General features: G+C 31.6%; 4 protein-coding genes and 1 long non-coding RNA gene across 14 annotated transcripts in view; 1 reads left to right on the top strand and 4 right to left on the bottom strand.

Moving 5' to 3' along the window:
- Positions 1-3,738, bottom strand: part of LOC143046147 (eukaryotic translation initiation factor 4E-binding protein 1-like) — a 4,364-nt gene extending 626 nt beyond the window's left edge. Inside the window, exons 1-3 of the mRNA XM_076219167.1 lie at positions 3,461-3,738; positions 1,455-1,619; positions 1-71 (exon numbers count right to left, since the gene is read on the bottom strand). The exon at positions 1-71 is cut by the window's left edge and continues 626 nt beyond it. Of these exons, the coding sequence (XP_076075282.1) occupies positions 31-71; positions 1,455-1,619; positions 3,461-3,599 (345 nt within the window). The 5' untranslated portion in view covers positions 3,600-3,738 and the 3' untranslated portion in view covers positions 1-30. The remainder of the gene's footprint in view (positions 72-1,454; positions 1,620-3,460) is intronic.
- An 11,373-nt stretch (positions 3,739-15,111) lies between these two features.
- LOC143047077 (uncharacterized) lies at positions 15,112-17,832 on the bottom strand. Its single transcript, XR_012969397.1, has 3 exons — positions 17,816-17,832; positions 15,535-15,635; positions 15,112-15,223 (listed from the first exon to the last, which is right to left on the bottom strand). It is a non-coding gene; the product is annotated as an uncharacterized LOC143047077 (long non-coding RNA).
- An 11,261-nt stretch (positions 17,833-29,093) lies between these two features.
- Positions 29,094-50,761, bottom strand: LOC143046145 (DNA polymerase beta-like). Its single transcript, XM_076219166.1, has 13 exons — positions 50,607-50,761; positions 40,096-40,220; positions 39,366-39,440; positions 38,631-38,689; positions 36,852-36,901; positions 36,009-36,060; positions 35,709-35,763; positions 34,280-34,352; positions 33,300-33,370; positions 32,965-33,051; positions 31,664-31,728; positions 30,765-30,904; positions 29,094-30,176 (listed from the first exon to the last, which is right to left on the bottom strand). The coding sequence occupies exons 1-13, from the start codon at positions 50,749-50,751 to the stop codon at positions 30,085-30,087; spliced, it is 1,089 nt and encodes a 362-aa protein (XP_076075281.1). The 5' UTR covers positions 50,752-50,761; the 3' UTR covers positions 29,094-30,084.
- Positions 50,762-50,970: 209 nt separating this feature from the next.
- Positions 50,971-106,189, top strand: LOC143046143 (glutamine--fructose-6-phosphate aminotransferase [isomerizing] 2-like). Of its 8 annotated transcripts, none has more exons than XM_076219161.1 (22): positions 60,933-60,978; positions 61,709-61,816; positions 62,691-62,789; positions 63,305-63,430; positions 63,762-63,820; positions 64,490-64,624; positions 72,668-72,729; positions 75,411-75,490; positions 75,845-75,868; positions 78,338-78,367; positions 84,582-84,684; positions 86,471-86,634; positions 86,976-87,169; positions 87,742-87,862; positions 88,152-88,309; positions 89,873-89,987; positions 93,133-93,260; positions 93,817-93,945; positions 94,221-94,259; positions 96,453-96,614; positions 99,962-100,027; positions 103,073-106,189. In XM_076219161.1, exons 1-21 carry the CDS (start codon positions 60,948-60,950, stop codon positions 100,004-100,006), a joined length of 2,112 nt encoding a protein of 703 aa, XP_076075276.1. In that variant the 5' UTR covers positions 60,933-60,947; the 3' UTR covers positions 100,007-100,027; positions 103,073-106,189. The 8 variants fall into 8 exon arrangements, with proteins under 8 accessions (XP_076075279.1, XP_076075276.1, XP_076075275.1 ...); XM_076219160.1 differs by lacking the exon at positions 96,453-96,614 and adding an exon at positions 95,904-96,065; XM_076219164.1 differs by lacking the exons at positions 60,933-60,978; positions 96,453-96,614; positions 99,962-100,027 and adding exons at positions 50,971-51,060; positions 95,904-96,065 and having other exon boundaries at positions 103,069-106,189.
- Positions 106,190-130,220: 24,031 nt separating this feature from the next.
- Positions 130,221-144,179, bottom strand: part of LOC143046142 (calcyphosin-like protein) — a 16,688-nt gene continuing 2,729 nt past the window's right edge. Inside the window, exons 1-2 of one of the 3 annotated variants that reach the window (XM_076219156.1) lie at positions 140,513-141,331; positions 130,221-130,788 (exon numbers count right to left, since the gene is read on the bottom strand). In XM_076219156.1, coding sequence (XP_076075271.1) covers positions 130,559-130,788; positions 140,513-140,873 — 591 coding nt within the window. In that variant the 5' untranslated portion in view covers positions 140,874-141,331 and the 3' untranslated portion in view covers positions 130,221-130,558. Of the gene's footprint in view, positions 130,789-133,370; positions 133,861-140,512; positions 141,332-144,179 lie in introns of those variants that run through there. The other 2 variants (XM_076219154.1, XM_076219155.1) reach the window with 2 other exon arrangements.

Below are 144,179 nucleotides of genomic sequence, written 5' to 3'. Positions count from 1 at the left end.
ATGTCAGTGAAAGGCATCATGGGTAGTGATTTAAATGTCCATCTCAAACTGTGGCTGGTCTTCATGTGCTTCTAAAAAATAAAATAACAGGTTTCAAACAAGGTACATGTTTTAGTGATATTATGGCTTTTGACTACTTAAAAGTGATTCTTGTTTTTTGTTTCTCTGTAGTAAAATTAACTTTGTCTGCAACTCTGTTCTGTTTTATGATAGTGGCTATATATATACACTACAGTTATGATATTAAGTGGTGAATGAATTTTTCTTCACAGTATTTATTTCATGATTGATGTTGGCTTCAGCATGTTACATCATGGTAGATTCTTAGTTGTCAATGTTACAATATGATATTGTTTATGTGTGTTGTTTATTAACAATCATATTGTTTGGATGCTATAGTGCAAAAGGCTATATGGTAGTGAGATATCATTGCATTTTTAGAGTTTGACAAATTGATGAACTACATTAATTGCAGTGGAAAATAGTAATTAATAGTTTAAGTTATATTAATGTTCTGTACCGTGTTTTAAAAGTATTGTGACTGCACTTATGAAATGAAAGTGTTGTACAATGTTTAAAGTTTAGTTGTTTTAATGTTGAAAATACATTTCTGTATAGTTTAGTTACTGCAATGGTAAAAAAAAATTCAGTATATATGTGTAGTCTAGTTACTGCAATGGTTAAAATAAATTTCGGTATACATGTGTAGTTAAGTTAATGCAATGGTTAAAATAAATGTCTGTATAGTTTATTTACTGCAATGGTTAAAATAAATGTCTGTATAGTTTATTTACTGCAATGGTTAAAATAAATGTCTGTATAGTTTATTTACTGCAATGGTTAAAATAAATGTCTGTACAGTTTATTTACTGCAATGGTTAAAATAAATGTCTGTATAGTTTATTTACTGCACTATTACTATCATACTAATGTGTCACTGTAATGTAACAGCTTTTAATTACATGTACTAAACAATTTGAATGACTGTTCTAGTAAGTTAATCATGACCAACAAGGAAGATTTTCACTGAATAACCTTGTGTGTGTGTATATTGTATATGTTCACACCCCTGAGGACTATCAGTATTTACTATTATATACAGTAAATATATATATCAATACGACAGGGGTTGTTGCTCATTTTGTCAAACAAGTTAATTTTGGTGACCTGTAATTAATGTTCTCATCTTTTGTCAAGTGGTCTTTTATACACTGTATATTTGTCTCATTGGAAATCATATCACATCTCCTAATTTCTATTATATATATTTAAATTTAGCAAATTCTGTTCCTTAACTTAATGTAGATTCATCACAGTCTTTTTATAATAAATTGAGCGGAAGTGTTAAAATTACATGGACCTGTTAAATTATTACAAGTATTCTAATCTCTTACTTATAATAACAGTTTGACACAATTATTTTTCATTTCATCTTTTATTTAGAATGTACTTACTATTTTTCTGAGCTGGGATATTTTCTGTGCCATTTTCTTTAGGGACATCAACCTCCCCAGGACAGGTAACCCCTGGAATCTTTGCCATATTTGGTGGAGGACTTCTAGTTAGTGGGGAGTTCCTACACTGCATCAAGAAATTCCTCTCATAAAAAATCTTTGTTCCTAAAAATGAAATAGGACGATCTCAACTTTATAATAATTCATAGTACACACATTATGAAAACTCTAAGTCTTAGCAAAAAAAAAAATATTTACTCTCCTCGACTTGTACCAACAAATGCACTTACCAAGGCAATCACTGGTCATGATTATTGTCCTTTTTCAGCATTGCTTATACAAACAAAAACCAGTGTGTTTATTATTATGTAAATAAACAGTGAAGAAATAAAAGAAAATAAAATAGACATTTCTTACAAATTTTTGGTCTAACAAAAGTTATCTATTGACCTGTCCCTACTACTAAAGAGCTAGTGAAGTACTGTAAGCCTTGGCCAGTAAGGAGGTGTTCACGGCAAGGATACATGTACATAATTACATGTTTCCCACAAGTCGGGTCAATGACATGTACAGTATATGTATAATCGTGTACATTTGTTCATAAACAACAACATTGCATACCCTGTCAATTTGTTATTTAAAATCAGAAAATGTAAAATTGAAAACATGCCTGGGAAAATACATGTACAACAAAATTTCTTTAAGTAATGTTTATTTCTGCTTTATTTATTTTCCATTGTTCAAATCAATGAATGATATAACAGTAAAATGACTCATGAGAAATAACAGATGTTAACACTATATACCAAATTTCATACTCAAGGGTGAACCTGAATAATATTAAACAGTTTTATATTCATGTTTACTCATCGGCCCACTACTTCACTTTTAGACTATCAAATAATTGTCATATCAGAACTAGAGAGAAAAAAAAAACACCTTGCTCTGGTTTAAATCCATGTATTAATACATAAATATATATATAAGTAAGCAGATCAGGTCAATGACTCCTGTTTTACTTAATCAATGAGGACAAGTGTTGCAATTTGTTATTTAAAGAAATGATTACATATCTACTGTACAATTACATAAGGTACATGTAGCATCGATATCATGTACATGTAATTACTCAAAAGCATGAACAGATAAATATTTAGTTTAATACATACATGTTTATTTACAATTTACCCCTAAAAGACTTATGACCAAATTGATGCATCATTATGGTGTACATGGCATGTGTACACACAATACAATGATTGACCTATATATATATTAAATTACTAGGTCAATCTATTTATAGTTGAACAGAGTTCAATATAAGCAAGTTTAAGGGGGTTGAAATTGTTGCATCATTACTATTTAATTTTGTGACCAAAAAAAAGTACATGTTTCAGATAGTATGTTTACTCAAATAACTGTTACTGTTTACATGTAAGTACTTAATTTAACATATTTAATCATTTCTAAATACACAAATCCTACATGTACATGACATGTCAAGCCCCTGTTTTGTTATTAATAAAAAGATCTCTACACAGCACAATTATTCTGAAAAAAGCAAAACTCTTAAATTTTACATGCAAATCATGTATAGATGTAAATGTATATAAAAAAATATACTATAGTCTATACAAATCCTTGATGTATAAAATATTGTTGTTGACATTTTATATTATCTTTTCAGTATACACAACTTGTTGCCACTGTGTGTATGTACTCTAAGGATAATCATATTCAAATGTTAACTAAATAAACAAAAACAAAACTTTACGTTGGTCTGTTTATGAGGCAGAGTTACTGTGACCTAAATCATGAATGACATAATATGGGTCACATGGCTGCAAAAACATTAGTAAGTCGCCATTTTGAAATAAACATGCTTGTTTACAAACAACAAAGTCTGCATACTGTATCACAACTCATATAACTATTCCAGACATGCATTTGCAAATAATATCATAAAATGGAAATAAATAAAACTATAAAAGAAGACATGCGCTCACCTCCTGGAGTTGTAGAAAATAACGAACCGCCTGGTGTCGTACTGTAATCATTTGGGAGCTGTGATAAATCGTTCAACACTACTCGTCTGGGAATACTCTGTCCTTTAACATGTTGTTGAGGAGACCCAGATTTTGACATATTAAGATTAATTAACGAAAAGTGTTTAAAAATACGTCCAAGCCTTTTCTCCTTCACTTCTGTCTGTCTGTAGAATGTTGTACTCTCGTTAACCTCCGACCAAAACACAAACAAGTCACATGGCAAGTTGACCTCGTAATTTCCGACGAACCTACGGAGGTAAACGAAGTGGTCATCTTCCTTGTTTACGTTGTATAGTTCGTGAAGCGGTTTAATTTAAAAAAGTTTTATTAGTACTTGAAATAGAAAAAAAAATGTATTGTATTATATGATCTTATGTGTCTCTCATAAAAATAAAAGCACATGTCTAAACACTATTAGTGCCAATTACTTACACGAAATTAAAACAAAGAACATTAGTACACAAAGTATTTCAATGATTACATTGTTGTTTTATTGATCCCTAGCAGAAGCAAGGAATTCATTGTATATTTAAATATACAATTCCTTGGTAGAAGTTATGACAGTTATTGTCCTTGAAAGACACAGGCACTTCTCTCAGAAAATAAATTCCTATAATATACCTTTCATAATATAACACTTTTTATAACACTTGTTATATTAAGGTATATAGGAAAAACATTTCTGAGACAAGTGCCTGCGTTGAAAGACTATATTTGTATCAAATTTTATGATTTTCATTCCAAAAACTATGACCGAAAGACAGAACATTTAACGACACAAAAATGTTATCCAAAGTAAGACCATTTATTAAATGAGTCAACATGACCGAAAATATTAATTGATTATTTACAAAGTTTTTACTCTAAAAAGATCTAAAAATGATATGATTTTTTATGAATTATTTGATATTTTTTGATAGAGATAAATTAATCTTATTAAAAAGCATGTTTAAACACGTATTTTATCAGTGGCGTAGCTTTTCTTCTGTTTATACCGAGGCAGGGGGTCAGCTATAGAGGTTTTTACAATCTGAACAAGAAAAAATCGTTAAAAAATAGTTGCTGTTCAATGTTATTTCATCATAATAATGTTAATTATGCCTTACTATCTATACTCAAAGCTATAAAAATAACAAAATACGACGGTGAAGGTATCACATTAGACAACCAATGAAAAGTCCTGACTTCGCTAGCAGTTACAGAAAGCAGGAACATATATACGTATATATATGTATATTGACATACTGTTCCCAGCAGAAAGCCAGCTCAAATGCCTAATGTCTCCCAATATATTTCCAAGCCGTAGTACACTCTAATATAGTTGGCTGTACATCACACGTCATATCACAAGAAATCATGACCTTGCTCGGTGGATAGAAGAAACCTGTACAAAATGTTCAATACAGAAAAAAAACCGCAAATATTAAGGTTTGTTTGTAATAAGTTTTGTGATGATAATTTGTTTGGTCGTAGGCCACGAATCAACGAATTATAGATAATCACCACAAAATTACTGCTGGATTGAACAAACAAATTTCAGGATAAACAAGGAGAAAAACATATGCTACATGTAAAGTGTAGCAAGGCACTTGTTTTAGTGGTGTATTCCTTCGAAGGTCTAGAAATTACATATTGAATGATTTTTAACTTTTTTTTTCATTCACGATGAACATGACAACCGGCGAATAACTAACATTTACTTTATTCTGACGTCTTCATTATAAATGAACAGTATTTGGTTGATTTTTTTATATTTATAAACTGACATTATGTATTAACTAACAGACATATTACTCTGGAATTAGTGATTCCTTTAAATATTTTAAATTCCCTGCTTGTGAAAACGTACTATGAATAGCGAGAATAAAACTTGTGAACCCCATCTTATAAATTATTTTCTGTGCACTATAATGTATAAATGTAATGCATATTTTGTTTTGTTTAGTACCAAAGTCAATGAACATAGTCGTAGGGGAACATGTCAACACTTATAAATGAGGGTTTGAATGCTTAGAATGTGATTATCAAATATTTAGTTTTTAATCATTGTCGCCCATAATTTGATTTTCCTTTATTTTATAATTTAGCACCATTTTAAATCCATATTCTTTCAAATTTAAATTAATTTCAGAGCCGATATTTCTGTTTTCTTAAAACCTCACCCAGGCTCTCATATACAATGTACTAGAAATTATTCTGACACAAAATTAACTAATTGACCTAATTCAATGGTAAAGTGATTTGATAGGGAGACTCGTGAGTTGCATCCTCATCTATTCTACTCACTGTTTTCGCTTGCAATGGGGTAGGACAAAATAAATCTGTTGTGGATTTCCTTTTACTCTGACAAACTTGAATTACAGAAAACTACCGTAAAGGGTATTTCCAAGTAGAGGAGGGAAAATTAATTCAAATGTTCCCATAAGTCTTGAATAATTCGTAAAGGGTATGAATCAATAACCGCGCCAACAAGACATATCAAGTTGCTACATCAGTGGCGGATCCAGAGGGGGGGTTCCGGGGGTCCGCACCCCCCCTTTATTTTGGCCGATCAATGCATTTGAATCGGGACATATGTTTTGCACCCCCCTGCACCCCCCTTTGCCCTTGGCTAGCACCCCCCCTTTCGAAAATTCCTGCATCCGCCACTGCTACATTATTGTTTAGTAGCCAGTTTGCTGCAATAATCATTTAAAAGAAAATACAGTGAAGGAAAATATTTTTTTTCTTTTTTTTTTACTGAGGCAGTTGCCTCGGTTGCCTCAACATAAGCTACGCCCCTGTTATACATAATTAAACACCAAAATAATCATTGGTGCAAAATCTAGATAAATCTACACACCGTAGGGGAGACTGGGATTGAATGTGACACGGGTTGAATGAGACAGTGACTGTAAATCTTCCTTTAGAGAAGAAATTATGGCATATTTAGAAAGTTTTCGTGAAGTCTTTTTCAAATTGCTTCGAGATAGAAATGGTTATGCCATAGAAGCGTTTTTGAAGATTTTATGAAGTAAATACTGAAAATCAAGGGCCGTATGCATAAAACATCTTAACTTAAGTATTCCTTAAACTTAGATTTCACTAAGAACTTCCTTAGTTAAGTAAAATTCTTAAGTGGTATGCATAAACTTACTTAAGTCTTCGCTTAACTAAGGAATACTTAAATCGGAACCTTTCTCTAATTACTGTATGATATATACTAGCTCGTCACATGTACTCATCCGTGTAAAAGTTTGTTATGATTTTTTAAGTTTATTGATCAATGCATGCTTTTATTTTAAAGAGCTGGGGTTAAATTGATATTGGTATAGACGTAAAACAATTCAATAGAACGTAACATGTAGTACAATGATGAACAATTGCCGCATATAAGACAACGCTTTTTAAGGTTGATGTTTTGACGGATTGGAAGACAAATATTTCGGTAATCCAAGATTTTCCTCTACTTAATCTTGAATCATCTTTTAATGGGTGTAATATTTTCTGGATACAACAATATGTTTTAAACTCTAAAAAAACATGATCAAGGTTTCAGTGGCGTAGCAGACTAAGGGTAGCATTGTAAGCAAATCATTTTACAAAACACATTTTTCAATAAAATGTTTAATAATAGTTCAGCTTATGCGCTGACGTCTTCCTTTCCAGACCTCTTGCTTACATTTGCTTATGGTTTGAAAAAAATCTATTTTGATGTGAAATTAACATTTTTATCACTTCCATTTTACAACAACAAACTAGAGGCTCTAAAGAGCCTGTGTCGCTCACCTTGGTCTATGTGAATATGAAACAAAGGACACAGATGGATTTATGACAAAATTGTGTTTTGGTGATGGTGATGTGTTTGTACATCTTACTTTACTGAACATTCTTGCTGCTTACAATTATTTCTATCTATAATGAACTTGGCCCAGTAGTTTCAGTAGAAAATGTTAGTAAAAATTAACAAATTTTATGAAAATTGTTAAAAATTGACTATAAAGGACAATAACTCCTATGGGGTCAATTGACCATTTTGGTCATGTTGACTTATTTTTAGGTCTTACTTAGCTGTACATTATTGCTGTTTACAGTTTATCTCTATCTATAATAATATTCAAGATAATAACAAAAAACAGCAAAATTTCCCTAAAATTACCAAGAAAAGAAACCTAACAACGGGTTGTCCGATCCATCTGAAATTCCAGAGCAGATAGATCTTGACCTGATAAACAATTTTACCCCGTGTCAGATTTGCTCTAGATGCTTTGGTTTTTGAGTTATAAGCCAAAAACTGCATTTTACCCCTATGTTCTATTTTTAGCCATGGCGGCCATCTTGGTTGGTAAGCGAGGTCACCGGACACATTTTTTTAAACTAGATACCCTAATGATGATTGTGGCCAAGTTTGGTTAAATTTGGCCCAGTAGTTTCAGAGAAGTAGAATTTTGTAAAAGTTAACGACGGACGACGACGACGACGACGACGACGGACGACGGACGCCAAGTGATGAGAAAAGCTCACTTGGCCCTTTGGGCCAGGTGAGCTAAAAAGGGGGAGGGTAGAATTTTTTCCAGGAATCCATATACAAACTAGGGCATTTTTCAAAAGTCCTACAATCTTTACTAAAACAAAATTATTACCTATTTAAAATGTTCTGCAAAAAACTCATACTTTCAATTGATTTTTAACTATTTTTGAAAATTTAAGGAAGCTCTATAGGTACCTTAGACTTAAGTGTTATCTTAGGCGTTTCCTTAGTATAAGGAGTTTTATGCATACCACTTAAGTTTTGTGGGCGTGACTTAAAACAACTAAGATTTTACTTAGGAAACACTTAGTTTAAGATTTTTTATGCATACCACTTAGATAAAAAGGACGGAGTTTCCTTAACTTAAGTGTTTACTTAGGAAAATCTTAACTTAAGTAGCTATAAGCCGTAAGTATTTTTTACGATGTTCGAAATATTTGTTATGCTATTGATATTAATGATACCTTGTAAATAATCAAGATATATAAATGAAGATAAAAATCCGGGGCTCAATGTGTGATATCATATAAAATCCAAGTGAAATAAGTTTCTCCACGCCTGATCATGACGTAAAACAGCGAATCAAAGAATTCAACTTTATTTAAAACTAATATAGGACAATGCTGTTGATTAAAAAAATACTCCATTCCAGGACCTTTTGTTTTCCAAATATTTAATATTACCAATAATTGATAAGTTCCAGTTCGACGGGTTCAAACAGAAAGATTTGAAAGCAGAGAAAAATGTGTATCTTATAATCGGCATGACTTTATCAGATGACAGTACTAATACTAAGATAAGGCTTGCGCATAGTTATATACTTTGATTCAGTCACGGACCCGCGATATCACGGGTGTGTTCTAGTATATACCTAAATGTCAGCATTTATATGTCTTATAAAACAAAGCTTTTTCATTCATCTTAAACAAAATAATTTTTAAAGGGTAATACCCTTTCAGTCCAACATTACACAGAAGTATGGTTGTATTTGAGCAGCATCTGCTAGTTTTTATGTAATGGAGTTTTATATGACAGCACAAACGGTTCCCTTTTTTTTATCTTCGTTCATATATCTTGATTATTTTACAAAGTATTATTAATATTAATAGTATTTTTTTTCGAACATCGTAAAAGATAGCCACTGCTTAGACATTCACTACATGGCATTACCATGTCTGAAATGTCTCCGCCTGCTTTTATTATAATTGAATTTCATTCATATATAGATAAAGGAAGATGTGGTGTGAGTGCTTCATTCATACACCGAATACAGTAGACTATTGCATATATTTCTATGGGTATCTGTGATACGGACATGATAATTGATCCATGAAATGAGGTTGTCGGTTAACACTGTCTGAATGACATGTACACCTTACAAGAATCCAATATACAAAATACCAAACATAGAAATTATCATACTAGTAACTAAATATAAGTGTGGTATTTCATATGACAAAACAGTTCCTTGACCATACAAATGAGGTCAAGGACAAAGAATACATGACTGACGGAAAAGCTCTTAACATAGCGTATTTCACGCGCAATACAAGGTATGACCCATCTAGTAGGTCTTCCACCTTCTGAAATTGTGACAAAGCATGTACATCTGAACATGAAAACAGGACTACAAGTACTGTATGTATGTCACAACTTACACCAACCTCTGTCTCAACGTACCCCGCACACGGGGTACGTAGTGACATGCGACAACCCCCATTAAATCGTCAGATGTGACTTAAGAAATAGCTTTAGTGGATTCAAATCCTTTTAAAAATGTACACGAGATGTTCGTCTAGTTTGCTAGGTCTAGTGAGAAAGCTGCGTATAATTGATTTGTATGTATAGACAAGAACATAAAAAGTGTCTCATTCAACCCCGGTCTACCCTACGATTAAAAAAAAAAAAAACGTATTTACGGTTTTGTACATGTTATTAGCAGAAGATTGTTAAATATAGTTAAATACGAATTTATGACCCCATCTAAGTATCATACTTTACATGAATTTTAAGAAAATCAACCAAAAATTGACAAAAAAGATTCATTTTGGCGGCGTTATCTCCCTTATCCAATGTTAAATTCCATAGGAAATTAAAAATGCTGATTTTGAGTTTTCCGTCAGTTAGAATTTTATGGGACTTCTGTGTATATCATTTGTTCTATACTTTATTCCATTTCTAGTGAACCTCAATTTGTAAGCAGACTTAATAGTGGACATATTTATTTCGTATTTTCGTAAGCCCATATATATATCACATATGTCATCACCGTAGATGACGACAGGTAAACAGATACGTACATCGGTGGTCCGTTTTATAGTAAAGTTTATCATGGGTGTCATTCGGTTTAACGAGAGAAATGATCGTGAAAGAATATCTAAAGGCGGTCAAGTATTGAGGGACGATCGTGAAAGTTCTGGTAACGGATCGTGAAAGACATTTAATCGAGAAGACATATGAAAGGTCAATAAATATTCTAATTTAATTAATTACACAGACAAATTAACGACAAAATAAAACTGTCTGTCAAAATGGTTCAACATTATGATCAGTATGTGAGAATATCCAGTTTTAAAAGTACATAGTTATTACAAAACGACAAAAGGCAGATTGCTTCTCGACGTTTCAATGACATAAAAAATGTAAGGCAGCAACCATTTGATTTTCTGGGGGGGGCTATGTTTTTTTTTTTCTGTACAAACTTTTTTTTTCGCCTGCGGCGAAAAACAATCTATTTTTTTCGCGACAAGTCGAAAACAATTTTTTTCTTTCAATTTTAGCATTACATATAGTGGCAGATGGGGGTGAAACAAACATTTTTTTTTTCTCAGAATCAAAAACAAATTATTTTTTTCTCCAAAAACTGGAAACAAACTTTTTTTTCCAAAAAAAAATCATAGCCCCCCCCCAGAAAATCAAATGGTTGCTGCCTAAACAAACATGATTTTTTCACAAATTCGACTAGAAAAACTACTTTTATCCGAATAAGGGCATTTTATTTGAATTAATCAAATGGTTCTCATAGCAGTTATTTTGTATAAACATAATCTTAAACTTGGTAAATAAAGAACTATTTACACAAAAAATGATTTTTCGGATCGTGAAAGGTCACGTACCACATTTTTGGAGATCGTGAAAATATCGTGAAAGATATGATGCTACGAAGACATTCAAATTATTCTTCAATTATATCATAATTAATATTTGTTATTGGTATTGAGAGAAGATACATAGGTCAATATCCTCAAAAGGTTTAATTAAGCATTTCAAAGTATCAATATTTTCAGAAAATGAAATGTAAAATAGTTGGATGATTGTAGGATTAAGCTTTTTATTGTCATGTGAAGCACTCACTTATCACGAGTTATAGGATACCCACATTTTGTATATTGGATCCTCTAAACTGCATGTACGTCAGACAGAATTCACGTGACCCCGAATTTGCCTCATTTCATGGATGAAGATTCATTTTTGTGGTCAAGTCCGTATCGCGGATTCGTTAAGCTTTAGGATAACTGTGTGTTGTTATCATTGTAAGGTGTACATTTTCGACTTCTGCAAGGTTTCAAATAACATCGAACTCATTATCATGCATCATTCGGCAATGTTCGTTTTATGTTGTTTAGCCTTTTTGATATATACCTTTATGCTATAGCGCCAAGGTATTTCGTGTATGGTGTACATGTCTGTCTGCATGTTTCATATATTACCATGATGACGTAAATTGTATTTAATATATTGAATGATAGTAAGATGTCTATGTCTGGCTGTTGCTCAGGGTTCATGTTCTTTTGACCTTATGCAGTTTCTAAGGCACTGTAAGGATCGGAACGCATTTATTTGGTGTAAGGGATATTTGTAGAGATCTGTATGGCATGGTTCATCTGACCTTGAACTCTTTTTATGAACTATTGTTAATCTTAAGCGCATTTGACACTTTTAGTAAAACCCTTGATATTATAGACGTTCAACAAATATACTATCATAAGTAAAGCAGACGAGACATTACAGCATTTGCGCTCTTGTATTCTATAGTCTGTTTATATAGTTATATAGTTATAATATAGTTTATATAGTTAAACCACTCCACATCTACGTTGTATATAAAGAACTTAAGAACGTACTGTTGCACAAAATGTTGGTTATCGTTCAATCTCAAATTACTCATGAACGATTCCGTTTTGCTGTAATTTTTTGTTTGATGGATATCATTTTGGTTTAAACGTTGCATATCCATATTATTGGCTAAATAGTGTCGGTCTGCCTGAATTGCACTAGACTGATTCTCAGAGCTAAATCTTTCACACTTATTTAGATACGTTTTTAGTTTGTTTTGTTTTTTTTATTTTCGAGGTAAAATGTTGAATAGAAACAAATAATAGCTTTAATGTTCATCCTTATCAAAATAGTTATAGGCTTCAACCAGTTGCAGGTTTATCAAATGGTAAAAGAAATACTGATTTCTGATTACTAGTAATAAGTCTGGTCACGCATTTTCTTTCACGATCAAAATAATGCGTTGCCTGATCTTTCACGATCAAGTTTGATGGAAATTCAACAAATTCAAGGTTTTCGTATACAAATTAATGCTTTTAGGGAAGAACATTCTTTAATTTTACTGTACTATTAAATACACCAAAGATTAAATTTCAAATATATCACGATAAACTGAAATATGACCATTATAGGTACAAAAAGCGTGTTATTTGTAATTAATTTCATAGACATGTATTGCGCCTTTTGTGTGTTTTCATAAAGTACTGCATATTTTCTTTATCTTATTGCACAGTAATGTTGAGGAAGTTAAACCATTTTGACATAAATATTTTTTTGTTCGGATTTGTTCCGCGTTTTGAAAATTAAGCGATTTTTTTTCAAAGATTCTGAACTAGAATTTACATTAAATGTCTTTCACGATCCGTTACCAGAGCTTTCACGATCGTCTCTCAATACTTGACCGCCGTTAGATATTCTTTCACGATCATTTCTGTCGTTAAACCGAATGACACCCGTGTTTATATGATAAGTATTTAGACCAGTATGCGTAAACATACTCATATAATAAATAGTCCGACATTACGCGTGTGCCCCAAGCAAATAACAATATAAACATCAAAACCGGCGATATTTGAACCTTTAAGGGGGCTCGCGGGTCTAAATCAAATTTTTTATTTAATATAGGATTTCGCTATATTTTTCTATAAATGAACTTTATCTTATAGTTAATAGAAAAATGGGGTCACCGTTCATTTACGCTCACAATCTGCCTTCGAAAGAAACATCCATTTGTGTTAATGTCCTTTTTTCTGTTGAAATAATTAATAGGAGAAAAAGCAGTAATATAGAAATAAAAAAGAACTAAATTACAGAAATCGCTTAAATTTTACAATTATTTAGTTTATGTACAGCTTATTCGAAAACAACAATAAAAAATATAGGTTACCGATGAGTTAAAAAAAGATATTTCAATTTTAATGCAAAAAAATGTAATTTTTGTAAAGGGCAGATAATTTGGAGCTTTTTCAGTGATATCTACATTTTAAAAGTCACCTGGGGCCAACATTATTTGATTTTTTGGAATGATTTTTAACATAAAGACATTTGATTGTTCAAATTCCTAAATTACAGGAATGTTTCAAAAGCCTCCTTGGTCTAATGCTCATTCGAGTTTCAGTGATATATTTTTAACGGGTTTATACAAATTTAATTTTGATTATCATTATACTACCAGAGACATTGATATACTCTGTGTATATATGTCTCTGATTCTACAAAATTCATTAATAAAGAACACCAAGGATGACTAGAGTGCAAAACATATGGTAAATTTTCTTCCGACAGGCAATAAAACACTTCCGGCCAAAAATGGGCGTCCGTTTTGGCTGTAAATTTTGGTTAAAACTATATGATTGAAGGTTTGATTTACATATTTAATTAATAAATGTTTGTTTGGAATAAATATTCACGGGAATTTTCTCGCTGAGGTTACAGTAGTCTCAGGTTCTTGGAAACAGTCAAGAATAGTACTGCAAGCCAGCTCCATTTTGATGTTGTGTTAGTGGTCTGTATAGGTTTGAAAGTGTAATAGTTTGAATGATGTCTTATTGTGTTGTTGTCCATTCGTTTGATGTGTTTTGTCATTTGATTTTGCCATTTGATTAGGAACTTTCTATTTTGAATTTTCCTCGGGGTTCAGTATTTTGGTGATTTTATTTTTTGTTGTTTCGGATTAGGATACGGTTAGTTAATCTGTTTGGTATATGCCATCAGATAGTGTAGACTTTTGTAGAAGAAAACAATGCCCAGCAGACACAACAACGTTGAATCAACATTGAATAAACGTCAGATTTCAACGTTGAATTCATGTTGAAAAGTAGTGTTGGATTGAAAATTGATATGACGTTGAAAACTTAACGTTGTTTCAACATCAGATTTCAACGTTGAAAATAGGTTGAATTTTGGTCTAAATTTAGTTGAGGTTTGTTGTAAACAAGTCGATTGGTGGTTGAATTGTGGTTGTTGTATGTTGAAATCAGGCCGAATGTTGGTTGTTCTGTGGTAAGTGTATGTTGAAATCAGGTCGAATGTTGGTTGTTCTGTGGTCAGTGTATGTTGAAATCAGGTCGAATGTTGGTTGAAGTGTGGTTAGTGTATGTTGAAATCCGATTGAATGTTGGTTGTTCTGTGGTCGGTGTATGTTGAAATCAGGTCGAATGTTTGTTGAACTGTGATCAGTGTATGTTGAAAATAGGTTGGATGTGTGCCCAGGTAAACTTTTAATGTGGTAAATGTGGAGAATAGGATGTTGAACAATGGTTGAATTGAGCTTTTTTAACAGTTCAAATTATTACCCTTTATTATATCCATCAATGCCATTTTATGCGTAATAAAACTGTCGCACAACTATATGTTGGTTGTTGGTGTACATGTAGTTTGTAGTTCTGTTGGTATACAGTTTTGTGCCTTTTCTTAATAGACATGATCTTGCTTTACCTATACCTATTATGTTCACACTCAAAATATGTTTGTGACATAACACAGTAGTTATATAACAAGTTACCCACATATGCCCCTTACAATGTCAAACAAACACAATTAATCTGATTACTTAATTTTATTTTTAAAAAAATAGTCCATCTGCTAGACACCTTGTACTGCTGTTCCATATTGTGGTCTCTAATTTTTACATTCGAAACTTGTTACTACAGCATCTGCAACAGAAAAAAAAACCATATTGTACTATCTTTTACATAACTGGGTTAATTTCATTATGCAGCCCAAATAAAGAACTCTAGTGTCATATGAATGATATAGTTATTTCTTTAAATATTTATCAATAGCTATCATGGCAGTTTTTTTAAACTTGAGTTCAGATGGTAAATAATAAATCAATTTAATAAAAACAAACCTAAAGATTTTAGAAGACAAAGATGCAGGGCCAATTTAAAAGAAATTGTGACCAAAATCTCACACACTTTTATGTGAAGAAAAAAAACCCAATGGTGTATATTTCAATACTCACCTCTTATTATTTCAATCGGTCAAGCTTGGACACCATAGGCATATTTATTCTTTTTACCCGAGATGTACTTTACAGACATGGATTTTTTGGTAAGACATCATCTAAAAAAAAAATCGTTTATTTAATTACAGCATTTTCAAATTATTAATTCCCTCCTGAACTAATAAATAAACACGCTTACAAAATTTGGACATCCAAAACCTTTCATTGGGGACTTTCTGATTTGAATTTTCCTCGGAGATCACTATAGTCTATTGTTGTGATTTTACATTTTTTCAATAATTGGTTGAAAAACTTTAAGTCCAATAATCATTATTGTAGCATTACGGGAAGTTTGTCCAGTCGAGAATCAAACATGATTCTGGAATCAGTGACAGATCCTGAAATTTTCATAAGGGGTCCACTGACTTAATAATAGAGGGAAAGGGGGGGGGCTCAAGTCATGCTTCAGTGATTCATTATATAATCAACCAATTTTTCCCTCTCAAGGGGGACCACAAGCATTGAAATTTTGACAGTCACTCATCTTGAGATACAATACTGCACCACAATCACCGAGATCTTGACAGTCACTCATCTTGAGAAACAATACTGCACCACAAGCAACGAGATCTTGACAGTCACTCATCCTGAGATACAATACTGCACCACAAGCACCGAGATTTTGACAGTCACTCATCTTGAGAAACAATAATGCACCACAAGCACCAATATCTTGACAGTCACTCATCTCGAGAAACAATATATGTCATACTTTACACTTAATTTTTTCATGATCTTTCATCAATAGATACTTTCGGCATGGTTGCTAAACTTTGAACCTGTGTTTACATTTTTCTTTAAACTGCAATATATTCCAGTCTTTCGTGATACGTCTTATTTAATTTTCATTTGCATGCATATGGATTAAGTTTAGACATTAAAAATAAAAGAATATTTGTTTTATTTCCTTGACTTTTTTGTGCTGTAATAATTCAAAACGGTCAATTGATAAAGCATCTATTTAGACGTTATCATATAGACCACTTCGAAAATGGACAGATCATTGTGTATTAATTTGTTATGGTCACACATGTTTCTAATCTGCCGTATTGCTTCATTGATAAATCCTCAGGATTCATGCTGTGAGTGACATCTATTCTAACCCAGAGAAAAGAATTTGTTTGTATTGAATGTGTTGCAAGGTCAAGAATGCCATGTGTTGTAAATCTTTGACTTGTAATTATATCAGCATATAAAACATGTAAAAGAACTAGTATGAGATCGCATAGGTGAACTTCAATAATTATATATTATTATTTGCCAGACGAATATATTTTTTTTTCAATTTTAACCGATGTTCCATGATATATTATGACTCCGCGCCCTCCCAGTATCTGCAATGATAGAATTCTTTGCCACACGCTTTTGCTTTAAATTACCAAATCAATGTTCATAAAATCACTCTCCCTTTTCAAGTCTTAAAATAATAAGTTGCCGCACCCAATCAATGTACAAATATATCTTAAGGTCAACCTTGCTGTTCCCCGAGACTACAAACACGTGTGTATAATTATAAATTATATCTGATCTGCTTAAGGTTCATCATAACCTTTTGGCTAAAATGGCCGTATTTACACCCCAAATTTTACTCTGAGTACAGACTAACCTATACACCTGCAACAGTTTTAAGGGATGGCAGGAACTAGATATATAAATTTTAAATGCATTTTGTGTTTCAGAAAATTATAAACTTTTCTAGATTTTGCTATCCATTTTTTTTCGTTCCTGCAGAAGGTGCAAAAATTAACTAAGTAGTGAAAACGATTGAGAAGCTCCCCTCATATAATCAATGTTGTGAGTAGAATTGATTTAAATGGACAATAGATGGACAATAGACACCTGTAAACAATAGGTGATTTAACAGGTTTAAACTGTGTAACTGAGTGGACCGTATCAAATGAAACTCGGGTGTTTGTTTATTTTGCTATCTTCTGCAAACTGGAAAAAAATGAACATCAAAATCCAGGTAAGTTTTTAATTTTCTGAAACGTAGACTTCATATAACTTTTATATATCTAGTTCCTGCCATGCCTTAAAACTTTCCTGGATGTACCAGTTTGTCTGTACTCATAGTAATTTTGGAGGTGTAAACACGGCCATATTTTTCAATTCCTTATGATGAACCTTAAACCACTATACTCATACAATGCATATAATACGGTAAACGCTACACTATTGTATATCTTAAATTATCATATAACTATAATTAAATTAAACAAGAAATGAAAATTATACTTACTTTACACTGCTGAGAGCCTCTCTTAACTTGATTTGGTAATCAAATTGGCGCAAATAAATTCAAAATGTCGGTCTTCTACGCATGTGCCAATCAGAAAAAGATATCCGTTTCAAGTAATTATAATAATTATAATTATTTTATCGCAATTTAAAGATTAATTTATATATGAAACAGTAATATTGAATTTATTCAAAAACATCATTAAACCAATAAAAAATTCATCATTTAAGCAAAAAGGGAAATACACAAAATTTGGTTCAATCTCATCTTGAAGTTGAAATTTTGGTCGACACTTAAAGTCACCAACCTTAACTAAACCGTTTATCAACGTTATATTTTCAACCAATTAAAGCATTGAAAGCATCAACTCAAATTCAATGTTGATTCAACGTTGGCAGTTCAACGTTGAAATTTTTAACCACAAATCAGCGTTGATTCAACAACGTGATTTAAACGTTGATAGAATTGACGTTGATACAACGTTGATTTTACGTTGATCAACGCTACAACCAAATTTCAACATATTTTCAACGTTGGTTCAACGTTGTGTGCCTGCTGGGTGCGCTTTCTTATTCGCCTTTTCTAAAGAATTTTGTTGCCTGGGCTGGTGTCATGATTATTTGTTGCATATGTACCTGATTTTTTTTTAAATCGTTTTTTTTTTTAATTTCATTATTTTTATTTATCTCTGCTTTAGATGGTATAATAAATAAACATCTAAATTTTATTTGTAACTGTTCACTAATCATTTACACCGTTTAAATCACCCTTTGTTGTTCTTAGAAATATTGGTTCAGTTAATGATTATAATAACTTGAAAAGTACAACCGATCTTTTAACATTTCGATTAATGGATACTGTGTGAATAAAGGGACATTCAAACTCCCAAGACGTAAACAATCGCTAAAAAAACAAACACAACAGACGAACAATAAAATACAAAACCAACATAAAAAGCTGAAGACTGAGCAACAAACCCTACAAAAGAACAAGCCCGGTGTTGAGTTTAATTCGGTAGGTCACATTCGTAGGAAAGGAGGACAAGATTGTGGTTATGGTAATTGGAACATTTTCAACCTTGATTGCAACGACAAAGATCAGCTTCACCAATCAAAACTCTTGGTTTAATAGCTTCCTTGTGAGATGAAATCATCTATCAAGAAAATCATGACGGGGAACACCATCGTATCAACTGGGAGATATAAGCTACACATACATGCGCTGCTCAGTGGAATGTTGCTACACAGAAATGGAAAATTCACAATTCGGTATCTGAAATCATTACTTTTTGCCGTAATGTCCCTCAATATTAATACCTAAATGCAAGTCAAGATATGTGGCAGATTTAACTGTAACTATTGTATCCTATACTTCATGTTCAATGAGATAGATGCCGCGTGACGGTTCAAGATAGTCGATCAAACTTTCAATTATTTAGTGAGAGGACACCATCTATATAGCAGAAAGTAAGTTGAAGAATGATAGTATCATTTCATTCTCTCTTAGAAGCTCATGTATGAAGTCAGCCACATATGAATAAAGAAACAGTCGACAGAAGAGGAGCACAGTTAGATTCCATTGGAATGCCGATTGTTTATTGAAAAAAATCGTCTTCCAGATCTATGTAATACATATGGTGTCAATCAAGAAATCAAGATTCTTCATAATGTAAGTTTTAGATAATTTTTTGGTTAAATTAGACTGATATTTTACAAAGTGAAATTATTTTTTCTCTATAACAAAATACTTGTATCTTCGTTAATTAGTCATTCTTTCTTTGATGAAATGAAACAAAAAGGACTTTAAGTTTGGAAATAAACTCATCATAGATACCAGGACTAAATTTTGTATATACGCCAGACGCACGTTTCGTCCACACAGACTCATCAGTGACGCTCAAATCCAAAAAAGTTAAAAAAAAAAAAAAAAAAAAAAAAAAAAAAAGGCCAAATAAAGTACGAAGTTGAAGAGCATTGAGGACCAAAATTTCTTAACGTTTTGCCAAATTCAGCTAAGGTAATCTATGCCTGAGGTAGAAAAGCCTTAGTATTTCAAAAATTCAATATTTTGTAAACAGTTAATTTATAAATGTAGCCATATCAATGATAATGCATGTCAGCACAAGTGCTGACTACTGGGCTGGTGATACCCTCGTGGAAATAAATCTCCACCAGCAGTGACATCGACCCAGTGGTTGTAAATAAACTCATCATAGATACCAGGACTAAATTTTGTATATACGTCAGACGCGCGTTTCGTCCACAAAAGACTCATCAGAATGGAGAATACTTGTGGTAAGTTTAGAAAAGTCAAATGTTGTAATAATATTGCAAGACGAAAGAATCTTAGATTGAATGTATGGTTAACAGATCTTTGGATTTTTTAATATCCGCGTCTGATTCACGCCGCCATTAGAAAAAGCAGTTTCACAAAACTTTAAAAACTGGCTTTGATGGATGATAAAATTTATGTTAATAATCATAAGGAATTTAGAGTGGAGCACTCGGTTAACACAGTAATATAACGTTGTTTGCAAGGACAATTGTGTAATTCAGGTACCCAATTCAGTGAAGAAAGATCCAGTTCTTTACCTTTGTGTAATTCCAGAAGAACATAGAACACAGATCATATATATTAATAACCAGGAATTCCTCCTTTGTCATTGTCTTGGCAGTATATGTTGAGTTACCAAGTGAATTGTCAATATACCCAACTCATTTATCAAGCAGTTTGTGTAATGTGATTTACACACAAAAACGATGTTTGTTGGTACTTTAACTGGGGACAACAATATAGTTGTCATAGAAGTATAACATGTGCTTTACAACATTTGTGTCTTTGAAGATTGATAAAGCATACGTGTATTTATAGACCCATTCAGATTATAAATCGAATTTGTATAAACGACCTCACAACCATAATGATCCCTTCAGAAAAAGTATCTACGTTCTCTTTCCTCCGTCTAAATTTCTACATAATTTGTATATTGATTTAAAACGGATTATTAAACAAATCAATTTAGAGCATGCTGTATGATTATTCCAATTTATCGACTATAATTTTTCAGTCAGTTTTAAACACCAGTTGAGATATCTATTGTCCATATCAATTAATGCAGAACAATACAGTTCTTACCCAAGGAAGCATCTCAAAGATTTTACCAATACATGACATACATGTACATCATTTTACTAAATCTCAGTGGCGGATCCAGAAATTTTCACAAGTGGGTGCCCACTGACTGACCTAAGAGGGGGCCCGCTCCAGTCACGCTTCAGTGATTCCCTATATAAGCAACCAAATTTTTTCCCAAAAAGGGGGGGGGGCGCCCCCCCCCCTAAATCCGCCTCTGAATTATCTGTTGGATGTGTTTTGATTGATACTTTAATGTGAAAGAAAATATTTCGTTTTAGTTATACATGACTTTGAACTAGACTTCAATAAAGGTGATTTCTCTTGAATTAGTACTTTATGCCTTGTTTTTATGAAAGTATTTTTGTTTCCTCTTGAGATAGCCATTTTCCAATTGATTTTTACAGTTTGTCCTGTTGTGCTTTTACTCCCCTATTTCAGGTAAAGGGAATGTTGATTGCTCACACCCCCACATTCTTTTTGTGCCTGTCAAGTGACCTATAGTTGCATCCATCCACATCATTTTGAATCTGGATCGTATTGATAGTGTTCTTATTGGTACTTGTACCACATCATTCATGTATTTTTGTATTTTCTGTTGAAAAACATGCCAATCAAATACAGAAATGTGTTAACTCTTATATATCTATGTCCTACCAGTTTTTAAAACTTTTCCAGTTGCACAAATTTAGATTGTATTGGTACTCATAAAAAAATTTGACATTTGACAAATGGTTACCGGTTGTCGAGAATACCGCGGGAGTCAAGACGTCGCAATTTACCGTTATGTATCTAGGGTTGACGTCAGGGTGCGACGTCGCCTTAGCAGTTATGTTATAATGAAGTAAACGTCAAACTGTATGGTTGTATTGTTTTATGTATACGATATTAGAAGATAGCCTCGACATTTATGGTGCCGTGACCAAAAGGGAAAATGGATACAAAGCTGAAAGCCGTTCGTTCTGGACATAAAGGAGCAATTACAAGACTTTGGAAGAATTTTGGAGACATACGAGACACTTCCGAAATAGAAATTGAGGACGTCACAGCTATTTTAGATTCCGTGTTACAGAAAAAGAATATTCTTAAAGATCTGAATGATAAAATTGTGGACGCAAGCTCGGATGAAGACGTGGTGGATGAAATTCAACAAACAGATGAGTACATGTTCGATTTAGATTCAAAAATTCGTCAAATTAGAAAACTCATTAATCCCTCCCAGTCGAAAAGTCATAATTTACCCGTCAATACTACCGTTTTTCAAGCTAGTAACGTTACTCCCTCTGATACACCCATGCATACCTTGATTTCACCTACAGCAAATAGTGTACCCGCCAGCGACTCCTCTCAATTGAACCCGCACGCCAATTGTTTCACGTCGACATTTCATGTACAATCGAATGCAGCCTCGTTTTATACAAGTAACCCCGCTATATCAGAGATTATTCCTACTACGAACCCGTCTATGCATATTCCAAGTTTACATTCGTCTTCTAGCACAAATAATCAGTACCACAAATTACCAAAGTTGAACTTGCCTACTTTTAAGGGGAATATTTTAGATTGGCAATCCTTTTGGGATTCATATGAGACATCTATTCACACAAATCCAACACTCAGCGACGTACAGAAGTTTAACTACTAAAAAGTCATTGCTACAGGGAGAAGCGTTTCAGACCATATCAGGTTTTTCTATGACAAACACTAATTACGGCAAAGCTATTTCGTTGTTACAAGAGAGGTATGGACAGATACATACTATAATACAAACATACATGCAAGCTCTACTTGAGATTTCGCCGCCGCCAATTTATACTTTAGTAAGCCTCCGCAATTATTATGACAAAACTGAAACTTACGTACGAGGTCTAGAGTCACTCGGACAGACTACAGACACTTATGGTTCACTACTGATACCCGTTATTCTGAACAAGTTGCCCGCAGAAATACGCCAAAACCTAGCAAGACAACACGGACCGTCAAGTTGGAATTTGAATGATTTGAGGAAGAGTATACTGAACGAAATTCAAATCATGGAGGCAGGACAAAATACAGGTACTTATCTTGATTCTATAGACCACCAGTTTGCAAACTCATCTATAAGTACATTTCACACAGGAAATAATTCACCACAAGGAAACACAACACACAACGCGAAGAAAAGCCAGCCCCGGAATATTAAGGAGAGACCATGTGTTTTTTGTAAAGACATATACATCCACCAACATACTGTACCAAGGTTAGTGGGCCTAAATCCCGCATATCTATAGTCAAACGAGACAATTTGTGCTTTAATTGTTTAGGAAATCATCATGCTAATGAGTGTAAATCTAAAAGAACGTGTAGACACTGTGACAAGAGACATCATTCCAGCTTATGTAATGTAAGTAACCATGGTAACAGGGAAACTCAAAACAACCCAGAGATACAGAATAATCAAAGTCAGAATCAATCTACATCTGTAAGTCTCATCAATACTACTGAAAACAAGGAAGATACGAACATTTTACATTCATCGACACAGATGCGCACAACTGTGCTATTGAAGACGGCTGTAGCTCCTGTATGGTCAGGTAGTATATGTACGGATACGAATATTTTATTTGATGAAGGTGCACAAAGATCTTTTTTAACAGATGATCTAGCGAAAAAATTGAATTTGAAAACTGAAGGAGTTGAAGTTGTACACCTATCGGCATTTGGAAAGGACAACACTAGCATGAGAGAACTACGTAAATCCACCGTACACATTGAAACAGGAAATAGGCGTAAATTTCCAATTGAAGTTCTAATTGTACCTACAATAGCAGTCCCACTTCAGAATCACATGCACAACGTTAACCGAGATATGAACTATCTAAAAGGATTGAGACTCGCTCATCCAGTTACCAAAGAAGATTCTTTTGAAATTTCTTTACTTATTGGTGCCGACTATTATTGGGATTTTATTGAAGACGAGGTTATACGAGGAGATGGACCGACCGCGGTAAGATCAAAGCTTGGGTATTTGCTATCAGGACCCTTACAGTCAGGTATAGCACTTTCGTCTACGACAGCTGGCATCTTTAACTTACTAGTTTCGCACAAATCAGAAGAATTTAACTTGGAAGCGTTCTGGAAACTTGAATCGATAGGCATAGATTCATCCGAAAATCAAGAGAAAGAGACAAATTATTTGAAAGACTATCAGGAGTCATCAATTGAATTTCTAGGAGATAGGTATTCGGCGAAATTACCATGGAAACAAGATTACGAAGAATTACCGTCAAATTATGATGTCGCAAAAAGGAGAACAGAAAATGTTATCAGAAGAATAGGCAAAGATGCGACCATGTTAAAGAAATACGGAGATATTATAAAGGAACAGGAACTTCGCGGATTTATCGAGAGGGTTGATGAATTAGAACCGACAATTAACAAGGTACATTATATACCACACCATGCCGTTGTTAAGAAAGATTCCAGTACAACACCAATACGCATAGTGTATGACTGCAGTTGTAAGATGTATCAAAATCAACCTAGTCTGAATGATTGCTTAATGAAGACTCCTCCAGAGTTAAACGACTTATCCAAGATCTTGGTAAGATTTAGACTTCATCGTTATGCTATCACTACCGATATTGAGAAGGCTTTTTTACATGTAGGACTCAACAAAGACGACCGAGATGTAACACGATTTCTATGGTTAAGTAACCCTTCAGACGTAACCAGTCCGTTAATGACGTATAGATTTAAAGTTGTACTATTTGGAGCAACTTGCTCACCATTTATCTTGAGCGCTACTCTGTTAAAACATTTACAGCAAACCAACAGTAATACCGCAAGAATGCTTGAACGTGATTTATATGTGGATAACATTTTGACTAGCATTGACAGAGAGAGTGACGCTTTGAACTTCTTTGAGCAAGCAAGGGAAATGATGAGTAAGGCAGGATTTAATTTGAGGTCTTGGAATTCGAACAGCATAAAGGTACGACAACAATCAGTATCTCAGACTGTTTTAGACACGGACACAGACACGAAAGTATTGGGAATGAGATGGAATAGTAACACAGATTATCTTTTCTATCCACACAAATGCAAGGAAGAAAGTACGACAAAACTTGTAACTAAATGAGAAATATTGAGATATTCGTCAGGAATTTACGATCCGCTAGGATTACTGAGTCCAGTGACAATAACGGCTAAAATTTTGTTGCAAGAAATATGGAAACTTGGATTACAATGGGACAGTATAATAGAAGGAGACATATGTAACCAATGGATCGGTATACGCGAGAATATTGAGACCGCTACACAAACAGTATTTCCTCGATATTATTTCACTGAGACTACAGGATCAACACAACACAGTCTTCACATATTTGTTGACGCAAGTACAAAGGCATATGGTGCGGTAGGATATATATGTAATGGAGAAGAGACAGCACTTGTAATGGCAAAGTCACGAGTAGCCCCGTTAAAGGAACTGACACTCCCACAACTTGAGTTAATGGCAGCCGTAATCGGAGCACGCTTAGCTAAACATCTTCAATCAACGTTGGAGTGCGAAAACATCACGTTTTGGTCGGATAGCCAGATTGTTTTACACTGGCTTAAGTCAACAAAGACATCAAAACGTTTCATACAAAATCGTGTGAATGAAATAAACGAATTGACAACATCATGGGAATGGAAGTATTGCCCTACAAGCGATAACCCAGCTGATCTAGTAACACGAGGGATAACGGCCGAACAATACACAAACAGAAAATTATGGATTAAAGGTCCGCATTGGTTAACAGACAGTTCAACATACCCAAAATCAACATCAATCGATACGTCTTTATCAGTTTTGTTAACAGAAAATGAAAGTACATGTATTAGCCAATCAAATGACGATTCGATTTGTCAATTTGGAATTAACTTTATTATTGATATTGAACGTTATTCGTCGTACCAGAAACTGTTACGTATCACGTCATATGTACTACGGTTTATAGAAAACTGTAGAACTGAAAAGAGTTTAAGGACACTAGAACATTTAAAACCAAGTGAATTATCCAAATCTGTTGAGTTCTGGATTCGAAATTGTCAGGAAACGGCTTTTGCTACGGAATATAACGCATTGAAGTATAACAGTAAATCACGGAACAGTTTACCGAGAATCAGACAATTAAGATTATTTCTTGACGACAGGAACATCATCAGATGTGGAGGAAGAATCCAGAATGCGCCCTTATCGGAGTCCACTAAATTTCCGTATATCTTACCTAACGATCATACAATTTCTAAACTTATTGTATTAAATGCCCATGAAAGAATTTGTCATTCCGGAGTAAATGCCACAATCGTACATTTGAGACAAAGTTTTTGGATACCCGCTATCCGACAGTTTGTTCGAAAAACACTCAGGAAATGTGTTACTTGTAGGAAGGTTGTTGGACAACCATATGCAGCAGCGGATCCGCCGCCATTGCCTAAAATTCGACTACAAGAAGCTGACCCTTTTACAGCTACAGGGATAGATTTCACAGGCGCATTACAAGTAAAAGATAACGAAAATGTCATAAAGAAAGTCTACATATGTTTATTCACTTGTGCCTCTACTAGAGCGATACACCTTGAAGTCGTTACAAATTTGTCAGAAGAAACATTTTTACAAGCTTTACGGCGCTTTTCAAGCAGAAAATCTTTACCAAAAGTAGTTATGACAGACAATGGTTCTACTTTTGTATCCGCGTCAGAAGACATCAAACAACTTTGTAATTCAAAAAAGTTAAAAGAGACATTATCAGCACAAGGAATCGACTGGTTTTTCATCCCTAAACGTGCTCCATGGTTTGGTGGATGGTGGGAGCGTCTTATTGGAATGACGAAAACGAATCTGAAAAAAGTACTAGGAAAATCACTTGTAAATTTAGAGACTCTTCAGACAATAGTTACAGAGATTGAATCCGTCTTAAATGATCGACCCTTAACATATGTGTCTTCAGACCCGGAGGATCTTCAACCACTTACGCCAGCTCATCTTCTTTATGGACGTAGGATAAATACATTACCGTACATGGATACTCGTGAAATTGACATGTTTAATGAGACATTTATGAACAAAACAAAGTTTATCAAACGTGTTCAAAGACAATCATTACTCTTACAACAATTCTGGAACAGATGGAAAACAGAGTATTTGACGTCATTGCGTGAATTCCACAAGAAAACGGGAAACAATTCCACTATAATCAGAATAGGCGATATTGTTCAGATTCATGATGAAAACAGAAGAATAATGTGGAAAACCGGGATTGTGGAAAACCTAACCAAAGGAAATGATGGACTAGTTCGTTCTGCTATTATTCGAACCAAAACTGGAACCACATCACGTCCGATCGTCAAGTTGTATCCCCTTGATCTTTGTACAGACATCGAAACATCAAAGGACGAAGAAGCTCGACAGAAGAAAGAACCAAGTGCGACCACAAGCCGGATATTGCCAAACCGGGAAGCAGCCACAAGAGCCAGGGAAAATATTAAAAAATGGACTAAATAATGCGTAACCTATTAACTGTTCAGATTTATTATGGACTTTTACAAATATGCTTGATTTAATTGGCTAAGTGCAAAACCAATTATTTGACTATGTGAACAGGTGCGCGGAAAATATAGACACTGTTAATTATCGAAATAGACTCATTGTGAACCGAAAGATAACTAGTCTGGAAGCTAGTGACTGTGCTAAAGTTTTAAGTTTAAGTTTTGAATTTAAGAGACAGTAATTTTAATTTTTTTTTTTTTGATTGTAATTTACTTTTCGCCGCCCGGGGAATGTCGAGAATACCACGGGAGTCAAGACGTCGCAATTTACCGTTATGTATCTAGGGTTGACGTCAGGGTGCGACGTCGCCTTAGCAGTTATGTTATAATGAAGTAAACGTCAAACTGTATGGTTGTATTGTTTTCTGTATACGATATTAGAAGTAATCCTCGACACCGGTATGCCGTTTGACCATCTGAAAAAACAAGATTGACACCAAGTGTACCTGTAAGAAGCATAACTTAAAATTAATTTTCATTGAAGCAAAGAAACTCTTTGTACAGTGAGTGTTGTTAAATTTCAAACTATGGGCAAACAGGAATATGAAATCATTCTTTTCTGGTGATGCCAAGAAAATTTTAACAAAGTTTTTTTTGGTTAAGTATCTTCAAACAGGATGTGGCTTCGAGGCAGATGAACAATGGAACAATTACTTACTTGCTATAAATGTTCATTATCAAGCCAACAAAACTTTGAAGAAAGATTTCTAACCAGTTTTTTTAGATGGATGAACTGATGAAAGAGTTGAGTTTCATTGACCCCAAAAATCTGCAATTACTCTTATATATTGTGGAATTTTTATATTTGCTATATTTCATTGTGAAATACTGTACACTAGTTCATCTGTAGTAATATAGATTTGCCATTTTTATAACTATTGTAACTTTGTTGCATGAATATAATTCAGTCAATGTTTCTTTGCACTGACTATCTTCAAAAAGAATCATTAATGTGACTTAATGTATAGCGTGAGGGTACCCAAATTGCACCTATTTTGACAGTTTTTCCACCTATTTTGTTTTTTATGATCCATAATGTGTTTATTTTGTAGATCTATCCTTATTTACTATATAGTTAAACCAATATAATTTTGAATCTGAATTCAATTATAGGAAAATGGACTTGAACTGACCTCCAAACAACCCATGATTCTGTAATGAAGAGTACCCAAATTACAGCCATGCTTTAATTCACATCCTTAACAAGAATGTGTCCCAAGTACACAGATGCCCCATTCACACTATCATTTTCTATGTTCAGTGGACCGTGAAAATAGGATAAAATCTCTAATTTAGCCTTAAAATTAGAAAGATCATATCATTTTGTGTATAACTAAACATGTTTACCTATGTTGAAAGACAAATAAAGTGTCAAATCATAAAATTACAAATGGTTTAGTCTCAAAGAAAACTTGTAAGATTTCCACAGCTATTTTTGTTGAATAGGTGCAATTTGGGTACTGTGATGTTATATGTCTGGAGTAAAATGGAATTGCAGCAATTTTCTTAAATACTGAACTTTATATACCTGAATAGGTAAAGAACATCAACTATATATATTCAAGATAAATCTATTTTTGAACATTTATTTCATATAAAAAGTTATTATAAACTTGAATAGACATGTATGATATCATACAATCAACATAACAAACAAACAACAATATATACAACTGAAAACAGCATGCACACATATTTATTTAACTTTGCTGCCTAATAATATGAAAAGTAAAACATGTACAACCTGGTGATTGTTTATTTATGAAAGGGATTTCTTTTTAAAATATACAACCTGCAGTGGAATATTTTTGCAATTCTTTATTTTTAAAATGAAATTCTTTGTAAAGCATTATATCAGCCATGTTAACCCAGTTTTACAGTCGGTCACACAGCAATGATTTTGACACTCATGACTGGATTTAAATTTAGGAAAAGATTGCAATATGGTAAGAAGCATTCAATTTATCTAATGACACAATAAGGTTGTCAACTTAAAGGTGCTACTTATGATCATCAAGAAGATGGATTTTTGACTTCAATGAAACTGTTTACCCTCCGTGATCACCTGAGATTAGCTCTAGGTTTAGGTGGGGTTTGATTATGGTAAATGTAGTTTACCATTATGTAGACTATTGTTTGTTTGTCTAACTATCTTTCTATAATGTATGGCTTTAGATTGCTTTCTTGGTATCTACCCTACATTTTTTAACTCATTTTTTATTTTGTAGATGCAGAAAATGACAATGGACAATGATGATTGAAAAGTGAATATGATAAATAAACATGAACACAGCACCATAATAAACTTAATAAGAATTCTACATTCACTGCACAGTCGAAGTATAAATATACACATAAGAACCTCATAAATCAGAAAACTTAAGCAACAAAGCTTCTTAATCATACTCCACTAATGACAGTTAAGGGAGGGGTTTAATGTTTTTTGGGAAATCTTCTGTTTATACCATATCATTCCATTCATTCATCAAGTATGTGGTTAAGGTATTTGGTCACAATTGCGTTGTAAGTATCTACACTTTTATTTCCTGTCACATGGTTTGTTATTTCCTGTCACATGGTTTTTTATATTCATATTCTAAATAGTCAAATATATCTTCTTCAGAAGTTATTGGAAGAGGTTCTCCAGGGGTTCCTGTTCAAAAAATAAAAGTTAAGTAGATAAAAATTATCTAATATTATATAACTAATTCTTCCATATAAAGTAAAAATTATACTTATTTTCCTAGTAGATTTTGTATTTGATAAGATGTTTTTATCTACACCATATTATACCTTTCCCAATAGTAAAACAAGTAGGTGAAGTGATTCATTCAATTACAAAGAACTTTAAGTCTCTCTTCATTCCTTTCCAGCATCCATAAAAAGATGTAGTTTCATGATTATATATTTAGAAGAGGAACTTAAAAATGTCAATCTATGTTTGTCCCTAATTCATACATATTGTGTGTCAATGCTTACACAAATGTCTACCAAATATCAATGATTTGTCAATAGTAGATCCTCTTAATGTGACCTGATCACCAACTTCAACATTTGACAACTCAGTCTGATAGTAACTAGACTATGACTTATAGGGCAAAGACAAATATTCTTCATTGCTATTGGTTGTTTACTCTTTAATCACAGATAATTCATGTTCCTCTTTTGATGCTTACATTAAGTGTTTTTGCATATGATTTATCAATTTAATCAGCAGTTTATTTAATTACTGAAGTCTTACCTGTACTACCTAGTGGCCTAAGAGTATATTCATTCAGTGTAAAACCTTTCTCTAATGCATGTGCTCTCATGTTCTTGTTGAAAACATCACTGCCAGTGAAATACAGCAATGCACAATAATACTGGTCAAAGGGAATCAATCTAAAATAAAACAAACCTATGATGTGTTGTTATTTTCAATTCTTCAATAAAAAAAAAATAATGAAAATATACACAATATAATATAATGATATAACTCAGCAATGACCTGTTATTATTCTTTTACAATCTTCAAATGATTCTTATTCATAAAATTGTAGAGAAAGAAAAAAACAACAGATTTGAATGAACTGTCTTTAATATATTGAGCTGAAGACTTACATTTGGTTATCTTTCAAAATACTTTATTAAGGTATATTTCATCTCTGTAAAAAAAGTCAATTAATATTTATAATAATCAGCAACTTGTACATTTTTCCTTTAATCTAACTGCCTTAATTTTTTTCTTTCTCATGGACAGGACTTGAGAGTCAAAAATATAAGGCAATGACGTCACATGGCAATACAGCAACGTCAAATTTTCATGCCAATCTGCATCAATTTATCAATGAAATACATTCTGCATTCAAACAACGGAACAACTTTGAAAACATTTTGTATGCGTTAAATAGTTTTACTAAGCATTTTGTTTTGTTTTATATTCTGAACAACAAAATAACATGCAGTTAGAACAAATAGTTGATAAAAAGAAAATTATATTTTAGTTTTCGATACCCACTTAATTAGCTCACCTTGCTTGATATTCTTGCTGACATTAAAAACAAAGATGCGATTATTCACTATGTATTGATGGATTATTAGTCGCTTAACATCATGACAAAATACTCTATATGTATCATCATTTATACTTCTTTCACTTACCTGATGTCAATTCTTCTGTATTTAGGTTCCTCACCACCAACCTTCTTCTTCAGTATGCACACACCCTATGGACATGAGAGAATAAAAATAGTAAACACTTGCAATTAACCAGTAGCATGTAATAACAGTACATGATTGATATCCTTCTTCTAGATATTCTTTTCCATTTAACCTCTATATGATCAACCTGAAATTTTTTGTAATTTTGTAACAACTGTAATGTAACTCTCTTATCTAAATGTTGTATGTTTTATTAAGTAAAATTATTAATTAATATATGTATTATTCATAAATAAACTATTATCACAGAGATATGTCTCGCCTTTTTGTAGTATTAATAATGCAAATGTTGAAATTAAAATAGCTATACTCTAACATGTAAGTTGTGCAAATATTCAAAGTCATGAACCATGGCTGATGGTACATAGCTGAAAATCTCCATGGAAATGAGATGTGCCAATGATAAAACAACTGCATACCAAATACAATTGACTTATCATAATTCGTTCCCTTAAAACAAACATAAATACAAACATAACTTGTAAACTATGTAAAAGTTTCAAAGTCAATGACCATAATGAAGGGGTGGGGCTTTATAATCTGCATGGAAACAAGACTTGTAAATGCAAATATCATTGACTTAGCAGTTCATCTTAATAGTCCATGACTGAGGGGGTGGGGCCAAATGATCTCAATGGAAATAAGATGTGCTTATGCTTATACAACTGAATACCAATTAACATTGGCCTACCATTAATGGTTCACCTTGAACTGACCTAATCACAAACTAATACATGTAAAATTTAGCAAAAGTCAATAGACCATGACTAAGGCGATGAAGCCAAATAATGTCCATGGCAATGAAATATGCCAATGCTTATACAACTGCATACCAAGTATCATTGAACTACCACTAGTGGTTCTCCATAATCTGACATAATCACAAACTAATACATGTAAACTAAGCAAAAGTTTCAAAGTCAATAGACCATGATTGAGGGGACAGGGTCAAATAATCTCCATGGAAATGAGATATGCCAATGCTTATGCAACTGAATACAAAATATTGACCTACCACTTGTGGTTCACCATAAACTAGACCTAATCACAAACTCATACATTGTTGACGCCACAGCCGCCAGAAACAGTTTATCTATGTCTCACTTTTTGACTCCGTCAAGGTTAAAAAAAGTACATTTAATCACATTGCTTAGTTCTAAAATTAATAAGTGGTTTACGAGAAAGGATATATTATTTCCAGACCATCATCAAATAAAATCTAAAATAAGATTGTGACTTACCATAAATTTAGCATCCCCATGTGATAATGAATCTGTTATGAAGCCTACTTCTTCAAATTGTTTAACTACATCATGAAGACATTTTGGCTGCAAAAAAAATCAAAAGAATCATGGCTTGTATACAGTTTGTCTATTATATTGATCTCATGTTATAATTTAATTGATCTTTAACTCTATTTTCAAATGTTATTCAACAAAGAATTATACTGACCACATGTTATAATTTATTCAATTTATAACTTCAAATAACATTTACAGATGTAATTCAATAATAATTTATACCGATATTGGGAAATGTGAACAGAAATGCCTTCTTTAGTTGAACTTGAACCTACCTTTTTCTTAGAAGTTGATGTAAATGATGGATGTGTTAACAGTACATCTATATCACCACTCGTCTCTGCACCTAGAAACAGTCAAAGGTCAAACTTTCAATCAAATCACTCTTAACATTTGCGAGATAACTGTATTGTAATTTAAGCTCCGACAGCATCAATTGGGGATTTGATGGATGCAAATTAAGTTAACAGGTATTTGCGACCATCAAATCCCCAATTGATGCTGTTGGAGCTTAAAATACAATATTGCTATCTCCAATATCTCCAATAATGAAACTGACAGAAAACAAAGTTAAAACATGTATTTAAAATCTGTCTTATGCCGTCTGCGCTTGCGCGTTTGTCCGATAGCATCAATTGTCATTTGGTGCCATGTAAATAAGTGACGTTATCCAATCAAAATGAATGTTACAAACGTTGATGCATTAGAATTACCTATTACGGGACATATCTTGTTTAAGGTTTCATTGTATGTCAGAGTTGTATTGACAGGGAAGATGAAACCAAATGTTTTCCGATTTTGTTGTTCATCCATCCACAGTTTCTACTCTTCTTTAATTCAATGCAATTTCTATATATAATCAATTTCAACTTGTAATTAAGATTTTTTGTATACTATTTTATGGTTTTGACAATGGTTCATTGTTTAAGATCATACTTTTTCCCTTGGTGTAAAAATATAAGTGAACCAACACCTGAAGTGGTGATTGTGCGGTAGGGTAAAAACGAGTGGATACCGCTAGGTATTCACAGTCATCTTGAAAAAAATGAATATGTCGACAATAAAGACAACAGTACTCAAGTTTTTACCACATAGTATCTGTTTATTTGGTCGACATGTTTCACCAATAGATAGGCGTCATCAGGACAATGTTTTCCCTTGGTGTCAAAACTGTATCATTTTGGTATTGGATCTTTGAATACTGGTGACTTATCTTTACCTCCGATCACATATTTATTACTTTATTGTAACTTACCTCTTCTAAAACTTCCACATATTTCAGCATTATATTCTGTGTCTAGTTTGTGAATTTCTCGTAATGCAAGATCCTGTAGAAAAGTTATCATTTTTAATTTGTTAAAAAACTGTCATCAACAGCAAAACTTATGAGGATGTAAAGCCTATAAATGACATTATATTTACTTATATAACTTAATGATTAGTTGGAGTTAACCTAAAACATATTAACTATGAGGAATTTATTTGGTAAATATATACCTAAATCAAGGCTTCCAAAACGGTCATATATTCCGGTCATTTGTATAATGTCCGGTAAAAGTCCGGCTGGGCAAAGCATGAAACGGTCATATACTTTTTAGTTTCAATGCTTTTTCGGTAATTTTTTACATAATTCACGATCTTTTTGACCCAACCTTTTGCCTTTTAACATCAACACATTTCCGGTCATAAATGTGACATGATGATTAATTACTATCAAAACAACACCTACTTCAATACTTTCTAATTTTAATCAAGGCTAATTAGTAGTTGAACAGCTGAAATCTACCTGTTCAGGTGACAGGTGAACTATGTTCAGTACCGGACATCGTATAAATTGATAGGTTTATTCACAATTATTTTCTTACATTTCAGCAGTTTGTATCTAATTGATTTAGTCCAAAAGATTAAAATTATTAGAAATTAGTTTATCAACATGATTTGATGAAAAATTTTATAAAAAGGTTTTAAATAAAAAATCGTCAGAACTACGTCGTATGAACTAGAACACGTGTGCGCATGTGCACAGGTGAGAAATTAAATAATGCATCCTACATTTCTTTAAAAATGCTAAAATTATCATTGATACCTGTATCTAACGTTCAATTCAAGTATTTTGTTGAAGAAATAACGTGGAAAGAGCTTCTTCTCTCAGTCGTGCGTTGTAAACGTACACGGATATTGCGTATCCGTTTATGGTCCATGTTTTACCATTGTCAAGTCAACATCCGGTTGAAAACGAAAGTAAAGTTTTTGACAATGTCATTTTGCACAAATAAAAAGTCTAAGGCAGATAGGAGCACGCTGATGTGCACACTTTGAATGATGCACTGCCAATTTAACAGTAACATCCGAACATCAAATTCATATCATAGTAAAGTTTAAAATCGTTTTTTTTTTTTTAATTTAATGTCAATCATTGGAATGGCCGTCTAATTACCATACTATTGCCTTTTGTGACTAAGTCTTAAGGGATTAAAATTAAAATTAGGTCCTAAATGTTGTTGAATATATTAATATAACTAGTCCAAAACATATGTCATGTTAACCTAATTAAGCTTGCTTATCTCCCTTATTATTCCAATCATGTTAATACTGGTATATACATCATCAGTGCTCCAACAACACCTTATAATTACAATGAGTAAACCTTAAAGATGAATAAACTGAGTATGCTCTGTAAATACCTGAAGTTCTAACATCTCTTTTCTTGGAATTCTGGTTTCAAAATCTTCAAAATGTCTGAAATGGAATTTAGATATACTTGTGAGATTATTTCAATTTTCTTCTATAGGAAATTCATGTAAATCACTATTATGTATATTATCATAGTTAATAGTTGAAATTATATCCAAATGTCCAAAATAGGCTTTTTTTTCTCAACAGTAAAAATATATTGTATGTATTTATGTCATATGCTACACATGGTAATAATTATCTTAAATCAAAAACCGACTGTCGAATATTTCTGAAATAATGCTACTTACTTTAGACCAATCTGCTGATGATGATTTAATTTATCTGTATTTTTTCTTAGATCTACAATTAAACAATTATTTCTTGATTATTAATATTCATTTGCTTACTTTTATAAACTTCTTAAATCATTACAAAGGTGATACAATTTTTTTCTTTTTTTAATATGTATTGTATTTCTATTTGATACTTTCATCTCTAATTCAGCCAATTTTTTCATTTATCTATAAATATCAGACCTTTACCATGTTTACAACAACTATTAAAAATAAAGTATTTCTCAGCTTAAAAAAGTGTTTATGAGTCTTAAGTCAGAACAGAAGCCTGTAACTCAGTTGTTCTGTTTTTTTCTCACTGTTGGAGGCTGTATGATGACCTATAGTTGCTAACATCCACATCATTTGATTTCTGGTGGATAGTTGTCTCCTATGCAATCTTCTTATTTCAATATTTAATAATACTGTTTGATATGTATATTGAAACAATGATTTTCTTGTAGGATAGATATGTAAAAGCTTTTATGACAAAAGTCACAGGCTCAACAAAAATGGGGAAAAATTATAAAACAAAAATCCTCTAGATACTATCTTTTGATTGTAAGAAGCTTCTATCCAAGACATAATTTGCAGGCTTGACAATAAAAGGAGTATAAGATGTGAGGTAACTATTAAAAAAGTGAGGCAGAACAAGTTTACATAAAGTATAAAAAGCTTGACCACATCATGTAACTTACAATAAAGCCAAACACACATATTGTATTATAGCTCTAATAAACCTCGAGATAAATTGAAAACATTTTACAAATATATAGCTGGCAAAATCATTTGAATACACTTGCCATGTGAGAAATCTACCTTCTATTGATTTTATTCCTTCTTGTACAAACTTCTGAGCTGCTGCTGGGCTGCAAAATAAAAATGTAACCATTCATAAATGTTTTCCTTAGTAAGTACTTTAAATACAGATCAAGAACTGCATGCGAATAAAGTAATATTTGATTGGATGAGTTTGCTACCTGAATCTGATTATATAGTAACTGAACTAAAGATAAACAAGATAAATTTCTACCAGTAATGGTGGAATCTGTAATATGAACCAATATTCCAACTTGAAAGCTTAAATCAATTGTGCTGTGCCAGGGTAAGAACAAGGGTCTGGAAACACTAATGACTGATTTTAATACAAGTGAATGAAGTGAAATGAGATACCTTATCAGGGGCGTAGCTACCCGGAGGCACGACAGCACGTGCATCCACGTCGTTTTCAAAAAAAAAAAAAAAAAAAAAAAAAAAAAAAAAGCAGAAGAGAGAGAAATGAGTTGGTCAATCGCAATCGGAGACTGTTGGTGTCTTTTCCGTCTATCCCGGATATTAGTTTGACAACCTAGTTATAAGTGTTGATGAAGATTTTCATTTAGAAAAAGATCGTAGCTCCGAAGTTGCGTGCACATTGATTCGGCATGCAAAAAAAGAAATGGCAAAATAAAAATTTATAAATTGAATGTTAAAGGAAACACCTATGTTGTCACTTTTTTTAATTGATGAAATATCAATAAATAACGACATTTGGTTTTGGAGATTATGACAAAATCGGAAGGTTACTTGTATCTTGTTTACAAGATTTTTACTTTTGAATTTGTAATACTCATAAGTCTAAGATATGTAGTTTTGGAGCACATTTTACATTGTACAGTTCATCAGTTTGAAATGAGATGTACCAATCGGCATTAGAATTATCAGATCCCTTCGATATCGTTTAAAATATGCCGAGGCGATGTGGTTGACAGACTACTGGAGCCAATCACCCTGCAACCACGCCAAAACAGTATTGGAAAGTCTCATTTTTTTTTTGCGTTCATAGACCATATGATAAGGCAACTGGAGAGTGTCCAGTCGCGTCAAGTTATCAGAAAACCGCTTCTTTGTGCTGTATCTGCTTCATCGTGTTGTAGGAAATATCACAAACGAACAAATCTCAATATTGTCTGAAACATACGAAACTGACCTAGCATGTAATTTTGACGAATTCAATTGGGAGGTCGCTCGATGCCGAACACGTACGCTGGTTTATAACATCTCGTGAGTGCTACCATGCCATGATGGCCCTGAGATCTATCAGTCACGGTACTACGTATGTAATTGAAAACAAATGTACGATCAACAATGAACAACGAAAGTTACATAGCATTACTGCATATTCATCGGGATTTCAGTGTGAATGTTGACAAAGTAATAGAGAAGTTTGTTTCTGCCCAGACCCGAAGAGCAGATTTTGGACTACCGGTATTTTGAGTAAATTCTGTATCACAAATATGTGTTGTTTATGTATTACTATATTCAGAAGATTTATTAAAAGTTTTACATTCATAAATTTTTATCTACATATAGCTCCTCTTTTAACCGTCCTATGACCGAAAACCGAAAAAAAAAAAATCTGCATAATAGGGTCCCAAAAATTTTAGTTGCTTCCACATCGTTTCTTTCTAGCTACGCCCCTGCTTATTTTAGTCAAATTAGTTGACCAATATCAGAAACTTTGTAAGTGTTTCAATAAGCTATGAAAAAGCCATGTGCATCATTTTGACTAAAAGAGGTACATAATCTTTCTTTGTAGAGATTCAAAGGTATGCTTACCCAATACCTGTTACTTTGATCAATTCATTTATAGCAGTATTTGTACTGTTTGCTCTTATCTGAAAGGAAATAAAGACGATTTTGTAATAAACTATTGATAGTCTCAAAAGGTTCAGCAGCTATGCTTATTTATATTTATAAAGCAAATAACGAGTTTAGTTAACAATTAGGAACACCCTTATTGAAATACCCAAACAAAGTCAAAATAATCAAGTGTCTTGCGTATAATGAAATGTAATAAAGAGACATAATTACAGAACTGAAAAAGTGAAGCCACTCAAATTGGAACTTGATCTGTGTTTTATGGTAATAAGCATTGTGTATAAGTTTCATAACATTTGGTAAAGGGAAATGTAAGTTAGAGAATGTTAACCAATTTCCAGAGATAGGGACATATGTACAGACGGACAAGGGTAAAACTTAAGGCCCAATGTACTACAGCAAGTGAGCAAGATTATAAAAAATAAAGTGATGGCACCAAGTATCCAGCCATTTATAAAAGTGGGGTCCAACTATATGTCCCTATTCAAATGCATTGATCGTCCAAAAAAAAAGGGGGAGTCCAATCCCCGGAACCCACCTTTTGAATCCACCACTGGTATTAATATTATTTTCATCATTTGTAGTGCTTCACTGAGTTTTCCCATACAGTTGTTAAATTTCAATCTATAAAAATTTATTTATATAAAATAAGTGTGTATCAATTTAAAATAAAAAACAAAACATGTCAGTTACCTTTTCTAATTTTTCTAGTTTTCCTGTTCCTATAAATTCATCCAACTTTTTAGCAATCTTTGCTCCAACTCCATCCTGGAATATACACATTATATGCATTATAAGTAATGTTATAATCACAAATCTTTTAAAAATAAACAATACTAGTTTGATTTGTCTGTGCTTCCAATACTTTTGGGTTTATGAAGATCTTTTAGACAATGATTCTCCGATTTCTCGAGAGGATGAAGAAAGTAATTGATACTTTTTTTTTTTTTTATAGATGCATGATATTTCAGTTGACATTTTTACATGCACATGCTGAATTGCACCAGGAACTTCTAATGCCAGAAATACCATCTCCCATTTGGTTACAAAAGTTTTATTACATATCAACACTAGGCATGCTATTTTATGGGTCTATAGCATACGATGCATATTTTTTCTAATAATAAATTCTGTTATTTACTGACTAATTTCTAACTGTTCATGTTTAATTAAAAAATTCTGTTATACATGTACTCAAAACATACTCACTCACTGCTCCACTTTATTCTAAACAATCTGCTGTACTCATACATACTCACTGAATTTCAAAACAACCTGCTCATATAATCATTTACCTATAAGTTTCTGCTAAACTCTTTTTAAGATTGCTTAGATCACAATTTATGTACCCTTTATTCCCCCTTTATCTAATTCATTAGCAAACAGTAAACTCAATTATTTCTGAGTCTCTCATTATACTCACTAATTTCTGAGCCTCTGCTCCAGTCTTTATTTGTGTAGGGTGTTTTGCTATAGCAGCTGCAGCTTTTCGATAGGCATTGAATTTGTGCATCTGTCTGTTCACATTTTTTTCATAGTTAGCCAGCTCTAAAATTACACAGTTAAAAATGGTAATATTTGCTTTTTTGAATACAAAATGACTGCATTTAAGTAAATATAATGCAAAAGCTTAAAAAATTATTTCATAGAAACTGACAAAGTCAAATTAAAACAACTGTTACTTTCATTTGTTCCTTTTTCTTTTGAATTGTTTCACATCTTTTATCACAATTCTTTTATAGTTACTATACCTATATTTTATCAGGTGCACATTTCAATCTATTTAAGCAATATACACACTTATGGCTATAACGTCACAGTACCCAAATTGCACGGAGTACCCAATTTACACATATTCAACAAAAATAAATGTGAAAATCTTACAAGTTTTTTTTGAGACTTAACAATTTGTATTGTTATAATTTGACATTATACACGTCTTTTAACATACCGTAGTTTAATATATTTAAATATACACAAATCATTCACAGTGAGACTATATGACAGATGAAACATTCTCGGGAAAAAATAAATCTACCAAAACATCAGTGTCGTCACCATCATATGCGAAGTTATCTAATTATCTATAATACTAAAATGATGAGGTCCAATTTGTCAGCCGTCATCAGGTAAAAACGGCAAATCAAAGAATTCAACTTTATATATAGCTAATATAGGACATTGGTGTTGATTAAAAATTACACCACTCCAGACTCTTTTGCAGTCCACATAATTAATATTGCCAATAATTAACAAGTTCCGGGTCAAATCCGATACCGATACCAATAGTATATTCACCTGTTACCTATTACCTTATCTGTACGTTCTGCATCTAACAGGCGCACCACTATACGGTGTATTTAGGATTTTGCTATATACCTGGGTCATAACCACAGGGTTGACACTACTAAATTCAACCATTGTCACATAATTTATTTGTTCCCTATTGTAGTATTTTAATCAGTATGTTCACCTGTTACCTATTACCTTATCTGTACGTTCCGCATCTAACAGGCGCACCACCATACGGTGTATTTAGGATTTTGCTATATACACGGGTCATTACCACAGGGTTGACACTACTAAATTCAACCATTGTCACATTGTTCCCTATTTAAGTATTTTAATCAGTATGACTTTCTAAGATGACAATACGAATACTAAAAATTTGGACTTAAATTAAGGTGTATAGGTACAGTTTTCAACTTGCACAGACCGCGATATCACGGGTGTGTTCTAGTGATCTTTTATAAATGTTAGCAACTTCACAACTACAATTTAATTTTCCTGACCGAAATAAAATATAGTACAAACATAAAAAGAAATAAAATGCTTCGCCAAGCAGAGCTTATTACAACCGCAGATGCAAATTTAGCATATAACCAGATGCTCAGCAGGGCACAGCTTTATACGACTGCAGAGGTCAAACCCTAAACGGTTGGGGCTAGTATGGACACAACATTCAAACTGGATACAGCTCTGAACTTGGATTGTGATTAAAAAGTTGACACAGCATAGGTTTCTGACACAGAATGAATGTGGTCTAATGAGCTTAAATTTTTTTTTTGCTTTTGAGCAATTCACTATGCTGTTGAATATTAATCCTTTGATATTTGAAGAAATTTTCTTTTTCATTTCTGAAATCTGAAATAAGAAAAATTGAACCCCACCAATTTTTTTTTCACCTCCCCCTTTCCTTTATTCCAAAAATGATCTCAATTCAAATTTCTAATGGAGTTTTCAACAATAACTACACATTTAAATACATCATAAAATATAAAATGCCATGCAGTCATGATTTAGGTTGATTTAACTACTATTCTGGACAAAGAAAGATAACTCCAATGCCACATTTTATATTTGCAAATTTCCAATGAAGTTCATTAAACTAAAGATTTGGCAAATTTCCAATGAAATTTATTAATAACAAAGTTTTTGGCAAATTTCCAATATACATAATTTAAGAGCAGTTTAGGTGAGCTATTAAAATGAGTTTCAATTACCAACCTTACAATCTGACTGTCCCTTTGGTATCTTTCGTCCCTCTTTTACACTGCTTTTAAATTATGTTTTGTACTTAAGTAATTGTCCATTAACCTGGAAACCCTTTCTCCCCCTTTTTTGCACCTTATTCCTTAACGGTTTGAGCCATAACTTCCAAAGACAATTCCTATCATCCCTTTGTGGTATTCTAATATCCAAAATCTAAATACAAGGTTGGATTCATCATATCAAAGAACCCCAAGAATTCAATTTTTATGAAATCAAATAAAATTCAATTTTGGACCCTTTAGACCTCAATGTGGACCAATTTGATAACCGGTCCTAAATATTAAAAATCTAAATACATGGTTAGATTCAGCATATTGAAGAACCCAATATATTGAATTTTTGTTCAAAATCAAACAAATTTTAATTTTGGACCCTTTTGGCCCCTAATTCGTTGGGACCAAAACTCCCAAAATAAATCCAAACCTTCTTTTTGTGGTCATAAACCTTGTGTTAAAATTTTATAGATTTCTATTAACTTATACTAATTGTGCAAAAACCAAGAAACATGCTTATTTTGGGACCTGTTTTTGGCCCCTAATTTCTTAACTGTTGGGACTTAAACTCCCAAAATCAACCCCAATCTTCCTTTTGTGGTCATAGACCTTATGTTAAAATTTCATAGATTTCTGTTTACTTATTCTAAAGTTATTGTGCGAAAGCCAAGAAAAATGCTTATTTGGGCCCATTTTTGGCCCCTAATTCCTAAGGTAGCAATACACAGTTAGGAGTTTAGTTTCGCATTTTGGCCCCGGTGGATTTTTCAAATAGGAAAGTTATTGTGTAATAAAATTCATTTTTAGAAAGCTGAGTGCTAACTTAGCCTTCAAAGATGGTTTATAAGAGCATCAAGATTATTTTTTACATGTTTTATGGGCTATTTTCTGTTTGACAATCCGTATTTTCATAGCTAGACCAGCTATCGGTCCAGAAATTAATGTAATGTTTACAAACACTTTTTTTCTACACGAACTTTTTGACGCAATTTTACAAAAAAATGAGACGAAAGACATATGATTTTCATTGGATTTGCTGAATGATGTATGTACACAGTTTCAGAAAAGGTATTACTTCAAGCGATTGAAATTCTACTTTTAGCCAAATTTTGGGGAAATATGTGACATCTTTTCCCCCCTTTTTGCAATATTTTATAACAAATAAATGGAGATTGTTGCCATGGATACACCCAAAAGAAATGATATTTTACCATTTTATATACTGGATATAAAATCTATGCAAGATTCTGATTACATACATATGCACATTTATGACACAAACAGTAAGCTTGATATTGCAAGAAAGCAATGAAAAGGGGATGGTAAAATCTACAAGGGCAAATTTTAATATTTTTTCCTAACTGTTTATTGCTACCTTATGGCATACTTACCAAGCTCAGAATTGTATAATTTAAAACTTTTCATGCCACAAATCTATTGATATTTAGATTCTAAATCAACTTCTGAGGAAATTCAGTGTTTAAGAATGACAATGCATGTCCATTTTATTGTTTACAGTCCTTAGCAACCAAAATTAGACATTTTGACACAAGGCTTATATTTGTACTCTATCGGCTTAACCCTTGCTTCTGAATAACTGGGCTGCATGTAGTAGCCTAAGTATTGAACGCGTTGGTTTTTTTCTTGCGAATATATCAAATTATTGTTTTTATCAAGATTTCATGTTACATTTTGGCATATATTAAATGTAAAGTTAAATCAGATGTAAGAAATTGATTCTCTATCACCAAGTCTTTTAATCAAGTCTTTGCTATGCAATAGGCATAAAGATTAACATTTTGATGCTTGAAATTGCTAAATTTTGTACAATTTTGCATTTTCAGAGATCTTATTAAGATTTTCTGCATAAAAAAACTGACAAAAGAGGTATAGTTTTTAAGATTTTGCCAAAAATTGAGGTAGAGACAAGATTTTACACTTTGACTTGGCACCTTTCTTTAAATCAGTTTTTGTCGCGTTTCAGTGTCAACTGCTAACCTTCATAAAATATTCATTACTCAACCAATTTTCAAAAATAAAAGGCCATTTTACTCGATTTAGCTAGCAGAACACAGAAAATAAGTTAAAAGGGAGAATTTGAAAAAAATATTTACTATTAAGGTAGCAATACACAGTTAGGAGTTTAGTTTCACATTTTGGCCCCGGTGGATTTTTCAAATAGGAAAGTTATTGTGTAATAAAATTCATTTTTAGAAAGCTGAGTGCTAACTTAGCCTTCAAAGATGGTTTATAAGAGCATCAAGATTATTTTTTACATGTTTTATGGGCTATTTTCTGTTTGACAATCCGTATTTTCATAGCTAGACCGGCTATCGGTCCAGAAATTAATGTAATGTTTACAAACACTTTTTTTCTACACGAACTTTTTGACGCAATTTTACAAAAAAATGAGACGAAAGACATATGATTTTCATTGGATTTGCTGAATGATGTATGTACACAGTTTCAGAAAAGGTATTACTTCAAGCGATTGAAATTCTACTTTTAGCCAAATTTTGGGGAAATATGTGACATCTTTTCCCCCCTTTTTGCAATATTTTATAACAAATAAATGGAGATTGTTGCCATGGATACACCCAAAAGAAATGATATTTTACCATTTTATATACTGGATATAAAATCTATGCAAGATTCTGATTACATACATATGCACATATATGACACAAACAGTAAGCTTGATATTGCAAGAAAGCAATGAAAAGGGGATGGTAAAATCTACAAGGGCAAATTTTAATATTTTTTCCTAACTGTTTATTGCTACCATAACTGATGGGACCAAAACACCCAAAATCAATCCCAACCTTCCTTTTATGGTCATAAATCTTGTGTTTAAATTTCATAGATTTCTATTTACGTTTACTAAAGTTAGAGTGCGAAAACCAAATGTCTTTGGACGACGAAGACGACGACAATGTGATATCAATAAATGTATACGACCGAAAAATTTTCAATTTTTGCGGTCGTATAAAAACACCAATAATCTTATGTCAGTTTAAATCAAACATGTTTTGATTTTGGACCCTTCAAACTTTAATATGAACTAATTTGAAAACAGGTAAATTTGTATCAAGTTAGCCTGAACATTTCTAATCAGCAGCAGTATCCAACTACATATCTATTAAATTTTATATGATAGTCCAACAAAAATGTTGAAAATGTGAATATTTAATATTTTTTCTAGATTCTCTCATGTCATGCATGTGAAAGCAGTACCTTTTTGGTCACTATTTATGTGTTGCTTCTAAATATGAATTGTAACACTTTATAGTGACTGACCAGGTCAAACAAATACTTCTCAAGAAACATGCAGAAAAAGAAGACAACTTGGAACAGCACCTGTCATACCAGACTAGATGAATAAAAACTCAGATCGGAATAGCATGGACCATACATGTATGTCAGTTATGTGTCCTTGTGAATAGTAAGGAAAGCTATCAATAATTTTGCAGATAACGCAATTTTACTAGGTTTATCGTACATTTTCTGTTCAAATTTTCACACAATCAGTGAATTGTTCAAAAAGGCTGAACCAACTTTTTATTACTGAAAGTTCAAACAATGACAAGTGTTTCATTGACGAAATAACTTGTGCTATTCTGCAAAAAAAATCATGTGCGATTTTGTGAATTAAAGAGAAAAATGATCCTTTTGCGGAGCACTCACGCATGTCAATTGCGAACTGACCCAATATATTTTCTTTATCATGACTAGTCCACTGATACTGCTGTCAACATTATCAAGGAGTACACATGAAAGGAAAAATGCACAAATTACCAATAAAATAATTTACATACCCTGTTTTGTGTGTATCTCCTGCCATATCAGTATTTGTTGTATTTATATATAAATGGGAAATAATCAATGTAATAATGGTAAATTTTTGGAGAAAACCCCCCAAAATTATGGAAAAAACAACTCAAAAATGTTTATATAAATCACCAATAAATTCCTTTTCAGCAGAAAACAATAAGTGAGCAACCAACCATTTAGCTTCAAAGAGTATTGTTTTTTGTTTGAATCAGATTTTTTTCACGTGAAGCGCTTAAACGCTATCAATCAAATTTAGTTAAAATATAACACTAAAAGGTATGGGGAAAATCTTGATTCAGAATAATTTTTGTCCTCTGCTTGAACAGTTTATTTTTTTTCATCAATTTGGGAATCTTTTTTTAAGAAAAACAATCTATAATACTAAAATTATGAGGTCCAATTTGTCAGCCGTCATCACGTAAAAACGACGAATCACAGAATTCAACTTTATATATAACTAATATAGTACAAAGGTGTAGATTAAAAATTACACCACTCCATGCCCTTTTGTTTTCCACGTAATTAATATTGCCAATAATTAAGAAGTTCCGGGTCGAGTCCGCTACTGATACCAATAGTATATTCACCTGTTACCTATTACCTTATCTGTACGTTCCGCATCTGACAGGCGCACCACCAAACGTTGTATTCAGGATTAATATGCTATATACACGGGTCATAACCACAGGGTTGACACTACTAAATTGTCAAATTGTTACCTATTGTAGTATTTTAATCAGTAAGACTTTCTAAGATAACATTACGAATACTAAAAATCTGGACTAAAAATAAGGCGTAAAGGTACAGTTTTCAATTTGTTAGTGGGCCTGACGTAAAACAGCGAAGCAAAGAATTCAACTTTATTTATAACTTATATAGGACAATGCTGTTGATTAAAAAATATTTCATTCCAGGACTTTTTGTTTTCCAAATAATTAATATTATTGTTTCAGTTCGACGGATTCAAACAGAAAGACTTGAAAGCAGAGAAAAACTGTGTATCTTATAATCGGCATGACTTTATCAAATGACAATACTAATACTAAAATAAGGCTTGCGCATAGTTATATACTTTAATTCAGTCACGGACCCGTGATATCATGGGTGTGTTCTAGTAGTCCAAATAATTATGATGTCTAGGAAGGTTATTTAAATTTTTTTCTTTGACACCTTTCTGCGACACGTCAAAACAAAATAAAATGCTTCCCTGAGCGCAGCCTGATACGACCTCAGAGGTTGAACCCTGAACAGCTGGGGCAAATTTGGACACAATATTCAAGCTTGATACTGTCTGAATTTGGATTGTGATCAAATTTTCGACCTAATATAGGTTTCTAACACAAAACATATGTCAAGGTCTATTGGGCAATACTATGCAACATAAGCTTTCTTCTTGAAACTTTTCAAAAATTTCAAATTTGAAAAATTTTGAAAAACAAAATTAAAACCCCTTAACCCTTTCCTCCATAATGACGCCACCCCCCTTACTCCATAATAACGCCTTTTGACGCCTGTGTAGTACCTCAGTTGAAACACTTTGACTACAAAGTGTCTGCAGTTGACTTAATAAAATTTGTATCCAAAATGAAAAGGAATATCATAGGAATATCAGACTTAAATTTATTTGATGAAATAGTTGTTTTTCACAATGCCTTAATACTTTAAAGCATATGTTCAGCATTTTATTAAAAAAATCCTATGCCAATCAAGTATGCAAAAAAAAATTCAATGGAGGAAAGGGTTAAAAAAAATGGAACCCCCCAAATTTTGACCAAAATTTTTAGACCCCCCCCACCCCCTTTTGGAGCAATTACCCCAACACTGGATTCCAGCCTATCTTTTGTAGTATGGAACCTTGTAGTACAATTTCAGAAAGATCCATACACTTAAACACAAGTTATTGTCTGGAAACTAGGAACACGCTTGTTTTTTTGCCCCTAATTCCTGCATGAATGGGGCAATAACCCCCAAACTCAATCCCAGCCTTCCTTTTGAGATATTGAACTTTGTGGTATAATGTCAGAGAGATCCATACACCTACACACACGTTATTGTCTAGAAACTACAAATAGGCTTGTTTTTGGCCCCTTTTGGGCCCTTAATTCCTAAACTGTTGACACCATAGACCCCAAAATAAATCCAAACCTTTTGCTTGTGGTATTTAACATTGTGGTACAATTTCAGAGCAATTGAAATACTTTAAAAAGTTATTATCCTGAAAGTAGAAAAATGCTTGTTTTGAGGACCTTTTGGGCCCCTAATTCCTAAACCGGTGGGACCATCATCCCCAAAATCAATCCCAACCTTCCTTTTGTGGTATTGAACTCCTTTTTAAATTTCAAAGAGATCCATTCGTGTTAACTAAAGTTATTGTCTGGAAACCAAATGTGTCAGTCTGTCTTCGGATGACATCATACTATTATACGATCACAAAACTTTTTTTGCGGTTGTATAAAAATACAATCTCCCCTTCTGCCTTTAGAACATGTTAAGGATCAATGATCTTTCCCTTAACATTTTCCATGTGACCTTATTCTATTTTAGACAATCAGTCAGCCTGAAAATGCATCAAGTATTTGCCACTGGACATTAAGCAACCAACACAGTCAGTCGTTCAATTTTTATTTAGTCCATTTTCCTGTTTCTGTTTAGTTTGATCTTAATAGTTTACACCAGCAGCTATAACATATGAAATTGGAGAAGAAGGCTGTGTCAATTTCAATTTTAATATTTACAGACAGTTAAACAGCCATTTCCAAAAGTTAAGAAGTTGATTGTACAAAAGATACCTTTGAACCCCCTTTTATTAAATAGGAATAATCCTAGTCTTTCGTGTATTGGTCAATTAAAATATTTAGAATTCTAAACAGTTCTATCCTTTAATTTATAGTTCTTGTTACATAAACTAATTCGTGTTAAAATGAATTTGCAGTAAGACAGATAGCGTCAAGCTCATTTTGTCTTGGTTTGTTTTAATTTTTGCTGTAGCTTGTTATATTTGATAATACAAGTATTCCACAATAAACGCTTTTTAAAATAATAAATATTTCCAAACGTATTCATTGTTGTTATCCCCATTTTAGTTGTCCAGTTTTCATAATGTAATTAATGACATTTATGACATATACATAAATTTAGATTACATGTACTTGAAATTGAATATTCTTTTACAAATCTCAATAAACTAAAAAAATGCATATTTCAACAGTAAAATAATCTATGTCTAGAATCGTCAACATTACATGTATTTTGTTAAACATCATGTGAAACCTGATCAATTCATTGGTATTTAACTGTTTTATTCGGGATCCACTTTTAAACGAAAAATACTTTTAGAACAGTTTAAAACAAACGGTAAAAAGCAAATATATGTTAAAGTAAATACAAATTTCAATGTTAAACTGTGTACATGTTCATTGTAGTTTGAACAATTCTCATCCGTTTTTAATGTTTTTTTACTTCATATGACTTCTTTCTGAAGGTAGAGGTTTTATATGATACAGCACCACCTTCTTATTAATATGGGGACAAAAAAATTATTTGGGAAAATTTCCCGAAATTTTCATTCTACTAATAAACTCAAAATCATTAACTTTTTTTCAGACTTTTTTAAATCCCTGCTTCTGCGCAGAAATCTACTTCCTTTTCCAGTCTTGTTGGCATGAGACTTTCAACTATATATATATTTATCAGTTCACGAAAACATAAGGAAGGAACTCAATACCAATTCATTTTTAATAATTGTTTAATATGATAAAAAACGTTAACTGATGACAGCATTTCTTTGTTTACATTGAATATGACGTCAAAACTTAAATAACGTCAGAACTAAATCCCTAACAACAGAACCAAAATCGGAAACGTGAAGTTTCTTTTATTAACATGTTTGAATTTAAAAAAATAATTCATACAGACTTCGTCCCCATTATCAGGTAATGCCTGCCTCATATTAAACCTCGGATTTAACACAGCTGATTTATAATTACCGGACTCGATAAAATCATGTGACTGATAAGAAATTCCAGAAGCCATTTTACAACCGCGGTATCACAGATAGTAACCAAAGGGGTCTTACCGCTTAAACTATTAATAGTATTCTCAGGCCCATGGAAGTAATATTTAAAAGGATCAACAAAGACTAATTAGCATGTATGAACGGCATCGGAGTTCTGTACTAAAGTCATATGATTTTATCCAATTATATAATTACATTAAAGGGGGACTCATTGGGGGGTTCCGATCCCGCTAACTGTTTTGTCAGGTTCCTGTATCCCGCCTACACTATATAGGTAAGCAATTCTCATTTTTTTGTCATTTCCCCGGGTCCCGCAAGACCTCATTTCCTGTTTTCACGACACAATAATTGACTTTCACGTGTCACACTTACAAAAATCGGCAATCCTGCGTCACGCTAAGACCCCAATAAGACCCACATTAATCAAACCGACGCGACTCGCAAATAAAGTCAACCAACAATCGCATTAGTGTTTTATTAGTCTCAGCATGGGCGAACGAATTTTTATAGTATTTGTATAATTGGTTATTGCAAAAAAATTACCCATTAAAAAATTGCTATATTCTGAATTTGGGTTTTCACTGTCGTCATGTTTCCGTTTACTCATAGCTAGACGGTAGGTTCTTTCCCTATCAATCTGTAAACTGAACAAAGAAAATCGTCTGAAATGTGCCAACGCTGCTCTCATTTATCAACAGACCCTTAAGACCAGGAAAAAATATAAAAGTTTGTTGATTTTTTTTATTAATTAAAATTAATAAATCTTGAAAATTTCGATCAGTTTATTTTCCTGATAATACAATATTTTTGTTCAATTGATTAATGATGAAATGAACAATTTCAAAATTGGTAAATACCGCAAGGGATATAATAAACTGGTTTCTTTTTCTGTATAACTTCTTTAGAGAACCAGATCCACTATTTATATCATAAAAACGTGGCACAGGTAAACATTGTTGTGTATTGGGCTTGACGGAACAGGACGGTAGTATGTGTGGTAAGTCAATAAATCAACAATTTGTTATCTCATTAAATGAATAATGTTTTCATAAACGTAATAAGAAACAACCTAGCATTGTCGAATTATGCAGTGTTGATAATGCATTTATTGATTTATTTAATCAGACATATAATTTATATACTTTAAATATATACATGTAGTCTCTGGTTTCATCAGAAATCTCAATCTTACCCTTGTTTCATCATCAACAATTTTTCAAGTTAGATTTCACTGATTTTTATAAAAAATAAATAAATGTACACACATTTGTCATGTTATAACATAATCATATATATATATATATAATTTTTGTTTATATTTGAAATTTATAGTATTGTATATGTACTGTAACAATTAAAGATGGCAAAAGTGGGCATCCAACTTATTATTTCTATATGCATTTATGTTTCTACAATATACACGATATACAATACATTATATTTATTTTATACCCATATTAAACTATTTTTTAAAATGTCAAATTTGCTACATGATACAGTATCTGTATGGTTGGAGCTGGGAACAGTATATGTTCCTGGTTGGATGACACTCATTTACTTATGCTTTTTTCAACTGCAGTGTTGAGTGTTATCAGTTGCATCAGACAGAATGGACATATATATCTGCTCATGCACTTTAATTTATTTTTTTGATTCAGTCTTGATTTCAATTTATGATCAAACTGTTTTTAAAAACAGTTCCATATAAATGTGTAGGTGCTTATTAACTTTCAAACTCAGTTTTCTGTAACAGATGTACTAAATTCAGAATATTTATCTTTTAAGTCCCAAGTTTACTATAATAACTTTTTAATTTTTTAGTGGTACATATGTAATAGCCTATTTTTTTTCTGATTAAAGGGAGTATTTAAATTACATTGAATGATCCTTTTAGAATATGAATATATTAATGTTATGTTCAATGTTAAAATTTAAGAAAGTGTCCACATCATTCATGTAAATAAAATAAATAAAATAAATTTTACAGAGACCAAACATTTAAGATCAGCAATTAACATTAACTTCTTCGGCCAAAATACACATAGAATTGCAGATTGCCAATTTGCCAGCTAATATTGAAGTTTAAAGGACTGACTCATTCCAATATTCTTTGATTGACATAATAAATGAAGGCCATTGTTGATTATAACATCTTAACAGACTCTGGACTCTGTTGGATTTAGTGATGTCTATTTATTGTCCAGTGGCAATTATTACATGCACATATAAGATGAGAACATTTAAATATAATATAATATGTTATATCTATCAACCCTGTATTGTGCTAGATGGACAGTCTAAGTCAGATAATGTCCTGTCCTGTCTTTTTCCTTGTTTGTTTTTAATGTGCAAGAAATTTGAATTATTTATAGTTTTTCCCAGACATCTTCATAAAGAAATTTTATTTTTTTCATACATAATTATCTGTTCATGTTTTGTTGGGTGGCTGTCTCATTGACATTCACCTCACATCTTCTTTTGTACATATACAGTATTGTAGCATCTGCCTTTGATCAATATCAAACAACAGTTGTATAATATATTCAATATATTGATGATTATCCAATGAATAAACTTCATAAATTGTGGTCAAAATGTTTTGATGCATATGTTTTGCAAACCAATCAGTTTGCAATGTTTTATTGGTATTGAACAGGATAGACAAAGGGATGAAAAAATTAACACAATTGTCATTATTATCTTATTTTTGTAAATGAACTAGAAAAACAACAGATTTACATGAGACAATGTCATTTATTATTAAAGATGTACAAATTAAGAAAATAAAGGTTTATCTTTTTTTTACCTTCACATGTTAGTTAGCTGATTAATTACAGGTCATTTTAGAATTGGGTTTACATGTTTTCTGTTTGTGACATGTACATGTATTACATGTATTATCGTAAAAGGAAACACCAACTACATGTAGATAACCGTGAACATTGCAAGTTTTGTGTATAATAAAATGAAGGGCATATTTGTTTCAGTTAACAATCTAGCTTCAGTTTACAGTTAGCAAGGTTATAGTTTGGTTAAAAACCTGTGCCTGTTTAGCAGTTTTGAAAACAAATAAGGACGTTAAACAACCAACAATCAATCAAAACAAATAAAACTTTCTAATAAATCTTTGTTAAACTGGTCAAACCACACTTGCAGATTTGATAAGTTTAGGAAACTGGCTTCAGTTTGCAAGAAACAAATGACAACCAGTTAACATGCATGATTAAGTAAGTATCAAACTAAACAGGAACAAGTTTGGAATAAAAGAGAGAGGTCTTGTCAATGTCCTCAATGACATAACTTTGTTTTCTTAAAAAACTTTTTTCATCTAGTTTTATGTTCCCACATTATTTTAGCGATTTGCCAACATAAACCTATCCTGACTTTCAAAAGTTCAACAGAAATATGTCTTCCCATGTATGTCTAGTCTAGTGTTAAACAAGCATCATCATTTCTTGAAGAAATACCTTTGAAATCATAGCAACAAGGGTGTTAATTCAAACTCATTAAACGGTAGACCAATTAAAGGTGTAGCTTCAATGATGTAATGATAGGTTATATGTTATCTCTCCTGTTAAAGGAAGTTTGTTTGCGTGGGTGGTAATCATGCATGACATCATGCATGATGTGGCATTAACATTTTGTTAAAGGGATCTGGGGCAAAAAGTTCTGAGACATTATAAATTAAAAAGATGAAAAAAATGAGAAATTAAAAATGTAAATTGTCTATAATTATAAGATATTTCAAAGTTTTACTTATTTCATGAATCAGTTGGTCAAAGTTACACATGTCTTATAGCGAACCCTATGATAGTTTTCCATAGATTCACCTGCAAGTTACCTGTCGATTTAAACTTTTGGCAGTTCTATTGTCCCATCTAACAAATACAACAGGTATTGTTCTCTGTGTAGTTTATTCACTGGGACCTTTAAATTTCTTCTAGGAGAAATATATCACTCATTGATTAATTTACCTGAACAAAAAATTGAACTGTCAATGATGAAAAAATACTTATACCAATACTAAGAAAGGACTCACAAAACTGCATGTGGTGTTGTATTTATTCAAAACCAAAAACTTGTTTTTAATGTGTTCAATATTAATAATGATTTAAAAATTAAAAGTTGATTTCTGATCAAATATTCAATAAATATTTTTGTTTGTTTGATAAATAAAAATTTGAATATTATTATTTTCAAATTAAGGTCTTCATAAACATAGTCTATAAAGTAACAACAAAAAAAACATGCAAATTCATTGGAAAATACTAAAAAATGTGTCTAAAATAAACTTTTTATTATTAAATCAGATTTTATATTGAACAGATTGAAAATATATTAATGATATATTGAATAAATACAATATTGCATACAGTTTATGTGAGTTTATAGAAGTATTTCAATAAAAAAACAGATAATTTTTTGGTCAGGTAAATTAATCAATGAGTGATATATTTCTCCTAGAAGAAATTTAAAGGTCCTGGTGAATGAACTATACAGAGAACAATACCTGTTGTATTTGTTAGATGGGACAATAGAACTTACAAAAGTTTAAATCGACAGGTAACTTGCAGGTGAATCTATGGAAAACTATCATAGGGTTCGCTATAATTGTTATATCATTTGTGTAAAATTTTATCACCTTTTAAGAGTTATATAGTATAATGTTATAAATATAGCAATCTTTGCTTAACCAACTATAGAAAACCAGTAAGTTTCTCCTTTTTAGAAACGAGGAACATTTTTTTATATACCAATGTTGTAAATTTAGCTGTCACCTGTCAAATACTTGTTTGATGTTAAATATGATAAAGGAAAAAAAAATAGCAATTAAAAAATAGCATAATTTTTGATAAACTATAGGACTGTTTTATTTGAAAAAATAAAAATAAAATTTCGTTTTATCAGCCAATTATTCCTGTATTTTAACTGTTGACATTCATGCAATAAATATTTTTTTTATGAAAAATTGTTTTACAAACTGAACCTTCACTCAAAAGCCATTTTTAATCATTTAGAATAGTATTTTCATTGATTATTTTTCCATGCAAAATTATATTTTTGGTTTTTGCCTAACTTAACTTTTACAAAATATATTATTGGACATGTTGGATAATGTTAAATTAGTACATTTATCATACTCTGAAGTATGAATGTAAATTTCTCTACACTACAGAAGTTTAATTTTTTAGTATTAAAGGTGTTACAAGTCCATTTTATCTATTACTTCTGATATTTGGGCTTACTTGGATGCAAAAAACTGTCATTCAGGAATTGCCTAGTTCAACCATATTATATTTTGTCTATTTGTATTTTAAATATAGAATAACCATACATTTCTCGAAATATCAATGTTATTTGTACAAGGCTTAGAAACAGGTAGAAAGCGAGGCTGTGCCTAGCATTTCTACCTGTTTCGAGCCGAGTACAAATAACATTGATATTTCGAGGCAATGTATGGTTATTCTTTATATACTGCAACTCTTATAACTGTTCTAAATGAAGTATTTAGGGTAAAAACCATCATTCCTTATTTGGAGCGGAAGACGTAAAATTTCCGCGAACCTGTATGTTTTATTGATGTCATTAATAAAACTCTACGGAAACACATTGTCAACGTCATAAACAAGGTGATATACGGTCAGTGACTTTATATCACATATGAATATACGGTCAATGCAATTTGACTGCTCAAATAGCACAGCTGCAGTATATGCAAGCATTTTTAGGTCATGTCAGATATTATTTGAATGCAATTGCTGTCTCAGTCAAACTTTGGTCCTATTTTTTTATTCATACATATTATGATTATTATATTAAAGTAGGTTAGTTATTATTCTGAGTATTGACGTAACACAATATGTCTTGACTGATTATATAATAAAGAATTTGTCTACCTAAGATCAGCCATCACTTCTTAACAATTCTATTTAAAATAATTATACTGTATTGTCTGTCTATTGTTCACGTATTCATGTAAGGCTGATTTAATACCGGTATAATATTATGTTTTTTTAGATAAAGGAAAAACCGTTTGAGAAAATTCTGAGAAAACATTACCTTTTTCATGATGTATAATTTAGATAATAACATTCTTGTGTCAAATTTGTGTAAATTGGGTATTTAAAAATATGCTACAATGTATTACATAGCATTTTCTTTTAAAGAAAAGATTTTAAAGTCAGCTAGCATGTAGAGTATATCATATATCATTTAAACAATAACACTAAAAAGAAACGTTTTATTTAACAACTATTGTTCTGCTGTGGTAAAGTATTTAAAAATGGCAGAAATCTACTTGGTGAAGTCCCTCATCTACATGTTCTGCTTTTCTGAGTCGTATAACTTACAGTTGAAAAAATACTTAAAAATAAAAATAATTGAATCTTCTTTTTTTTTTTTTACCATATAGAAAAGGATGGTATACTGCTCTCTCCTTGCCTGTTGTCTGTCCTTGTTAAAAAGTGATTGCATATTTTCTGCTTCTGAATTATGGTATAATTTAATAGTTGGCTTGGAACTTTAAAATGATCAGTTGTACCATATATTTGCAGGATATTCAGATCTGCCTCACACTCTCTTCCTGTTTACAATACTTTTAATAAGTAATTAGTTGCTGATCACAAACTTTTCACGAGGAGGGGAGGGGGACTGATTGACCTAAGGGGGGGGCCTGCTCCAGTGATGCTTCAGTGTTTTTCTATATAATTGATTTTGGTCTGGAACTTTATTATAATGAGTTAAACTGTGAAAGCAATTTTCAGATCTGCCCTACAGTCTGTCTCTTACTGTTTGACAATATATACTTTTGAATTTTCAAAACCATGGAAACTATAAGGGATTAATTGGGGCTTGTACAAAAAGTCAAAGTCTAAAAATTTACAAAAAGAGAAAGAATTCCTAGACTACCAAGTGATATGCGTTATATTATTGGGAATAATCTCTAATGGCACTTTTCAAGTATTAATGAATAATGACTTTACTACAACAAGGATTACTCAATAAAAAAAACACAGTGATTGGTCTGTAGAGGACAGTAATCATGTTTTTATTAAATGTGAATTCTCAGGAAGAAAGACATACCCTTTTGTTGTTTACATCTTTGTTATTTGGTCTCTGGTGATAATTTGACTTGTTGGTAATAATGCTGTATACTCTTCTTTATATTAAAACTACGCAAGAAAGACAAAAGACATTGCTTTTTATTCATTTTTAACCTTTAAAGTCTATATAAGTTAATGGAGTTAAAGTAAATGTTTGAGATAATGTTATTTAAGCGTTATCTCCATGAGACTTTAAATAATCTTGGATATATTTGTTACAGTGGTGTCTTATAATTTTTATAATGTTTGACATTTTAATTTTCACAAGTTTATTTATAAATCTTATATTTTCATGTCACATGACTGCTGAAATTGAATTGAAAATAAATGATTGCAAAGTATTTATTTTAAATATACAAAATTTTAAAGATATTAGGAAAGATATTAAAAAGGGATTGACTTTCATCCACATGCTACATACACATAATGCTTATCTTTATTATCTTATATGATCATGATGATATAATGTTTAAAGATTTAAGTAAAACCTGTGTACATACTCTGTCATCTGTCATTTAGTAAAAAAAAAGTCAAAATCTAATATTTAGTTGAAACTTATAAAAGATGCTGGTATGTTTTAATCTTGGAACATTATGATATTTAAAGATTATCAATGGTCATCTCAATGAGATTGATTTAGAGCCAGTATGTCAGTAAGATCAAAGGATAATTTTGTAAAGTGTTGATAATTTATTTTCTCAGGTTAATCAGTGTGGTACATTTCAACCTAGAAAAAATTCTAAGAAAATTCTGAGAACCTTTTTATTGAAATAAAGAAAGATTACTTGATTTGGCACCATTTGAATAAAGTGTTATGATTTAAAACTTTAAAAACTTGTATAGTTTGTATAAATGATAATTTGGCAATTCCATTCATTTTCTTAGAACCTTGGAATAACAAAAGAAAAAACCGCCTTCCTAGAAACTTCTGAACAATTGATTTGGAAGCCTAAGAATTAAAAGTTAAAAAACAGCTTCCTGGAACTAGCTTAACAATTGATTTGCAAGCCTTAGAATTAAAAGTTAAAAAACAGCTTCCTGGAACTAGCTTAACAATTGATTTGCAAGTCTTAGAATTAAAAGTTAAAAAACAGCTTCCTGGAACTAGCTTAACAATTGATTTGCAAGCCTTAGAATTAAAAGTTAAATAACAGCTTCCTGGAACTAGCTTAACAATTGATTTGCAAGCCTTAGAATTAAAAGTATTTGTTTGTTTTACAGGTCAGACTTTAAATGCCCTAACCATTTAATTTAAACATCATGTTACTTAATAATCACAAAAGAATTTGAAAAGAATGCAGAGATATATTATTAATAAAACATGTGTAGAACAGATGAAAAAACATTTACTTTACTTAGATTTTCACCTACTATGGGGTCATACCATTCAATACTGCCAGTGACTCATAGTATTAAATGGTAATCTTTCTCCTTTCCTGGTTTAGGAATTTCTTGTAGTATTTTGCTACACCATGTTTTCTGTCCACTGTATATGGTGTTGATGTATGAGGAATATTAAGTTATACAGTGGTTGATAAAAGGCATGATTTCAAACAAATGTGTTCAGTCATTTTATCTGTATCTGCAAGGATTCTTTGAAAAAGTGTTATACAATTGTAAAATTTGTTTTTGTGTTTGCTTATCTGTTATACTGATGCAATACAATAAATGGTGTTTAACAAAAACATGCAAGACACAAAGTATAAATTTGAGAAAACTTACAGTTTCTGAAAGCTAGTTCAAAGCCTATATCAAGAACATCAGGGTTAGAACTCACAACCTCAGTGTTGACTGATTACAGTAGTAACTACTTAGACCACTCGGCCACCTATGTCCCTCATTTCCTTATCAACTGTAACTTTTTTTGACAATCTGCGACTGCAACATTTCTCACAAATAGACAATTTATGCATACTATCAAATGAAGAACAGTTTAAATATTTACTATGTCAACATTCGAGAAAAAACTTGCTAAATATCTATTGCAAGCTTTCAGTATGAGAAAAAACTTTTTATATGAAATTTTTCGATAACATTTATTTATTTTTGTTCGTCGTACCATTGAAATTTATGTTTAAAGTGACTTATAGACCCAAAGGGTTGGGTGTTCTAATTCTAATTTCATATGAAAAAATATTCAGTTGAGATTCAAATGAAATGAGGGACATAGGTGGCCAAGTGGTCTAAGTAGTTACTACTGTAATCAGTCAACACTGAGGTTGTGAGTTCTAACCCTGCTCTTACAGTCAGGTGCACTCAATTCCAATCCTAATTGACTAGGATTGTCAGTTTTCCTATGGAAGGTTGGTGGTTTTCTATGGGCAGTCCAAAAATAAAAAAATAAGAATAATTAATGAACTGCTTTTCAGGTGAGTTTCACAGATAAGCTCGTTTGAGGCGAAATTCACATGAAACTCAAGTGTAAAACTTTCAAGTAAGATTCAAGTAATAAAAAAATCATGCATTGAGACCAAAATATCAACCAAAACATATTTGACTTCTAATTAAATATAAAATTTAACATGTGGAACCAAATCTTTTAAATCATCTAACTCCCATTAAACTTATGTAAAAGACTGTTGAAGCCTTATAATTTATGCAATGATGCAAAAACAGGCTCAGCTCGCAAATGAAATTGTATATCACTAATATCATTGCTATATTCTAACCTAATAAAAGTTGACTGTTTTGCTTTTGGAACTTTGTAAAAGACTTCTTTTCTTTATAATATTTCTGTTTTATTTGATCAAGGTTACTCAGTCTTGCTTGTATTTTTTTTTAATCTTTGTCAGTGATAACTTGAAATATTCAAAACTAATCCTTAATTGAAGTGATCCGCACTTGGAGTTGATTGATTTAAGAAGATAAGCATTTTATTTGTATTGCTGAAGGTTATCATTAATTTAAAATGTGCAAACACAGATATTAAAAAGACAAGTTAGATCTTTTTAATGCAATTGGTTTGTAACTAATATGATTTAAATTAACTGAGCACACTGATTTGTAAAGTCACTTACTATACAAATCCTTGCTTAACAGAGTATATCGACAATCTACTCGTTTTTGGCTTGCTAACTCATTTGTTAATTTCTAAAGATATAAATTAGACCAAAACTTTTATCAGCTGCAGAACAATTACTCGATCAACTAATTATTCTTATTAAGCAGTGAATGTTAGTTAAATTTCACATATTCTTAATTCAAGTTTTTAAGATTGTTCTTAACACACTGCAAACTACCGGGTTCATATTATTAATTTATTTAAAACTTAAATCAAGGTTTGTCTACTGTATAGAATTTAAATACCTAGATTGTATATGGTTCATAATTTCATAGTGGGTATTTGATTACCTAACTTATGTGTCTATAATTCTTGTTAATTGATTGGTCGAACATATTCAGCGAAATCTATTGTCTAATCAATCCAGGAAGTGCCATAAACAAACATTTACATACATGTAAGCATTACTTATCAAATTTCAACGAATTTGGTAATCCATGGAATTTCCCAGAGTTTATTTCACTCCTTAAGTGAAAACCTTAGCCATTGTACAATTTGTTTTTGGAAATCTGATATTTACTGTTTCAATTCTAGCAATAAACAGCTGCAATACAATACTGCTGATAAAAAGATATATTTGGAATTTTATAAACATTTTGAAGCAAATTTTTAGTTGTTCTTCAAAATTAATTTTGCATTCAGAAGATTTCTTTAAGAATTTGGTTATTGAAACTATAATTTTGGATACAGCATAAGCTTATGATAAAAAGTTGTTGTGAAATGGGTGCAGATTTCTTAATCCATAATGCAGGTATAAAAATGAGATGTGAAATATACTGGACATTCTAAAGCAGATATATAATGTTTCTGACATTTCAAAACAGAAGTACCTTTTCATTGTCTGATCTGCAGATTGAAATCTTTTACTGTGGAATCATTTATTTCCGTGGGTACCAATTTTCATGGTTTTAGGAAAACTTGCATATTCATGGATATTTAATTTCATGGTTTTGGCAAAATATGCATACATTCTTTTAGAAAATGTTTAAATATTTGAACATTAAAATTCATAGTTCCCTGCGCCAGCCTGTACCCACAAAATCAACAAAAATTGGTATCCAAAAAGTATTTATGAATCCACAGTAGTTAATGATTTTTGTAATTATCAGTGCATTTGCCAAAAGATATGCAGAATTTTGATCAAAGTGCGACATATTGGCCAAGTTCTAAAGAAATAAAGGATTTTGGAAAGTAAGAGTAATGAAAAAAAAGACAGCAAACAAGCCATTAAAAATGTTGTTTGTCTAGTAACAAACCTATAAATGGATAGGTTTGATCAATCAGATATTTGATTCTTTATCTGTTCATATGTTGGTGATTTATAGATAAGTTTAAGTTTTACTTCTAAAATTGGCTTTCATTTCGTAAATCAAAAATAATCTGTAATCATAAGAACAGATAGGGAATCATATACTTTTATTAGATTAGTATTTTTTTTTTAAGTGTAAGACAATCTATTGATTATTTTTTTTTCATTGCAGGAATATTTGCTTATTTGAATTTCTTAGTGCCAGCAAAAAGAAAGGAAATTTTGGAGATCTTGATAAATGGATTAAAAAGATTAGAATACAGAGGCTATGATTCAGCAGGTAATGTTTATCATACATTTAAAATTTTATATTAAATATTTTTTTATCGATTATTTTCTTAAGATTTGAATAGAAGTAGACAGCATGAACTTTGATGTAAACCATGATATATATACAAAAGCATGAAAAGCTTTCATATCATATTTAATATATATCTGATATATACATTTTTTGTCAATATTTATAGAAAATTATGATTGAATATGTATAAAATTGGTTTAAAAAGTTGAAGTTAGATAAGATTTTTTGAAGACATATTTTGTAAATCTGATATTAAGCAAAATTACATATTAGAGAGAACCGATTGAACGTAAAGCCATTTTTTGCTGTATTTAAGTTTTACTATTGATTTAATAAAATTTATATATTTTTGGTAAGAAATTGTAAAAAGACTTTTGTAATAATAACAGTATTGAAAATACACAGAAATCACACAGAAGGACACCAGTTCCCAAGAGTAATTTAAAAATGTCAATTTGTTTCAGCTTAGAAAAATAAGATACCAAATGACATAGAATATAGTAGCTAGATATGAAAGTACAGCCTTTAACAATGAGCAAAATCCATATGGAGAACAAGATATAAAAGACTTGGACATGACAGATGTATAACAATACAAATGAGAAATAGATATGATATAAATCAATAAACCACTGAATTACAGGCTCCTCACTTCAGACAGGCACATACAGAATATGCTGTAAACATGATTGTGGGTGTAACAGCACAGCATTAGAACAAACTATAAAATTCTGTTGGAAATGCTTATCTCATTATATTTAGCACAAAAGAAAACCACAAAAAGTAAGAAAAGTGATGTTCTAAAATGTGTTCAACAGTTTGAAAACAGATATTTATAATATTTCTATTTTAGGGCTTGCATTTGAGGGAAGTGAGATTGATCAGAATGACAATCATATTAAGATGGTCAAGTGTAAAGGTCGTGTGTCCATGTTGGAGGATGAAATTAAAAGTAAGTTCAGAAACAAACTCATCTTGTAAAATTATTATCAGATACAAAGACATTACCTGGTTGAACTTAATTAATCTAAAAGTGGTACAAAGAAACTCTAATGTTATAATTCTTATGTAGTAGAAATGTATGACAATCATTGACAACATACTAATTGAAACTTATTATAATATTGTGTTTTTCATGGTAATAGGAAGCAACATGTCCTTGTTATTATATCATATGGCTGACTTTTATGAGAAAACAAGAAAGATGTTAACAAAAATTGAATTCTTGTTTCATATATATTTGTAGAATACCTAAAAATATTGTTGTATAAAAAAGAAGATGTGGTATGATTGCCAATGAGACAACTCTCCACAAGAGACCAAACTGACACAAAAATTAACAACTATAGGTCACCGAACAGCCTTCAACAATGAGCAAATCATACTGCATAGTGGTCACTTTCTTACAAATTCAGCAGTAATGAAGAATATTTAATCATTATATTAATTTTCATTTTCTTTGCACAGGACTAGAGAATGTCAACTATGAAAAAGAATACAAAATCCATGTGGGCATTGCTCATACACGATGGGCCACTCATGGTGAACCTAGCTCAGTTAACAGCCATCCACAGAGATCTGATCTTGATAACGGTAAGTGTGTCCCAAGAAAAAATAACTACATTTTATTTTATGTAACTCATGATAGACCTCTCAAAATAAACAAAAAACAAGTTGAAAATGAATAGGGCTTCAAGAGTTCATATTTGTGTTTTGCCTTAAAAATTTTGGAAATACACAATCATTCTTTTATAGTTATAAGATTTTTAGGAATTTTACAAAGATTTTAACTCAATTTCAATAATATTCTGAGTTGTGGTCCTTGAAATCTTAGCATTGTAAACATATATATGCCACATAGTAAAAATGTTGTAATTGTTCTAAAAGTTATGTAATAGTGTCACATTTTTTTTCTTTTTCACAGAGTTCATGGTTGTACATAATGGTATCATCACAAATTACAAAGATATTAAATCATTACTAGTAAGTACACAGACTCATACATTCATTATTGTTAGAAAATTTAGATTAGCTGTTCCAGACACCTCCCAGCTCATATAACATCAGTCCCAGTCTCCTCCCAGCTAATATCATATCTTTGCATCCTATTTGCATTATATCTTTTAAAATTCATTCATCACCAAGAAAAAAAACTATTTTATTCAATAAAATAATGTATTTAACAAGTTCATTAAATTTGACACTTATGTATTCAATTATAAATGTAAAATAAGTAGGTGTTTGCCCTAAACAGAATGTTGCATTAAATGGACCAATTTGTATTTATTTCTTCAGAACAGACAACATTATTGTTTTCTTAGTCAAACATTATAAAAGGAGCATAGAATTTGAATAGTTGATTCCATGCATTATTTGATACAAAAATAAAAAACAATTTGTTTTCAATTTTGATGAACAAGTAATTATTTTGAATCAGAGCATAAGAGCATGAAACATAATACAGGTCCATTATATTTTTGCATTTTCATCGATTTATTTTCATTTAATATTCACTCAATGTTACAGGTGCATATTATTTTCTATAATTAAACACAATGTATAACTTTATACCTTACAAAAGTTAAATAAATGATGAAGGTAAATTACCTATGTATTTTCTTTTTTTAAATCCAATATAATTGTAATTTTCAGGAAAAGAAAGGTCATAAATTTGAATCAGAAACAGACACAGAGGTCATTGCCAAAATGATAAAACACATCTATGACAGTCATAAAGACAACAATATATCATTCAGAGAATGTGTGGAATTGACAATCCAACAGTTGGTAAGTAACCATGGACACACATCTATGACAGTCATAAAGACAACAATATATCATTCAGAGAATGTGTGGAATTGACAATCCAACAGTTGGTAAGTAACCATGGAAAAACATCTATGATAGTCATAAAGACAATAATATATCATTCAGAGAATGTGTGGAATTGACAATCCAACAGTTGGTAAGTAACCATGGACACACATCTATGACAGTCATAAAGACAACAATATATCATTCAGAGAATGTGTGAAATTGACAATCCAACAGTTGGTAAGTAACCATAGAAACACATCTATGACAGTCATAAAGACAACAGTATATATCATTCAGAGAATGTGTGGAATTGACAATCCAACAGTTGGTAAGTAACCATAGAAACACATCTATGACAGTCATAAAGACAACAGTATATATCATTCAGAGAATGTGTGGAGTTGACAATCCAACAGTTGGTAAGTAACCATAGAAACACATCTATGACAGTCATAAAGACAACAGTATATATCATTCAGAGAATGTGTGGAATTGACAATCCAACAGTTGGTAAGTAACCATAGAAACACATCTATGACAGTCATAAAGACAACAGTATATATCATTCAGAGAATGTGTGGAGTTGACAATCCAACAGTTGGTAAGTAACCATAGAAACACATCTATGACAGTCATAAAGACAACAGTATATATCATTCAGAGAATGTGTGGAATTGACAATCCAACAGTTGGTAAGTAACCATAGAAACACATCTATGACAGTCATAAAGACAACAATATATCATTCAGAGAATGTGTGAAATTGACAATCCAACAGTTGGTAAGTAACCATAGAAACACATCTATGACAGTCATAAAGACAACAATATATCATTCAGAGAATGTGTGGAATTGACAATCCAACAGTTGGTAAGTAACAATGGAAACACATCTATGACAGTCATAAAGACAACAATATATCATTCAGAGAATGTGTGGAGTTGACAATCCAACAGTTGGTAAGTAACCATGGAAAAACATCTATGACAGTCATAAAGACAATAATATATCATTCAGAGAATGTGTGGAATTGACAATCCAACAGTTGGTAAGTAACCATGGAAACACATCTATGACAGTCATAAAGACAACAATATATCATTCAGAGAATGTGTGGAATTGACAATCCAACAGTTGGTAAGTAACCATGGAAAAACATCTATGATAGTCATAAAGACAATAATATATCATTCAGAGAATGTGTGGAATTGACAATCCAACAGTTGGTAAGTAACCATGGACACACATCTATGACAGTCATAAAGACAACAATATATCATTCAGAGAATGTGTGAAATTGACAATCCAACAGTTGGTAAGTAACCATAGAAACACATCTATGACAGTCATAAAGACAACAGTATATATCATTCAGAGAATGTGTGGAATTGACAATCCAACAGTTGGTAAGTAACCATAGAAACACATCTATGACAGTCATAAAGACAACAGTATATATCATTCAGAGAATGTGTGGAATTGACAATCCAACAGTTGGTAAGTAACCATAGAAACACATCTATGACAGTCATAAAGACAACAGTATATATCATTCAGAGAATGTGTGGAGTTGACAATCCAACAGTTGGTAAGTAACCATAGAAACACATCTATGACAGTCATAAAGACAACAGTATATATCATTCAGAGAATGTGTGGAATTGACAATCCAACAGTTGGTAAGTAACCATAGAAACACATCTATGACAGTCATAAAGACAACAATATATCATTCAGAGAATGTGTTGAATTGACAATCCAACAGTTGGTAAGTAACCATAGAAACACATCTATGACAGTCATAAAGACAACAATATATCATTCAGAGAATGTGTGAAATTGACAATCCAACAGTTGGTAAGTAACCATAGAAACACATCTATGACAGTCATAAAGACAACAATATATCATTCAGAGAATGTGTGAAATTGACAATCCAACAGTTGGTAAGTAACCATAGAAACACATCTATTACAGTCATAAAGACAACAGTATATATCATTCAGAGAATGTGTGGAATTGACAATCCAACAGTTGGTAAGTAACCATAGAAACACAGCTATGACTGTCATAAAGACAACAGTATATATCATTCAGAGAATGTGTGGAATTGACAATCCAACAGTTGGTAAGTAACCATAGAAACACATCTATGACAGTCATAAAGACAACAGTATATATCATTCAGAGAATGTGTGGAGTTGACAATCCAACAGTTGGTAAGTAACCATAGAAACACATCTATGACAGTCATAAAGACAACAGTATATATCATTCAGAGAATGTGTGGAATTGACAATCCAACAGTTGGTAAGTAACCATAGAAACACATCTATGACAGTCATAAAGACAACAGTATATATCATTCAGAGAAAGTGTGGAATTGACAATCCAACAGTTGGTAAATAACCATAGAAACACATCTATGATAGTCATAAAGACAACAATATATATCATTCAGAGAATGTGTGGAGTTGACAATCCAACAGTTGGAAAGTAACCATAGAAACACATCTATGACAGTCATAAAGACAACAATATATCATTCAGAGAATGTGTGGAGTTGACAATCCAACAGTTGGAAAGTAACCATAGAAACACATCTATGACAGTCATAAAGACAACAATATATCATTCAGAGAATGTGTGGAGTTGACAATCCAACAGTTGGTAAGTAACCATGGACACACATCTATGACAGTCATAAAGACAACAATATATCATTCAGAGAATGTGTGGAATTGACAATCCAACAGTTGGTAAGTAACCATAGAAACACATCTATGATAGTCATAAAGACAACAATATATCATTCAGAGAATGTGTGGAGTTGACAATCCAACAGTTGGTTAGTAACCATGGAAACACATCTATGACAGTCATAAAGACATCAATATATCATTCAGAGAATGTGTGGAATTGACAATCCAACAGTTGGTAAGTAACCATAGAAACACATCTATGACAGTCATAAAGACAACAATATATCATTCAGAGAATGTGTGGAGTTGACAATCCAACAGTTGGTAAGTAACCATAGAAACACATCTATGACAGTCATAAAGACAACAATATATCATTCAGAGAATGTGTGGAGTTGACAATCCAACAGTTGGTAAGTAACCATAGAAACACATCTATGACAGTCATAAAGACAACAGTATATATCATTCAGAGAATGTGTGGAGTTGACAATCCAACAGTTGGTAAGTAACCATAGAAACACATCTATGACAGTCATAAAGACAACAGTATATATCATTCAGAGAATGTGTGGAATTGACAATCCAGCAGTTGGTAAGTAACCATGGAAACACATCTATGACAGTCATAAAGACAACAGTATATATCATTCAGAGAATGTGTGGAATTGACAATCCAGCAGTTGGTAAGTAACCATGGAAACACATCTATGACAGTCATAAAGACAACAGTATATATCATTCAGAGAAAGTGTGGAGTTGACAATCCAACAGTTGGTAAGTAACCATAGAAACTCATCTATGATAGTCATTAAGACAACAAAATATCATTCAGAGAATGTGTGGAATTGACAATCCAACAGTTGATAAGTAACAATAGAAACACATCTATGACAGTCATAAAGACAACAATATATCATTCAGAGAATGTGTGGAATTGACAATCCAACAGTCAGTAAGTAACCATAGAAACACATCTATGACAGTCATAAAGACAACAATATATCATTCAGAGAATGTGTGGAATTGACAATCCAACAGTTGGTAAGTAACCATAGAAACACATCTATGACAGTCATAAAGACAACAATATATCATTCAGAGAATGTGTGGAGTTGACAATCCAACAGTTGGTAAGTAACCATAGAAACACATCTATGACAGTCATAAAGACAACAGTATATATCATTCAGAGAATGTGTGGAGTTGACAATCCAACAGTTGGTAAGTAACCATAGAAACACATCTATGACAGTCATAAAGACAACAGTATATATCATTCAGAGAATGTGTGGAATTGACAATCCAACAGTTGGTAAGTAACCATGGAAACACATCTATGACAGTCATAAAGACAACAGTATATATCATTCAGAGAAAGTGTGGAGTTGACAATCCAACAGTTGGTAAGTAACCATAGAAACTAATCTATGATAGTCATTAAGACAACAAAATATCATTCAGAGAATGTGTGGAATTGACAATCCAACAGTTGATAAGTAACAATAGAAACACATCTATGACAGTCATAAAGACAACAATATATCATTCAGAGAATGTTTGGAATTGACAATCCAACAGTTGGTAAGTAACCATAGAAACACATCTATGACAGTCATAAAGACAACAGTATATATCATTCAGAGAATGTGTGGAATTGACAATCCAACAGTCGGTAAGTAACCATAGAAACACATCTATGACAGTCATAAAGACAACAATATATCATTCAGAGAATGTGTGAAATTGACAATCCAACAGTTGGTAAGTAACCATAGAAACACATCTATGACAGTCATAAAGACAACAATATATCATTCAGAGAATGTGTGGAGTTGACAATCCAACAGTTGGTAAGTAACCATGGAAACACAGCTATGACTGTCATAAAGACAACAATATATCATTCAGAGAATGTGTGGAATTGACAATCCAACAGTTGGTAAGTAACCGTGGAAACACATCTATGACAGTCATAAAGACAGCAATATATCATTCAGAGAATGTGTGAAATTGACAATCCAACAGTTGGTAAGTAACCATAGAAACACATCTATGACAGTCATAAAGACAACAGTATATATCATTCAGAGAATGTGTGAAATTGACAATCCAACAGTTGGTAAGTAACCATAGAAACACATCTATGACAGTCATAAAGACAGCAATATATCATTCAGAGAATGTGTGAAATTGACAATCCAACAGTTGGTAAGTAACCATAGAAACACATCTATGACAGTCATAAAGACAACAACATATCATTCAGAGAATGTGTGAAATTGACAATCCAACAGTTGATAAGTAACCATAGAAACACATCTATGATAGTCATAAAGACAACAATATATATCATTCAGAGAATGTGTGAAATTGACAATCCAACAGTTGGTAAGTAACCATAGAAATACATCTATGACAGTCATAAAGACAACAGTATATATCATTCAGAGAATGTGTGGAGTTGACAATCCAACAGTTGGTAAGTAACCATGGACACACATCTATGACAGTCATAAAGACAACAGTATATATCATTCAGAGAATGTGTGGAATTGACAATCCAACAGTTGGTAAGTAACCATAGAAACACATCTATGACAGTCATAAAGACAACAATATATATCATTCAGAGAATGTGTGAAATTGACAATCCAACAGTTGGTAAGTAACCATAGAAATACATCTATGACAGTCATAAAGACAACAGTATATATCATTCAGAGAATGTGTGGAGTTGACAATCCAACAGTTGGTAAGTAACCATGGACACACATCTATGACAGTCATAAAGACAACAGTATATATCATTCAGAGAATGTGTGGAATTGACAATCCAACAGTTGGTAAGTAACCATAGAAACACATTTATGACAGTCATAAAGACAACAGTATATATCATTCAGAGAAAGTGTGGAGTTGACAATCCAACAGTTGATAAGTACCCATAGAAACACATCTATGACAGTCATAAAGACAACAATATATCATTCAGAGAATGTGTGAAATTGACAATCCAACAGTTGGTAAGTAACCATAGAAACACATCTATGACAGTCATAAAGACAACAATATATCATTCAGAGAATGTGTGGAATTGACAATCCAACAGTTGGAAAGTAACCATAGAAACACATCTATGACAGTCATAAAGACAACAATATATCATTCAGAGAATGTGTGGAATTGACAATCCAACAGTTGGTAAGTAACCATAGAAACACATCTATGACAGTCATAAAGACAACAATATATCATTCAGAGAATGTGTGAAATTGACAATCCAACAGTTGGTAAGTAACCATAGAAACACATCTATGACAGTCATAAAGACAACAATATATCATTCAGAGAATGTGTGAAATTGACAATCCAACAGTTGGTAAGTAACCATAGAAACACATCTATGACAGTCATAAAGACAACAATATATCATTCAGAGAATGTGTGGAGTTGACAATCCAACAGTTGGTAAGTAACCATAGAAACACATCTATGACAGTCATAAAGACAAAAATATATCATTCAGAGAATGTGTGAAATTGACAATCCAACAGTTGGTAAGTAACCATAGAAACACATCTATGACAGTCATAAAGACAACAATATATCATTCAGAGAATGTGTGAAATTGACAATCCAACAGTTGGTAAGTAACCGTGGAAACACATCTATGACAGTCATAAAGACAACAATATATCATTCAGAGAATGTGTGGAATTGACAATCCAACAGTTGGTAAGTAACCGTGGAAACACATCTATGACAGTCATAAAGACAACAATATATCATTCAGAGAATGTTTGGAATTGACAATCCAACAGTTGGTAAGTAACCATAGAAACACATCTATGACAGTCATAAAGACAACAATATATCATTCAGAGAATGTGTGGAATTGACAATCCAACAGTTGGTAAGTAACCATAGAAACACATCTATGACAGTCATAAAGACAACAATATATATCATTCAGAGAATGTGTGAAATTGACAATCCAACAGTTGGTAAGTAACCATAGAAATACATCTATGACAGTCATAAAGACAACAGTATATATCATTCAGAGAATGTGTGGAGTTGACAATCCAACAGTTGGTAAGTAACCATGGACACACATCTATGACAGTCATAAAGACAACAGTATATATCATTCAGAGAATGTGTGGAATTGACAATCCAACAGTTGGTAAGTAACCATAGAAATACATCTATGACAGTCATAAAGACAACAGTATATATCATTCAGAGAATGTGTGAAATTGACAATCCAACAGTTGGTAAGTAACCATAGAAATACATCTATGACAGTCATAAAGACAACAGTATATATCATTCAGAGAATGTGTGGAGTTGACAATCCAACAGTTGGTAAGTAACCATGGACACACATCTATGACAGTCATAAAGACAACAGTATATATCATTCAGAGAATGTGTGGAATTGACAATCCAACAGTTGGTAAGTAACCATAGAAACACATCTATGATAGTCATAAAGACAACAATATATCATTCAGAGAATGTGTGGAGTTGACAATCCAACAGTTGGTAAGTAACCATAGAAACACATCTATGACAGTCATAAAGACAACAGTATATATCATTCAGAGAATGTGTGAAGTTGACAATCCAACAGTTGGTAAGTAACCATAGAAACACATCTATGACAGTCATAAAGACAACAGTATATCATTCAGAGAATGTGTGAAATTGACAATCCAACAGTTGGTAAGTAACCATAGAAACACATCTATGACAGTCATAAAGACAACAGTATATATCATTCAGAGAATGTGTGGAATTGACAATCCAACAGTTGGTAAGTAACCATAGAAACACATCTATGACAGTCATAAAGACAACAATATATCATTCAGAGAATGTGTGAAATTGACAATCCAACAGTTGGTAAGTAACCATAGAAACACATCCATGATGATAAAAAAGACAAAAAAACTATCATAAAGGCAAAGTGAGGAATTATCATTCTAAAGTTGGCAAGACATTTAAAACCAGGAAGTGTTTGGGTTGGTAAATAACCATGGAGACACATCCATGTTAATTATGAAATTTTTTTTTTTAAATTCAGGTTGTCCTGAATAACACTTCCAACAGTTTGCAAGTTTCCATGGAAATTAATAAGACAACAAAAATTATCATTCTGGAAATGTGTCGAGTTAGACAATTACCCTTTCAAATCTCTAAAAAAAAGTTTATATAATTGTATCTGTGTTAATATAAATTTTTGTATTCTGTTATAAAGTTCATTTATTTTATTTTTTTTAGAACATTTATGTTTTTATTTCAGGAAGGAGCATTTGCTCTTTGTTTGATGAGTAGACATTTCCCAGGAGAATGTGTAGCTGCAAGGTAAACTCATACAACCCTGCTTATCTTATTGTAGTTTTAGTACTGACAACCCTGAATTAATGTTTATTTATTTTATAAGCCTTTTGTTGTTTGCATACTGCATCTACCTGATGAATGGAAAATAGTGGTCAAGTTTTTCATAAATACATTTTTGTATCCCCAATATCCTGCTATGGGAACTTTTTTCTTTCTTAAATAGTTAAAACTTTTTAATATGTAACACTATACCTATTGCCATTATATATGTTAGACTCAAATTGATGTCCAGTCTCTAATCGACGTCCGTTCCTCAAATCGACGTCCAAATCTGACATCATATTCTCAAATCGACGTCAGTTAGTGAAAATCAATAAACAAAACCCAGACCGAACGACAGAGAGAATGAACGGCATCTATTGGGCAGTATTCATTCTTCGACCTCTTTATTTTTATTTTGCTATAATTTGTTTAGGTCCCTATATGCCGCTTTGTTCCTTTGCTTTAAATATTTCCATGTAATACGGCATGACGCCACAAAATGTCTCGGCATTTGGATCTTTCCTTATTCTTGTTTGTTTTTCTTTTTCTTTCCAAAGCAGATCAAAACATTATCCTTTATTAGGTTCTGTGTCTTGCACCATTGCTGTCTCAAAGTCTTTTTTATAAAGTTATGATGTCATTGCTGCAAGTCCATAAAACGGAAGTCGATTATAGGAGCTAAAAATTAGACGTTGATAAGAGAATCAAAAAATTGGCCGTCGATTCCAGGGAAATAAAATTTGTAATGTTATTTTATTGTGACGTCAGAATTGGACGTCGATTTGAGGAACGGACATAGATTAGAGACTGGATGTCGATCTGAGTCTTACATATATATTGCATTATATTAGAAGAATTGTGTTTATTAAACAAATTGAAAATGATTGAGTATTTGCTGGCTTTATTTATGATTGAAGGTCATCTAGAAGCATGCAAGTAGTTACCTATGCTTTTTTCTGTACATGCCATATCTTTTTTTATATTCAGATTTTAAAATAGTTCCTTGTAAACAAATTTCCATACAATTGCTTTCTTGTACTTACCTTACAGTTGACAAAGAAGTTTTTGTTAATAATATTTAGTAACAAATATTTACAATGCCCTTGTACTTAACAATCTCTTAATCACATAAATTAACTAATGTCAAGTAAATTACATGTCTTAATAGTTTGTGTCAATATTTGCTGGATATTTTATAACCTACTTTGGCTGTAATGTCAATACCCCAGCTTTCTGTGCTATTGTGATTTACAGGCATGTTAAGATGTGGGGGAGGTTTTATGGCTGCAGAAGAACATATTGTATACTTATCTTTATGGCCTCTGATCACTTTTAAAACCTAACACTAAGTAATTATATGTACATAAAGTATTATGACATCTCTTTCAAAGATAGTAAGTTCAAAAGATAAATATGCACCAGTAGTCAACTTTATAGCGTGATATTAGAAGATATATTTTGAAAGTTTTTCACCTATTTGTTGACCTAGAGGCTAACTTTAAACCTGAAATTGTCACCACCATTTTCATCTGATAAAAATCCAATATTTATAGATTATCGTTGATCATCTCAACAAGATTGATTTTCTCGCTTGAGCCAGTACGTCGAAAGCGAGAAAGGCAATCGAGTTGAGATGACCAATGATAATCTGCTTATCGCTATTTTACCAATGACGACGTTGTCAATTTCATGTCAATTTCGTTAGCAATGCCATGTGTCTGCTTAGTTTCTAGCGATAATTTTAGCATGGTATGAAAAATTTTCACATAAAAAGATCAAAGGAAAAATGCACAAAATAGTGATAAAAAAGCATACCGGTATATTTTACGGCAAAGCTTTATTTGAATCAAATGATTGCAGGTTCTTTGCACTTGTAATTACCTATGTCTTGCAATTTTACTCAACAAATTTTATATGAGAGTTGAAGTCACCTTGTGCACAATTTTTGATGCATGAATTTAATGATATACAGAAGGACAATCACATTTAAATTATAAAAATCATTTGTACAACTTCACTATTTGCTTGATTTTATCTGTCTAATTTTCTAGGTAGTTTTGTTGCACTGTTGCAAATGGCATTAATTATTACTAGTATACTGTTTTGAAAAATCAAAATTAGTTTTAATTTGTCCTTTAAACTACACTTGCAATGAATGCACTTATGGCTGTGCCAAATGAGTAGAGTAGCACATCTGAGCATCTGAACTAATTAAGACATGGAACTAATACATGAGTTGGAATATGCTAGGCTCCTAGGACACCAAGAAACTTTGCAGTTTGCCATGCTAAGTAACTTTCATTTGGTTGTGATTGAGTGTTTAACAATACATAGCCAAGTATAAAATGTCTAGCTGTGTAAATATGCAATCTGGTTTAATTGGTGCATTGACTCCAACAATTAAGGTTTTGGCTATTCTATCTAGTGAAAGAAAAAAAAACCACACACACACAAACAAATCTGGTAATTAAAGACATTGATGTTTTGAAAATTAAGTCAAGTACATAGTATAGGTCTAACAGTCTAACATACTATTTTTTTTTTTTTTACCTTTTCTTTTTCATTTGAAAATACAGGCCTTTTGTGGTAAATGATGAAATCCTTAAACTTCACAGGGCCTATTCTTTACTGTAGAATTAATGTTATGTTTTCACAAATTTTAGGAGAGGAAGTCCATTGCTTGTTGGTGTAAAAAGCAAGGCCAAACTATTAACTGACCAGATACCTGTATTATATAGTAAAGGTAAGAATCGTAACAGGTGTCAGACAGGTATAAAACAGGTATAATCTGCACCACAATTGTATCAGTGTTGTACATAACTGACACATCTCTATTCTCTTCTTACTTGTTTGGAAGGTTTAAACAAGAGAGTCTGTAAGCTTACCATTATTAATTGTATTATCAACGCAGCTTTTAAGCTGAAGTTTCCCAATTTTCATTTGCTTGTCTTAAATTTTGCTGATCATGATTTAAAAAAGTATTGACAGGAACATTAACATATTTTTTTCCTTTTTTGCAAGTTACTTCCCTTGTTGGATTACTAATTAGCATGATTTAAGCATATTTGATGATTATATTATTACTTTGTGCATGCAGGTCGAGCTGTGTTAGATGAGAAAGGTATTATTGCTTTTTGTGCTATTAAAAGAAAGGTTATTGAATTAGGCCCTAGCTAATATATGCTGCAACACTAATGTTAATAATGTGTATCCATTTCTGTACAGTAGTTGACATATCCTGCACACAGTCATTATTTTAAATGTATATACAAATTCATCAATTCTACTTTAAATAGAATCAGTTTTGTCATTTAGTATAATTTAACTTTACGATCATATGCTGATATTTTTCATAAGTGCTTAAAGAAATAATTATTAAGGGGAAGTAAATACAGTTTCAGATTACATTGTTATTTTTTGTGATTAGAGTATGTTGTATGAATAAATGAGATCTTGAAAAACAGCATTACAAAGTAAAGTTTAAAAAGATATGACCAGTATTAACAAATAAAGAGATCTACACTACTATAATTACCAAGGAGACCAAAATACATGGATGTAAGCAACAATTGGTTACTGTATAGCCTTCAACAATGAGCATTACTGATTAGTAAGCGATAAAAGATCCTGACAATACAAGTTTAAAAGGAAAACTTAAGGCCTGATCAATAATTGAAAAACAAATATGGCTAACAGCAATCAACAACAAACACAGAGTACTCACACTTACTGGAAGTTAGTTCAAAGTAGATATCAAACAATAATTAAAATATGAAAGATAATGTCTTCCCTGAATTTATTTTTCAATTCAAAATGACATAACATTTCTTTTGTTACTCCATTGAACTCCCCTGAAACTGTATAACCTCCCCTGAAGTCAAAATATGTAATTTAGTTTCATCAACATAAACAAACTATTTGCTTTTTGATGCTGAATAATACTACATGTAGTATAAATTCTGACAATTCAATGCTGATACCTTAAACAAATCCATTTACCAATTTAAAGAACCCTTTTTTTAATTACATTCTTCAAAATAAGTTATATATATGGTAGTGATATTCTATGTAGATATATAGTATTAAAAGATATGTGTTATCTGGGTTCTCCATGGATTGGTTATATGGCACATTGCACAGCTTATATATACATATATATATAATGTTACAATAGTCTGTTTGGAAATGATTATAGAACATACTGTTTCCAAGCTTTTATTTTGTTTTTCTACTTTTTACTTGTCCATAAGCTATGCTTCTTTATTTATGCCTTAAGTAAACTTTTGAATATTTTTGTGAGTGTCAATTCTTTGCATGCTTTTTAGGAGCAAACTAGATTTTTTTCTTTAATCTGAAGGGAAAGAAATTTTACTTGTGGGCAAACTTGGATTTATGTTGCAAAATCTCACCTTATAATATTGTCATTGTGACTCAGATAAATAGTTTAACCCTACGTCCCCCCACATGTCCTTCTGTCTTTATGTCATACAGCCATCCAGATGTTTTTATACCCTACGCAACAAAGTTGTGGAGGGTATAATGTTTTTGACACGTCAGTTCGTCCGTACGTCAGTCAGTCCGTCCATCTGTCAGTCCATCAGTCCTGTTTCTTGTCATCGCAACTTTTCTCAAACCACACAACAGAATTTCACAAAACCTTTTTAGATAAAAAGGACATATTATGTTGTTGTGCATATCGACAGGAAATAAAGATTCAAATTTATTTCTAGGAGTTACGCCCCTTTGAACTTATTTGCTTCAATGTACTACTGCAACAGTTTGTCATCACAACTCCTCTGAAACCACACATCAGAATTTCATGAAACCTTTTTAGATAATAAGGACATAATATGTAGATGTACATATCGACAGGAAATTACAATTCAATTTTTTCCTAGGAGTTACGCCCCTTTGAATTTATTTGCTTCAATGTACTTCTGCAACTGTTTGTCATCGCAACTCCTCTGAAACTACACAACAGAATTTCATGAAATTTTGTAGATAATAAGGACATACTATGAAGAGGTGCATATTGACAGGAAATTATTTCTTAATATTTTTTCTTATACAATTTTTTTTTTCTTACACTTATTTGATTTCTCCAATGACAATGTGGGGACGTGGGGTATGTGAGCGTGCTCACTAAGGTTCTTTAATTTTTTCTGTATGGCTATTGTTAAGTCATTTAGGTAGAAATTGGTATGTAATTCTGTATTCTACTTAAGATAAACATGGAAAACTCCCCTTTCATTTTATAATACTAGAGAAGGTGAAGAAAAACCAACACCATTTCCATGCTTTCGTCAATCATTTCAGCCCCTGATTATGTTAAGTCCAAAAGAAACTGCATTGACTCGAGGGCTAATCAGTTTTACCCATGAATCTTTAGATTAAAGATTTGGGTAACAGGATTTAATGTTTATATAGGACAATATAGAACACATCATGGAGAACTCGGATATATCTTTTGTACATATTTCTCTGTTAAGTTTACTTGTATGTACATATAATCAGATTTGGATACATGTTAAATAGAGAGTAATTGTGCATTTTGTAAAATGTAAACTTAAACTTTACTTTGTGCATGTAGGTAGAGATTCTATAAAAGACGAGAATGAAGGTATTCTATCCTATCTCTCTCAGTAAATGCTTTTCTTAAGCATATTACAGTTTGGCATTGCTTATCTTTTGTATTGTAACCACTAGCAGCTTTTATTTTGATGCAAAACTGAAACATGGCACAAAATCAAAATATGGAAAGGGAAATAACTCTTCATAATCTAATTATTACATACATGTGATAAATTCCAAAAATAATCCATGGAAATATATGGTCTTTTGAATTCTATTTATAGATTTTATAGCACTTCACAAATTTTATTTTTTGCAGTTATCTTGTTTTTTTATTTTTTTTTTATTTATCACATGTATGATTTATTCATAGATTTGTTTTTGTCATCATTTTGTAGAAATAACATTATTATTTGTAAATGTTTCACCAATAACAAAGAATAGATGAAATTTAGAAATCATAGTAAAAGAATAATATTGATATACCATTACCAATCAAAGAAACTATGACACGAAGAGATTTAGGTTTCAAATAGATTAATATTTTTGTTTATCTTGAATTATTTGTTCTGGGAGGGGTAGATATTTGACATCATCTCAGGAGTTATGGACCTTTGTTTTGTTGACATACTACTATGGTTATATGGTGTAATACACCTGAGTAATGGTATGTAGATTTTAGGTTCCACACCAGTTTCAAAGCTCCTACTATGAACTATTAACAGGCTATTATTTGAACTTGGAATTATTTTAATTATGGAATTTGCATAATTTCTTGTGTTTAAAATTTTTAATAAATTCCATGTTTATTTGGTATTATAATCCAATATATTTTGGTTAGATAGTGTTGTGTGCGGCACAGTACATTTCAGTACAGAATAAACATGGAAAAATTTCAATAACAAGAATTCAAGCAAATTCCATAATTAAAAATAATTCCAAGTTCAAATAATAGCCTGTTAATTGTATTATTTACACCCTGTAGAAATATATACATTGCTGGTTGGTGGTAACACCACATGATGAAGTTGGTACTGGGGATTATTCCATTTAATTCATATTTGACACATGAGAATACTAATTTTAGTAGTATATATATAATAATGGTAAGAAAACCAAAATTATCTTTGGCACATTTAGGATGAATGTATTTCATTTTATTTTAATTGCTATTGAAGATTTTTCCTGATTGCTGGAAAGTTAAGCTCAGAAGGTCATTTATTCTTAAAATTTGTTATTTGCAAATCCAGAAAACAAGACCTGCCACTTTAAGCATAGCATAAAGTATTTAAGTCATAAGACATCTGTGGTGTGATTCGTAATTGTTTCTTATATAATGCAACACACATAGTAATATTCTGTATTACAAGTAGAAAGAGTCTCTGTGGCTCAGTTGTTTAAACAGTTATCTACTTTATCACTGAGAGTGTTAGTTCAAACCCCTCATGTGGTTCAAATAATATATCAATTGACTGGGAAGGCCACTAGTTTTCCTGCTGAAGATTACTTGTTCTCTTTTGAGACTCTGGCCTCCTCCTTCAGTAAAAACTAACAGTCATGAAAAAGCCAATACATATAGTGCTAAAAACGGTATTAAACACCAAATAATTATTTTTTAGAATTATCTTGGTTATATGGTGATTTTTATGTATTTTGGAAATTCATTACATAGTGATATCAAGTCTGTTAGGTGAAAAGGTTAAGGCATGTGCAGACTTCCTCTTGCAATGATCTTTTTGAATGACATTCTATCATTAGTTATTATGATTGCTCTTAATTTAAATATGTGGGTCTTTTAAGAACTTGTTGGGGTTGTTGGACATCTAGAGCCAAGCACATATGGAAGACATTAACTCCCCAGACTTGCAGTACATTGCTGAAATGGAGGGATGAGGGGAGTAAAGCTTTCTTTTGTAATACAGGGGGTAGTTTCTGAATAAAAGTAGCATATTTGTAGAGAAAATTGAATAAGGAGTGGTGAATATTTATCTACTTGTAAATGGGTATTGTAAGGTTTTCAGACAGACTCATGCAGCCCTTTAGTTTGAGTTTGTGGACTGCACTCTGGTGTCTCAACTGCCAAGCTAGCCTATCTCAGAATTCTTTTCATTATCATAATACAATACAGACCTCCATTATAATAATAATAAGATAGAATTGCTTCAATAAAATTTTTTTGATAAAATTTATTTTCATCAACATGTTAGAAACATTATATCACACAAATCTAGTTTTACATCAATTTTTGTTTTGAATCTCATGCATGTACCTTATTTATAAGTGCAATAAAAATTCTTAGCATATTGTTTGGAAATCTCTAACATTTGCTCAGTAGATGGAATGAAACAGAAACTCTATTTGGTGGTATTTGCTTGGTTTGACTATAATTCACTGCAGCTGTTATCATTTGTCTATAAAGCAACATGCTTTCCTAATCAAATTTCAAGCTGATGTAAATTCAAATAAAAGTGCACAACAACCTTCTTTTAATAGCTCACCTGGTTCTCAACATTAACATTATCATCAGGCTACTCCTTATTAGAATTAATGATGATTTTTACTGTTGTTTTTTTTTTTCATTTTTTTTTTTTTTTTGCTCATTACCTGTGATAGTTAGGAAGAAACATTAAACAGCAAATAAGTTCCTATTGCTGAAATTCTTTTATAGGAGTTACTGCCCTTTACATGTTTTAATTTTTATGCCCCACCTACGATAGTAGAGGGGCATTATGTTTTCTGGTCTGTGCGTTCGTTCGTTCGTCCGTCCGTCTGTTCGTTCGTTCGTTCGTTCGTCTGTTCGTTCGTCCGTCTGTCCCGCTTCAGGTTAAAGTTTTTGGTCAAGGTAGTTTTTGATGAAGTTGAAGTCCAATCAACTTGAAACTTAGTACACATGTTCCTTATGATATTATCTTTCTAATTTTAAAGCCAAGTTAAACTTTTGACCCCAATTTCACGGTCCACTGAACATAAAAAATGAAAGTGCATGTTTCAGGTTAAAGTTTTTGGTCAAGGTAGTTTTTGATGAAGTTGAAGTCCAATCAACTTGAAACTTAGTACACATGTTCCTTATGATATTATCTTTCTAATTTTAAAGCCAAATTAAACTTTTGACCCCAATTTCACGGTCCACTGAACATAGAAAATGAAAGTGCATGTTTCAGGTTAAAGTTTTTGGTCAAGGTAGTTTTTGATGAAGTTGAAGTCCAATCAACTTGAAACTTAGTACAAATGTTCCCTATGATATTATCTTTCTAATTTTAATGCCTAATTATATTTTTTATCCAATTTCACGGTCCATTGAACATGGAAAATGATAGTGGGAGTGGGGCATCCGTGTACTTTGGACACATTCTGGTTTTTTCATTTTTGTGTATTTCTTGATAGATATAATAAATTAATGGAAATTTAGATAACAAATAAGATAAGCACGACAAGATTTATAAATAAGTTAACATGGCCAATCGTCAGTTGTCTACTTATAGGTGTTGGTGCATTCAAAGGTCTATTTTCATACTATTTACTGTGTGTTTTGGGCAAAAACTATAGAAGATAGGGAAACTGTAGACTGAAATAACCAACCATGGAAGACCCTAATGGGAAGGCAAGGTCTTTAAACACCCCATAGCAGCAGTAGACAGAAAAAATTGTCACCAGATAAGATGAACAAAAAAGATATTTTAGTTATGAATTATATTCTAGTCTGCACTATTGAAGTATCCATTGTCAAAGATGCACATAGTCCTTTGTGAGTGTCACATGCTCTTGAGAGACTCTAGGGTTTTGTTAAGAGGATTTTTTTATCAGATTAGAAACATTGAGATATATTTTGTTTATGAAGTTTATGAGTCGTCTTTGTAAAATAAAATGATCACCCTGCTTTAAGATAGGATTGTAATTTAATCTAACACATGTTCTTGATAAAACATATGGTCTGATTCCAAGCTATTGTAAAGTTATGTGACTTCCTCATAATGGCAACTTAAAGGAATACCTAGTTAATCAATAACACATTTTTTATCAAAATTATGTAATAAAACTTTGTTTTTCTTTGATAATTTTCATGTGATTTGATAAAAAAGTTATCTCTACCTTTGTAGTACTTCAAAGTACTACTACAAAAAGAATGGTATAGGTTTGATTTCTTTTCAATTGTTTTTTCTTATACTCCCACAAACAGAATGGATGTAAACTACAATCTCTACATGTCCATGTGCAACAATCATAACAGTAATCAACTTCTGTTATCTAAGGAAAGATAGTCTATGCTGTCCCTATGTGCTTGAAGTTTGAATTTTTGTTTTATCCACGGAGCTTATTTATTTCAAATCAAGAATAAAGAAGCCAAAAATTTGGGGTTATCGTTCTCAATTTTCTCTTTGCTTTTACTTTTATTTGATCACATCATTACTTCAGCTAAATCACATTATCTTAACAAATTAGATGACAATTTTATTTTAACTGTTAGATTGAAATCCTGAAATCCAGAGGCAAAGGGGACTTAAAAGTTCTGATTAGCTGTAACATAAATATTTCATAGGCTTTAGCAGTTTATTTGAGTTTGAAAATTATGTGTAAATAATTTGTGTGGAAATAAAATCTAATCTGTCATTAAATCTTTAGTACAAAACATATACCATATTTAGGCTCAATGAAACAAACTTAATGGGGCGAACAAAACTTTTTCTTAACTTTTGTAATCAAAATCAGACAAATGTAACATTTTGGAAAATATTTAGGAAACCTGTTCTATGTAATTGATTTAATGTAAAACAGAAGTTGTAACATGCCGGTAATGGGTAATCTATAATGTTTAATTAAGTAGAACATTTAGTTTTTGTCATTGAAAATATTAATAAATATCATTTCTGTCTTCAATCTTTCTGCAAGTTTTCTTGTGAATGGCTAGTCATAGAATGATCATGTAAACAAATACATAAAATGTATATCATCCATTTAACCAATATGTCTCTGCTTGAAATCTTATATACCAGAAAGTACAACATATCTCTATACTAAAATACTACAAGCTTTAAATAATCAAACATTGTTTCTCTATAGTAAACATTTTTTTTAATTTGTGTTCTCTTTTGTATTCAATAAATTGTCAGATTTAAACAATTTTGTGTTATAATAAATTTCATAGAAACCAGTAGATATTTATAATAATACTTTAGTATTCCCTCTTGTGCATTATAATTTGGTTAAACAATTTGAATAACAATAATCTTCTTTGTATCATGTTGCATGATTTTCAAATTAACTTGTAGAAGTGATTTTTTTTATCATCTATAATTATTTTATAAAGATGAACAGATGTGGATTGGGGGTGGGGTATATGGTTATTGCATAATCTTTTTAGACTTTCCACACTTAACGTTGCATTATTGGCGAGCCTCCTTTTTTTCAAAATCCTGGATCTTGACTTTGTTTTATGACTGAATAACTTGATGAAAACTTTCTGATGAGGGGAATTTGGAAATCCACCTTTATTTCAAATGACTTACAGTATCTTTTACGCTAAAGTTTGTAATTTAGGTGTTCTTTGTTTATCAATGATGTTTTATCAGTTTATCCTAATTTTATTGTGAAAAACTGAGTTCTAGATGAACATTGTAAGCTAATGTGTTAAATTGCCAATTGTGACATATAATGAATGACATCTTTTCCTTGCAAAAGCAGCATCTTGTAGATGTGAATATCTTAAAATATATTTTTCAATTGCATTGAAAAAAAGAAATGTGATAAAAATTATCCTATACAAAAAAAAAAGTCCCTTATGACAGTTTTTATTAAATAAACGATATCATTATGAAACACTAACGCCAGTGGAAGAGCAGATACCTTTGAAGGATTAACTATAAATGGAAAATATCTGAATTTTAACAATATACAGATAGTTTGTTTTTCTTCAATTGGCTTGTTACAATACTGTAATAATTCGCTGTGCAGGCTTCTGTTAATTATTCCTGTGATTATACAGGAAAATAATTAGAAAATAATAAAGAAATGTATGTTGCACCTATTATTAATAAACAACAATCAAACGATTACAAAAGTAATTTTTCAATCCTTTTTTCTTTCAAAAACATTTCAATGCATAGCTTTGTTTAAATTAATTACCCTCCATAAATAATGCGTACACATTTCTAGAAAATTTTATTTTTATACTGAACCACAATATTCTTGATTTAGTGTCCAATGAATATGATGCATCATATATTTATTAAAATAAAAAGTTTATTTTGTGATTGATATTTTTGCAGACCACAGAGGTTTTATCAACCCCCAGAGATGTGATAGTACAACAGAATTCCATACAGTTGGAGAACAAAGTGAAGTAGAGTATTTCTTTGCTTCAGATGCTAGGTATGGATTATGATGTATATTACACATCTCATTATAATCTTGCTACCAAAAATGTATAATTTGATTCCACCTAAAAAAAATTGACACTGTTTGTGTTACATGTGCTTAGCAATGAAATAAATATGTAAGACTCTAAAGTGCGGTGGTACTCTTAAGTGTGATGGTACTCTAAAGTGCAATGGGCACGCTAAAGTGTGATGGTCTATGCTAAAGTACCAAGGTGTCTCACGCTAAAGTGTGATGGTTGTTTGGTCGCTAAAGTACGGTGGTATATCACGCTAAAGTGCGATGGAGCAAAAGGGTAAGATTTGAGGTATTGAAACATCGAGGTTAAAAAATAGTCTTTTTTGCAAAAGCTAATATACTAAGGTATAACATATGTATTAGGCTTGATAATTTACCGGTAGACTAAGTAATTGTTTCAAAATTTAGAAAACTGACCATGTAATAATTGCTAAAAGGGTAATTTATGTGTCGCAAAATATTATATTTCAATGTAAAATGAATTTTTAACAAGTCGGAGCTTATTGCATATTTTGATAATTAGTGTAGATTGCTGTTCACACTCATATTACAAACTCCCTTATATTACAGTCGTCATTGTAAATAACAAATACAAAATTTGTTCATTGTCGGAATATGCAACATTTATAAGTATAAGATTTAATTTGAATGCGAGAGAAAGGCAATTTTCGCCGAGCGTTCTCCTTTTTCGTAGCGAGTACAAATACATTTTTATTTTCCTACAATGTACAGAATAAACTAATGTTTTAGCAGATAATTTATAATTCACGCATTCAAACATGTATCTCTATTTTACTGACGTTACTTTCATTTAAGTCTACAGCATTTTAACCGGGATTTCAAAGTAAACTGCCACATAAACAATGATTCAAATGTTTCCGTTTGCTTCAAATAGGAGCAGGATAAGTATGTGTATACTATTTTGTATTTATATAGTAAAATGGTCGACTGTGGGATACAAGTCCTTCTTTCAGCATGAAAAAAATAAACTGTGCTTCAGTCTATCAGTCTATCAGGTGACAAAGAACAGATAAGTTTAAATCAATTACTAGTAAGTCATGAACAGTTGGTGTAAAAGTTGTTAATCAACTATTCCTAATCTATCTTCTGGCATGTTAATTTTTAGTTTCTATGTACGACTGTTAATGTCATTATCAAACTATGTTTCTAACGTCTTTATTTTGACGGACCATAGGACTTCAGCGTATGGAAGCATCGCACTTTAGCATAGACCATCACACTTTAGCATGACCATCAGACTTTAGCATCCCCATTGCACTTTAGAGTCCTACAAATATAAATAAAAAATACATTGATTTAGCAAATCTTAAGCCTAGTACTCAAGGGATGCCACATTTGCATCAAGTTGAAGAATTCCTCCTGAATAGTTTTTTGCTGGCCTATTGAAATGAAAAGCTTATGAACTTTCTATAAAACTCATTATGTGTAATTAATCTGTTTATGGTTATTGCTGTTATTTTTCATACATAGACCACATTTATGCACAGTATCTTTAGTTCTATTTGACCAGACATTCTGAAATTACTGTAAAACCATTATATTGGCCATACATGTTTCATTTGTAAAAATACTAAAATTAGTAGAAGTGGCAGTAAATATTATTCTACTTTTTAGATATATTTGAAGATTTCTGTTTGTTCTTTATTTTATTTATATATCGATTTAGTTAATTGAAATGATTACATTGCTTAAGCAGGATAATATGATTTGACGATATAAAAATATGTCAATTATTTTATAGTGCAATAATAGAACACACCAATCAAGTGATCTTCCTCGAGGATGATGACGTGGCAGCCATTAACAATGGAACTTTATCTATCCATCGAATCAAACGCACCCTTGATGAATCTACTGTTAGAGATGTCATCACACTTAAATTGGAATTACAAGAAATTATGAAAGGTATATCTAGTCTCTGTCACACTTATAATTATCTGAAACTCCATTGTAGTTACTTCTTAAAATATATGTGTAGCTTTTGGAGGCTTTTCACTCAGCATAGCAGTGATTTACAGCAGGTATTTTTTGGCATTAGAGCAATCAAATCCATGGAAGACAGCATCAGAGGCATAGTATCATATCGGAATTTTAAAAAGATACATTATTTTCTAGTATAGCACATACATATATAAAGAGAATTGTCATGTATTTTAGTTATTTTTGTGTCAGAAAAGTTTATTTACAGAATATTATTAAAAATGGAACTAAATTGTGTTGGAAATAAATGTAAATGATTATTTTAGGGAGCTATGGAACTTTTATGGAAAAAGAGATTTTTGAGCAGCCAGAATCTGTGATCAATACAATGAGAGGGAGAGTAAACTTTGAGAAGAACCAAGTGATTCTTGGTGGAATAAAGGACTACATGAGTGAAATCAGAAGATGTAGACGCTTATTATTTATAGCCTGTGGGACAAGTTACCATAGTGCTGTGGCTGTAAGTTAAATGGATAAAAATAAAACGCTTATACACGCAAAAAATACTTTTATAGCACAGTTACTACAGATTGTTGCTATAAGTAAAACAAATAAGTCAGTAAGTGTTTTATTACATCAATGAAAACAGCAGACAATAAATGGCAGGGAAATACACAGAAACCCAACCATATTGTTTAACTTTTACTTCATAAATATTCGGAAATTTTATGTCCTGCACTGACGTCAAAACTAGATAAAATAGGTAATCCGTGACGTCTCAACTCCTTCAGTATTTTTAAAATCTTCCAATCCCACAGCTACATTTGAAATTCCGTGAAACTTAATGACGCTTGCGGTCAAAAAGTTTCATCGAGGTCCAATAGTTGGAAACTATAGTTCAATGTATGCAATTTGAAAAAAAAATAGTCAAAATATTGTGTACTTATTTTATATAGAAAACGATAACTACGGTTTAATAAAATTACTTAAATCCATTGTTTTTGGTGGTTATTTGTCTCATTAGCTATCATACCACATCTCCTTATTTAATAATCATTTTGATTGATTTTCCTTTTTCAAATTTTTATTCAGACACGACAGTTATTGGAAGAGTTGACAGAATTACCAGTGATGGTAGAACTAGCCAGTGATTTCCTAGATAGACAGACACCTGTATTTAGAGATGATGTTTGCTTCTTTATCAGCCAATCAGGTAAGGTTAAAATATTATATTGACAGGTATCATTTTTCATCATGTGTATCCCTATCAGACCATAAAGCAATATTTAGTATTTTGAAAACAGGATTATTTTGTCTTTATGTGCATTATCATCACCAATTCAAATTTAAACTGACACTAACAAGATGACTGTTACAAAAGCTATACAATGGTATCCCCTGATGTTAAAATTCTACACTCCAGGAATGTCAGTTAGTAGAATACACACCTATATATATTTTTTTTATGAACTTTTTCAAATTGTATATATTTATATTAATAGGAGAAACAGCTGACACATTGATGGCTCTGAGATACTGTAAACAGAGAGGTGCCCTGATTGTGGGTATCACTAACACTGTAGGCAGTACCATAAGTAGAGATTCACATTGTGGTGTACATATAAATGCTGGGCCAGAGATTGGGGTTGCAAGTACAAAGGTAAAATATGGTGTCTTCTTATTAGATTCTTTCTGTTGGTGAAAAGTATTCAATAAGTAGAATGATTATGCCTCGCTGGAGAAAAGTATTCAATAAGTAGAATGTTTATGCCTCACCGATGAAAAGTTTTTTTAAATAAGTAGAATGTTTATTCCTTGCCAGTAATAAGTATGCCATAAGTAGAATGTTTATGCCTAGCCAGTAATAAGTATGCCATTAGTAGAATGTTTGTGCCTTGCCAGTAAAAAGTATGCCATTAGTAGAATGTTTATGCCTTGCCAGTAATAAGTATGCCATTAGTAGAATGTTTATGCCTTGCCAGTAATAAGTATGCCATTAGTAGAATGTTTATGCCTTGCCAGTAATAAGTATGCCATTAGTAGAATGTTTATGCCTTGCCAGTAATAAGTATGCCATTAGTAGAATGTTTGTTCCTTGCCAGTAATAAGTATGCCGTAAGTAGAATGTTTATGCCTTGTCAGTAATAAGTATGCCGTAAGTAGAATGTTTATGCCTTGTCAGTAATAAGTATGCCATTAGTAGAATGTTTGTGCCTTGTCAGTAATAAGTATGCCATTAGTAGAATGTTTGTTCCTTGCCAGTAATAAGTATGCCATTAGTAGAATGTTTATGCCTTGCCAGTAATAAGTATGCCATTAGTAGAATGTTTATGCCTTGCCAGTAATAAGTATGCCATTAGTAGAATGTTTATGCCTTGCCAGTAATAAGTATGCCATTAGTAGAATGTTTGTGCCTTGCCAGTAATAAGTATGCCATTAGTAGAATGTTTGTGCCTTGCCAGTAATAAGTATGCCATTAGTAGAATGTTTGTGCCTTGCCAGTAAGAAGTATGCCATTAGTAGAATGTTTGTGCCTTTCCAGTAATAAGTATGCCATTAGTAGAATGTTTGTGCCTTGCCAGTAATAAGTATGCCATTAGTAGAATGTTTGTGCCTTGCCAGTAATAAGTATGCCATTAGTAGAATGTTTGTGCCTTGCCAGTAATAAGTATGCCATTAGTAGAATGTTTGTGCCTTGCCAGTAATAAGTATGCCATTAGTAGAATGTTTATGCCTTGCCAGTAATAAGTATGCCATTAGTAGAATGTTTATGCCTTGCCAGTAATAAGTATGCCATTAGTAGAATGTTTATGCCTTGCCAGTAATAAGTATGCCATTAGTAGAATGTTTATGCCTTGCCAGTAATAAGTATTCAATAAGTAGAATGTTTATGCCTCACTTAAGACTGTAGGGTGTAATTTTAATATTCTGTCTGTATGCATGCGCTAGAGTGACCATATCAGAAAAAGTTTTGTTTTAAGGTAGTTTACCATCAACTATACATTGTTACTATGATGTTATCTTTTAAAATATATGCAAATTAGGGTAATTATTTCTATTATTATTGTGTTATATCAAACAATATTTGGAATAAATTTGGTATTGTTGTATTATAAGGGTTGATATCTTTTTCATCTTGATTTGCATATTCAAAATTGATTCATTAGATATAAACCTCAGTAAACTACTAATGCCTTTAATTGTTTATTTATTTTATTTGTAGGCCTATACTAGTCAATTTATTTCACTTGTCATGTTTGGTTTAGTTATGTGTGAGGATAGAATCTCTATGCAAGAAAGACGAACAGAAATTATACAGGGGCTTAAAAAGCTACCAGGTTTGTTGTCTATTAATTCAGTAGTATCTAATATAAAAATAAGGAGGTGTGGTATGATTTCCTAGGAGGTCTGTAGTCTATTAATTCAGTAGTATCTAATATAAAAATAAGGAGGTGTGGTATGATTTCCTAGGAGGTTTGTAGTCTATTAATTCAGTAGTATCTAATATAAAAATAAGGAGATGTGGTATGATTTCCTAGGAGGTCTGTAGTCTATTAATTCAGTAGTATCTAATATAAAAATAAGGAGGTGTGGTATGATTTCCTAGGAGGTCTGTAGTCTATTAATTCAGTAGTATCTAATATAAAAATAAGGAGATGTGGTATGATTTCCTAGGAGGTCTGTAGTCTATTAATTCAGTAGTATCTAATATAAAAATAAGGAGGTGTGGTATGATTTCCTAGGAGGTCTGTAGTCTATTAATTCAGTAGTATCTAATATAAAAATAAGGAGATGTGGTATGATTTCCTAGGAGGTCTGTAGTCTATTAATTCAGTAGTATCTAATATAAAAATAAAGAGATATGGTATGATTTCCTAGGAGGTCTGTAGTCTATTAATTCAGTAGTATCTAATATAAAAATAAGGAGATGTGGTATGATTTCCTAGGAGGTCTGTAGTCTATTAATTCAGTAGTATCTAATATAAAAATAAGGAGATGTGGTATGATTTCCTAGGAGGTCTGTAGTCTATTAATTCAGTAGTATCTAATATACAAATAAAGAGATATGGTATGATTTCCTAGGAGGTCTGTAGTCTATTAATTCAGTAGTATCTAATATAAAAATAAGGAGATGTGGTATGATTTCCTAGGAGGTCTGTAGTCTATTAATTCAGTAGTATCTAATATAAAAATAAAGAGATATGGTATGATTTCCTAGGAGGTCTGTAGTCTATTAATTCAGTAGTATCTAATATAAAAATAAGGAGATGTGGTATGATTTCCTAGGAGGTCTGTAGTCTATTAATTCAGTAGTATCTAATATATAAATAAGGAGATGTGGTATGATTTCCTAGGAGGTCTGTAGTCTATTAATTCAGTAGTATCTAATATAAAAATAAGGAGATGTGGTATGATTTCCTAGGAGGTCTGTAGTCTATTAATTCAGTAGTATCTAATATAAAAATAAAGAGATATGGTATGATTTCCTAGGAGGTCTGTAGTCTATTAATTCAGTAGTATCTAATATAAAAATAAGGAGATGTGGTATGATTTCCTAGGAGGTCTGTAGTCTATTAATTCAGTAGTATCTAATATAAAAATAAAGAGATATGGTATGATTTCCTAGGAGGTCTGTAGTCTATTAATTCAGTAGTATCTAATATAAAAATAAAGAGATATGGTATGATTTCCTAGGAGGTCTGTAGTCTATTAATTCAGTAGTATCTAATATAAAAATAAGGAGATGTGGTATGATTTCCTAGGAGGTCTGTAGTCTATTAATTCAGTAGTATCTAATATAAAAATAAGGAGATGTGGTATGATTTCCTAGGAGGTTTGTAGTCTATTAATTCAGTAGTATCTAATATAAAAATAAGGAGGTGTGGTATGATTTCCTAGGAGGTCTGTAGTCTATTAATTCAGTAGTATCTAATATAAAAATAAGGAGATGTGGTATGATTTCCTAGGAGGTCTGTAGTCTATTAATTCAGTAGTATCTAATATAAAAATAAGGAGATGTGGTATGATTTCCTAGGAGGTCTGTAGTCTATTAATTCAGTAGTATCTAATATAAAAATAAAGAGGTGTGGCATGATTTCCTAGGAGGTCTGTAGTCTATTAATTCAGTAGAATCTAATATAAAAATAAAGAGGTGTGGCATGATTTCCTAGGAGGTCTGTAGTCTATTAATTCAGTAGTATCTAATATATAAATAAAGAGATATGGTATGATTTCCTAGGAGGTCTGTAGTCTATTAATTCAGTAGTATCTAATATAAAAATAAAGAGGTGTGGCATGATTTCCTAGGAGGTCTGTAGTCTATTAATTCAGTAGTATCTAATATATAAATAAAGAGATATGGTATGATTTCCTAGGAGGTCTGTAGTCTATTAATTCAGTAGTATCTAATATAAAAATAAGGAGATGTGGTATGATTTCCTAGGAGGTCTGTAGTCTATTAATTCAGTAGTATCTAATATAAAAATAAAGAGGTGTGGCATGATTTCCTAGGAGGTCTGTAGTCTATTAATTCAGTAGAATCTAATATAAAAATAAAGAGGTGTGGCATGATTTCCTAGGAGGTCTGTAGTCTATTAATTCAGTAGTATCTAATATAAAAATAAGGAGATGTGGTATGATTTCCTAGGAGGTTTGTAGTCTATTAATTCAGTAGTATCTAATATAAAAATAAGGAGATGTGGTATGATTTCCTAGGAGGTCTGTAGTCTATTAATTCAGTAGTATCTAATATAAAAATAAGGAGATGTGGTATGATTTCCTAGGAGGTCTGTAGTCTATTAATTCAGTAGTATCTAATATAAAAATAAAGAGGTGTGGCATGATTTCCTAGGAGGTCTGTAGTCTATTAATTCAGTAGAATCTAATATAAAAATAAAGAGGTGTGGCATGATTTCCTAGGAGGTCTGTAGTCTATTAATTCAGTAGTATCTAATATATAAATAAAGAGATATGGTATGATTTCCTAGGAGGTCTGTAGTCTATTAATTCAGTAGTATCTAATATAAAAATAAAGAGGTGTGGCATGATTTCCTAGGAGGTCTGTAGTCTATTAATTCAGTAGTATCTAATATATAAATAAAGAGATATGGTATGATTTCCTAGGAGGTCTGTAGTCTATTAATTCAGTAGTATCTAATATAAAAATAAGGAGATGTGGTATGATTTCCTAGGAGGTCTGTAGTCTATTAATTCAGTAGTATCTAATATAAAAATAAGGAGGTGTGGCATGATTTCCTAATAGAAAACTATGCCAAAGTTCCAATAAAGTGGAGGTAAGCAGTTATAGGCAACCATACGCCCTTCAACAATGAGAAAACTCCATACCGTATAGTCAGTTGTAAAAGGCCTACATGAAAATTATTAAAAAAATCAATTTAGAAAACGAACAGCCTAATTTATAACAAAACAATTTATGAAAAACAAACACGGCAGACAATAACGAACGACAATATCTACTTTCAGAAATGATAAATGATGTTCTCCAGATGAATGAGAAAGTAAACGACTTAGCCAAAGAATTATATAAACAGAAGAGTTTGTTAGTGATGGGCAGAGGTTATAATTTTGCTACATGTTTAGAAGGTGCCTTAGTAAGTATCTGTTGTTTTATAATGAATAGAGTTTGAAAACTTGATACATGGTTTGAAAAAGCTGTAGAAAGTATAAATCTGTGTATTTGTTCGAAATATCCCTTTGTTAGCATTACATCTTATGTAAGTTATCTATGAATGTTATAACCTGGCTGCATGTTTAGAAGTTGCTTGGTTAGTTCCACATCTGATATTAGTTATCCATGAAGGTTATAATTTTGCTACATGTTTAGAAGGTGCCTGGTTAGAACCACATCTGAACTTAGTTATCCATAAAGGTTATAACTTGACTACATGTTTAGAAGGTGCTAGGTGAGTACCATATCTAGGAGTCTCATCCTGTGTTGTCATCTGGCCAACATTTAGTTTTCAGTAGCTATGTAATATAACATATTTCGTGCACATAGATTTTATTGGAATATACATATACAAAGATAATGTGTGATTTATTAGGATTATTTTTTTTAATTCAACAACATGAATCCCTATTTGAAGAAAAAGCTCAACATTTTTATAATATACCGTCAATATTAATTTAATTATGTTCTTCTTCCAGAAAATTAAAGAGTTGACATACATGCATTCTGAGGGAATATTAGCGGGAGAATTAAAACATGGACCATTAGCTTTAGTAGACAAAGCTATGCCTGTTCTTATGGTTATAACCAGGGACAAAGTATACCAGGTTTGTTAAGATCAACTATTGTAGTAAGGATATGGTGTAGTATTCATCACATAAAATCCTTATATTAGCTTAAAAAAACTTAAAACAAAAAAGAACAGTTCATTTTTTGCTGTTCTTAAATATTTTTTAAGAAAAAGTATTGTTTTACAGTTGTTATATTAGAAACCTTGTCCCTAATGATTGCTTGCAGTGGTCTTGAACAAAAAACTTTTGATCCACTTTTTCATTATAGTGTATTGTCTCTGATTCAGTGATTTACCTTTTGACTTTTTCAGAAATGTGTAAACGCTCTACAGCAAGTGAAATCCAGACATGTAAGTTCATTATTTAGAACAAAAATAGGATTTTATTATAGAAAATTTAGACAATACAAGAATTTTGTTAAAGCATAACAAAAGATTATTAGAAAAATTATGATTTAAAACAACAGAAATAAAAGATTGCTATAAATTGAATTTTATCTGATTATAAATATTCTTTATTATTTGGATTGAAATGAAGAACTAATGGAACGATAAATTGTCTAGAGTAAGGAAAAAATTCGAAATACAACTCGCAATAGGAGAAATGTTTTAAAAATATTAATCATGTAAAATCATTTTTGATAGAAATATTCTGTTCGACACATATGGCAATTGAAAAATAATGAAGTTATGTTTGTTTGTATGATGCAATAAGTTACATTTAGTAAACATATAACATTGTTAGAGCACTGTTATTATACCCAGTTTTCCTTCACTTTCCTTATTAAAGCCAATAACAGCATGTTGACTGCCTGCAAATTATTAATTGGCTTTCATTGACAAATTTGGATGCATTTTATTGGGTGCAATATAAATATATTTTTGGCAGTGTTTTTATGTAGTGAAGGTTATTCTATAGTCTATTTTTTTCTTGTGGATAAATATATAGACAGAAATTCCTCAAAGTTATAATTATGTTTTAATATATAAGTAATTTTCAACAGTAGAAGAAATGAATATCCTGACTTCACACAAAATTTTTTTTATTACTTTGATTTTACAGCAACCCAGTAAAGAGATGGAGATGGCAAAAATATTTATTTTAATTTTATTCATAAACTAATTAAATCAAAGCAAATGGTGTAAAAGTTTTAACAGAATGCTTTTTAGCAGCTAAGGATGTCGTTTTTACAATGTTTATAGATGCAAGAAAAAAGATCATCTCCAATTATTATTTCTTTTCACCGGTAGAAATTGTATGCAAAATTATGATGATGCTATCTACTGGATGCAATTCTAATTGCTGTTTGGAAAGTCAATAAGTTTTTACTTTATTTTTATCATTACAAATTTGTCCAGAGTTGTCTTTGATTTGTCAGTCATTGCACTCTTACAATCTTAAAACGAAGTCAAGCTTGAAGATTTAACAATACTGTCCTATGTAGATATCCAGGGTTGTCTGGTTTATCAGTCATTGCACTCTTACAATCTTAAAACAAAGTCAAGCTTGAAGATTTAACAATACTGTCCTATGTAGATATCCAGGGTTGTCTGGTTTATCAGTCATTGCACTCTTACAATCTGAAAATGAAGTCAAGCTTGAAGATGTAACAATGCTGTCCTATGTAGATATCTGTGTAAGACTAAATTGTCACATATATAAGATATTTCCTATCTTCTGTATAATCTCAGAGTTCCTGATGAGGGTAAATTAAGAAAAGCTCTTTGATGCACAAAATTTGAAAGGTTAAGTTCATGATTTATATTTTAGATGATACTCATAAGCCATTATTATCATTTCTATGCATGATAATATATACATGTATTACCAATGCAATATTTGAGTTTTTGCTGAATATTTAGGTATATGTATGCATAAGTTTATTTCTTTGCAAATTTGATCAGATAATGGATAGCTTTTGTAAAATATAATGCATTATATAGCTTTGAACTTTCTGTTAACCTTTATGTTAACCTTGACCTTTCACATTGTAGGGTGAACCAATCCTCATTCTTAACAAGGATGATGTTGAAACTCAAGCAATGGGCAAATCTTATATATCGGTACCACATACGATCGATTGTCTGCAGGGTATCCTCTGTGTAATTCCTATGCAGTTATTATCATTACATATGGCTCAGTTAAAAAATCTAGATGTAAGAATTTATGTTCTTCATACAGAACTAATATGTCTGTGCATGCTTAGCTTCCTCTATAATCATCACTTTCAGGTACAATGTACTTAGTATCACATAATAAGGATGCTGATAGACTTCATTATAGTATTGTCTTTCTCAAGGAAAGCAGAATAACAAAATATTAATTTCTCAATTTTATTTCAGTCGATCAGGCCAAATAATGTAAAAAGAAGTAAAAAAGAGGGTGTATTTGAAGAAATTAAATTTCCTTTCAATTTTACTAGAAAAAAATTAGGTAAAATTCAATTTTTATATCAGGGAGTCTGCCAGCATCTTTTATGTGAGTCCGAACTTGGCTTTCTATTATAGCACCCTGATTAGGCTAGATTGTATTGTATATTTTAGGGTCGTCCCATTTTACTATGTTCTAAGGGTGATGAGGAGACCATGCAGCAAGCTTATCGCTATATTGAAGTTCCCAACGCTGTGGACTGTCTCCAAGGGTTATTAACTGTCGTCCCACTTCAGCTTTTATCTTTCCATATAGCTGTATTAAAGGGAAATAACGTAAGGATTACTCTCTATTGTAGTACAAAAGTAGGATCGTGCAAATGTTGGGTAAAAGTTATACTACCATCAAAGCTGTTTTGGATCAAAAAGTGTGATAATGAGCAAATTTGTTCATTTTCTATTGGAATAACGTGGAAAGATCAAATGTTTGAATTTAAAAAGTGTGAAAATGAGCAAATTTGTTCATTTTATTTTCTATCAGAATAATTTGGAAAGATTAAAAATTTGAATTAACATTAGATCTGTGGAAAAAAAGTTATTTATCTAACATTTGCATGATTTTACCCATGCTTGGATAGGAAAAGGTAGGTTTATTATTTAACACTGATGGAATTAGGAATTGGTTATCAATAACTTGGGATTTTTTATTATTCCTGGAATACACCATTTTTTCATGGATTTGGTTTGTTTGTACTGTACTCCTGACACCTAGTGATGACATTAAAGCAGTATTTTTTAACATTGCCATATAAGTGTGGGTGTTTGGCTACCCATAAAACCAGGTTAAACCCACCATTTTTTCTTAAAATGTCATGTACCAAGTTGGGAATTTGGCAGTTTTTATCAAATAGTCCGTTTCTATGTATGGTTTAGTTGCAGTTCAGTGTTTTTGTTTTGTTGTTTTCCTCTTATAGTTGATCTGTTTCCCCTTAGTTTAAGTTTGTAATCCAGATTTTTTTCCTCTTAATTGATTGATGACTTGAACAGCATTATACTACTGTTGACACTATTCATGACTAAAAGTAGATCACAAATATAAATGTTCAATATAATGAAGTACAAATTTTACTTGAGGCATGTAGCTCCAGGTTCTATAACATTCTAATACTCTGTAAACTATGATAAAAGCATAATTTTATTTTAGAGAAGATAGCTATTACTTGATGCTCTCAGAATACATGAAAAAATATGGTCTTCATATTGTTTCTTGGTACATATCAAAATAGATGAAATAATCAGACTTACCTCCCCTTCTAAATCAAAGTTTCAAAACACAACTTAAAATCAAAATATTTCAGGATAAAAAAAACCATTAGATAAAATAATAGATGTCTCCCACAAATAAATTTCAATTTAGGCCCTATAGCGGAGGGGGCATTAAATTTTACCCCTGTATGTCAGTCGGTATTGGTTTCAATTCTCTTTCTTTAATTTGCCTCAACTAAATGTTTTAAAATTTACAATCAATGCTTATTACCACAAAACACAGATCAAGTTGGAGTTTTGGTGGTGTCACTTTTACTGTTCAAGAGTTATGCCCCTCTACAAATGGAAAAATTGTTAATTTTTTTGGTTTCCATTCTATTACTTTAGTTTGGCTTCACCAAATGTTATGAAACTTATACATAATGCTTATTACTGAAAAAAGAATTTTAGTGGCTTCATTTTTACTGTTTTAGAGTTTTGCCCCATTACAAATGGAAAAAAGATGACTTTTTCTGTTCTAATCTCTAATTGTGTTTGCCTCAACTAAATGTAATGAAACATAATACACAATGCTATTTACCACAAAACTTGGATTAAGTACAAATGTAGGTAGAATCACTTTTATAGTTCTAGAGTTATGTTTGTTTATATCGTTATATGCAAGGTGTCCCCATTTATCTAAGTTAAGGAAGAGGTTGAGCACTCACAAACATTTTTAAACCAGCCACATTCTTTATTAACCTGTCCCAAGCCAGAGGCCTGCAGTCCATTGGTTGTTTTTTGTTGGGTCTGACATAGTTGTTTTAGTTTGATGTCATTAGCTAAACTCACTTGATGGTTTCACTTTTACTCATTTTGTTGAAACTTTTTTTTTTATTTAATCATTTCAAACGAAAGCCCATCTTGCCTTAGTTATGTTTCACCTCGAATATACATAATGACAAAATAGGAAAACACTCCAGATTAGGTAGGTTTCGAAATTATAATTTACTTGCAAACATGATTCTGCGATAATTTCCTATGCTTATTATCAAAAATTTATAAAACAAATACTGTAAATTCAGAAATTAATGCGAGATTTTTATTATTGCGAAAAATGCGACAGAGTTGTAAACGCAATAAATTGAACTCACCTTGTGAAATATTTTATATGAATTGAACAGGATTTTTCTTAAAATCGTAAAAATTAAAATCGCAATAATAAATGCACGCAATAATTTCTGAATTTACAGTAGATGAAAAGCTTAGATTGGATGGTAAAAAAGTAGATTAGAAAGGTACAAATTCTCTGTGGCTGAAGAGTTATTCCCCTTTTCTGAAAGTAAGTAAGTTTTGTGATAGTTATGCTAGAGCACACATCCTTTTAGTTATACATACACGTAAGTATATTATAAGCAAATGAAACATGTTTTTTCTCAGAATAATAAAAACAAAATTGTGAACTAATCTTTCTTAAAATTAATATATAATTAAAAAAATTACACAAAACCTAACTTTATAGTGGTTTTAGATAAAAAACAAAACATCTTTAAGGACAATGTATATTCTGCATGAGGAGGGAAATACTTTTAGCAGTTTGGTGGAAGGTTTAGAAAATGAAACACTATCATCAGTATTAATAAGAGCATGGAGGTGGCGATGTAATTGAACAGAAAGTTAAAGGGTTAAAAGAAAAAGGTTCTAATCAAATCAAGATCCTGTCAGGGATTAGAAAATAAATATTCATGTGAAATGTAGTAGCCATTGCTATGGATTAGTATAACTTCAACAAGAAAAATTTGATTCTCTTTTCTCTTTAAGAAATTTAATCTTCCAAAACAGAATTTCCCAGAAATCAATTCTCTTTTTAAAAGCAAGAAGCACTTTGCTGTTTAATATTTCTTGTGTTACATTAAGTAGTGAATGTATGTGTTCTAATCATTGCTATAAGCATTAATAAATCATATTTACTAATAATTTTATTCAAAATCATTAGCTGCACTGTAAAGATAATACACATTTATTTGGATTTTATATATTATATTTATACTGATAAGTGATAGTAGTCAAATTGCTGTCAATATGTTTAATTAATTTATAAAAGGAAAATTTAAAATCAGACTTATTTTATTCAAGTTTTTTAATTAAAGAAAACTGTAAATATGATTTTTTTGTTAAGAATAAAAGGAGATGGGTGGTATACTACAACGAGACAGCATCCAAGCAATATAAAAAAAAACATCTAGAGGTCAATCATTTAGATCTGAAATGATATTCTGATTTTAAATTATATTATTGTGATTAAAAGGAGACTTTAATTTTTTGAAAGATTAATAAAATCATTGCAAAAAATATAAGAATTTATACTTTAAACTGCAAGAAATGAAAGAAATTATACTTAAAAACTAGTTGACTTAGTACAATTTTACTCTTGTTAGGTCGATTGTCCTCGTAATTTAGCAAAGAGCGTAACAGTGGAATGAATATCTCAAGGTTACAGGTAGGTCTCTTCCTGTAGTATAGTTACCTTGGTGATGCTTTGTTGTGATTTAAATTCTGATCTATCTCATCTCTTTTTCCTTACATATGCAAGGAATATTAGTTATATTATTCAGTTTTAATATCTCTTTTTAAGTATTTTGCTTATTCTTTTTTTTAAATGATGAAAGATGGGTTCTTTTAACGAACTTCATACTTTATGAAATTGACATTAAGCTTAATTAGTGAATAATGTCGAAATTTAAAACCTTCTTTATGAATAAAGTTTTATGCAGCAATATTACTGGATATATATTTTTATGAAATTATCAATTCAAAATCTTAGGAACTCTTAATTATCCAGTGAAAATTTTATTGTATTTGGCAATTTTTTCTCCCCTGAATTAAACAGAAGCTAGATAAGCTAAACAGTTGGTTACTTGGGAACTGAATATAAAAATGGTGTAAAATATTGGAATGCTATCAAAATCTAGTACATCACATGCATTTAATTGTTACAGAAAAAAAACAATTACATATACAGTAAACAAATACCAGTAATCAATTTGACATTTCAAATGTATAAGATATCAATTTTTGAAAATCTTGAGTCTCCTATGATATATATGTTGTGTACAAGATGTAAGTTTGTACAAGTTATAATTGGTACAGTAGGGTTTTTTACTAGTTATAAGTTTTTTTGCACATAGCTTCTTGCACCAGGTGATGCAAGTTTATCTTCTAAAATGTATCAGTTTAATGTCTTAAATTCAATTGTATATACTTCGCCCAAACATTTAGTGCTATTGTTTTTGTCCTGAAACTGGAAATGAGGATACCTGAATGGTTTAAATTCTAATTTTATTTTTCTCCTGATACCATAATCATATCCATAAAAAGTCGTTTTGTGTTCTTATAATGTTTTTGTATCAATGCTCAGTTTTAGACTGTATCATGTAGAAAAATGCGAAACTAAAGACTGTGTGTGTGCTTGCCTCATCCTTTTGTGTTAAGCGGTTCACAAAACACTGATAACTTGTACAAACTATAATTTGTACAACATTAAAACTTGTACACAACAAATGTTTTACAAAAATCCAAGTACCATTCTCAACAGTAATAAAATTGTGAAACTGCATGCAATACTAAATTTAAAGCTACTTTATTATACTCTGTTAATTGTTTTTTTTCTTATATTAAAAACCAATTACATGCATGTGTTCTTAGATAGATAAATGTGTAAATAAATGGATATACATATATAAACGTTTAGTGTAGGGCATGTAAATAAATGGATATACATATATAAACGTTTAGTGTAGGGCATGCTATTTTGATATATTATATGTATGCATCAGGCAAAAATTCTACTTTAAGATGGAGTAAATTATCTCCTAATTTATATTTCAAATCTATTCACTTCTTTTTTTGGCTTTGGTTTGATTTAGAGCTTGACACATCTTTCTTATGTTGAAGGTCGGAGGTTAACCCCTGTATCTCTCTGCCCTTGTGTTTTTGGGATGTTTTCTCCTTAAAGTATACCTCACATCTCCTTTTATTCATGCAACTCACTGAGGTGGCAGTTTTAACACCATTAAGGGCAAAAGTCCTTTTTTATTTCAGCTCGTATCAAGCACTTTGCTTTCATTTTTAAAAACTATATTCTCAGTAGAAAGCAACACATACCCATACATATATTTTATTAATTTTTCATCACTGCCAATCATACCACAATTTTCTATTAAATGCCCTCTCCATAGCAGAGGGGCATTAAGGCTTACTCTTGACCGTCTGTCCATCTGTAAGTACATACTTTTGTATACATGCAACTCTAAAAATTTATTTTCATTCTCTAACTTTAGTTTGCCTCAACCAAATGTTATGAAATTGATATACAATGCTTCCTACCGCAAAACACAGATAAGTTCTATTTTGGGTGGGTCACTTTAAAAGTTCTCTTGTTATGTAAAGTTATATAACAGGTGGGACATCATTTGTGTACTATGGGCACATTCTCTATTTATTATATCTATCACCTTCTTAACTATGTGGCATTTAATTTATTATATTAATTATACTGAATTTTCTGTAATTCTCTTTTAAATTTTAGATGATTGAAATACAGTCAATAATAATCATCCTTATGTAACAAAGCACACAAATGGTCTAGGGCCTCCATGAAAGTTAATAGAATATAAGCTGTGAGATAGAGTACAATATCCCACTCCTTTAAATAAATTAGAATCTGACATTTTAACCTTATGTATAACAAACTCTCTTATTTCATATTGTTTTGGACTCTGCAGACAATGTTTTCTCAGTGTAACAATCTGCTCATTACCACCTCTCATCTATGTATTATTTATATATTGATGATGGTTGAAATTGTAAGTAGGTCCAATTTCCAACAGAAAGCCTCCATCTAAAAAACCAACAGCCCTTTGCACAAGTTCATAGATTTACATCAGAGGAGATTACAACAATATAATACCAGATACAATTTGGATATATATTTTCTCATTTAGTACTACATGCATAGGACTATCCAATTTATTAGAATAATTATTTTTTACCAGTGAGAAAGATAGTACATGTAATTGCTAGTTTAGAACTTCACCAGTAACAAAAATAATGAAAGTTACTTCATGAGGTTTTAAATTCAATTTTTATTTAGACCTTACCTTTAAATTTTGAGTTTAAGTTCAAAGAAAGATTTTAAAATTCTTCTTTATAAGCTTTTTTGTGGCTTTTATTATTGTGTCAGATTATCTAATAGGGTGCTGGTTGTTTAAACTGATTACTAGTTTGCAATGGTTTGTTCTAGTAGTTGCTAAATACAAGTTTCAGTGTTGTCCTTGTTTTTTTTTTGGCAAACATTCTTTCGAATTGCTGTCCATATTTTACCACATTTGATGGCAGATACCTTGGTGTCCTGAGAAATAAAAATGTCAGAAAGCACCATTAAATTTATATAATATTGAATCCTTCAACTTCCATAGTTAATTTCACTGTAATTTTATTCTCCCTGTTTAATTTTTGTTTTTAATTCTGATATTTTATATTACAGGTAGACTCTCCTAGGAGTTTATTGAAGATCCATTCCACTGTATGCAGTTAATGGACTACTACTTAAAAAATAGGTGGGACATGTGTTATTGGATGTTATAAGTGGACTAATTATTAGTACTTGTCAATCATTAGACTTGATTATTTTATAGAAGTATTTTGTGGGAGACATGTTATAATAAATATTATATAAATTTTGTTGACTCTCTTTATCTTGAACATATATCTGAAGTGCCATATACATGTATACATGTAAGTGTTTATTAATTACCATAAATTGTATTAAAGTTGTGTATATCTGTACTTACATGCAAAAGAAATCAGGTACAAAATTTAAAAAGATTTAACATTAAAATTTCTAGAACCTTTTTGGCAGAGCATTCCTTTTATTTTAAATTAACAAAATTGCCAAATGTGTTAACTATATGTAAATCATTTGAGCCCAAATAGAGCTTTTGTTTTATAGGTCCCATGTTTTATGTCAGGCTTTTGAATGTAAGCATTCCTAATAAGGGTTGATCAAAGGGATGCTTCAGAAACTGGGAATTGGATGTTTTTAATTTTCATTTCAATTTACAGGATCTATAAAGGATGTTTTTTAATATCTATTAATTCCATTTCAATTTATTATACATGTTGGTTTATAATATTGATTGATAGAACTTGGCATATTTTAATAAACAAGGCCCTGATTCAAATGATTTTGATTTAATTGATTAATAATAGTTCAATATAATGAGAGTCTAGAAATAACAGTACACAGTATTTATGTATAGTAATTTATGTTTAAATTATTTTAGTAACTATATTGAATAGTACCGGTAATGTGCTGGATGCATTAAAGATCTTAAACAAGTTTTTTGAACAAGGCATATTAAGAAAACATGCTTTGTTGTAATTGTAGAAGAGTTTATCAGTCAAGCATAAAGTATGCATTAGAGAGGGAAACTGTTTATAGATTCAGGAGGATTAATATATGTTTTCTAATTTTTTTAACTGCATATATATTTTCTGTAATCAAAATTAATTCCTTGATTTCAATTAGAACCTTTTTTAAGTTGCATATTTCAGTTAGGTCCTTTATTAAGTTTTTACTAATTTAGTAATAGTAATTTTTTAGTTACTACCTTATTTCATTACAAACACATAGTATCAAAATTTATGACACTGCACCATGCAAATCGATCAACTTCAATTGAAGGTATTGTGGCTAAATCATGTGCATTGATTGTTGATGTAAATCTGTTTTAAATGTTGTATTAATTTCAAATGTAAAGGCAGCTTCCTATTTACATTTTGATTTATGTTTCATTATATTTATACAATACATCAAATAAGTGGTTGTCTTTGATGTTTACTCTTCCTTTTTCATGAAAGTTTGAATATTCACTTCAAAAGTATTTTATTCATGCATTATACCTTTTTTATAACTAATCTTTTGACACCAAGATCTAGTCTTGAATTAAATTTTCTGGTCAACACCATTCTGGATTTTTCAGATGTCCTTTGTAGATTTTCTTACCCTCAATGTATTCAAAATTTTGTAGAAAAGTCATTCAGCTTTGCATTCAGGCTTATGTAAATTGCAACATGGGAAATAAAAAAAAGCCAAGCTCAAAACAAAAATAGAAATATAGGCTTAAAAGACCTGTTATTGAAAACCTAAACCAAGGTTTTCAAAATGTTGTATTTGTTGCAGACAATTATAATTGTAAGGGAAGCCATTTTGTTATGTTATTTTGATTTAGAGTATTGTTTTTCTACAACTTATATTTTGTTTGTTAAGTTTTATCATGAGACATCACTTTTTTTGTTGTTATGCAGTATTAATGACATTTTTACTGTCCCTCATCGAAAGGGAGGACAAGTTGATTTTGTTATTTTATACATAGTTTGTTTCATTTTCTTGACTTATACATTTAAAAATTTAGATCCATTATTTTGTATATTCCACATTGAAGATGAGATTCATTATCTATTACGAGCCACTTTTTGGTATAGAATTTTAAAAAGTATAAATGTTTGAAAAATATTTCATTGGATGAATTTTGGACAAACTGCTTATACAAGATTGATTACTATCAAGTAACAGAAGAAAACTTGAAAATTAGAAATGTCCCCACTTCACAGCTGGATAAAGAAATAGTATTCAAATGATTATCTGATTCCAACATTCACATGCTCAGTAAATTATTTTTTCAAACCATAACACATTGTAATCTTAGTTGATGATATTTTTGCTTGAATTTTGACTATATATATGTAATAAAAGGGATACATTATTTCAATATACATGTTTTGAAAATCTCAAATTATTTTATAACTGTTTAATGTTTAACATATTGTTTTGGATTATACATAGAACTAATACTTATATAAACTCTATAATAGTTTATTTTGTCATATTGCAAACTTCAAGAATGTTTATCATTTAAACTGGAAAATGTTTTTATTAATATATAATAATATAGGAATAACAATTTTGGCAACATTAATAAATATTATCTTCAAATTTTTGATTATTTCGAAATGTTTATTGAATAGTCTAAAATGATATTAATTAAAATGGAAAGAATCTCACATAATGATTGAATCTTCTATTTTTAAAGTAACACCTTATAGATATAGTTCATAATAAAGACAAAAAATAGACCACAAACATAATCATTTTTGAGCATTTTTAATGTGGCATATTTTGAGTTCTTTCGACAATCATGTTTGTATTTCCATAGTTATTAACCTTCACATTCAGTAAATCAGATGGTCAGGTGTAATACCTCTGAATCTAATCTTGTCAATCTATCCATCCTTTTAAAGTATTAAAACTATAATAGTTTTTGTGTTTTTAAACAAATTGTTTCTTAAACCATACCAGTTTTTATAATGTTCAATATTTGTGGCGAGATGGCAATCAGATTCCCAAATATATATCTAGGCGTTGAAATATTGTTATGAAAATAAAAATAATGTATACTGGGTTTATAAGGAAAACAAAAACATTCTAAGACTTATATATCATAGTGCTTCACTATGACTTGACTTTTCTTCTGAATCATTCTTGCATACATATATATTTTTGAGGACCACCAGTATACTGAGGGAATAAATTATATAGAAAAGTTTTTAGTTGTTGCTTTTTAAAAGATATTTGTAATTCGTGTGTAAATCACCATCCATAAGTACCTGCCTGTCCTTAAATGTGTTGAACTGTTCTCCATGGGGCCTCCCAACTAACTGAACAACTGACCTGCAACCTTTCATTGCCAATCCAGATAAAGGACTTGTAATGTAGGCGTCACTTGCTACTTTTGTTCTTAAAGTTTGTCTGAGATATGTTAAGGCATTCCAATTAAAGATCACTCAGTTCCGAATTTCTAATATTCGGAGAGTAAGGTGACACTCTTAGGTTATCTTCTCTTTGGTCGGATTGTTGTCTCTGGAATTTTCCCCATTTCCATTCTCAATTTTATTTACGTCCTTGAATAGAAACATTTTCACCTTCACAACACCAGTCCTCGTCTGAAAATTAATCAGTAATTTTTAAAGAACATTCTATATAAATGAGTCCCTTTGTTGTGAACGTTTCCACAATGTATTTTATACAGAACATACTGAAATTGAACCTCACCTATTCAAGCCCCCTGTATGAACCAGCGTTACAGGGAAGAAATGATATCAGTCGTGTGGCAAATAATTTTGGCTCTGTGATCATATATTTTTAATTTATCAGGAGGTCCTCATTCAGAGCCTGAAATATTGTTAAAAAGTTTTACCAAATTGTCAATACAGAATAATATGTCGTCTTTTATATTTGAAGACAAAAATGATGACATTATCTTAATTTTTATACGACCGCTAAAATTTTAATTTTTCGTCGTATATTGCTATCACGTTGGCTGCGTCGTCGTCGTTGTCCGAATACTTTTAGTTTTCGCACTCTAACTTTAGTAAAAGTGAATAGAAATCTATGAAATTTTAACACAAAGTTTATGACCACAAAAGGAAGGTTGGGATTGATTTTGGGAGTTTTGATCCCAACATTTTAGGAATTAGGGGCCAAAAAGGGCCCAAATAAGCATTTTGTTGGTTTTCGCACAATAACTTAAGTTTAAGTAAATAGAAATCTATGAAATTTTGACACAAGGTTTATGACCACAAAAGGAAGGTTGTGATTGATTTTGGGAGTTTTGGTTCTAACAGTTTAGGAATTAGGGGCCAAAAAAGGGCCCAAATAAGCATTATTCTTGGTTTTCGCACAATAACTTTAGTTTAAGTAAATAGAAATCAATGAAATTTAAACACAAGGTTTATGACCACTAAAGGAAGGTTGGGTTTGATTTTGGGAGTTTTGGTCCCAACAGTTTAGGAATTAGGAGCCAAAAAGGGGCCCAAGTAAGCATTATTCTTGGTTTTCGCACCATAACTTTAGTTTAAGTAAATAGAAATCTATGAAATTTAAACACAAAGTTTATGACCACTAAAGGAAGGTTGGGTTTGATTTTGGGAGTTTTGGTCCCAACAGTTTAGGAATAGGGCCCAAACGGTCCAAAATTGAACTTAGTTTGATTTCATCAAAAATTGAATAATTGGGGTTCTTTGATATGCCGAATCTAACTGTGTATGTAGATTCTTAATTTTTGGTCCCGTTTTCAAATTAGTCTACATTAAGGTCCAAAGGGTCCAAAATTAAACTTAGTTTGATTTTGACAAAAATTGAATCCTTGGGGTTCTTTGATATGCTGAATCTAAAAATGTACTTAGATTTTTGATTATTGGCCCAGTTTTCAAGTTGGTCCAAATCGGGTCCAAATTAAACTTTGTTCGATTTCATCAAAAATTGAATAATTGGGGTTCTTTGATATGCCAAATCTTACTGTGTATGTAGATTCTTAATTTTTAGTCCCGTTTTCAAATTGGTCTACATTAAAGTCCAAAGGGTCCAAAATTAAACTAAGTTTGATTTTAACAAAAATTGAATTCTTGATCTTTTTTGATATGCTGAATCTAAACATGTACTTAGATTTTTGATTATGGGCCCAGTTTTCAAGTTGGTTCAAATCAGGATCCAAAATTATAATTAAGTATTGTGCAATAGCAGGAAATTTTCAATTGCACAGTATTCAGCAATAGCAAGAAATCTTCAATTGCACAGTATTGTGCAATAGCAAGAAATTTTCAATTGCACAGTATTGCACAATAGCAAGAAATCTTCAATTGCACAGTATTGTGCAATAGCAAATATTTCCAATTGCACAGTATTGTGCAATAGCAAGAAATATCTAATTGCACAATATTGTGCAATAGCAAGAAATTTTCAAATGATTGGAGTTATCTTTCTTTGTCCAGAATAGTAGATGAATCAACTTAAATCATTGTTTTATACAATATACAATGTATATTCACTTTTACTACCAACTGATAAATTAAAACAATCTTTACCATTCAGTGATAACAAGCACCTTTTGTTACATTGTAATATTTTATGATGTATTTAAATGAGTAGTTATTGTTGCAAACTCCATTAGAAATTTGAATTGAGATCAGTTTTGGAAAAAGGGAAAGGGGGATGTGAAAAAAAAATGGGGGGGGGGGGTTAAATTTTTCTCATTTCAGATTTCATAAATAAAAAGAAAATTTCTTCAAACATTTTTTTGAGAGGATTAATTTTCAACAGCATAGTGAATTGCTCAAAGGAAAAAAAAGTATTTTAAGTTCATTAGACCACATTCATTCTGTGTCAGAAACCTATGCTGTGTCAACTATTTAATCACAATCCAAATTTAGAGCTGAATCCAGCTTGAATGTTGTGTCCATACTTGCCCCAACCGTTCAGGGTTCAACCTCTGCGGTCGTATAAAGCTGCGCCCTGTGGAGCATCTGATTCCCACTTGTTCCTGGATTAATCCTTTCCAAAAACAAAACCCGTTTAAACATTTTAACATTATACTGATATTCATTCTACTATCTTTCTAAGAAAGAAGCAATCGCAGTGACATATTGTAAATCCATTTATGTTGTACAAATCAAAACTAAGGCTACTGCATGAACTTTAAACAGAGTGAGCATGATAACTATGTTCTGTTATGCAGGCATTATCCGTAACCTTGTATTCGAAGATTTAAAACCAGGAAACATGTATTTAGTGATTAATGACACAGACACGTATCGGTAAACAAAAGTAAAATAACTATCGCATTTCAAGGAAAATTACACCGATTTCACTCGTTCTTCCTTATAATTCTGCTGAAGGAGATTTTGTGTAAGGAGCACATATAATGAAACGTAAGCTTGAATTAAGTTCCGTCAAATTGGTTTTTGTAAAACCGGAATTAACAAGACACTCTCTCGCAACTTTTTATTAAATATAGTCTGGTCAATAACATGTGGTCAGTTAACGACTAATCTGAGCATCTGTGTGCTGTAAAACGAACATAGAGAACTCAGAACTGAATAGACTGTAGAGTTCTCTTCTTTACTACTTATATAAAAAAATTATTTATTTAACATAATAAGTATCTTAAAACTAAGATCGATTAACGGTTTGAGGCTTTTCAGTCTTTGTCTTAAAGTAAATCCCGAAGCAAATCATGTTTGCTGGGCAATGATTTTGATTGGATCAACCATCTGTTTTAGGCAACTAACTTGTTGAAAACATACTGTTGTCAGGTAATTAAAGATTGCATATTTTGGCTTTAATATTGATTTACATATAGTGTCTTTGCATGGGAAATAAAAACATTTATTCTAAAACCAGTTGTTGGCAAAAAATGGAAAAAAAGACAAACAGACAAACAATAGTACACATGATACAACATAGACAACTAAAGAATAAACAACACGAACCCCAACAAAGTTTTATTATATTGACAATTACGTGAAAAGAAAACCAACGGACATAAAAGGTATAAATTTCAAAAAAAGGGGCACAACAGTCAACATTGTATTATAAACTTAATCACGATAAAAAACATATATGCAAACAAAAGAAAACAAAATGGCAAATACAGAAAGCACATAATTAAATACGAAAGAAAAGAATACAAAAAATACCATAGCAAAATAACACAATGACATATATTTGATGTATAAGTACCTAGCCATGCTAACAGGATTTGACCAAAATGGACTGTAAATGATAATGGAAACAGTAGTATACCGCTGTTCAAAATTCATAAATCGATTGAGAGAAAAAAAATCCTGTTTACAAACTAAAACTGAGGGAACTGCATCAAATATAAGAGGAGAACAACGAAACAACAGAAACACAACACTAAAATGCAACACACACAGAAACGAATTATTATATAACAATGGTCATTTTCCTAGCATGGTACTGCAGGACATTTTAAGATAAAATGGTGGGTTGAACCTAGTTGACTTGGTACAGTACATTGATTTGGCTTCTTAATCAATTTATGTGAAATTTTAACATCGGTAAACTAATGTTGCTTAACTTGAGTCATAGATTGTCTTGACAAAACATGTGTGGATATTTATTCTTAGACCTTTTATACATCTCCTTTAAACCAATTAGAATTGAAGGTCCTCTTAAGAAGACACGGAATCATAAACTGCCATAAATTAGTTTTGCATCCTTCTTCATTTATTCTTGTCAAAATTCTTTAAAGGAAAATCAGTATAAATTCGTTTGATGACAGCTGATATCAAATTGTTTGATGTGTTTAAGCTTTTGATTTTGCAAGTTGATTAGGGACTACAACTCCGTGTTCGGTATTTTGATTTTTATTTCCTTTTTTGTAACAGATAGTAAAATAAAAAAATGGAGGTAGACTTTATCTGCTAGTTGTCGGCATTTCTTTGGGAACGAACTGTGCGTCACCCTTTGTCGACCTCAAAGAAGCGTGAGATGATGTTCATTTCCATTGATAATCCGAACATTCCAGATACGGTTTCCTCAGCCTCATTTTTAGACTTATACTTCGAATTTGACATGAGTGGTCATCTAAATAGGAAATAGGACAAGCGAGACGAATTTAATTTTAAAATCATACCTTGGCAGCGATATTATAACTTCACCTGCATATAGGATATACATTTCCCAATTCATTCGATATTCAAGAGCTTGCAGCTGCTACTCACCAGTGTTTGAGCTAAACGTTGATGAGCCAAGGTTGTGTCAAAAACCGTCTCGTCTTGATTCAATAAAAAATTCATTGGAAGAAAACAAGACCTTGTGGATAAATATTCTGTATCAACTTCACAAATAGTACATGATGGTCTTGAAATATAGAGTATATGTACTGACGTCGTTTATCATCCTAAATACGTGTTAAGGTCCCCTTTTTTGTCCTTGTATATTCTGAACCATTACTGTTTATTCATGTTTTTATTATATACCTCTCACGTGGGTTGATACTTATACATCCCTCCATTGTGTTATTTTCTTGTTACCATTTTGTTTTTCTTAGTTGAAACAGTTATTTCTTTTATGATTAAAATTACATTACAATGTTGACTATTGTATCCCGATTTTTGACATTTTTACCGAACATGTCTGTTTGTTTTGTTCACACATTGTTGTCAATATAAGGGAATTTGATGCAACTGTCATACAAGTGAGAGGTTTAGCTATAAAACCAGGTTGAATCCACCATTTTCTACGTAATGCCTATACCAAGTCAGGAATATGACAATTGTTATCCTTTCGTTTAATGTGTTTGAGCTTTTGATTTTTCCATTGGATTAGGGACTTTCTGTTTTGAATATCCCTCAGAGTTCAGTATCTTTGCGATTTTAATTTTTTTACCTGTTGTGTATAAAATTGAGAATGGAAATGGGGAATGTGATAAAGAGACAACAACCCGACCATAGAGCAGACAACAGCAGAAGGTCACCAACAGGTTTTCAATGCAACGAGAAATTCTCGCACCCGGAGGCGTCCTTCAGCTGGCCCCTAAACAAATATATACTGGTTCAGTGATAATGAACACCATACTAAACTCCAAATTGTACACAAGAAACTAAAAGTTAAAATGACACAAGACTAACAAAGGCCAGAGGCTCCTGACTTGGGACAAGCGCAAAAATGCGGCGGGGTTAAACATGTTTGTGAGATCTCAACCCTCCCCCTATACCTCTAGCCAATGCAGAAAAGTAAACGCATAACAATACGCACATTAAAATCCAGTTCAAGAGAAGTCCGAGTCTGATGTCAGAAGATGTAACCAAAGAAAATAAACAAAATGACAATAATACATAAATAACATCAGACTACTAGCAGTTAACTGACATGCCAGCTCCGGACCTCAATTAAACTGATTGAAAAATTATGTCTTCCCATCATATGAATATCAGGCACAATCCTCCCCGTGAGGGGTTTAGTATCATACCATCATAACATATATGAGAAGAACATAACCCGTGTCATGCCAACAACTGGTTTATTAAGAATACATGTGTTTAGTTCCGATGCAAAGACCCTATAAGTGAATCAATATTAACGCCAAAATATGCAATCTTTAATGACCTGACAACAGTATCGTAACTATATCCCTTCTTAATAAGTCTATCTAAAGGTTTTGTTAGCTTCTGAGGTGAATACTGACATTTTTGTGCTTTATAAAGAATATTTCCATAAAATATTGGATGTGAAATACCTGAACGTATAAGAAGTCTGCATGTTTAATCCACAATTTTTCTAAATAACGAAATATCTTTTACCAGTCAACTAACAATTATAATACGACAGTTGTTTTCCATTCGTTAGAGCATTTGATTTTTACATTTTATAAAGGACTTTCCTTGGTGTTTGGTATTTTTGATATTTACCTTTAATTGCTTTCATTCTCAAAGGGTATGGTTCACAATTGAGCAAAATAAGTGAATACAAATGTTTGATACAAAACTAACCCTATTATTTTATTTTTAATACTAAATAAAACCCGCCATAAAAACACCCGATGATAGTGTTTCAATAAAAATATAGGTCACCTCATTTTTAGGATAGAAATATGTTCTTCTAAATATGTTGAGTTTTTTATTTAAAAAAACTTTTTAATGGACACCATCCTGACATTAAAAGTTTAAGAATATCGTGTGTTTCAGATGCCCATAGATATGTTTACTTTGTTGCCACCATTATCCGTCCTCGTTTCCTCGTTACTGATAGACCAAAAACTCAAATTTGGTTAGAAATCAAGTCGTGTTTTTCCTTGGCATAAAGATAAAATTTTACTTGTTGTGTTAATGCGCTACAAATAGCTGACAAACATTATATACCACAGGCTTTGTAGAGAAGTCAACTAGCATTACCTTGAACGTATACACCTAGTCATCATAAATTGACATGCGTCACTTGCGGAATATGGATGTAGAGTTTGGATCAACAAACACACTCTGTTCGATCTAGTTGGAGGATTTGGCATAGAAACTTTTACAATAACGGTTGGAGCGATACGAAGCTTGACATAATACGGTAAAGACTCATGTATTTATATCGACAACTACCATATAGAAAAACAACACATAAGGATTATAAGGTAAAACGATGTACAATGTTAACAACCACTAGAACATTTTCTGCCATCAACATTATTATTTCTCAAGAAAGAACGTTATGTTTTTTTTTATCTGTTGCCATATCATTTTCTTGCATTGAAATCAATATAAATGTTATCCTTTCATAAACGCCTTCATAATATTGTACGTTTCTTTTTTTTCGAAATCGATGTACAATACACTATATTGAATATGTAATATTATATTTTTGTTATGTATGATACACACACCCTCGTATGTAATAATAAACAGTATTTATAAAATATCTAAACCCAGATATAGAAAAAATGCAACTTTAGTTATAATAGAGATCTTTTTTTCGAATATTTATAATAGTAATTGATTGCAAATTCGTCAATCATTATGTATGATGAAAATCTGAAGGTGATCTACATTTATTATTACTCCTTATGTTCTACCAAATGTTAACTTTATGATAGCATTGCTTGGAATCTAATGTAAAACTAAATATTCAACACCAAACGATTTGAATGTTAATTGTTTGACTGTCCCTCTGCTATCTTTCGTCCCTCTTTTATATCATACAATCTTTTAAATATATAATAGAAATTTCATTATCAATTACAACAAAAATCACAGGTTCAAAAGTTGGTGTCAAAAACAAATACAGCAAAGTATTTTGAAACGAAGGAGAAAAATGTAAAACTACTTCACAATAGTATCGGTGTAAAAGAGGGACAAAAGATATCAGACGGACAGTCAAACTCATAGATCGAAAATAAACTGACAAAGCCATGGCTAAAAATGAAAAAAAAAACCAAACAAACATACAAAAGTTCACATGACACAGCATAGAAAACTAAAGAATAAGCAACACGAATTAGAGACAGAAGTTGTTTACCGATGTTCAAATGCAATAAATCCACCAATAAGATTCAAATTAAGATTTAAAAAATGGAGTCGCAGGAACTCAAAATTAAGAGTAGATCAGTGCGTCAACAGGGCGAGCGCCACCTGTAATCCATCCGTTTAATGTGTTTGAGGTTTTGATTTTGCCATTTGTTTAGGGACTTTCCTCGGAGTTTATTTTTATTTTGTGATTTTACTTTCTGCTATGCATACATCATCCGATATTCGAATTATCACCCAGTTTATTGAATTTGTAATTTTCTAAAAAAAAAAAACTCTCGGGAACTATGTTAAGATTCTCAGATTTGCTGCTAAAGTAAAGTTTCTTTTTTTGGCGTATTGAATTATAATCCTGGTACCTTTGATAACTATTTACACCACTGGGTCGATGCCACTGCTGATGGACGTTTCATCTCCGAGAGTATCACTAACCCAGTAGTCAGCACTTCGGTGTTGACATGATTATCAATTATATGGTCATTTTTAGAAATTTCTTGTTACAAAACTTTAAATTGTTCGAAAAACTAAGGATTTTCTTATCCCAGGAATAGATTACCTTAACCGTATTCGGCAAGACTTTTTGGAATTTTGGATTCTCAATGCTCTTCAACTTTGTACTTGTTTGGCTTTATAACTATTTTGATCTGAGCGTCACAGGTGAGTCTTATGTTGACAAAACCCACATCTGGCGTATTAAATCATAATCCTGGTACCTTTGATAACTATTCCTTAGCTAAACATTCAAATGATATGTTTTGCAAGTTCTGACGAAATCGGTTGAGGCTTCGTTCTCTATCACAAGAACATACCAGTATTTGTCGAGCAGACAGGGTAAAGGATTGACAACCTCGGGATTCATGAAAGGTCAAGTTACTATTTAATCAGCAATCAAAGACGGGCTTCAAAGTTATTGTGAAACTGCCTATTCTAGAGGGGGCGTGAATCAGATGTGGATACTTAAAAATTCCAAAGATCTTTTAGAGTACATACAATCTAACTATCTTTCATCTTGTAACAGTATTAAAACATTTGACTTTTCTACTCTGTACACTAGTATTCCACATTCCAAACTAAAAGACAAATTGAAAGAGTTGGTATTGCTTTGCTTCGTAAAAAAGAATGGCCAACGTAGATACAAGTATCTTGTCTTAGGGAGGGATAAATCCTACTTTGTAAAGGATTACTCTGATTCGAACCAAAAATTCTCTGAAACTGATATTATCAAGATGCTTGATTTCTTGATTGACAAACATATTTGTTACGTTAGGTGGACGTGTTTTTCAACAGACTGTCGGCATTCCAATGGGAACAAACTGTGCCCCTCTACTTGCCGACTTGTTTCTTTATTATTATGAGGCTGACTTCATGCAGGAACTTCTTAGGAAGAAAGATAAGAAGTTAGCAATATCCTTTAACTCTACTTTTCGCTATATAGATGATGTTCTTTCACTAAATAATTCAAAATTTGGTGACTATGTGGAACGCATTTATCCAATCGAGCTAGAGATAAAGGATACTACAGATACTACAGATACAGTTAAGTCGGCCTCATATCTTGACTTACATCTAGAAATTGACAATGAGGGTCGGTTGAAAACAAAACTTTACGACAAAAGAGATGATTTTCCATTTCTAAGTAGCAACATTCCAGCAGCACCTTCATACGGGGTATATATCTCCCAATTGATACGATATTCCCGTGCTTGCATTTCCTATCATGATTTTCTTGATAGAGGGTTGCTGCTCACAAGGAAGCTTTTAAACCAAGAGTTCCAAATGGTGAAGTTGAAATCATCCCTTCGTAAATTTTACGGACGCCATCACGAGTTGGTTGACCGTTATGGAATAACCGTTTCACAAATGATATCGGATATGTTCCTTACGTCGTAACTACAATCCCCTTACCTTTCATGAATGTGACCTACCGAATTAGACTATTTACCGGATTTGTTATCACATAAGACAACACGACGGGTGCCACATGTGGAGCAGGATCTGCTTACCTTTCCGGAGCACCTGAGATCACCCCTAGTTTTTTGGTGGGGTTCGTGTTGTTTATTCTTTAGTTTTCTATGTTGTGTCGTGTGTGCTTTGTTTGTTTGTCTTTTTTCATTTTTAGCCATGGCGTTGTCAGTTTGTTTTAGATTTATGAGTTTGACTGTCCCTTTGATATCTTTCGTCCCTCTTTTACGTAATTTGAGTGTTAACGGTGCATCGTAGTTTATTTGTGAATGTGCTTCTAAATGCATGACCAAACAGATTTAACCCATTCAAGACATATGGCTATGTTTGGTTCATCTGAATCATTCTAAACACATTTACATCATAGTTTTTAACTACACTGAAAAAGGGACGAAAGACACCAGAGGGGCATTCAAACTCATAAATCGAAAATAAACTGACAACGTCATGGCTAAAAATGAAAAGGACAAACAGACAAACAATAGTACACATGACACAACATAGAAAAATAAAAAATAAACAACACGAACCCCACCAAAAACTAGGGGTGATCTTAGGTGCTCCGGAAGGGTAAGCATACCCTGCTCTACATGTGACACCCGTTGTGTTGCTTATGGGATAACAAATCCGGTAAATAGTCTAATTCGGTAGGTCACATTTCTCAAAGGATTTTGTCTAATGCTTAGTCCGATTCTGTGTTTGTGTGTGTGTGTGTGTGTGTGTGTGTGTTACATTTTAATGTTGTGTCGTTGTTCTCTTATATTTAATGCGTTTCCCTCAGTTTTAGTTTGTAACCCCGATTTTGTTTTTTGTCCATGGATTTATGAATTTTGAACAGCGGTATACTACTGTTGCCTTTATTTATGATAGGGAAGGGGATTGTAGTTACGACGTAAGGAACATATCCGATATCATTTGTGAAACGGTTATTCCATAACGGTCAACCAACTCGTGATGGCGTCCGTAAAAATTTACGAAGAGATGATTTCAACTTCACCATTTGGAACTCTTGATTTAATAGCTTCCTTGTGTGATAGTACTGGGAATTCAATATATTGTATCAAAGTTCAAGTCACATACTAAGTCTGACATTTTAGAAAAAAAAACAAATATGAAAAACAGCAACCAAAAACAATTTGAAACAATTTTTTAATTAAATATATATTTATTATCATATCTCAAAAAGAATAATGGATGTGTTTAATGATTTGTTCAAAACAACAGCTTGCAAGAATGATTAAAATTTCGGTTTTCTGATCAGATATTAGGATTGTTACAAAGGCATTTATCTAAGGAAATTAGGCTGAACCTTGAGGCAGACCAAAACATTGTTTCATCGTCATGATAAAAAAGGCATCATCTGGAACACGAGCACTAACTCCAGCGTAGTAATTCAAAAATTCTTCTCTTGTAATTTTCCCATCTTCGTCATCTGGTGTATCGTAATTCTCTATAAAACTCTCAAGTTTGTCTTCCTCTTCATCACTCCACTCACCAGTTCTTGTTTTCGAACTGGAAGTATATAGCACTGAAATAAACCGAAAACTTTATAAAATCGTACCAATCCAAAAAAACATGTGTGGACCTATGTGTATTCTGGAACATGTGTCTTCCTTATATTTCCCAATAAATCTAATATAGAACCACATATTTAGGCAATTGTTGTCGTTTTATCAAATATTTGCCTGAAGAATAGAATTCGTGTACATTATGGGGTTAATGTTAGTGGAGTACATCACTTCGAACATAAGTAAATTTGACGATCATCCCACTAAGATGCTGTAGAATCTACGTTGTTTAGTTTTGTTTTGTATGTAAGTCTTTACTACTAGTAACTCAAATTGTGTTAAAAGGCACCATATTGTTGGGAACTTTTATTTGGTAAAATATCTGTCTGCATTGCCTCATTGTACTTAAAATACAGCAAGCATATAGCAACAACTTTCTGCTGCATGCATCGCCAACCAATCCCTATTTTTTTTTTATAATATCCCGCTCTTAGACTATCTAGAAACATTGTATAACAACATTGCCTCGATATTTGACAGCAAAATCACACAGTTTTTCTTATATTTACATTTTTCATTAGATCTATATCTATCAGGTTTTTTTTAAAGAAAGAGATAAGATAGAAATTTAATTACAATATTATCAAGATATTGGGTACGTGTAACTAATGATATCACTCATTGAATCATTCATGAAAACAAGTCCTCGGTGAACATAATAAATTTAAAAATAAAAAAAATAACATTTATGATTTATTGATCTGTTTTTTTTTGGTAAAAAGCTTGAGTTCATAAAATACAACTCTGATGATTTCAGTCCCTTCGTAAATGGGACCGGAAAAAGTAATAACTATCAACTATATGTTTCTTTTTAAAATATATAATTTCTAAATTATTTTGTTTTAAAAAGTTGTCTTTGAATGAAATTAAGAAATGTTTATATTCTTCTTATTAGTTTACTATCAAACCGTTTTTATCCATTTTGACATTCCTAATTAGGTCTAGAAAGTTCGTTACATGTATACGAAGCACAAATATGGCCTAGCCTTTATACACACATCTGTTAAGTACTGTACAACTATTCAATATATCACCTATTAAATGCAAACAAACTAGTATAGATTAGCTATAATTTGATCAGAATTGTTTAATTTCTATTTTTTTCTATTTCTCGCAGGGCGTTCAGAATCAAAAATCGAAACACGATGTGAATATACATAAAAGATTAGGTTAATTGTGAAATAATTTTTATCACTGGCTTGCTCGATAAATCAAAAGGTGATTCAAGAGTAATAGAAGATCATTTCAGCAAAACGATATACACTTTTAACATTGAAACGTGTTACAGTAAATTTAAAAGGCCTTACAGTTTTTAAATGAGGAGGGGGTTGGACCTTTATCGGGACTCTGGGATCGGGCGGTTTTAAACTCGAGATTACGGGATTGATCCTTTCGGGATCTGGAAATTCTTTTTTCGAATTTCGGGATGTCGAGATTAAATTTCTTTAAATTCGGGACCACAGGATTTCATATTTATAAGCATGGGATTTAGGGATCATGACCCCTCCGAATACACCTCTTAAATGACAGTGGTCTTGATCTATTTTATAAACATAACTTCTCATTCAAGCAATCTGACATACGTGCCGTTTGAAGATATATAATTTCATTTGCAGTTCATTTAAACCAATATAGGTTTCTTTTCTTTGATATCTCCCGACTAATTGTATAAATATTTAATGAATTGCCTTATCATCAAAATAAATTACAAGACAACTAATCAATATTAAAGTATTCCCAAGATTGACTTCATCAACAATTGAACAATCGTCAGTCAAAAGGCAAAACTATTCTAAATAATTCTATGAGAACGATAATTGTAATTTAATAGATGAGAGTGCATGAAAGAAAGCGAAAAAGAATACACCTGTTTAATATGCTAGTTAATCAAGATATCCTTTTGAAAATTTGAAACCAAACATGCATACATATAAGAAAGCATTAATACTTAGGCTTTGATACCCCAGAAATATAATAACTTAGCTGTATTTGGCAAAACTTTAAGGATTTTTTTATTCTCAATGCTCTTCAAATTCGTCCTTTATTTTTGGCCTATTTAACTTTTTTTATTCGAGCGTCACTGATGAGTCTTTCGTAGACGAAACGCGCGTCTGGCACAAATACAATGTTTAATCCTGGTATCTATGATGAGTTCTTATAAAACTATTTCACAGAAACACTAAATTCATAAAGGTATGAGCCAAACCACTGTACAAAAAATAATAACTTGAAATAACTTGTAATTAAATATTTCAAAATTTACCTTTTAAATCATCAGTTTTTATCGCTCCATCTCCGTTCACATCTAGTTTACAAAAAACTTCATCTATAATTTTGATTCGTGATGGAGGTAATGGTGGTCTTAAACGATGAAGAAATTCTGCAAAATCTATCTGTCTGTTTTCATCAGCATCAAATGACAAGAACAAAAGTTTCAAATCACTTTGTGTGATTTCCATACCATACTTTTCTAAACCGAGTCGCAGTTCTTCATAACAGATCCTTTTTGAAAAGTCCAGGTCCATCTTTCGGAAGAGGACAGCAAGTTCCTTAATTCCGCCATGTCCTCTATTTAGGCACTGTATTCTCATTAATTTAAATAATTCTATAGCTCTTTGTGAAAGTTCCACACGCCAGTTCTTGTACATTGTTAGATTCCCATCCGCCAATTTACTAAACAATAGATCAGATCGATGGTTTTTAAAATAAAATAACTATGATCTGAGGTATTTTATATACATGTGCAGTCTCTACTACAGTATGACATGCCTTTTTATAAATGGATCATTTTTAAAATTTTCTCATTTATTATTAATGTTTTTAAAAAACACGATAAACATTTGTAACTATGGATACTTGTAACAAGAGAAGAGCTGGTGATAAATTGATTTTCTCGAATAATCTTCCATTTCCATTTTTACTTAGAAAATACATGTAATGTTAGGCAATTATTGGTCAAATGCTTCTATTATCCTGATATCATTTTGATTAAAGGTAGATCTATGCAATGAACGTGTTCAAGTATGTTCCGATAAATCGATCTTTCGTTAAGGTAGAAATATGAGAACACAATAATGTCGCATAGGAGGCAAAATATAGGTACAACTGTTCATAACCATTCAAAACCTGGCATCCTATTTATTGCTCTGCAATGTAGTAAGTTTTTTTTTACAGTGTTTTCAATATCAGAAAATTGTGTTTGAGTTGTTTCTATGTGTATATCGTATATTCTCCTTTCACTCATAGATCTTCCTTTTTCACTCCAGTTACCTAACATGTTGTGATTTTGGTTAGTATTATTTACGATTTTTTTGCCATATGTCAAATATTGGTCTTTATTAACCAACGTAGTACATTATTGTCAAAAATGACTGGTTATTAAAAATAACATATTTTCTGTAATGGCCCTGTTTTTCTGTAATGGCCCTGTTTTTTTCTGTAATGGCCCTGTTTTTCTGTAATGGCCCTATTTTTCTGTAATGGCCCTGTTTTTCTGTAATGGCCCTGTATTAATGCCCAGCTTGTCTGTATTAAGCCCATGGTTAGGGTTTTTAATAAAGTTGATAAAATTAAACTGTAAAGAGTATAATACCTTTTTTGTTTTTTATTTAATTTAGTAACCAGCAACAAACATTAAAGAACCATATAAAGGGATCCTGTTTTTCAACACATAACTTCTTTCAACTTGGCAGCAACACATACACTTTTTTTCAGTTGGTTAATAAATGTATTAAGAAATGGGTGTTTTTATAATGGCCCTGTTATATGTCCTTGGTCAGTAATAATGGCCTCGGATGTCTGTAATGACCCTCGACCATTATTACAGACCCTGGACATATAACAGGGCCATTATAAAAATACCCATTCATTAATACTATATTTATATCCTACTTATTTCATAATATTTCTGTGCATTCGTTGTAATTTTCTTTGTGTCCTTTGTTTGATGAAATGACCATTAAACTAGTTGCAAAACTAATTCACAATCTTTAAAAGAACAAATAATTACAATACTTTTCTTTTGTCTTTGAGTTCTCAACGAATTACCTCATAGTTAATACTTTTGTATTTGTCTTTGAGTTCTCAACGAATTACCTCATAGTAAGTACTTTTGTATAATTGGACAAAATAAAAACATCCTAATTCAAATCAATGTAAGAGAAACAAGAATCATATGTTGAATCTTTAGAAACATATCTTATATTAGAAATGTGTTGAAAGATTACCCAAAAATTATGTATTTGAGTTTTCTATCATAAGATGAATAGAAATAGCAGTGTTTCGTCACAACAACCACACATAACAACCATCTTTCTATCAAACTATTTTAGAGAGAAAAAAAGAGACTCGGAGTAGTTGAGAAACATATGTTACAGACAGAGAGTAAAAATGATGTAACTGATTTTTATTTATCTGTTCAATTATCGAAACATTAAAGGTGATGAAAAGGAAAGTAAGTCTGATAGTTTACTTGTGAAGTTTTTGTTTATTTATGTAAATAATTGATGTACATGTGCATAGTTTATTTTCAGAAGAAAAAAACACGTGCATTTAAATATAAACTGTAAGCATAATTAAGTTGTTTAGTTAAAAAGTTCTATACAAAATCACAGACAATCAATTTAATTTCTTTTCATTTACTTATTTGCAATTTTATAATGTGTGCTGATTGATTTAAAGCTAATAGTTAAAAAAACAATGAGTTATCCTTAACGTACTATAGATGCATGTTTTAATTTTTAACTTTCAGGTGTAACATGTCTTTCAGTTGCAGTCGTATTGGCGACTACCAATATCTGATCATGTTTATTCATATAAACTATATTAACACATACATATACTATAACATACACTTATTACCATAAATCCCTTATACACATCTTTCAATACGGGATCAATACTGTATCGTTAGCCCTGAACATTTATGTCTTATGTCTGCTAAGCACTGAACGTAACATATTCCTCAATATGACTCTTTTGCCAAGTGTGAATTTGCATTGCTATACGACATCACGGCCAACACTCGGCTAACCGAGAGATTGGTCGGTTAATCTATATTGAGTATGTGGCTATATGGGAGATTGGTCTGTTAATCGGATTGGTTATACGTCTGTTAAGAGTAAAATGCCCAATTTTATGTTAAACTCTATTAAATATACAGATTTTTGGTATATTATAAGAACCAAATCAAAAAAAGAAAGTGCCTGACAAAATGATATCTAACATAGAATATTTTCCACCTGTTAAAACATTTCATAGTCTGCGCAGATTTCAGTAAAACTAAAAGGCGTCGCGCAAGTATGTATAATTTATGCTTATATGCATAGCATTTTTTATAATAAAAGGCGAAATAAACAATTTTATATATCATTTAAAGGACACAAAATAGTACTTTGGTTCTAGAAAATAAATTGATATTAGTAAATATTTCATTATTGTAATATAACGTGAATAATACCACGTTTTAGTGAAAATTATGGGAATACAGTCTGTTAATGGGTTGGACAATTGAAATTGTGTCAGTTAAGAGTTATTTAGCCACGGTAATAGTTTTGCTACCTTTGTATTTTTAAGAGTCATTTAGCCACGGCAATAGTTTTGCTACTTTTATATGTTCCCATTGAAAGAGTTAAGAAGGAGATGTTCTTGAGTAAAAAAATGACAATACGGTACAACAGTATCCTTCTAGTAAGAGCATTTTTTTTACTTTCTTGCATTTTATTGAAGGGTGTGTCACTTCAATATTATAAATAGCGTGATATGGATTGGCCGCTGACATATGCATGAATTTATTATTAACGTTTTCAATCAGCAATCATTTTTTGTATCTGTTCAAAGTAGCACGTTCTCAAATCCGACTGAAAGTGTGTTTCTAATACAACACAGGGTACATATAACGTGTTGTCGTTCTCATACATGTATGTACATGATATTTGTCATTTAAACCCTAATTCGTCAGCATCATCCAATTGGTTCTTTTCTTCTATTACTTAATCATATGTTGTTTTCAAATCATTCTAAAGAAGTAAATGGAAAGGAGCGAATGCAGCTACATTTGGTTAACATACGTTTTAATTCATTTTATTCCGTTTAGTTCCTTTCTACATAAGTGCAGAGGAGAACTGCAGTTGCCCGCATTTAACCCTCTAGCATTTGTCACCAATATGAGTACATCGCAATCCGTAACTGTTTCAACACCCAGGGGTGTTTCATGTCTAGCTGTATTATAAACAATTATTATTTTTTCTCTCCTTTTTTTTTTAGCAATGCATCACTCTCTACTGTCCTAATCTACTATTCTATATTCTGCGTCTCCATCCAGATTTTCCAGATCCATGAGGGTCCGGATTGGGGGTGTTGTTAATTTGTGTATTCTTTAAATTGTTATGTCACTTTTCTCAACATTTTATTTATCCTACTCAATATTATAAATTCGTATATTTTAACTTATTTGATTCGTTCAGGGAAAGTCACAAGTTAAACTATATTGTCGAAGGTGATCGAAAACGGCGGACATCAAAATGCATATTGCACGGTTATTTTCAGATTGTCTAAAAGCCGACATACTTTGTGACGTCATGTTATGAATTTCATGATATTGTTTATAAAGGACTTGAGCCAAATCTATTGATCAAACCTTACCTCTCTAACTCAAACTTTGAATTTAATTACAAAACTTAGAATCAGTGACCATGCATTATTAATTGAAAAAGGAAGGCATTTTAAAATTCCTCGCGAAGAGAGACTTTGCAAAAAATGCAAAGTACTAGATGATGAGAAACATTTCTTAATAAATTGTTCTCACAATTCAAATATTAGATTAACATATTTTAATTGCATTAACAGAGAAAGTAATTCATTTGCTAATCTCACTGACAATGACAAAGTTATATATATATACTTAACCCATCAACACAAGTGAATAAACTAGGATCCTTTATAAAAAAAAGTCAATGGAACTGAGGACAGGGGACCCTTTAATATTTACCTGAATTTGTATATATATATATTGAGTTACTTAGTTATTGTCTTTATTTGTTTTTGTTGTTGTTACATGTATATATCACAAATTGTAAAGTTTATATGGCAATAAAACTTTGAATCGAATTGAATTTTAATTGTTAAAAGTTTTTTTACAAAAAATCTTCAAATATATTAGATGTAAAAAAAAAAAAAAAAAAATAACAATCTATATGTTGTTAATGTATAGGAGACAATATAAAAATTCAAACAATATCAAATGACGATTTTGATACAAATATGGTTGGTAATTAATGATATAACAGTTATAGCATTTGTATGAGGTCAATACAGGATATATCGATCCAAAGTAGTATATCGACCTCGGACTTCGTCCTCAGTCAATATACTTCTTTCGGGTCAATACATCCTTGTATCGCCCTCATTCAAAGGCTATAATTGTTTATTATTCCACTGTTTATACACATTGATAGTTTAATCAATATCTGATTGGTTGAGACTATTGAACAAATCTTCATATATCCCTCAGGCACGGGAAATAAATGTATATTATTCTTTCTCTATTCTTTATATTTTAGCATCCAAATATATTTTATTATCTCATGTTTAGTTACATTACGACGTTTATCTCTGATTTATATACTGGTTACCAATGTAGATGACAAATTTGTGTCATTCATAACAATTAAACAGAATCCACATGATATATGCGACCATTCTTGGATGAAATTTATATTACTTTAACATTACACTTTTTGAAACCATTTTTATCAATTTCCAATTTCCATTGTCTAAATTGTTCATTGTTCATGTGTTGTTACCGTATATTTTATGTTGCATTGCTCATGTGTTGTTTTCGTATATTTTAGCCGCTCGTCTTGAGCCTATCCATTTGATCCGATAACACCCATATAGCAATAAATTTATAATTTTATTGCCATTCATAACTCTTAACAGACCAATTAACAGACCGAGTTTCATACATCCGACCCATTAACAGACCAGGTTTTAAATAAAGATTGATTTATGTCACCAAAATACAGATTTTCGTGTAGATTTTTCACACAAAGATATCAATATGGTTAACAAACATAATGCCTGTCTTTTTTCGATGTTCAAAATATTGCATGCAAGTTAATTCAACCAACGTTTCATTTTGTGTACATTGTGTGTGTGTAAAATGTGTATAAATTTATTGATGAGTAACCCGCCTTTTCGTTTTATAGATCGTACATCGAAGCTAGAAAAATAATGATTACACCACTGAATTCAGTATATTGAATTGTTTTGTTAGACATGAATAATGTTGATGATAAAAATATATTTAAAAAGTTATACAAAGAAACATGCCGAACTTTCAATGATTTTCTCGATGACACCTGATTAACAGACTTGAGCCAACCCGATTAACAGACCAACCGCCGATATAGCCGCATACTCAATATAGATGAACCGACCAATCTCTCGGTTAGCCGAGTGTCGGCCGTGGACATGTTGGGGTGTTAACATCATTAATGTATTTAGTTATGATGTTCCTTTTATGGGTCCAGTTAGATATTGTTGTATGTCTTATCGTTAGTGGTTGGAAATCTGTATTTTCGATGCATATCACATAAATCTTATTTAGTTTAAACATATTTATTTATATTAGATTGAGAAACAAGTTATTGCAACTTATATTAATCCCTTCCCACTTCACAGGTGCGAGTGTTTACCTTGTAGCGGCATTACCCTGCTCTTTTCGAAATCTACAAGGGTGTCTTTTACGTGCAATAGATATGGTTCTCTCTTTACACGGGGCAGCCACTTATCGTCCCCTTCCGAAGGACTATCATCGTTACTAAAGACTTACTCGCACATGTTGTCATATATCTTATTGGCGTTATAGTCCAATTAGTTTCCATTTTCCATTGTTAAAGTATTGTGTTGGACAACCAATTATGCCGTCGTCAAAATAGCATTTCAATACCGTCATAATAATTATTATTGTTTTGTCTAGTAAATTAAATTTAAATGTGAATTTTTGGATCTCGTTTCATAAATTTCTTTTTTTTTTTTTTTTTTTTTTAACATTCATAAATTCTTTATTGCATTCCTTGATGTTTTAACAAATTACTTAATGTACAGCATTCTATCAACTATCCCTGTTACATACAATTATAACTGATATCCAGGGAGAATATACAGTAAAACTTATCTTATTTTATACTTAGCCATTTAATACATTTCTGTTTTCTATGATTACTTTATAAATAAACATAATATCGAATAAAATCTGATCGAAGTACATAAATATCGTTTCATAAATTTCTAATTATTTCAAGATTAGATAAACATCACAAAAATAAGTCACTGTTTGTGGTGTCCTAAACTGACGTTAAAAAAAAAAAAAAAAGTAAAAACACAAAAATACTGAACTCCGAGGAAAATTCAAAAAGGAAAATCAAAAATCAAAAGGCAAAATCAAAAGTCCAAACACATCAAACGAATGGATAACAACTGTCATATTCCTGACTTGGTACAGGCATTTTCTAATGTAGAAAATGGTGGATTGAACCTGGTTTTATAGCTAGCTAAACCTCTCACTTGTATGACAGTCGCATCAAATTCCATTACATTGTCAACGATGCATGAACAAAACAAACATACTCAAAGAGTAAAAATAGAAGATCAGCGTTGTAATTTTATGATTGACATGTTGTAATGTACTTTTCTATTATTTATTTGTGCGTTTCTCTTTGCTGAGTGTTTTTGCATTTGTTTGTGCTGTTTTCCTTTCCAGTAGATTTGTCATTTATCGATGTTTTTCTCTCACTTTGCCATATAAGCGGGAGGTTTGGCTAGCAATAAAACCAAGTTCAATATTCTATTTGTTTCTTAAATTTCTTTTACCAAATAAGGAATATGGCAGATATTATCTAGTAGTCCGTTTCAATGTATGTTGATGTTTGTTTTGTGTGCACTTAAGTAGTTCTTTTTTTCCCATTGTTTTCCTATTATAGTTGATGTGTTCACTTCGGTTTTGACACAAACATCACTAATGTGGTCATTTTTATAAATTTGCTGTTAACAAAACTTTGAATTTTTCGAAAAACTAAGGAATTTCTTATCCAAGGCATAGATTACCTTAGCCGTATTTGGCAAAACTTTTTGGAATTTTGGATCCTCAATGCTCTTCAACTTTGTGCATGTTTGGCTTTATAAATATTTTGATATGAGCGTCACTGATGAGTCTTATGTAGACGAAACGCGCGTCTGGCGTACTAAATTATAATCCTGGTACCTTTAATAACTATTTGATGCCACTGCTGGTGGACGTTTCGTCCCCGAGGGTATCACTAGCCCAATAGCCAACACTTCGGTGTTGACATGAATATCAATAATGTAGTAATTTTTATAAATTTCCTGTTAACAAAACTTTGGATTTTTCGAAAAACTAAGGCATGTCTTCTCCCAGGCATATATTACCTTAGCCGTATTTGGCACAACGTTTTGGAATTTTGGATCCTCAATGCTCTTCAACTTTGTACATGTTTGGCTTATAAATATTTTGGTATGAGCGTCACTGATGAGTCTTATGTAGACGAAACGCGCGTCTGGCGTACTAAATTATAATCCTAGTACCTTTGATAACTATTTACACCACTTGGTCGATGCCACTGCTGGTGGACGTTTCGTCCCCGAGGGTATCACCAGCCCAGTAGTCAACACTTCGGTGTTGACATGAATATCAATAATGTGGTAATTTTTATAAATTTCCTGTTAACAAAACTTTGGATTTTTCGAAAAACTAAGACATTTCTTATCCCAGGCATATATTACCTTAGCCCTATTTGGCACAACTTTTTGGAATCTTGGATCCTCAATGCTCTTCAACTTTGTACATGTTTGGCTTTATAAATATTTTGATATGAGCGTCACTGATGAGTCTTATGTAGACGAAACGCGCGTCTGGCGTACTAAATTATAATCCTGTACCTTTGATAACTATTATCTTGTAGTCCGTTTCAATGTATGTTGGTGTTTGTTTTCGTTGCACTTCATTGTTTCTTTTGTTCCATTGCTTTCCTTTTATAGGTGATGTGTTCACTTCGATGTTAACATGAACATCAACAGTGTGGTCATTTTTATAAATTTCCTATTACAAAACTTTTTCGAAAAACTGAGGATTTTATTATCCCAGGAATAAATTACCTTAGCCGTATTTGGCACACCTTTTTGGAATTTGGGGTCTTCAATGCTCTTCGACTTTGTGTTTGTTTTGCTATATAACTATTTTGATCTGAGCGTCACTAATGAGTCTTATGTAGATGAAACGCGCATCTGGCGTATTAAATTATAATCCTGGTACCTTTGATAACTTCACTCGATTTTAGAATTTAACCCGGATTATTTTTCTCTTAATCAATTATGACTTTATACTACTGTTGCCTATACTTTTTTTATACTTTTGATTGTGATATTTTTGTTAGACTTTCAAACAGCATCGTGAATCATACAATCATTTATTGATGGACATAAAAATTGGTACTATAAAATAAGAAAATACCAACAAGGCAATCACTATCCTTAATTTGAAGAAAGAAAAACAAACGGTCCGCAAACCACAACACAGAAAACTAAAGGTTGAGCAACACTTCCACCACCGAAAACCTGAGATAACCTTAGATATTACAGTAGGTGAAGTACTACTAGTGAACATAGATATACTTGTTGGGTTGTAAAATGATTCAACCAAAGAAGAATTTGTTTAAACTCACTCTGTTTGGCTGTTGTCAGCCTGATCGTACAAGGCAGATGCGCTTACCATAGTCAACGTTAAAAGAAACTATAATTCATTTTTTTTTTAAATTGACTTAAAAAATTGTTGTTCGCACTCAGTTTGATGAACATCCACTTCAAAATTTAAATTGGGATTTTATCTGTTTTACAAAGCACTAGATATCTCATCCGTATTATCTTATCAGAAGACAAATTCGTTTTTTTTTAACCAAAATATTTTTGTTTACAGATGTTATCTTCATGTTTATGGTTTTAACACAAAAAATATTTTTTTCCAGTAAATTTAATGCATTAGAAACGATGTGATTGAAAACAATTCTTTCAAAACTTTTCATCTCAAGTATCCTAATCTTCGACCTGAGATCATCTTCGATTTTGAAGGGGGTTTGTACTGCGTAGTCTTTTCTACCATCCTTTGATATTTTTTATCTGTTGTATACACGAGGCATATTTTTCATCTTTTCTAACAATATGTTTTACAACATTTTAATAAAAAATTATGTATTCAAAAAATCATTTTATAGAACAGACATGCACAAGGTATACAGATATTGTCTTTCTACAATTAAACCTAAACAAAATAAATGATTTTTTTTTAAATATGTCTTTAAATATTAACTAACCACAATATAGTTCAACAAGATAGTTTTCACAAACTGACGATCGGTATCATTTCTTTCAATATATTCAGCTTTAACCGTTTCTTAAGGTTATAATCTATCCGACACAATCTTGCCGACGTTTTCCAAACGAGCGAATAATGTCATGTCTGACTTTACCCTGACAAAAAAACATAAATGGAGCTGACAGTTAACGTTGAGGTAGACCGTAACATGACCTCATCATCATAACAAAATACGAATCGTCATCAATCGTAGCACTCACGCCTGCGTAATAGTCCAAAAATTCCTCACGTGTCACAACTCCATCTGGGTCATCGGGAGAATCGATGCTATCCAAGAAACTTCGCAGAGTTTGGTCTAATGTCCATTCTCCTGACAAGTATTTTGGATGATTCTTGGCATTGGCTGTGTAAAACACTAAAAAAGAAAGAAAAAAGAGTTACTACCTTAATAAGACAAGAATGTCTGCTCGTGCTTGTGGTATTTGGCCTTGTGATTAACAGTTATGCTTTTTCTTGTGAGAGGCTTATAGTTGCTTAGATTATCGTCCTCGTCTTTGTCACAGCAACCGACCTTCACTTGATAGTATCATTAACTCAAGTACAAGTGAAGAAATCTTGACCAAGATTAACTGTTCAAATTTAAATCATGTTGTATAAAAAAGACATACCACAAATAAACTGAACTCCGAGGAAAATTCAAAACGAAAAGTCCCCAATCAAATGGTAAAATTAAAGGCTCAAACACGTCAAATGAATGAATAACAACTGTCAATTTCCTGACTTGGTAAGGTATTTTCTCATGTAGAAAATGGAAGATGAAACCTGGTTTTGTGGCTAGCTAAACCTCTCACTTGTATGCCAGTCGTATCAAATACATTATATTGACAACGATATGTGAACAAAGCAAACAGACATAATAGGTAAAAGTGTCAAAATATGTTAAAAAAAGAACACCTGTGCCGTCGCTGTCAAGTTCAGTTCATTCATTCCATTTTTTTATGTACCATGATATATTAGTAATACTCTAACATGAACTAATTAATATATAGGATGCTTTGTGCACGGCAATTGATTCTTGATTCTTTTTGAATGATAAAATTCAATTATAATAATAATTCACATCGTTATAGAATTTTAACCTATAATTAGAAGTTTTCTTTTTGAAACCAATGCTATAACTAGGATTATAAACCATATTATACATGTTGCTATAGAGATACAGTCGCAACGTTAATTGCACTGTGTTTTTCAAATTGTTAAATATAGATCTCGATTTTTTTTTTTTATTATTATTATCAGGCAATAACAAAGAGATTGCTTTCACTCCGAGAACAATATTGCTAGAATAATAGTCGCTGTAATATTTTTATACGCTAGAATTTGTGCACTTGTTTTATAGCATTTTTTATTTTTATTGCATATTATCACTAAACACGTAATGATGTGCTACTTGTTACAGATTTAAAAATTTGCTTAAAAATAATCTATAGTTTTCACAAACTGGAAAGAAGCTGTTTCTAACAAATAAAAATAAACCAGTCTAATAACAAAAATCCCAAACTCCAAGAAAAATTTAAAACGGATATTCCTCTAACAAATGGCAAATAAAATGATCAAACACATCAAACTAACTGGAAATCAACAGTCATATTTCTGACTTATTAACTTTAGGTGATATCAGTCTAGTAGTATACCATTGATTTCAATTTCCAACTATATCTTGCATAATAGTTGGTTCAATCATTCAATCAAATATTTGAAATATATTGTTAAAGACAGCACAAGAAAAAAAGGATCATAAACACCAGTCACTTACTGACCTGGGCAGCTAATGCATGAATATTAATAACACTGAAACTAAAGCCTATGCATTCCAAAGAACATGACAAAGAAGAAACTAACGTTGTGTAAAGCAGGTGCATTTCGAAATATCAGGTAAAATATCAAATGATGCTAGATGTTCTGCAATAATGTATTTTAAATTATGTATTTCGACCTGAATGACTTTTTGCGATTAAATGTTTATAACGATTGAAAAGATATTAAATTGATGATTATCCTTGCGTGTTTTTTATTTGGTGAAATTAGGAATAACTGCTTATTTGTAATTCTTATTTATTCATACTTAGTATATCTTGTATAAAGAAATACTTTTTTTATACAAATCAAATCTTTAAATTAAAGGTAAATGAGATAATTGGCAACATTATAAAAATTGGAAAAATAAACAATAATTTGTTAATTTTTGCCATAAAGAATTATTTGTAGATCGTATGTTTTTTTTGAAGATTTTTTTATATCCCATATAGTTTATTGACAACAATGCAAAACATGGGAAAACATTTTTATTGATGGAGATAATGCCAGGATACACTTTCTAAGCAAAGAAAACCCGTTGTATTTTCCACATTTTTGCCAATCCTATAGTCATCTGTAGTGTTTTAACAATACGAGAAAACCATTCTCTGACACACGATCAAGGTTACAATTTCTAAGCAAAAAAAATTAAAAAAACCGGTGTAATTCCCCCCATTCCTATCGTCTTTTAACAATAAGAATGATAAGAGAAAATCATCCTCATACAAAAGATCAAGGTTAGAAAAGATGCAAAATAACTTATCATCTTCTGATGATTAAAAGAATAATTACATTCGCAACAATTCGTCATATTTACCTGATTACTCTATTGCTTGTCAATTATGATTCATGATATAAATATAAACATCAGCTGTAGCGAGATACAAGATATAGACAATTAATCATCCGACGTGAACAATGGTGAAGACAAATACAAATATTTTATAACCGATACCATGGAAATTAATTTATGTTTCCTTTGATATCTTGTGAATTCAATTAATTTTCTTAACTCTATAATGCTTCATTCCTTTTTTCTTCACTTGTTCTCTTTTCGATCGATCGATCGATCGATCGAGAGAGAGAGAGAGAAAACATGACTAAACCCATTTGTAATTTATTAGTGTCCCTGTCACAAACCTTTCAGGTCATCCATTTGTATTACACCATCTTTATTTACATCCACTTGGTCAAACGCATTGTTAACCGTTGATTCTCTGGACTTTTTCAAAGGTGGACGGAGTCGTCTGAAAAACTCGTCAAAGTCTATCGTGTCATTATCGTCCTTATCGAAACATTGAAATAACATTTCTGTGTCTATATCCGATAAATCAGTCAGTCCAAAGGCTACAACGCCTTGTTTAAACTCGCTTCTAGTAAGCCTTTTGGAAAAATCCTTATCCATATGTCTGAATATAACGGATAAAAGTTTTATTCCTCCACACCCTTTCTGCAGACAACTCTCCCTCATTCCTTCTATAAGTTCTTGTCCTCTCTCGGCCATTTCTCTCTTGAAGTTCGTATACATTCTATTTTAAGATTCATATACATCTGTATATACAATGAGTTGGCTTACAAGATGTTCAACGTGTGATGCTTCAAGCCTGTTACAGCTAATCAATATTCATCTAGTATATTCATTACTACTTCAGATAGTGACCAGAAGCATTGATTTGACAGTGATTTAGTTACAGGTAAATTAATGTTTTAATAGCAGATAAAATAGAAAGCAGGAAATTAAAGTGCCGTTTTTCTATGAATAAATTTTCGATATAACAATTAATCGACATATTCTTGTCAAGTTCCTATGGATATCTTTGCTATTAACTAAAACTTTATTCAAACAAAGAGGCGTGAATTCTCTTAATTGGCACTAACCCGATTTTTTTCAAAGCAACACCTGTTTCAGTCATTGAGATTTTGCTCGACATTCTAGCTATCAAGTGGAATGGTTTAAAAAAACTATATATTTTCTGATGATTTTTTCTTATCAAACTTAGGATTAAAGTACCATAAAATTAAATTTTGACGTCCAAAGTCAGGAGCCTGTAATTCAGTGGTTGTCGTTAGTTTATGTGTTACATATTTGTTTTTCGTTCATTTTTTTTTACATAAATAAGGCCTAGTTTTCTCGTTTGAATTGTTTTACATTGTCTTATCGGGGACTTTTATAGCTGACTATGCGGTATGGGCTTTGCTCAATGTTGAAGGTCGTACGGTGACCTATAGTTGTTAATGTCAGTGTCATTTTGGTCTTTTGTTGATAGTTGTCTCATTGGCAATTATACCACATCTTCGTTTTTATACATCCATTTGTTTTGTACAGCATGGCATTATATACTAAAATTGAGAATGGAAATGGGGAATGTTTCAAAGAGACAACAACCCGACCATGGAAAAGACCACAGCAGAAGGTCACCAACAGGTCTTCAATGCAGCGAGAAATTCCCGCACCCGGAGGCGTCCTTCAGCTATCCCCTAAACAAATATATACTATTTCAGTGATAATGAATATTAATTAGTATATTACTACGGTTATATAAACAAATACGATAACAATTTCCAAAAAAACTAATGAGATAGTTTACAAAAAAAATCACTTGAGTGTTCATTTTGTTCTTTTGTTTTCCTCTTTCAGTTGACGAGTTTATCTTGGTTTTACTTATAGTTAGTAACCCGGATTTGTTTTATATCTCAATCGATCTATGACTTTTGAAAACAGGTATACTAGTGGTGCCTTAATTGTCAACAGATAGTGCAATACCAAAATCCATCAGCTTACACTCAGCCACAGGCACTTGTTACTGATAACATTTACCCATATGCTCCTTTTCTTACCCTTTCGGAGCACCTGCTTTCACAATTGAACGTCGAAAAAAAAAACATAACAAAAAACGTCCATGTACAAAATAAAAACTGATAAACAACTATCCACAAAACACTACCCTAAAATTGAAGAATAAGCAACATTGTTCTTTGCAAATAAAAATAAGGAGATAAGGTAAGATTAATAGTAATACAATTATGTTCTAGTTACAAAAAAAAGTAGGACGTTAACCACCAAAGAGCACTACACCGGCTTCAGAAATGATCAAAACCCATAAAAACAAGTTATAAATGGCGCCAGAATGACAAGATCGTACACATTATAAATACTATAGAATATAGTAGATATGTTCACCACCTTCAAAGAAATCCGTATATATGAAACTCAGTCTCTAAATACAAAATGCAGTAATCGAAAAGACAAAACTGGTAAATTACAGTGCTCTACAAGTAACACTGTGACTGATAGACAAAACATTTGACACTATAATATTTGCTATTTACTTTATTTTTATTTTACTTTTGTGTTTTTTAAACTGTTTTAATTCATGAACAAAACTATTATAAATAGAGGCAACAGTAGTATACCACTGTTCGAAATTCATAAATCGATTGAGAGAAAAAAAAAATCCGGGTTACAAACTAAAACTGAGGAAAACACATCAAATAGAACAGGAGAACTACGACACAACAGAAACACAACAATAAAATGTAATACACACAGAAACGAACTACAAATAACAATGACCATTTATAAGATGAGATATACGCGATTTACAAACCAACCAAACAACTCCCCTTAATTAGGAAACACTATGTGAGGGATTTTACAGTTAATGGAAAATTCGAGTCGGAAATATCGTTTCTTATGTGGAGTAGTGATATTTGCTAATATGAAATTGTTAATATATAGTTTTAGATTTGTCCATTCGGTGCCTTTAATAGCTGACTATGCAGTTTGGGGTTTTCTCACTGTTTAAGGCCACACGGTAACATATAGCTGTTATGCCACCTAGTTTCTGTTAGAGATTTGTCTTGTTTTAAAAGACACTCCATGAGATAAATAAACCGATAAATTGTTTGAATAGTTATTACTTCAAAGTACCAACAGGAATGTCTTTAAAATATTTTTTGCAAAAAGTAGAAACACAAACATTGAGTTTTGAGATCCTATGCAACATGTTTAGATAAAATTGAGAATGGAAATGGGGAATGTGTCAAAGAGACAACAACCCGACCACATAAAAAACAACAGCAGAGGGTCACCAACAGGTCTTCAATGTAGCGAGAAATTCCCGCACCCGGAGGCGTCCTTCAGTAGTTCCTAAGCAATATCATTTGATTTTTTTTCAACCGTAACTTTTCGTCATCAAATTAAAATACATACATTTTCTGACGCACATAGATAGATGCATTTAAGAGTGTTGCAAAATGTATAAAATTCTAAAATATTTCTCAACGGTGGAATATAATAAATGAATTTGTGGTGATCTCTGGAATGTCAGATTTTGTCGTTCGTCCATTTTGAGATCAGTGTGTTAAACAGAAACTAAAAATAAATCAATTCCAACAATCTTGGTATGCAGAAATGTTTAATTATCTTAAGTTAATGTGATATACAATATTAAAAATTCTGTTTGGTGATACAATTATTTTAAATTTAATCATTTTAAATTAAATTATAATCCTGGTACATTTGATAACTCTTATCGCTATTTTACAAATTTTTCCTTTGATTTAGCCGACTGATAATTTCCTTTCTCAGCGGAGTCTAGTGATATGAAAAATTATCGCTAGAAACTAAGGATGGCGTTGTTAATAAATTTGACATGAAATTGATATCGTCATCGTAGGTAAAATAGCGATAAACAGATTATCATTGGTCATCTGGATTGCTTTTTTTCACTTTCGCTGTTACGGCTCAAGCGAGAAAATCAATCTTGTTGAAATGATTAATGATAATTTATAAATATCATAATTATGACAATATCATACATATTTCCTTTGCTTTAGATTTTACAGTCACTGATTAATCGCTTAATAATGTGTTTTATGATATAACCTTACAGTATATCTTACAAATATTTCAATAATATTAAAAAAAAATCTACTTCCCATCTTTTCGCAAACATGAAAGATGAAGTTTGAAAAAAAAAAAAAAATTCAAACAATGTAGTTATATCAATATAGAAAAAACAATGTAGAAGTTGAGACAATTTCTTTTGGTTTGAAACTAACGGACGCATCACATATTTTAAGCAAGACGAACTTTGAGAAACTGTCCTTTTGTCTACCGCGAATATTACACTTCACACGAATGTTTTGATATTTATACCTATATTCCCAACTTAGTATTATTATTAACATGTTGTATAAGTATGCAATATATTACATGTGAAAGATTCTATTTTGTTTTAATCTAATTTTATTTACAAGAGAATGTTCTATTTCATCTATTTTTAAAGATGTTACTGAAAAGACATTTCTGTATTTCAGTTTACACCTATGGGTATTATAAACATCGTATGCATAGCAAAAAAATACGAGTAAAAAATATTGATTGATTCCATATGGTATTAAATAAACACAGCGTTTGAGAAAGAACAAATGTAAGAAGGTATATACACAAAAAAACATTGTAAAGAAAAGCCAGCACCACAAAAATCTTTCACTAAAAAAATCATTCGTAAATAGAACAATGTTATAGATATCAGGGTAGGTGTTCTCGAAGCTCTCTTAGGATTAGAACGAGTCAAAAGACCATCTTATGTCACTTCATTGTCCCAAGTCGTGTTCTTGAAGATCTATCTACTTAGGATATATCGCATTTTTGGTCCTAATTTTCAGGAAGATACTTCATGAGAAAACAAATTACTTAGTTGTTTGAATATTTATTACTTCAATATAGATAGATGTATTTAAGAGTATTCCACATGTATGAAATTCAAAATATATATTTTAACGGTTGAAATTGATTGCCGTACATAATGTATATTAGCTATTCCAATAATATTAAAAAGAATCTCCTCCCATTTTTGTCACAGAAATGAAAGATCTTATAAGTTAGACAAAAAATCTTCAAACAATGTAGTTATATAAATATAAGAAAAAAATACTTTAGAAACAATCGTTTCTTCTGGTTAGAAACTAGACGCACGCATCGCATAAACTTAAATAATATTGTACGGTTATTTACAAAGAATATAGCACTTCACACGACGGTTTTGATATTTATAACTATAACTTTATCCCCAAATTAGTTTCATTCAACAATTTTTAAAAGAAGCAATACGTTACATGTGTAAAATTGTTTCAATCAAACTTTATTTTAAGAGATTATTCTATTACAACTGTTTATTATAATATTGCTGGAAATACATTCCTGTATTTCAGTTTACACCTACTGATATTATAAACATCGTATGCATCATGGTAAATCAATGTGTGTGAACGTTATTGGTTGTTTCAATCAGGTATTAAATAAACACAATTTTAGAGAAAGAACAAATGTTAGAAGGTATATATACAATAGTTATCAAAGGTACCAGGATTATAATTTTGTACGCCAGACGCGCGTTTCGTCTACATAAGACTCATCAGTGACGCTCATATCGAAATATTTATAAAGCCAAACAAGTACAAAGTTGAAGAGTATTGAGGATCCAAAATTCCAAAAAGTGGTGCCAAATACGGCTAAGGTAATCTATGCCTGGGATAAGAAAATCCTTAGTTTTTCGTAAAATTCAAAGTTTTGTAAACAGGAAATTTATAAAAATGACCACATTATTGATATTCATGTCAACACCGAAATGTTGACTACTGGGCTGGTGATACCCCCGGGGACGAAACGTCCACCAGTAGTGGCATCGACCCAGTGGTTAAATAGTTATCAAAGGTACCAGGATTATAATTTTGTATGCCAGACAACAATGTGTAAAGAAAATCTATTGTCACTAAAAACGTCCTCGAAAAAAAAAATCATTTGTGAATAGGATTACTGTATAGATATCAGGATTACAATGTAGTACTCCATACAATGAATTCTAGTCGTGAGGTTGTTTTTCGAAAAAAGAAAAAAAAAGGTTACAAACAAACAAAATCGAGAAAAGACAAATAGTGAAGCTTGAAAACATTAAATCATGTCTTGGTGTTTTGATGCCGAATAAATGGTATGGGTTTTTCTCACTGTTTAAAAGATTTCGGTTGCCTTTAATAACTTGCATCTACTTCATTTTTGGAAATCATACCACATCTCCTTATTTTCATAATAGGAGAATACTGTATGTAAATGTTCAAAAATATAAAAAATATAAACGCTGCTGTAACACATGAATCCATATGTAAGAACGTTGGTCATGTTTAAGAATTGTTCGTTAATGTGTTTTGCCTCTTAGCAAAGCACTTAGTAACATATATATCCCAATTTCTGAAAACTTAATTGACAATCAATATAACAATAGAATAATACAACCGGGATAGCAGTATATTAAACCTCTGCCATGCAATTCTCGGGCGATTTTTGGGGGCCAGTTTATAATCGTAGTAAAAAGTAAAATCACAAAAATACTGAACTCTGAGGAAAATCTAATCGGAAAGTTCATAATCACATGGCAATAGTTTACGAGAATTGTTATCATTTACCATTGTTTTTTTTTTCTTCAAATTTCGAGCATTATCTAAATTATATATGAGACGATCAGTATCAACCGAAGACGAAATTCTGCTTGAAGTGAAGCGATATATTGTATTTTGATATAAATGGATTCGCTTACGTAAGCAGTGGCATTTGAAGTCCGTCTTGGCTCTTTAAGGTCCCGTTGCAGTAATGGTTGTTTTAGAAAAAAAATGTTTATTTGCTCGCTTACATTCGCAATTTGTCTACTACGTATTTATTCCTTGATAAAAACCGTTTGATTGGAAATATTTTTTGGAAATTTCTAACCGATATACGCTTAATATCAAACGTCTGATAACTAGCCAAAACCGCATTTTTGACAGCTTTTGGAAAATTTAAGCATTAATCTCAAAGATGTATGAGGGGGAAATCAAAATTATGTTGGATGTGTTAGCTATACATAGCTTTTCAAATATAAATTTATTCATTTTCGTAAGCGACACCATTCAATGCAAAATTCTATAAACAGATGCAAGATTTGCAATTTATCAACATGCCTTCAACATCAACATAAAGCAATGGACACCAATTTGACAATGTAGAAATGTGCAAAATTGTTAAAAGTATATGATTAAGACTCTTTTACACTAAATTTCTAGTAGGATTTGACGATTTAACTTGCGATTTTGACCCTTGGAGTGAAACAAATATACGAGAAATAGGTCCTTAAAATAAAAAAAGAGCGTTTTATGAATTCAATGTTCTGCTGATATTATCCATTATATTGGTCTTTACACGATGGAAAACATATAAAAGCTATGTAAAACACATAAATACAAACCTTTAAGATCATCAACATCAAGAACGCCGTCATTGTTTGTATCAAGTTTGTCAAAGGCTTCATTAATCACTGCAATTCTTTTATTGTTCATTGGTGACCTCAAAGCCTTCATAAATTCCAGAAAGTCAATTTTACCATTTTTATCTTTATCAATTGAATCAAACAATGATTTCAAATAGTTATCAGCCATTCTCAATCCAAACTTGTCCAAGCCAATCCGGAGTTCGTCAAGAACTAAAGACCTAGAACAATCTAAATCCATGGTACGGAACACCACACCAAGACCTCGAATTCCTCCAAGTCCATGCCGTAAACATTGTTCCCTAAGAATTTGGGTGAGTATAGCAGATGTGTCCGCCATGCTAATTACATTCTAACAATTATACTGTTAGTATTGTAAAATAAATATTTCTTTATGTTTATAATATAACGGTCAAAATTCCTTCTGAAACGTTTAGCATAAACAGAAAAGATCACTTCCTTCAAATTATAATCATGTGATATTCCAAGTGTTTCTTAATGAGTGCAAGTTGAATATTTCAGACAAAAACCTGAACTAATGCGTTTTAACGAGTACATATATTTTTGTTCGTTTCAAAGAAATGATATTTGAAGATGAATTAATGCTCTTGATGTTCCAGAAGCATGTTAAACAATAATTAGCATCCTGTTTTAATTATTCACAAAGTTACACGCCACTTGAGATAAAAAAGAATTATGCAGTTTGAACCTTCCCTGATAACAAGTTGAACAATATTGACAAAAGAATATTAATTAAGGTAATCCTTTTATTAGTGTCGGCGATGAGCTACAGGAAGACATACTGAAGTCATCTTTAAAGTGCGTTCTCTTGTAAACTGTACCATTTGATTGCCTAAGTTTTGAGTAATTATACCAGAAGTTTAAAATAGCAATATAGTTCAAAACGTTTATCTCGTTTAAATGTATTTTTTTTAAATGTAGTACAAGAATTTATCTCATCTTTCAATAGTATAATAACAGCTCCTAAATATACTTAAACTAGAGGCTCTAAAGAGCCTGTGTCGCTCACCTTGGTCTATGTGAATGTTAAACAAAGGAAGCAGATGGATTCATGACAAATTTGTGTTTTGGTGATGGTGATGTGTTTGTACATCTTACTTTACTGAACATTCTTGCTGCTTACAATTATCTCTATCTATAATGAACTTGGTCCAGTAGTTTCAGTGGAAAATGTTAGTAAAAAATTACAAATTTTATGAAAATTGTTAAAAATTGACTATAAAGGACAATAACTTCTTAGGGGGTCAATTGACCATTTCAGTCATGTTGAATCATTTGTAAATCTTACTTTGCTGTACATTATTGCTGTTTACAGTTTATCTCTATCTATAATAATATTCAAGATTATAACCCAAAACAGTAAAATTTCCTTAAAATTACCAATTTAGGGGCAGCAACCCAACAACGGGTTGTCCGATTCATCTTAAAATTTCCGGGCAGATAGATCTTGACCTGATAAACAATTTTACCCTTGTCAGATTTGCTCTTAATGCTTTGGTTTTTGAGTTATAAACCAAAAACTGCATTTTACCCCTATGTTCTATTTTTAGCCATGGCGGCCATCTTGGTTGGATGGCCGGGTCACCGGACACATTTTTTAAACTAGATACCCCAAAGATGATTGTGGCCAAGTTTGGATTAATTTGGCCCAGTAGTTTCAGAGGAGAAGATTTTTGTAAAAGATTACTAAGATTTACGAAAAATGGTTAAAAATTGACTATAAAGGGCAATAACTCCTAAAGGGGTCAACTGAACATTTCGGTGAGTTTGACTTATTTGTAAATCTTAATTTGCTGAACATTATTGCTGTTTACAGTGTATCTCTATCTATAATAATATTCAAGACAATAACCAAAAAAAGTAAAATTTCCTTTAAATTACCAATTTAGGGGCAGCAACCCAACAACGGGTTGTCCGATTCATCTGAAAATTTCAGGGCAGATAGATCTTGACCTGAATAACAATTTTACCCTGTCAGATTTGCTCTAAATGCTTTGGTTTTTGAGTTATAAGCCAAAAACTGCATTTTACCCCTATGTTCTATTTTTAGCCACGGCGGCCATCTTGGTTGGTTGGCGGGGTCACCGGACACAATTTTTAAACTAGATACCCCAAAAATGATTGTGGCCAAATGGTTATCAAAGGTACCAGGATTATAATTTAGTACGCCAGACGCGCGCCAAGTTTGGTTTAATTTGGCCCAGTAGTTTCAGAGGAGAAGATATTTGTAAAAGTTAACGCACGACGACGACGGACGACGACGGACGCCGGACGCAAATTGATGGGAAAAGCTCACTTGGCCCTTCGGGCCAGGTGAGCTAAAAAGAAACAAGGATTGAAATTGAAATTAAGTATTCTAATATACGAAGAAGAAAAAATCACCGAATTTTTCTTAGCAAAATCTTTTGAAAGCAATATGAGTGGCTTTTTATGAGACATAACTGGAAGGAAACCAAGAAACACTGTTAAGTATCTAATTTATGTTATTATTTCTGTTTTTTTCTTCTAGTTTTTAGTCAGTAATTGATCTGATGGCAGACTTTTTGAACAGTCGTAACGTTTTTTCTTCTTTTTTGATTCATTCAAAATGTTTCACAATAGTTATCAAAGGTACCAGGATTAGAATTTAATACGCCAGACAATTCCAAAAAGTTGTGCAAAATACGGCTAAGGTAATTTATACCTGGGATAAGAAAAGCCTTAGTTTTACGAAAAAAATAAAGTTTTGTCAACAGGAAATTTACTAAAATGACCATACAATTGATATTCATGTCCGAGGTGCTGACTACTGGGCTGGTGATACCCTCGGGGACAAAACTCTCACAGGCAGTGGCATCGACCCAGTGGTGTAAATAGTTATCAAAGGTACCAGAATTAAAATGTAATACGCCAGACCCGCGTTTTGTCTTCAAAAGACTCATCAGTAACGCTCAGGTCTAAAAAGTTATAAAGACAAACAAGTACAAAGTTCCAAAAACATGTTTAACAACTACACATTTCTGCGCCTGTCCAAGTCAAGAACCCTCTGATATTTGTTAGTTTTGTATGTTTATTTTAATTTATTATTTTTTTGTATCGGATTTCATTTTTTTTTCGGAAAAAATTAAAATTTTGTAAACGGGCCAGCTGAAGCCCGCCTTCGTGTGCTTAATTTTCTCGCTGTGAAGATGACCCATTTGTGGTATTGGACTGTTGCTCTTATAGGCGACTATACGGTTTGATTTGTTTTATCTTGTTGAAGGCCATGCAAAAACGTATAAAAACAATAAAAGATAACTTTTCATAATGTTGTTGCTGCCATTTGGTATATTGACCACATAGATATAGAAATATAAAAAAGAAAAAGTGGTATGATTGCCAATGAGACAACTATCCACAAAAGACCAAAATTACACAGACATTAACAACTATAGGTCACCGTATAGTTCACAATGTAGCCTATATTTCAATAGTGGGTTCAATGGTTAAAAACTAGATATAATGACGAGAATATTTAACGAAGCAATGATTCCTATTTCTTATAACTTAATCGACATAATCCTCGTTTTCTCGTTGACCTTCAATTTGTTTTGATTCCACTGGAACATTTGAGTCTTGCGTAGAAAAAAAAATCGCATCTGGCACT

This window comes from Mytilus galloprovincialis, chromosome 9 (assembly GCF_965363235.1).
Source record: "Mytilus galloprovincialis chromosome 9, xbMytGall1.hap1.1, whole genome shotgun sequence".
In the NCBI taxonomy this organism is placed as follows: domain Eukaryota; kingdom Metazoa; phylum Mollusca; class Bivalvia; order Mytilida; family Mytilidae; genus Mytilus; species Mytilus galloprovincialis.
This window is presented reverse-complemented; position numbering and strand designations above follow the sequence as displayed.

Bases quoted from the DNA above. Each gene is read 5' to 3' on its own strand.
- LOC143046145 (XM_076219166.1), bottom strand. From the start codon at position 50,751: ATGAGAGCAGCGTTGGCACATTTCAGACGATTTTCTTTGTTCAGTTTA. The intron at 40,221-50,606 runs GTAATTTTTTTG...GTGTAATTTTAG, and splicing joins ATATAGCAATTTTTTAATGG to AGCTGGCTAACTATGAAAAA. The intron at 39,441-40,095 runs GTGAGTATAATG...TGTATATTCCAG, and splicing joins GAGCAGAGGCTCAGAAATTA to GATGGAGTTGGAGCAAAGAT.
- LOC143046143 (XM_076219159.1), top strand. From the start codon at position 60,948: ATGGGTGCAGATTTCTTAATCCATAATGCAG. The intron at 75,869-78,337 runs GTATTATTGCTT...TTGTGCATGTAG, and splicing joins AGCTGTGTTAGATGAGAAAG to GTAGAGATTCTATAAAAGAC. The intron at 88,310-89,872 runs GTAAAATATGGT...TTTTATTTGTAG, and splicing joins TTGGGGTTGCAAGTACAAAG to GCCTATACTAGTCAATTTAT.